The sequence below is a fragment of the Oncorhynchus masou genome, chromosome 8 (genome assembly GCF_036934945.1).
Source record: "Oncorhynchus masou masou isolate Uvic2021 chromosome 8, UVic_Omas_1.1, whole genome shotgun sequence".
NCBI classification, from domain to species: domain Eukaryota; kingdom Metazoa; phylum Chordata; class Actinopteri; order Salmoniformes; family Salmonidae; genus Oncorhynchus; species Oncorhynchus masou.
In genome coordinates, this window is record NC_088219.1 from 1,879,300 (window position 1) to 2,022,054 (window position 142,755).

The window sequence follows — 142,755 nt, forward strand, 5'->3', positions numbered from 1 at the left end:
AGTACAGCTGTTTAAAATCACTAAACTAGTCCAGCTGTTTAAAATCACTAAACTAGTACAGCTGTTTAAAATCACTAAACTAGTCCAGCTGTTTAAAATCACTAAACTAGTCCAGCTGTTTATAATCACTAAACTAGTACAGCTGTTTAAAATCACTAAACTAGTACAGCTGTTTAAAATCACTAAACTAGTACAGCTGTTTAAAATCACTAAACTAGTCCAGCTGTTTATAATCACTAAACTAGTCCAGCTGTTTATAATCACTAAACTAGTACAGTTGTTTAAAATCACTAAACTAGTCCAGCTGTTTAAAATCACTAAACTAGTCCAGCTGTTTAAAATCACTAAACTAGTCCAGTTGTTTAAAATCACTAAACTAGTCCAGCTGTTTAAAATCACTAAACTAGTCCAGCTGTTTATAATCACTAAACTAGTCCAGCTGTTTAAAATCACTAAACTAGTACAGCTGTTTAAAATCACTAAACTAGTCCAGCTGTTTAAAATCACTAAACTAGTCCAGCTGTTTATAATCACTAAACTAGTACAGCTGTTTAAAATCACTAAACTAGTCCAGCTGTTTATAATCACTAAACTAGTCCAGCTGTTTATAATCACTAAACTAGTACAGTTGTTTAAAATCACTAAACTAGTCCAGCTGTTTAAAATCACTAAACTAGTCCAGCTGTTTAAAATCACTAAACTAGTCCAGCTGTTTAAAATCACTAAACTAGTCCAGCTGTTTATAATCACTAAACTAGTCCAGCTGTTTAAAATCACTAAACTAGTCCAGCTGTTTAAAATCACTAAACTAGTACAGCTGTTTAAAATCACTAAACTAGTCCAGCTGTTTATAATCACTAAACTAGTCCAGCTGTTTAAAATCACTAAACTAGTACAGCTGTTTATAATCACTAAACTAGTCCAGCTGTTTATAATCACTAAACTAGTCCAGCTGTTTATAATCACTAAACTAGTACAGTTGTTTATAATCACTGTCATGCCCTAACCTTAAGAGGTCCTGTTTATGTCTCTATTATGGTTTGGTCAGGGTGTAAGTTGGGGTAGGTATTTTATATTCTATTATTTGTATTTCTATGTTTTGGCCGGGTAGGGTTCTCAATCAGGGACAGCTGTCTATCGTTGTCTCTGATTGGGAACCAGCCTTTTTCCACCTATCTTTGTGGGAAGTTGACTTTGTTTAGGGCACATAGCCTTTAGCGTCACAGTTTTTTTTAATATATATATATATTTTTTTAATGGTGTTATTTATTTTGTTGCCGTCATCTTTTCTAATTGTAGGCTCAACACGCTGCACCTTGGTCCTCCTCCTTCAACAGCCGTGACAATCACTACACTAGTCCAGTAGTTTCTAGTCACTAATCTAGTCCAGTTGTTTCTAGTCACTACACTAGTCCAGTTGTTTCTAGTCACTACACTAGTCCAGTTGTTTCTAGTCACTAAACTAGTCCAGTTGTTTCTAGTCACTAAACTAGTCCAGTTGTTTCTAGTCACGACACTAGTCCAGTTGTTTCTAATCACTACACTAGTCTGGTTGTTTCTAATCACTACACTAGTCCAGTTGTTTCTAGTCTCTACACTAGTCCAATTGTTTTTAGTCACTACACTATTCCAGTTTCTAGTCACTAAACTAGTCCAGTTGTTTCTAATCACTACACTAGTCCAGTAGTTTCTAATCACTACACTAGTCCAGTTGTTTCTAGTCACGACACTATTCCAGTTGTTTCTAGTCACTCCACTAGTCCAGTTGTTTCTAGTCACTCCACTAGTCCAGTTGTTTCTAGTCACTCCACTAGTCCAGTTGTTTCTAGTCACTAAACTAGTCCAATTGTTTCTAGTCACTAAACTAGTCCAGTTGTTTCTAGTCACTACACTAGTCCAGTTGTTTCTAGTCACTACACTAGTCCAGTTGTTTCTAGTCACTAAACTAGTCCAGTTGTTTCTAGTCACTAAACTAGTCCAGTTGTTTCTAGTCACTACACTAGTCCAGTTGTTTCTAATCACTACACTAGTCTAGTTGCTTCTAGTCACTACACTAGTCCAGTTGTTTCTAATCATGACACTAGTCCAGTTATTTCTAGTCACTACACTAGTCCAGTTGTTTCTAGTCACTACACTAGTCCAGTTGTTTCTAATCACTACACTAGTCCAGTTGTTTCTAGTCACGACACTTATTCCAGTTGTTTCTAATCACTACACTAGTCCAGTTGTTTCTAGTCACTACACTAGTCCAGTTGTTTCTAATCACTACACTAGTCCAGTTGTTTCTAATCACTACACTAGTCTGGTTGTTTATAATCACTACACTAGTCCAGTTGTTTCTAATCACTACACTAGTCCAATTGTTTCTAGTCACTACACTATTCCAGTTTCTAGTCACTAAACTAGTCCAGTTGTTTCTAATCACTACACTAGTCCAGTAGTTTCTAATCACTACACTAGTCCAGTAGTTTCTAATCACTACACTAGTCCAGTTGTTTCTAGTCACGACACTAGTCCAGTTGTTCCTAATCACTACACTAGTCCAGTTGTTTCTAATCACTACACTAGTCCAGTTGTTTCTAATCACTACACTAGTTTAGTAGTTTCTAATCACTACACTAGTCCAGTTGTTTCTAGTCACTACACTAGTCCAGTTGTTTCTAATCACTACACTAGTCCAGTTGTTTCTAATCACTACACTAGTCCAGTTGTTTCTAGTCACTACACTAGTCCAGTTGTTTCTAGTCACTACACTAGTCCTGTTGTTTCTAATTACTACACTAGTCCAGTTGTTTCTAGTCACTACACTAGTCCAGTTGTTTCTAGTCTCTACACAAGTCCAATTGTTTCTAGTCACTACACTATTCCAGTTTCTAGTCACTAAACTAGTCCAGTTGTTTCTAATCACTACACTAGTCCAGTTGTTTCTAGCCACTACACTAGTCCAGTTGTTTCTAGTCACTACACTAGTCCAGTTGTTTCTAGTCACTACACTAGTCCAGTTGTTTCTAGTCACTACACTAGTCCAGTTGTTTCTAGTCACTACACTAGTCCAGTTGTTTCTAGTCACTACACTAGTCCAGTTGTTTCTAATCACTACACTAGTCCAGTTGTTTCTAGTCACTACACTAGTCCAGTTGTTTCTAGTCACTACACTAGTCCAGTTGTTTCTAGTCACTACACTAGTCCAGTTGTTTCTAGTCACTACACTAGTCCAGTTGTTTCTAGTCACTACACTAGTCCAGTTGTTTCTAGTCACTACACTAGTCCAGTTGTTTCTAGTCACTACACTAGTGCTTCATGTGTTCTGTTTTTGTCTGTTTCATATTTTATTGGTTTATGTTTTTTTCATGGATGAATTATTGCAGTATTTTACCAGCATCCAAATGAGTTCAATAGGTCAGCTTGTCTTGTTGAGGACAGGACAACAGAATAGATCAGTGGGTTAGTGAGACAGATCAGTGGGTTAGTGAGACAGATCAGTGGGTTAGTGAGACAGATCAGTGGGTTAGTGAGACAGATCAGTGGGTTAGTGAGACAGATCAGTGGGGTTAGTGATACAGATCAGTGGGTTAGTGAGACAGATCAGTGGGTTAGTGAAACAGATCAGTGGGTTAGTGAGACAGATCAGTGGGTTAGTGAGACAGATCAGTGGGTTAGTGATACAGATCAGTGGGTTAGTGAGACAGATCAGTGGGTTAGTGAGACAGATCAGTAATAATGAACTTAAATAGAGGTATTTGCGTTGTTTATTATGACATTAACAATGCTCTACATCAGACTTTTTATAACTTATTAATGCTTAAAAAACCACGAGTCCCAAATAATATTCCCTACGTAGTGCACTACTTTTGGCCCCGTGGTCAAAAAGTATCACACTATAGAGGGAGTAGGGTGCATTCTGGAACCAGGATAGTGCCTTTAGGTTGTTTTTGCTGCCAGTTGAAATCTAAATGTAATAATATGGAGACACTAAACAATGATACCCCGTCCAACTACCTCATCTCATTATTGTTATTTATTTATTTTGTGCTCCTTTGCCACCCCAGTATCTCTACTTGCACATTCATCTTCTGCACATCTATCACTCCAGTGTTTAGCTGTTAATTGTAATTATTTCGCCACCATGGCCTATTTATTGCCTTCCCTCCCTAATCTTACCTCATTTGCACACACTGTATATAGACTTTTTCTATCGTATTATTGACTGTATGTTTGTTTACTCCATGTGTAACTCTGTGTTGTTGTGTCGCACTGCTTTGCTTTATCTTGGCCAGGTCGCAGTTGTAAATGAGAACTTGTTCTCAAGTGGCCTACCCGGTTAAATAAAGGTGAAATAAAATAAATGTATAAAATATCATTCAGTCTTTGGCAGATTGTTGACTGGGAATGCATCCCAAAGGGCACCCTAATTCCCTAGTGCACTATATATACAGAATAGGGTTCAATTTGGAACACAGACTAGGACAAACAAAAGTAAAAGAACAAAATGGCCGTTGTTGCATCATGCTTGTCTGTGGCCTGTAGACCCTCAATGTCTGTGTTTCTGACGAGGAGATAAGATTAAATAGTACATGCTGCATGCTGGAAATGCTAATCAGGTTTGAAGAAAATAAATGTAATAGTTTTCTTATTGATGGAAATGTATACCGTACTAACCATTCCCATATAACACATATCATTAAATATAACACATATCATTAAATACAACACATATCATTAAATATAACCCCTTGGACCATAAAGGAAAGAAGCCTTCAGGCATTATTGTGTTTTAATCCTCATTATTTTTTTAAATTTAAGGTATGTAATGTTGACGTTAAAAATCCACCGATGAACATAACGATTCAATGACTGATTAGTAGTAATTAACCAATTGAAAGGTCTCCAATCTGACCCAGAGAACCCATTTATATCACACTGTAAACCGGTTCTGTCATGTGATCAGTCAGCTGACCTCTGTACTGGCTCATAAAACAAGGCAGTCATCGGGCCATTCGTTTGTTTGTTGTTCAGCAGTTTTAGGGTGTTAGACCCGAAGGTTTCTCTCTCGATTCAGCAGCACTCGAGTTTGTCACTTAACGATTATATTTATTGCAGCGCTGTAGACTTTTATAAAGAGGGAAACAAAGCTGTCATCACAGCGCTTCCTGGTTTTTTTATTACATCGGTGTCGCAACCAAACCGAACACAACAGCTGCGAATGCAAACGTAGTTATTGCGTGATAGCTGACTAGTTAACTAAGCAACTAGAGGTTTTAGAAAAAAGCAATTTAGATGGTTTATTTTTGTAACTTTTATATTTCAACTTTTGTACTGAAACATTGTTTTGAATCCGTTTCGGCGAGCTGACTTCGCTGTTGAGCAGAACAATGCGCTTCGCACCTATCCCCTGCGCCGTGGGGTTGCTGTGTTGTGTTCTGGTGTTGTGCTCGGTACCGTTGGGGACCTCGTTCCCCGTGCAGGACGAGGGGAAACCGGGCATAACGTTTCTGGAAGAGGTCGGGCGTCTCCGGTTCGGGTTCAACTGGCGGAACCTGACCTGTCCGGTGTGCAAAGTCCTCTTCACCATCCTGGATATCGCTCTGCTGGTAAGATGGAACCCTATTCACTATATATATTCCCTATATAGTGCACTACTTTAGACCAGAGTCCTATGGCACCCTATTCCCTATATAGTACACTACTTTAGACCAGAGCCCTATGGCACCCTATTCCCTATATAGTCCACTACTTTAGACCAGAGCCCTATGGAACCCTATTCCCTATATAGTACACTACTTTAGACCAGAGCCCTATGGCACCCTATTCCCTATATAGTGCACTACTTTAGACCAGAGCCCTATGGAACCCTATTCCCTATATAGTACACTACTTTAGACCAGAGCCCTATGGCACCCTATTCCCTATATAGTCCACTACTTTAGACCAGAGCCCTATGGAACCCTATTCCCTATATAGTACACTACTTTAGACCAGAGCCCAATGGAACCCTATTCCCTATATAGTACACTACTTTAGACCAGAGCCCTATGGAACCCTATTCCCTATATAGTACACTACTTTAGACCAGAGCCCTATGGAACCCTATTCCCTATATAGTACACTACTTTAGACCAGAGCCCTATAGAACCCTATTCCCTATATAGTACACTACTTTAGACCAGAGCCCTATGGAACCCTATTCCCTATATAGTACACTACTTTAGACCAGAGCCCTATGGAACCCTATTCCCTATATAGTGCACTACTTTAGACCAGAGCCCTATGGAACCCTATTCCCTATATAGTACACTACTTTAGACGAGAGCCCTATGGCACCCTATTCCCTATATAGTACACTACTTTAGACCAGAGCCCTATAGCACCCTATTCCCTATATAGTGCACTACTTTAGACCAGAGCCCTATGGCACCCTATTCCCTATATAGTGCACTACTTTAGACGAGAGCCCTATGGCACCCTATTCCCTATATAGTACACTACTTTAGACCAGAGCCCTGTGGAACCCTATTCCCTATATAGTGCACTACTTTAGACCAGAGCCCTATAGCACCCTATTCCCTATATAGTGCACTACTTTAGACCAGAGCCCTATGGCACCCTATTCCCTATATAGTGCACTACTTTAGACCGGAGCCCTATGGAACCCTATTCCCTATATAGTACACTACTTTAGACCAGAGCCCTATGGAACCCTATTCCCTATATAGGGCACTACTTTAGACCAGAGCCCTATAGCACCCTATTCCCTATATAGTACACTACTTTAGACCAGAGCCCTATGGAACCCTATTCCCTATATAGGGCACTACTTTAGACCAGAGCCCTATAGCACCCTATTCCCTCTATGTAACAGTATAACTTTAGACCGTCCCCTCACCCATACCCGGGCGAGAACCAGGGACCCTCTGCACACATCAACAGTCACCCTTGAAGAGGTCCCTTATCTAAAAGGGAAGGAAAAACATCTGCACAACTGACTTTTCACTGAGTTCAAACAAAGCAGTGTGCCAGGGAAGCTGTCTTCATAAAACCATGATACAAACATGATACAAATGTTCCAGAAGTCACAAGGGTCTTGGCAATTACAGCTGATCACTTGACTTAGTGCAGCTGATCATGTGACTTAGTGCAGCACCTAGCCTTGACCCGGTTCTGTACACCATACGGTTTATCTGTGTGACCTTGAGTTGACAGAGCTTTATCAAACTAGCAATGCCAATGGGCAAGCAATATTGGCCTACCAAGCAAAAAGACAGTAACTAACACATTTTTTGACCAAATGAGCTTTGTAATTTTTTGCTACATTTCAATATGCCTAATCATGTGGACAAGTATTGTGTTTAGGAGACAATGGGGGTCATGTTAGCCAGTAACTGGATAAAGTTACTGTGAAACCAAAGGTAAATTAAAAGCCATTTTTCTCAGTTCCACTCTGAGCAGTTACTACCTTTTTGCTTGATAGGACAGAATAAATGGGTTGGTTGTTGAGCAACACAACTGATACGGGAGCTAGATGAGGGTAAACAGGCAGGGTTGGATGTTCCATGATACTTCATCCTAGTAGCAAGCACTCCAGGCCTGTTCATCTCTGTCAACCAACTAAGGTAGCTGAAATGACGAGCAACCAAGATCACACTTTTTTTTTTTTTTTTTTAAACTAGGGTATAAGGCGATCTGTTGTCTGAAGACAACTGAAAGTAACACAGATTAGAGGCCTGACGAGAAGACGGCTCTGTGGTTTTGGCCTGGTGGTGAGTGAACGTCACCGAGGCCAACTGTGTGCTTTTGGTTGATACTGCAGATAGTCAGATCTCAACGTCGTGCTTCATCCCCATAACAACCAAGAAGGGTTGTGATAGGGTAACGTTTCCGGTCTGCTTAGACACCAATGAGATGGCAGCGGTGTCTGGTCTGTTTTTAATTCATTAACCAGGTACCAGCTGGGTCTGGTCTGTTTAGTTCATTGACTGTACAATAGGAACCAGGTAATAGCTGGGTCTGGTCTGATTAGTTCATTGACTGTAGAGGAACCAGGTACCAGCTGGGTCTGGTCTGTTTAGTTAATTGACTGTACAATAGGAACCAGGTACCAGCTGGGTCTGGTCTGATTAGTTCATTGACTGTACAATAGGAACCAGGTACCAGCTGGGTCTGGTCTGATTAGTTCATTGACTGTACAACAGGAACCAGGTACCAGCTGGGTCTGGTCTGATTAGTTCATTGACTGTAGAGGAACCAGGTACCAGCTGGGTCTAGTCTGTTTAGTTCATTGACTGTAGAGGAACCAGAAAGGAGCCAATGAAATGTCTCTCTCGTCTGTCAACCTCTCGTCTGATGAGTGGGCTGTGGGAGAGGCCTGTATCAGTCTAACCTCTCTCCTCTCCCATGTACAGTGATGTGGTGATGAATGGGTCTAACCTCTCTCCTCTCCCATGTACAGTGATGTGGTGATGAGTGGGCTGTGGGAGAGGCCTGTATCAGTCTAACCTCTCTCCTCTCCCATGTACAGTGATGTGGTGATGAGCGGGCTGTGGGAGAGGCCTGTATCAGTCTAACCTCTCTCCTCTCCCATGTACAGTGATGTGGTGATGAGCGGGCTGTGGGAGAGGCCTGTATCAGTCTAACCTCTCTCCTCTCCCATGTACAGTGATGTGGTGATGAGTGGGCTGTGGGAGAGGCCTGTATCAGTCTAACCTCTCTCCTCTCCCATGTACAGTGATGTGGTGATGAGTGGGCTGTGGGAGAGGCCTGTATCAGTCTAACCTCTCTCCTCTCCCATGTACAGTGATGTGGTGATGAATGGGCTGTGGGAGAGGCCTGTATCTGTCTAACCTCTCTCCTCTCCCATGTACAGTGATGTGGTGATGAGTGGGCTGTGGGAGAGGCCTGTATCAGTCTAACCTCTCTCCTCTCCCATGTACAGTGATGTGGTGATGAGTGGGCTGTGGGAGAGGCCTGTATCAGTCTAACCTCTCTCTCTCCCATGTACAGTGATGTGGTGATGAGCGGGCTGTGGGAGAGGCCTGTATCAGTCTAACCTCTCTCCTCTCCCATGTACAGTGATGTGGTGATGAGTGGGCTGTGGGAGAGGCCTGTATCAGTCTAACCTCTCTCCTCTCCCATGTACAGTGATGTGGTGATGAGTGGGCTGTGGGAGAGGCCTGTATCAGTCTAACCTCTCTCCTCTCCCATGTACAGTGATGTGGTGATGAGTGGGCTGTGGGAGAGGCCTGTATCAGTCTAACCTCTCTCCTCTCCCATGTACAGTGATGTGGTGATGAGTGGGCTGTGGGAGAGGCCTGTATCAGTCTAACCTCTCTCCTCTCCCATGTACAGTGATGTGGTGATGAGTGGGCTGTGGGAGAGGCCTGTATCAGTCTAACCTCTCTCCTCTCCCATGTACAGTGATGTGGTGATGAATGGGCTGTGGGAGAGGCCTGTATCAGTCTAACCTCTCTCCTCTCCCATGTACAGTGATGTGGTGATGAGCGGGCTGTGGGAGAGGCCTGTATCAGTCTAACCTCTCTCCTCACTACTTCCTGTCCCATGTAGAGTGACGTTAATGAGGAACGTGTTGCGCGGGCTGTGGGTGAGGCCTGTATCCGTCTCCACCTGGCTGAAGAGCGGGTCTGTCGTCAAATCACAGAGCTGTTCAGAGATGACTTCATCAGGTAGGCTTGGGATTGGTCCTGATTATCTGATATCTTTTTTTAAAATTAATAAATCATTTTTCCTGGTGTTCTATAAGTTTGCTGCAGTGCATGGTGGGACAGTGAGTGAATACACCTAGCCTCTGAAGAGATGCTGTCCTCGGCATTTATTTAAAGAGGTGATGTGCTCGCTGCACCTGGACCACATGCCTTTGTTTCCATGGAGACGGGCAGGTGTAAGTAATGGTTATGTCCTTCCTCCTGTTTTTCAGGGCCTTGCAACAGTCTCTGTTGTGGCCGTCGGAGGCCTGTGCTCTGCTGGTTGGGAAGTCATGTGGACGCTTCGATATCTATGCCCCATGGAACGTAACCCTACCCCGGATCCCCAAACCCCCAGTCACCCCGCCCTCACCCCCCAAGCCTGGAGCACCACAGAGCAGGGTCCTCTTCCTCACAGACATACATTGGGATCAGGTTAGTCAATGTGGTAGGGCAGTTCTTCAGACCTCTCCTCGGAAGACGTTTCACTGTGGTTGTAGTCCTGAACTAGCTCATCTAATTCATTAATATGTTGACCAGTTCTGTCGCGAGTGCCTCTGGGAGTGCCTCTGGGAGTGCCTCTGGGAGTGCCTCTGGGAGTGCCTCTGGGAGTGCCTCTGGGAGTGCCTCTGGGAGTGCCTCTGGGAGTGCCTCTGGGAGTGCCTCTGGGAGTGCCTCTGGGAGTGCCTCTGGGAGTGCCTCTGGGAGTGCCTCTGGGAGTGCCTCTGGGAGTGCCTCTGGGAGTGCCTCTGGGAGTGCCTCTGGGAGTGCCTCTGGGAGTGCCTCTGGGAGTGCCTCTGGGAGTGCCTCTGGGAGTGCCTCTGGGAGTGCCTCTGGGAGGGCCTCCTCACCTTGATCATTCCTTTTGATAAAGCAGTAGCTATACAATGATACATGTGCAGAAAAGACAGGAATGCCAATGGCGGAGGTGGTGCTCTGTTTCATAGCCATATTTCTGTGAAGCTCATGTTAGTGTTGTGGAAGTTCACCTGCCTCATATATGAAGGATCTTTATTTTGGGCTGCTGTTGTTGGCCACCAAGTGTTAAGAGTCAGTGTTTGGATAACGTGTGCAATGCTTGATAGAGTGATGTTAAAGAGGTCTTTCTTCTGGGTGACCTGAACATTGACTGGTTAGTAAACTAGTTGTCCGAATGAAGAGAAGTTCTAACGCTTGTAATATAACCCAGGTTTATCACTCAACCAGCTAGGTTATCATTTAGGTTTGGATTTGTGACATCGCTTGTATTGATTATATCTTCACTAATTTGCCAGAGCTTTGCTCCAAAGAAATATCCGTTCCCATTGGCTGTAGTGACCATAATTGTGGCAATGACAAGGCCAATGGTTTGAACCTGAAGAGATTCATACAGTGTTTTCTCAGGACTCTGTTGTTTTAACATGTCTGTTGGTTTGTGTAGAATCCAGATTCACCCCTGGGAGCATTCGTAAAAGGATTCATGTCAGTTGTTGACAAGCTTTCCACCCACCGGTTTAGAGATGAACTGAGATGAACTGTAAGAGCCCTCTGGATTCATGTCAGTTGTTGACAAGCCTTCCACCTACCGGTTTAGAGATGAACTGTGCCCTCTGGATTCATGTCAGTTGTTGGCGAGCCGTCCACCTACTGGTTTAGAGATGAACTGTGCCCTCTGGATTCATGTCAGTTGTTGGCGAGCCTTCCACCTACCAGTTTAGAGATGAACTGTGCCCTCTGGATTCATGTCAGTTGTTGACAAGCCTTCCACCTACCGGTTTAGAGATGAACTGTGCCCTCTGGATTCATGTCAGTTGTTGGCGAGCCGTCCACCTACTGGTTTAGAGATGAACTGTGCCCTCTGGATTCATGTCAGTTGTTGGCGAGCCTTCCACCTACCGGTTTAGAGATGAACTGTGCCCTCTGGATTCATGTCAGTTGTTGACAAGCCTTCCACCTACCGGTTTAGAGATGAACTGTGCCCTCTGGATTCATGTCAGTTGTTGACAAGCCTTCCACCTACTGGTTTAGAGATGAACTGTGCCCTCTGGATTCATGTCAGTTGTTGACAAGCCTTCCACCTACTGGTTTAGAGATGAACTGTGCCCTCTGGATTCATGTCAGTTGTTGACGAGCCTTCCACCTACCGGTTTAGAGATGAACTGTGCCCTCTGGATTCATGATGAATTGAAAACCGTTATGGTTCAATGAAATTATGCAAAAGAGGTGTTAAACAAGTCAGGCTGCTCAGCTGATTGGTTGACGTATTGTCCATTGTTACTAAACTCAACAAGAGATCCATTATTTTACCAAGATGAATGACAAACCCAATGGGGGGGGGATAGCTTAAAAGATATCATGGGCAGAACCCAATCTGTCGTTCATTGAAGTTGATGGGTCATTTTTAATAACAAACTTTCGACCTTGCCAATCGTTTAGTTAAAGTCAATGAAATGTTTGCAGACTCCGTGAAATGTCAGTGAAGTTGAGTGGTATCCAGATTATCATCTCTCGTCCGAGGATCTAAAGTTACCGGTTTAGGACACAAGGGGGCGCCAACACATTCCAAAAAGCCCATGGGGGGGGGTGACTGTTACCAGAATACTGAAAGGACCCTGGGTTTATAAGCGCGGAAATCGACACTGTAGTTCGAACATGTTTTTGCGGCACAAGTAATACAACAGATCTATTACCGCTGTGATCATAGTCTACCTCAATGTTGAAAAATAAAAAATATATATATATATTTGAATATATTTATTTTTAAATGGCCTGAACAACAATGCATTGGCAGCAAAGCCAATATGCAGTGATAATATATTGGGCCTATAGCTTACTGTACAAACCTCATTGCTCCAGAACTGTTTTTAATTGGTTAATGTTGCATAGGCTTTTTTCCAAAGTTTTTTTTTTAAACATTGAGCAGTAGATCTCGGTTTGCATTTTGACTCTGATCTTGACTCGAAGGTTAGTGATCACTGTTCTAGAGTTTTCCCTACAATTGTGATCTAACGCAAAATGAGCCACTTCCAATGCAACATACCGAAACAACGAAGTCTGCAAGAGATTTTGTTGTAGGCAGAACTCATCGTATTGCGTTGACACTCATGACTCGGCACGTACTCCACAGAGCTGCATTAGGCCTATATGCATTTATTCCTTTGCCATATATAGATCTGTGCCATTCACTTTGAACTGGACTGTGTTTACAACATGAGCGGTCTTGAGTAATGGGCTTGTTTTGAGATCAAAGCGAGAACTGCATATAGCCATCTGTACATTTGTTCATATTATTTGCTCGTTAGTGAGTTATTAGCCCAGTTATAGATAATTTGTAGTCGGCAATAGGGGAATGGTTGTTTCCTGCAAGAGAACAAAACATGTGCATTTCTAGACATCTTTGAAAAAGCAAGTCGTGTAAATAGCTTTTATGTCTTAAAGGGGCAGTGTTGTATTTTGAGAGGGGCTTAGCCAATAGTCGTAGTCAATAGTCGGAAAGTAGCATTTGTCTGATTCTATGTAGTAATGGTATGGGGAATAATGCATTTTACTTTTATGTGGTTGATGCAAGAAACCACTTTACAAACACCTTGTTTTAAAGGACAAGCGGATTAACAGGTTGTCACACCCATCATTTTGCCCCCCCCCCCAAACATCTCCTGGAATGTCATCCTACATTGAACACCACTCATGGGCTGCTACTGTAGGCTGAATGATAGAACAGCTGTTTCCATGGTAAAGTGTTATGGGATGCATTTTCTCCATTGTTTGTGATGGTAGGCCTCTCTGATGGACTTGGCCTTTTCGACCACCCCTTACAGAAATACATTTTAGCTTCACCTTCAGCTAACGCAAAATCGCTTCACGCGTCATTCAATGTGGCCAATCATTATTCCTGTTCTATAATGTCTTGTTTTATATGGACCCCAGGGAGAGTAGCTGCTGCTTTCGCAACATTAAAATACAACTGTAATGTCCCTCCTGGTGTTATTTGTGAACAGGATTATGCAGTGGGCAGCTCTGCTGACTGTAAGGACCCGCTGTGCTGTCGTAATGAGTCTGGATCTCCCAGCTGGAATCAGAGAGCGGCTGGGTTCTGGGGCTCCTACAGTAAATGTGACCTGCCCCTGAGAACTGTGGAGAACATGTTGGAGAACGCAGCGCGAACCGGACCGTGGGACTGGGTCTACTGGACAGGAGACATACCCGCTCATAACATCTGGTCTCAAACCAGGAAGCAGCAACTGTCTGAACTCACCGTTGTCACCAGACTGATACACAGGTACACAATCTCTCGTGTGTGTGTGTATATGCACAAGTTGAATGGTAACTGACCACCTTATTTTTCTCTCTGTAGTCACCTAGGTAACTTGAAGGTGTACCCGGCGATCGGTAACCATGAAAGCACCCCGGTCAACAGTTTCCCCCCGCCGTTCGTCCATGGCAACCGGTCGTCGCGCTGGCTCTATGACACCATGGCCGAGGAGTGGGCGCCATGGTTACCAGAACAGGCCCTGAAGACTCTTAGGTCTGATAATGATTTAACTAGAGAATCTTCTAGTTCACCATACTTCTTAATTTAGAATTGTATTTTATTTAACTAGACAAGTCAAGTTAAGAACAAATTCTTATTTTCAATGACGGCCTAGGAACAGTGTTCAGGGGCAGAACGACAGGGCCTACAGGGTTGGATAGAGTACCGTAGTAAGTTTCCCCCCCCCGGATCCATGCAGACTGTAGTTCTGAGGCAGTGGTTGGTAGGATCCAGACAGTCCTCTGTAGTGGTTGGTAGGATCCAGACAGTCCTCTGTAGTGGTTGGTAGGATCCAGACAGTCCTCTGTAGTGGTTGGTAGGATCCAGACAGTCCTCTGTAGTGGTTGGTAGGATCCAGACAGTCCTCTGTAGTGGTTGGTAGGATCCAGACAGTCCTCTGTAGTGGTTGGTAGGATCCAGACAGTCCTCTGTAGTGGTTGGTAGGATCCAGACAGTCCTCTGTAGTGGTTGGTAGGATCCAGACAGTCCTCTGTAGTGGTTGGTAGGATCCAGACAGTCCTCTGTAGTGGTTGGTAGGATCCAGACAGTCCTCTGTAGTGGTTGGTAGGATCCAGACAGTCCTCTGTAGTGGTTGGTAGGATCCAGACAGTCCTCTGTAGTGGTTGGTAGGATCCAGACAGTCCTCTGTAGTGGTTGGTAGGATCCAGACAGTCCTCTGTAGTGGTTGGTAGGATCCAGACAGTCCTCTGTAGTGGTTGGTAGGATCCAGACAGTCCTCTGTAGGGGTTGGTAGGATCCAGACAGTCCTCTGTAGGGGTTGGTAGGATCCAGACAGTCCTCTGTAGGGGTTGGTAGGATCCAGACAGTCCTCTGTAGGGGTTGGTAGGATCCAGACAGTGGTTGTATTCCCCTGCTCAGTCACACAACAATTGGTTGATGCATGCAAAGTCAATGACGCCATTTGGGCACTAGATTGATGTAGTTTGACCTATCCAGGTATCCTATGATGTGGTTAGCTGATGTGTTACACTCTCTGTGTGGTTAGCTGTTATGCTGTTAAGTGGGGAAGACTCATTTCAGTTGAATGCATATAGTTGTACACCTGACTAGGTATCTCCATGCCCCTCCCCGACTGCATTGCAGATGAATGCCAGATCTCACAATCCCTGGATCAGCTGAACGCGTACATAGTGTTCAGACCCCTTCTCTTCCACATTTTGTTACAGCCTTGTTGTAAAATGAATTTCCCTCTCCTCTCTCTCTCTCTCTCTCTCCAGGCATGGTGGGTTCTACACGGTAGAGGTCCAGCCAGGTCTTCGAGTGGTGTCTCTGAACATGAACTTCTGCGCCAGGGAAAATTACTGGCTGATGGTCAACTCCACTGACCCTGCTAACCAGCTCCAGTGGCTGATCCATATACTGCAGACCAGTGAAGAGAAGGGAGAGAGGGTGAGGAGAGAACCCACTCCACTGTCTGGTTAATATACTGCAGACCAGTGAAGAGAGGGGAGAGAGGGTGAGGAGAGAGAGGGTGAGGAGAGAGAGGGTGAGGGGAGAGAGGGTGAGGGGAGAGAGGGTGAGGGGAGAGAGGGTGAGGGGAGAGAGGGTGAGGGGAGAGAGGGTGAGGGGAGAGAGGGTGAGGGGAGAGAACCCACTCCACTGTCTGGTTAATATACTGCAGACCAGTGAAGAGAGGGGAGAGAGGGTGAGGGGAGAGAGGGTGAGGGGTGAGGGGAGAGAACCCACTCCACTGTCTGGTTAATATACTGCAGACCAGTGAAGAGAGGGGAGAGAGGGTGAGGGGGAGAGAGGGTGAGGGGGAGAGAGGGTGAGGGGGGAGAGAGGGTGAGGGGGAGAGAGGGTGAGGGGGAGAGAGGGTGAGGGGAGAGAACCCACTCCACTGTCTGGTTAATATACTGCAGACCAGTGAAGAGAGGGGAGAGAGGGTGAGGGGAGAGAGGGTGAGGGGTGAGGGGAGAGAGGGTGAGGGGAGAGAGGGTGAGGGGAGAGAACCCACTCCACTGTCTGGTTAATATACTGCAGACCAGTAAGAGAAGGGAGAGAGGGTGAGGAGAGAGTGATAACCTACTCCACTGTCTGGTTAATATACTGCAGACCAGTAAGAGAAGGGAGAGAGGGTGAGGAGAGAGTGATAACCTACTCCACTGTCTGGTCAATAATACTGCAGACCAGTGAAGAGAGGGGAGAGAGGGTGAGGGGAGAGAGGGTGAGGGGAGAGAGGGTGAGGGGAGAGAGGGTGAGGGGAGAGAGGGTGAGGGGAGAGAGGGTGAGGGGAGAGTGATAACCTACTCCACTGTCTGGTCAATAATACTGCAGACCAGTGAGGAGTGATAACCCACTGTCTGGTCAATATACTGCAGGCTACAGACAGGAGGATTTGGGAAGGATGGAGTGAGGGATGAGAAGAGGGATGTAACTAACCTGTAACCATTGTGTCTTTCTCTCTCTCATGGCTGTCTCACTGTCCCCCTCCCTCTTGTCTCTGTCTCAGGTCCACATCATTGGTCACATCCCCCCTGGTCTCTGTTTGAGCAGCTGGAGTTGGAACTACTACCACATCATCAACCGGTAGGAAGAGATGGTCAAGGATGTAAAATTCGCCATTTTGAATCCAATATAGGGGACCTAAGTGATTTGTGTAGATCCCGATGGGAAGTTACCGGGGGGGGCTGGGGTCTTTGAATCACTATTGGCTGTCAGTGAATGAGTGATGTGCGTTTGGACCAATCCCGGCTGTTTCCAAGGCTCAGCCAGCCGTTCACATGACAACAGAACGCAGCGCCCGACTGAAGAGAAGTGCTGCTGTAACTGACAAGTCTCGTCTCCCTGAACGGTGGGTGAGGTAACGGTGGGTGAGACCGGGGTGAGGTAACGGCGGGTGAGACCGGGGTGAGGTAACGGCGGGTGAGACCGGGGTGAGGTAACGGTGGGTGAGACCGGGGTGAGGTAACGGTGGGTGAGACCGGGGTGAGGTAACGGTGGGTGAGACCGGGGTGAGGTAACGGTGGGTGAGACCGGGGTGAGGTAACGGTGGGTGAGACCGGGGTGAGGTAACGGTGGGTGAGACCGGGGTGAGGTAACGGTGGGTGAGACCGGGGTGAGGTAACGGTGGGTGAGACCGGGGTGAGGTAACGGTGGGTGAGACCGGGGTGAGGTAACGGTGGGTGAGACCGGGGTGAGGTAACGGTGGGTGAGACCGGGGTGAGGTAACGGTGGGTGAGACCGGGGTGAGGTAACGGCGGGTGAGGTAACGGCGGGTGAGGTAACGGTGGGTGAGGTAACGGCGGGTGAGACCGGGGTGAGGTATAGGGTGGGTGAGGTGTAACCGAAAAACAACCGTCTTTTGTAGAGTTTGAGCTGAAGGAGAAAGTGGTGGAACAAGTATGATAAGCATCGTGAAGTATCTGGTTAGCTGGATCGGTTTCTCCGTTAACTTATCCAGAGAAATGTTGAGCAACATTAGCCAATTTAACTGATCAAATCATTGAGTTTATGGTGTGAGAAATGATCTGGCTAATAGTCAGACAGCTGACGTTACAACAGCAGATAAGTTAACGTTAACACTATAACGAATTGGTTTGGTTACTAACGGGTAACAGTATGACTCCTTGCCGTTCCTCAAGTTATAGCGCGTTAACGTTAGTTGCTTACCAGATCTGTGAAGTTGACAAACGAATGGTTTCCCTCTACAGTATGTGGTTTATTTTCAGAATGAGAGAATTAGGTGAAAATGAGGCGTTGTTTGTTAAACCGTTAAGTGTAGCTGGAGTTGGGCCTGTCTTAAACTGGATGCAACTATAGAGGTGAAAGAAACAGCACTTTCCCTCTACTTCAATACAGTGGTATAAAGGGCTATGCCAGGTGACGACCTGCCTGAAAGAGATCAATTATACCAACAACGGGTCTCATGCTCTGCTGGCACATTGTACAACAGATGTCCACAGGCAGAACGTGTACAGTGTAAATATGTTCAGAGTAGCCCCAGAGAGTTTGCTCTTGTTGTGTTGAACTTGACAGTAATACGTGAGAGTGAGGGGGGGTTTATTACATGTCTTTCTCAGTGAACTTTATTTTTGCTCACATGTAGCCTTGTGCACTTGGTTTGTGTCTATAATGGCCATATTCTATTTCTACTTTAAGATGTTTTCCCCCCAAGTGTAATATTTAGGTGCGTGTGGTCACAAGCGTTCTATTATAAAGGCTGCAATATTAGGGTATTGTTTTTTGTTTCTCATTTCAACACCGATACCGCTTATTGGAGGACCAAAAAAAGACTATAGTGATTCATCGGATTAATTAATTTATATTTGTAATGACAATTGCAACAATACTGAATTAACTTAATATAATACATAATCAATTTAGTCTCCGATGAAACATGTTTAAATAATGCAAAAACACTGGAGAAAGTAAAAGTGCAATATGTGCCATGTAAAAAAACAAAAAAAGCTCATGTTTAAGCTCCTTGCTCAGAACATGAGAACATATGAAAGCTGGTGGTTCCTTTTAACATGAGTCTTCAATATTCCCAGGTAAGAGGTTTTAGGTTGTAGTTATTATAGGACTATTTCTCTCTCTACCATTTGTATTTCATATACCTTTGACTATTGGATGTTCTTATAGGCACTAGAGTATTGCAAGCCTAATCTCGTGAGTTGATAGGCTTGAAGTCATAAACAGCGCTGTGCTTCAAGCACAGCGAAGAGCTGCTGGCAAACGTAGGAAAGGGCTGTTTAAATGAATGCTCACGAGCCTGAAGCAACCTACCATCGCTCATTCAGACTGCTCTATCAAATCACAGACTTAATTATAATGTAATAAACACACAGAAATACGAGACTTTGGTCATTAATGTGGTCAAATCCAGAAACTATCATTTTGAAAACAAAACATTTATTCTTTCAGTGAAATATGGAACCGTTCTTGGTCTTCACACCGTTCACAACGAGCCAGGCGGCCCAAACTGCTGCATACACCCTGACTCTGCTTGCACTGAACGCTAGAGAAGCGACACAATTTCCCTAGTTAATATTGCCTGCTAACATGAATTTCTTAACTAAATATGCAGGTTAAAAAATATATACTTGTGTATTGATTTTAAGAAAGGCGTTAATATTCATGGTTAGGTACGTTGGTGCAACGTTTGTTAAATCACCCGTTTGGCGACGTAGGCTGTGATTCGATGATAAATTAACAGGCACCACATTGATTATATGCAACGCAGGACAAGCTAGTTAACCACACATGGTTGATATTACTAGGTTAACTAGTGGTTATGTTAAGATTGACAAGGAAGACTGCCTGCCACAGTCTCCTTGTGGGGTGCAATGGAATCAGCATCCAAAAATGTCGATTACCGATTTTGTAATGAACTTAAAATCAGCCCTAGTCATGCCGATAACATTAGCTTGCTTTATTTACATTTTTTTTTTTTTTAGCTGTGATTTAGGTTCACATTAACCACTAATTTGACAGACTGATCATGTAGATTATAGTCTTTGTTTTAGTTAGTTAAACCCTGTGTTTCCCCCTAGCAGGGACTTGTTTTAGTTAGTTAAACCCTGTGTTTCCCTCTAGCAGGGACTTGTTTTAGTTAGTTAAACCCTGTGTTTCCCCCTAGCAGGGACTTGTTTTAGTTAGTTAAACCCTGTGTTTCCCCTAGCAGGGACTTGTTTTAGTTAGTTAAACCCTGTGTTTCCCTCTAGCAGGGACTTGTTTTAGTTAGTTAAACCCTGTGTTTCCCCCTAGCAGGGACTTGTTTTAGTTAGTTAAACCCTGTGTTTTCCCACTAGCAGGGACTTGTTTTAGTTAGTTAAACCCTGTGTTTTCCCCTAGCAGGGACTTGTTTTAGTTAGTTAAACCCTGTGTTTTCCCCTAGCAGGGACTTGTTTTAGTTAGTTAAACCCTGTGTTTCCCCCTAGCAGGGACTTGTTTTAGTTAGTTAAACCCTGTGTTTCCCCCTAGCAGGGACTTGTTTTAGTTAGTTAAACCCTGTGTTTCCCCCTAGCAGGGACTTGTTTTGCGTGTTTCAAAAAGTATCACCATTTTGGACCCTCACCAGTTGGCATCTGTCTGCGTGTGTTCATGTAACAGTCCTCCTATCCTTGGTAGCCGCTGCATGCAGAGGCACCGCCATGGGTGGGCATAGGCCCATCTACTTTGGAGCCAATCAGAATGAGTTTATTTTTTTTCCCCCAAAAAATGACTTTTATTTATCATCAGCTGTCAAGGTCTCAGACCATCCTGGACGTGGAGGTCCTAGGTTGGCATGGTTGTGAGGCCGGTTGGATGTCCTCTAAAATGACTAAAGTTGGTCAATTCTGGAAACCGCTCTGGTGGACATTCCTGCAGTCGGCCAATTGCATGCTCCCTCAAAACTTGAGACATCTGTGGCATTGTGTTGTGACACAACTGCACATTTTAGTGGTTTTTTATTGTCCCCAGCACAAGGTGCACCTGTGTAATGATCATGCTATTTAATTAGCTTCTTGATATGCCACACCTGTCAGGTGGATGGATTATCTTGGTAAATGGAGGAATGCTCACTAACAGGGATGTAAACACATTTGTGCAGTAAATGAGAAGCTTTTTGTATGTCTGGAACATGTCTGATCTTATTTATTTCGGCTCAAAACATGGGACATGTGTTTTTTAAATATTTTTGTTCAGTGTGTTCCCGCCTGGGGTTGTATAATCTACCATTGTGTTGATATATATATATATATATATATATATATATATATATAAAAAAAAAATATCCCAGACTGGTACCAATCTGTCAGTTAATTTATTTTATATAGTCATGTGGACTCAAGACCACATTCATTTCTGTCACTGGTTCTCAACCTCTCCTCAGCTCAGAGACCCGTTCCTGACAACACCAACTAACCAGCAAGCCCTTGACTAGATTAACCTGGTGAACTAGTTCAGGGCTTCAAGAAAATAGTCTTTTCCTGAGGGAGAGGTTTATGAACAGGTTCTTTCTGACTGTAGTTCTGGATCAGATTTGTTCTGCTGTGGGTGGTTTTAATGCGTGTGTCCGTCTGTCTAGGTATGAAGGTACGATCACGGGTCAGTTCTTCGGCCACACGCACATGGATGAGTTTCAGATGTTTTACGATGAGGCGACGATGACTAGGGCTGTGGGCGTGGCCTTCATCGCTCCCTCCATCACCACCTATGTCAACCTCAACCCAGGTACATGCGTGCACACACACACCTCAACCCGGGTCAGACTCTATACCCACCGATTGCCAGACCCCTGCCCTGACCTCACCCCTGCCCTAACATTCCCTCACCCACACTTGAATTTGTCTCAATCAGAATGTATGGTCTCTTCTACTGTCATGAGGACAAGATCTCAAATTGTTGTATGCACAAGAGACGGAGGACAAATCATAGAGCTTCTCTAAATGTTGTTTCCGGTTGCCAGGTTACCGGGTCTACCTGGTCGACGGTAACTACAAGGGCAGTTCTCGGTTTGTTCTGGACCACGAGACGTATATCTTAAACCTTACAGAGGCTAACCGACAGCCTGAAGGGGGGGTCTCCTCCCTGCTCCCCACCACCTCACAACACGCCATCTTCCACCCTGACCCAAACCCCAAATGGACCCTCCTCTACCGTGCTTCTGAAGCCTACGGCGTCTCATCCCTGTTTCCGTCGGACTGGGACGGGCTGATCAGGACCTTCCTCCAGGACGACCGCGTGTTTCAGCGGTTCTGGTACCTCAGACATAAAGGCCATGTGTCAGAGCCCTGTATAGACGCCTGTAAGACAACCGTTGTCTGTTTCCTACGGTCAGGCAGATATGACGAGCTGGAGCAGTGTGACCTGTTGGAGTTCGGGGGAGATATGGTTTCAGTTGTTAGGAAGACACTGTGTTGAAAAGAGATGTGGCGGGGGGTTGGTAACTTTTGAATGTCGGTCATGTTGTCACTAACTGTTCAAGACATTGAATGTGATTCTGGGTAAGTGAAATGTCATGGAACACAGGTTGAACCAGACCATCAACCAGTCTGTCCAATCAGTATCTGCGTTGTCAGAGGACATTTACTGCTAGTGAATATCAAAATAATGGGAGGGGGAAAAAACGATGTTTTCAAGTTGTTTTTACAAAGACAGAACGTTGAGTCTCTTCACTGAGGAGTTGAGTCCTGAAGGGTTGCATTGATAGTGTTACTGCATTCATTTAGCCTAATAGATTTCATCACGTTGAAGGTGTCTGCTTGCTCAGCCCGGGGGGGGGGTTCTCAGAATGACCGAAGGGGGTAGGAGCGACAGCTGGTGTTGAAATGAAGTCGGTATTTTGGTGTGAAGTTTTCCCCAGAATGAGAACGATTCGACTTCAGTTGTTGCCTGTCGCATCCACATAAATCTTGTTGCTTAGCTAGTGGCAACCAGTTTACATTGATGAACTGGTTACTTAGATTAAGGCCAGGATTCAATCCATTGTTGGCTATGTGCCATTTTAAAAAAGAAACGGTAATTTTCTGATTTTTTTGAGCTGAGAAATACAGCGTTTATGGTCAATGCTGTCTCTCTGAACATGGGAACATTGCTGTTTTCTAAAAAGGTGCATAACTGATCATAATCTCGGGTCTCAATTTTCTGGTTTTGTGAAAGCTGTTTTAAGAACTCATCTTGGTGTCCAGATTTTATTATTGAATCATTTTCAGCTCTGTATTGTTCTTCAGTGAGTTGTTTGCACATGTTGTGAAATTAATATACTGGTGATTTTCAGTCTACATCACCAATACCTTCCACTTTCATTCAGCACTTTAATTTCTGGTGTGGATTGTCCCATGTCTGTAATTATTAAAAAGATGAGAATTTTTTTTGTGAATAAAGATGCATTTTGAGATTTACTTAATTCGTTGCCCATATCTTTCTGGCCCAGTGAGTGGAAGGCGGTGAATCGAGGTGCATTTAAAAAAAAAAAAGAGAAACTATCATTGAAAGGGTGCAAAGCTCAACATTGTTTTTATTGATACAACTATTATTGTTGACGTTCCCGCCTTTAATCAGAACTTGTGAGTCAAATAGTGGCTAGTTCATATCTGTCTCGACGCTGAGAGATGTATGCCTAAAGGCCGGGACCGGAGAGAAACCTGTGGGGTTCACAAAGCATACTGCATGGTCAAGTTATGTTTCAGACTACCAGAAAAGAACAAAGTCGCAAAGAAAACAGGAGCTGCCTCCACTATTCCAGCACCATTTCAACTTCATCGTATCACCTACACTTAGGGTCAGTCTAATAATAAACTAACTAAAATATACCAAAAACAATTGTCCACTTAACATCGTATTGATTTGTGTAAAAAAAAAAGTTGGCTCACTCTTGTAGAGAGAAGCCAATGCCATGGTGACACTTTGTCATATAGTACAAGCTTTTTATGTTGTCCTAGGCTACCTGGCTAAAATGCTTGCTCGCTAGCCTAACTTTAATGGGCAACAATACGCCAGGCCAGCGAGTTACCATTGAGCCTTCTACATCTTGGCCTGCTACATATTGGCCTTCTACCCTTTCAGGAGCACAACAATGTATGAATTAATGGGTGGATCAGAATCTCCTTTATCATTGGCCAGTACGGAGAATTAAGTAAAACCACAAGTCCATCTCCATCCATGGCTAATTTAGGAAAGGGATGATTTTTAGCTAGCTAGCGGAGGACAACACAAGATGCAACAATTCCGTTTTTTTTTCAGTCAGTGATGTTTGGTTTCTGAGGCGATTTAGTCTGAAGCCAAATCTAAACTGGCTTCTTCTCTTTTTTTGTGAGTGCCACTGCATCAGATACCCAGACTGAGACAGAGGTGCTGGTGTCTCTCTGGTGAGAAAGAATATTCGGCCTCGTGAATTGAAGGATTATTAATGTACACAGATGGAAAATTCAAAAAGGCTTTTGGACACCATGAAAATCACTTAAAGCCCTTTGTACATCGGCTGCTATCTGAAAGTGCTGTACAGAAACCCGGCCTAAAACCCCCCAAACAGAAAGCAATGCAGGTGTTGAAGCACGTTGGCTAAGGGAAAAACTCCCAAGAAAGGCCAAAACCTAGGAAGAAACCAGGCTATGAGGGCTAGCCTGTCCTCTTCTGGCTGGGCCAGGTGGGGATAACAGAACATGGCCAAATGTTCATAAATGACAAGCATGGTCAAATAATAGGTCTGGGACAGGTAGCACGTCCGGTGAACAGGTCAGGATTCCATAGCCGCAGGCAGAACAGTTGAAACTGGAGCAGCAGCACGGCCAGGTGGACTGGGGACAGCAAGGAGTCATCATGCCAGGTCGTCTTGAGGCATGGTCCTACGGCTCAGGTCCTCCGAGAGAGAAAGAAAGAGAGAATTAGAGAGAGCATACTTACATTCACACAGGACACCGGATAAGACAGGAGAAGTACTCCAGATATAACAGACTGACCCTAGCCCCCCGACACAAACTACTGCAGCATAAATACTGTAGGCTGAGACAGGAAGGGTCAGGAGACACTGTGGCCCCATCCGATGATACCCCCGGACAGGGCCAAACAGGAAGGATATAACCCCACCCACTTTGCCAAAGCACAGCCCCCACACCACTAGAGGGATATCTTCAAGCACCAACTTACCATCCTGAGACAAGGCCGAGTATAGCCCACAAAGATCTCCGCCACGGCACAACCCAAGGGGGGCGCCAACCCAGACAGGAAGATCACATCAGTGACTACCCACTCAAGTGATGCATCCCTCCTAGGGACGGCATGAAAGAGCACCAGTAAGCCAGTGACTCAGCCCCTGTAATAGGGTTAGAGGCAGAGAATCCCAGTGGAAAGAGGGGAATCGGCCAGGCAGAGACAGCAAGGGCGGTTCGTTGCTCCAGAGCCTTTCCGTTCAACTTCAGGTATGTACGGCAGGACCAAATCAGAGAGATAGGTAGGAGCAAGCCCATGTAATGCTTTGTAGGTTAGCAGTAAAACCTTGAAATCAGCCCTTACCTTGATAGGAAGCCAGTGTAGGAAGGCTAGCACTGGAGTAATATGATCAAATTGGTTGGTTCTCGTCAGGATTCTAGCAGCCGTATTTAGCACTAACTGAAGTTTATTTAGTACTTTATCTGGGTAGCCGGAAAGTAGAGCATTGCAGTAGTCTAATCTAGAAGTGACAAAAGCATGGATTAATTTTTCTGCATCATTTTTGGATGGAAAGTTTCTGATTTTTGCAATGTTACGTAGATGGAAAAAAGCTGTCCTTGAAATGGTCTTGATATGTTCTTCAAAAGAGAGATCAGGGTCCAGAGTAACGCCGAGGTCCTTCACAGTTTTATTTGAGACGACTGTAGAACCATCAGGATTAATTATCAGATTCAACAGCAGATCTCTTTGTTTCTTGGGACCTAGAACAAGCATCTCTGTTTTGTCCGAGTTTAAAAGTAGAAAGTTTGCAGCCATCCACTTCCTTATGTCTGAAACACATGCTTCTAGCGAGGGCAATTTTGGGGCTTCACCATGTTTCATTGAAATGTACAGCTGTGTGTCATCCGCATAGCAGTGAAAGTTAACATTATGTTTTCGAATGACATTCCCAAGAGGTAAAAGAGGGAGTGAAAACAATAGTGGTCCTAAAACGGAACCTTGAGGAACACCGAAATTTACAGCTGATTTGTCAGCGGACAAACCATTCAGAGACAAATTGATATCTTTCCAACAGATAAGATCTAAACCAGGCCAGAACTTGTCCGTGTAGACCAATTTGGGTTTCCAATCTCTCCAAATGAATGTGGTGATCGATGGTATCAAAAGCAGCACTAAGGTCTAGGAGCAAGAGGACAGATGCAGAGCCTCGGTCTGACGCCATTAAAAGGTAATTTACCACCTTCACAGGTGCAGTCTCAGTGCTATAAAGGGGTTAAAAACCAGACTGAAGCATTTTGTATACATTGTCTTCAGGAAGGCAGTGAGTTGCTGCGCAACAGCCTTTTCTAAAAATGTTGAGAGGAATGGAAGATTCGATGTAGGCTGATAGTTTTTTATATTTTCTGGTTCAAGGTTTGGCTTTTTCAAGAGAGGCTTTATTACTGCCACATCCGGTGGATAGAGAGACGTTTATTATGTTCAACATAGGAGGGCCAAGCACAGGAAGCAGCTCTTTCAGTAGTTTAGTTGGAATAGGGTCCAGTATGCAGCTTGAAGGTTTAGAGGCCATGATTATTTTCCTCATTGTGTCAAGAGATATAGTACTAAAACACTTGAGTGTCTCCCTTGATCCTCGGTCCTGGCAGAGTTGTGCAGACAACTGAGCTTTGAAGGAATACGCAGATTTAAAAGAGGAGTACGTAATTTGCTTTCTAATAATCATGATCTTTTCCTCAAAGAAGTTCATGAATTTATTACTGCTGAAGTGAAAGCCATCCTCACTTGGGGAATGCTGCTTTTTATTTTTATTTGCGACAGTATCAAAAATAAATTTGTTGTCTCGTCACTTTACCCCTACCTACAGTATACTGCTGTTACTGTCTATCTATCCTTTACCCCTACCTACAGTATACTGCTGTTACTGTCTATTATCTATCCTTTACCCATACCTACAGTATACTGCTGTTATTGTCTATTATCTATCCTTTACCCCTACCTACAGTATACTGCTGTTACTGTCTATCTATCCTTTACCCCTACCTACAGTATACTGCTGTTACTGTCTATTATCTATCCTTTACCCCTACCTACAGTATACTGCTGTTACTGTCTATTATCTATCCTTTACCCCTACCTACAGTATACTGCTGTTACTGTCTATTATCTATCCTTTACCCCTACCTACAGTATACTGCTGTTACTGTCTATCTATCCTTTACCCCTACCTACAGTATACTGCTGTTACTGTCTTATCTATCCTGTTGTCTAGTGACTTTATCCCTACCTATATGTGTATATCTACCTTAATTACCTGGTACCCCTCCCTGCACATCGACTCAGTACTGGTACTCCCTGTATATAGCCATGTTATTACCTGGTACCTCCTGTATAAACCATGTTATTACCTGGTACTTCCTGTATATAGCCATGTTATTACCGGGTACTTCCTGTATATAGCCATGATATTACCTGGTACTCCCTGTATGTAACCATGTTATTACCTGGTACCCCTGTATATAACCATGATATTACCTGGTACTCCCTGTATATAACCATGATATTACCTGGTACTCCCTGTATATAGCCATGTTATTACCTGGTACTCCCTGTATGTAACCATGTTATTACCTGGTACTCCCTGTATATAGCCATGATATTACCTGGTACCCCTGCACAGACTCAGTACCCAGTGTATATAGCCATGTTATTACCTGGTACTCCCTGTATATAGCCATGATATTACCTGGTACTCCCTGTATATAGCCATGATATTACCTGGTACTCCCTGTATATAGCCATGATATTACCTGGTACTCCCTGTATATAGCCATGATATTACCTGGTACTCCCTGTATATAGCCATGATATTACCTGGTACTCCCTGTATATAGCCATGATATTACCTGGTACTCCCTGTATATAGCCATGATATTACCTGGTACTCCCTGTATATAGCCATGATATTACCTGGTACTCCCTGTATATAGCCATGATATTACCTGGTACTCCCTGTATATAGCCATGATATTACCTGGTACTCCCTGTATATAGCCATGATATTACCTGGTACTCCCTGTATATAGCCATGATATTACCTGGTACTCCCTGTATATAGCCATGATATTACCTGGTACTCCCTGTATATAGCCATGGTATTACCTGGTACTCCCTGTATATAGCCATGATATTACCTGGTACTCCCTGTATGTAACCATGTTATTACCTGGTACCCCTGTATATAACCATGATATTACCTGGTACTTCCTGTATATAGCCATGATATTACCTGGTACTCCCTGTATATAGCCATGATATTACCTGGTACTCCCTGTATATAGCCATGATATTACCTGGTACTTCCTGTATATAGCCATGATATTACCTGGTACCCCTGCACAGACTCAGTACCCAGTGTATATAGCCATGTTATTACCTGGTACTCCCTGTATATAGCCATGATATTACCTGGTACTCCCTGTATATAGCCATGATATTACCTGGTACCTCCTGTATATAACCATGTTATTACCTGTATATAGGAAGGAGGTCTTCAAACCTGACTCAGTTACACCATCTCTGTCAGGGGGAAGGAGGTCTACAAACCTGACTCAGTTACACCATCTCTGTCAGGGGGAAGGAGGTCTTCAAACCTGACTCAGTTACACCATCTCTGTCAGGAGGAAGGAGGTCTTCAAACCTGACTCAGTTACACCATCTCTGTCAGGAGGAAGGAGGTCTTCAAACCCGACTCAGTTACACCATCTCTGTCAGGCGGAAGGAGGTCTTCAAACCCGACTCAGTTACACCATCTCTGTCAGGAGGAAGGAGGTCTTCAAACCTGACTCAGTTTCACCATCTCTGTCAGGAGGAAGGAGGTCTTCAAACCTGACTCAGTTACACCATCTCTGTCAGGAGGAAGGAGGTCTTCAAACCTGACTCAGTTACACCATCTCTGTCAGGAGGAAGGAGGTCTTCAAACCTGACTCAGTTACACCATCTCTGTCAGGAGGAAGGAGGTCTTCAAACCTGACTCAGTTACACCATCTCTGTCAGGAGGAAGGAGGTCTTCAAACCTGACTCAGTTACACCATCTCTGTCAGGAGGAAGGAGGTCTTCAAACCTGACTCAGTTACACCATCTCTGTCAGGAGGAAGGAGGTCTTCAAACCCGACTCAGTTACACCATCTCTGTCAGGAGGAAGGAGGTCTTCAAACCCGACTCAGTTACACCATCTCTGTCAGGAGGAAGGAGGTCTACAAACCTGACTCAGTTCCACCATCTCTGTCAGGAGGAAGGAGGTCTACAAACCTGACTCAGTTACCCCAGCTCTGTCAGGAGGAATGGGCCAACATTCACACAACTTATTGTGGGAAGCTTGTAGAAGGCTACCCGAAACATTTGACCCAAGTTAAACAATTTAAAGGCAATGCTACCAAATACTAATTGACTGTATGTAAGCTTCTGACCCACTGGGAATGTGATGAAAGAAATAAAAGCTGAAATTAATCACTCTACTATCATTTCACATTCTTAAAATGAAGTGGTGATCCTAACTGACCTAAGACAGGGATTTTTACTCTGATTAAATGTCAGGAATTGTGATAAACTGAAATGTATTTGGCTTCCGACTTCAACTGTACATACATACCCCACCAGACACACATACATACATACCCCACCAGACACACATACATACATACCCCACCAGACACACATACATACATACCCCACCAGACACACATACATACATACCCCACCAGACACACATACATACCCCACCAGACACACATACATACATACCCCACCAGACACACATACATACATACCCCACCAGACACACATACATACATACCCCACCAGACACACATACATACATACCCCACCAGACACACATACATACATACCCCACCAGACACACATACCCCACCAGACATACATACCCCACCAGACATACATACCCCACCAGACATACATACCCCACCAGACATACATACCCCACCAGACATACATACCCCACCAGACATACATACCCCACCAGACATACATACCCCACTAGGGGGTTGTTAACAGTGACGTCAGGTATGTCAGAAGCTTGTAGAGCAGGGCTTTGTAAACAAAGAGTGCTGATGTGATCTGTGACTTTAAAGAGGCCCAGGATGTAATTTGACCAGGGCCCTGTGGCACTATGAAGGGAACAGGAGGCCATTTTGTGAAGTGTACTGTCAGGCTCACTGAACCTCACTGAGGTTGTTCAGCAGGACACAACGTTTTGAAATGTTCAGACAGAAATCTGCTAACAAAACACGTCTCTCTGACCTGTAGAAATCAGACAAAACACGTCTCTCTGACCTGTAGAATCAGACAAAACACGTCTCTCTGACCTGTAGAATCAGACAAAACACGTCTCTCTGACCTGTAGAATCAGACAAAACACGTCTCTCTGACCTGTAGAATCAGACAAAACACGTCTCTCTGACCTGTAGAATCAGACAAAACACGTCTCTCTGACCTGTAGAATCAGACAAAACACGTCTCTGACCTGTAGAATCAGACAAAACACGTCTCTGACCTGTAGAAATCAGACAAAACACGTCTCTGACCTGTAGAATCAGACAAAACACGTCTCTCTGACCTGTAGAAATCAGACAAAACACGTCTCTCTGACCTGTAGAATCAGACAAAACACGTCTCTCTGACCTGTAGAAATCAGACAAAACACGTCTCTCTGACCTGTAGATCAGGAATCACGTCAGTTCTATTCATGGCTTTTCTATCTGTAATGTCCGGCAACGGTTGTAACCGTGGCTAAACCCTGGCTGAACCCGGTGGTGACGTCATCATTCGTCGCCCTCGTCACAAAACACACTACTTCCTTCCCGTCTGATAAGTTGTCATGGGAACGCATTTACAAACAGAACCCTTCAACCGAAGAATCTGATACGGGTATATATATATATATATATTTCTAGTTGTATTGTCATTATTGGTCATCAAGTCTTTATATTACAGACATGACAACATGTACAATTAATTTCCTGTTGAGACTGGACATTAACAGTAAACTTAAACAAAAACCAGTAATCTGATGTTTTGGTTAAATGGGTTTCCACTGTCATTACACTCATACAAGACTAGACTGCATTAAAGTTAGGCCTAGATTCAATCTGGCCCCGTGGAAGACAGTGGTTATAACCAGATTGACATTGAATGTGGTCTCTGTGAACGCAGGAAACCTGCCTTTAAAAACGTGCATAGCCGACAAAATGTAAAATCAGATTGAATCTGGCCCTTAAAAATCCTGTTTCATCTACAGTATGTACCAGTAGCTACAGTATATACCAGCATCTACAGTATGTACAGCATCTACAGTATGTACCAGCATCGACAGCATCACCAGTATGTACCAGCATCTACAGTATGTACCAGCATCTACAGTATGTACCGGCATCTACAGTATGTACCAGCATCTACAGTATGTACCAGCATCTACAGTATCTGCAGTATGTACCAGCATCTACAGTATCTACAGTATGTACCAGCATCTACAGTGTGTACCAGTATGTACCAGCATCTACAGCATGTACCAGCATCTACAGCATGTACCAGCATCTACAGCATGTACCAGCATCTACAGCATGTACCAGCATCTACCAGCATCTACAGCATGTACCAGCATCTACAGCATGTACCAGCATCTACAGTATCTACAGTATGTACCAGCATCTACAGTATGTACCAGCATCTACAGTATGTACCAGCATCTACAGTATGTACCAGCATCTGCAGCATGTACCAGCATCTGCAGCATCTACAGTATGTACCAGCATCTACAGTATGTACCAGCATCTACAGTATGTACCAGCATCTACAGTATGTACCAGCATCTACAGTATGTACCAGCATCTACAGTATGTACCAGCATCTACAGCATCTGCAGCATCTACCAGCATCTACAGTATGTACCAGCATCTACAGTATGTACCAGCATCTACAGTATGTACCAGCATCTACAGTATGTACCAGCATCTACAGTATGTACCAGCATCTACAGTATGTACCAGCATCTACAGTATGTACCAGCATCTACAGTATGTACCAGCATCTACGGCATGTACCAGCATCTACGGTATGTACCAGCATCTACGGCATGTACCAGCATCTACGGCATGTACCAGCATCTACAGCATGTACCAGCATCTACAGCATGTACCAGCATCTACAGCATGTACCAGCATCTACAGCATGTACCAGCATCTACAGTGTGTACCAGCATCTACAGTATGTACCGGCATCTACAGTATGTACCAGCATCTACAGTATGTACCAGCATCTACAGTATGTACCAGCATCTACCGTATGTACCAGCATCTACAGTATGTACCAGTATCTACCAGTATAATTTGAGTAAAATATTAAGAAAAACACAACATGACGTGGAAATATGTTTGTTTATTTATTTTAAGCTGGAACACTGATATTTTAGTGAAACAGATCCCCAGTCTTCCTCACCTACATCCCATTCACTATCCAGAGGGCTCTACTGCAATGCAGGATCAACAAGTTAGCCAGCTAACTGATAAACAACAAGAAATATCTATTGATTTTCTGATTCATTAAGAAGGTTAAACTCAGAAATGTGTTTTTGGTTGTTGAGTCAATTAGACCATGCCTATTTCAAGTTTATCCTTACAAAACAAAATAAAAAAGTTATTTCAGAATATTTAAAGTTTAGTTTGCTAATTTATAGATCTTGCTTTTTAGTATACCCCTTTGTATTGACAGGATAATACTAGCATAGAATATTCAGTTACATTTATAAAGCCTGGTTTCAGATGATCCTAGACCTGGACAACAACAAAAAAACACACTTTCAATTTAAACAGCTGTTTAGTCCAGGACTTTACTTAATCTATGTCCGGGAAACTGGCCCATAAATCTTCCAAGGTCTCCAAAACAATCATCTTTAAGGTTTAAGTATTGAACATCCCTCACATCCAAATGATCCCTTTTTGTTTGTTAACATAAATGTAAAATACATCCACAGATTTGACCACAGAGGACTAATGATACACTTAAGGTCTCATGGCTCAGTGCAAACAGACAGGCGATTATTATTGGGACAGAGTCCCTGGTGTCTTTCTCCTAAATAAAAAAGGTGTACACACCTTCGCTGCTTCCCCAAGTTGGATTGGTGGGAGTTTCTACCATATTTCTAATACCAGTCATTTTTCTTATCAAATGATAAGCAAGTGAACGAGTGCACACTCTAGGAGAAAGGATAGATGATTGGGACACAGCCAGTGATTTCTGGTAGTGGAGTGTCTTTGGCTAGGTTCAGGAGGTGTTGACCCTTTGGTCTGACAGGACTATCATGGGTCAGAGGTCAGAGAAGGCATGAATCTCAAAATGGTACCCTAATCTCTATACAGCACTTTAGTTATATACAGGCCCCACGGGGGCTCTGGTCTGACCGTGCACTATACAGAGTGCTATTTGGCACACAGACAGGTTTGTTATCAGGGGTAAGGGCTCAGAGTTGGACAGGGGTTAAAAAGGTCAGAGGTCATGGTTCAGAGAAAGACAGGGTGACTCCAAAGGCCTCCTTGTAGAGATCCCAGGTCTTGGCTTTGTGGGGGTTGTCCAATTCTTCTCTAGACAGGACCAGTCTGGGAGGGGGAGGGAATACAGGAGAGAGAACAAAGCATAAACCACAGGGTTTTAAAAGACATGTCACTGGCGTATTAGGGCTCATTCCCACAGATGGAGCAGACAGCCATACCTGTTGTTCTCTATGGAGGAGGAGGTATTGAACCATAAATGAGGAGGAGGTATTGAACCATAAATGAGGAGGAGGTATTGAACCATAAATGAGGAGGAGGTATTGAACCATAAATGAGGAGGAGGTATTGAACCATAAATGAGGAGGAGGTATTGAACCATAAATGAGGAGGAGGTATTGAACCATAAATGAGGAGGAGGTATTGAACCATAAATGAGGAGGAGGTATTGAACCATAAATGAGGAGGAGGTATTGAACCATAAAGGAGGAGGAGGTATTGAACCATAAAGGAGGAGGAGGTATTGAACCATAAAGGAGGAGGAGGTATTGAACCATAAAGGAGGAGGAGGTATTGAACCATAAAGGAGGAGGAGGTATTGAACCATAAAGGAGGATGAGGTATTGAACCATAAAGGAGGAGGAGGAGGAGGAGGAGGTATTGAACCATAAAGGAGGAGGAGGAGGAGGTATTGAACCATAAAGGAGGAGGAGGAGGAGGTATTGAACCATAAAGGAGGAGGAGGTATTGAACCATAAAGGAGGAGGAGGAGGTATTGAACCATAAAGGAGGAGGAGGAGGTATTGAACCATAAATGAGGAGGAGGAGGAGGAGGTATTGAACCATAAATGAGGAGGAGGAGGAGGTGGTATTGAACCATAAATGAGGAGGAGGAGGAGGTGGTATTGAACCATAAATGAGGAGGAGGAGGTGGTATTGAACCATAAATGAGGAGGAGGAGGAGGTATTGAACCATAAATGAGGAGGAGGAGGAGGTATTGAACCATAAATGAGGAGGAGGAGGAGGTATTGAACCATAAATGAGGAGGAGGAGGAGGTATTGAACCATAAATGAGGAGGAGGAGGAGGTATTGAACCATAAATGAGGAGGAGGAGGAGGTATTGAACCATAAATGAGGAGGAGGAGGAGGTATTGAACCATAAATGAGGAGGAGGAGGAGGTATTGAACCATAAATGAGGAGGAGGAGGAGGTATTGAACCATAAATGAGGAGGAGGAGGAGGTATTGAACCATAAATGAGGAGGAGGAGGAGGTATTGAACCATAAATGAGGAGGAGGAGGTATTGAACCATACCTGTTGTTCTCTATGAAGGAGGTGTTGAACCAGAAATAGAAAGGACAGTCTTCATATCCTTTAGGGAGACCCTGGAGAGGAAGATGAAGGAAGCATTATTAGAAGACAATACACACACACCAGAGGGCTATGAGAGTGAATTGTATCTCTGTTACATTTGAAATATGTTCCTTAACACCAGCTTCGAATAGCTTTTAAAATGTTCTCCTTCAATGATGGCTTCCATTAGTTCTGTGACCTTTAAAGTCTTCCCCCAAATACAAGCTCCAGTTAGTTGTGTAACATCTAAAGTATTTCCCTGAATACAGGTACTCGTGTCACGTCTAAATTCTTCCCCCATCCACAGGTACTCACAGCAGAGGACTCAAACATGACCTTAACGTCACCGTTGACAACAGGCCCCTCCTGCAGGCTGATCACCACTGAGTTGTTACCAGCATCAGGAAACACCTGGGACAGATCAATACATGTGGAACACACCTGGGACAGATCAATATATCAACCAATCAATCAATAGTGTGTGTGCCTCACCGTGCAGTTCTCTTGTTTGGCACAGACACATAGGAACACCAGCTTCTTCTTTACAATGATCTTCACCTTCAAGTCACTACCATTCCCTTTACCCACACCTGGAACACAGAGGGGGAGATTCTCATTCAACAAGCTGTCATTCTAATAGGGTTAATAGCTTGTGGAAAAAGCACAAGTCCTCTGCCACCAAACATTACTACAGTGGCCTTTTAAAATCAGTGAAATTATAAATATTTGGAAAATGGCATAAAAACAACATGGCCGTCAATGGCAGCCTAAAGTGTGGTCTCATCCACCTGCTGTTTGCATTGCAATGAAGTTGTTTATCAATTACACCATTGCCAGAATGCGAGGACAAAAATCAGGTTAAGATGCTGCAACATCATTCAACAGTCACACAGGTGCAGAATCAAATGTATTTATAAAGCCCTTCTTACATCGTCATACATAATTTAACAATATAATCTAATGTCAAAGCGGAAGACAAATTCCATGATTTGTACAAATTTAATAAAACAATAATATATCTTGATTAGATAAATATTCAATTTTCTGAGTCAATACATGTTAGAATCACCTTTGGCAGTGACTACAGTTGTGAGTCTTTCTGGGTCAGTCTAAGAGCATTGCATACCTGGATTGTACAATATTTGCCAATTATTCTTGAAAAAAAACATGTACAAGTTGATCAATGTGATCATTGCTAGACAGCCATTTTCAAGTCTTGCCATAGATTTACATGCAGATTGAAGTCAAAACTTTTACTAGGCCATTTAAAAACATTACATGTCATCTTGGTAAGCAACTCCAGTGTATATTTGTCCTTGTGCTTAAGGTTATTTGCAGACAACCAGTTTTTCCCTCTCGGATTTTGCTTAGCGCCATTAAGATTTTGTCCTAAACATCTCTCTAGCCGATTACAAGCATACCCATAACATGATGCAGCCACCACCATGCTTTAAAATATGAAGAGTGGTACTCAGTGATGTGTTGCGTTTTCCCCCTAAATAATGCTTCGTAGTCAGGGCAAAAAGGTGTCCTTTTAACTCTGTCATTTAGGTTAATATTGTGGAGTAACTACAATGTTGTAGATCCATCCCCATTTTCCTCCTATCACAGCCATTAAACTCTAACTGTTTTAAAGTCACCATTGGCCTCATGGTGAAATCCCAGAGTGGTTTCCTTCCTCTCCGGCAACTGAGTTAGGATGGACGCCTGTATCTTTGTAGTGACTGAGTGCATTGATACACCTTCCAAAGTGTAATGAATAACTACACCATACCCAAAGGGGTATTCAATATCTGCTTAATATATATATATATATAACCCATCTACCAATGGTCCCATGTTACTCAGTTGGTAGAGCACGGCCCTTGTAACGTCCTGGTTGTGGATTCGATTCCCACGGGGGACCAGTATGAAAATGTAAGTGACTCTGGATAAGAGAGTCTGCTAAATGACTCACTACTGTAAGTGGCTCTGGATCAGAGAGTCTGTTAAATGACTCACTACTGTAAGTGGCTCTGGATAAGAGAGTCTGCTAAATGACTCACTACTGTAAGTGGCTCTGGATCAGAGAGTCTGCTAAATGACTCACTACTGTAAGTGGCTCTGGATCAGAGAGTCTGCTAAATGACTCACTACTGTAGTGACTCTGGATAAGAGAGTCTGCTAAATGACTCACTACTGTAAGTCTCTCTGGATAAAAAGAGTCTGCTAAATGACTCACTACTGTAAGTGGCTCTGGATCAGAGAGTCTGCTAAATGACTCACTACTGTAAGTGGCTCTGGATCAGAGAGTCTGCTAAATGACTCACTACTGTAAGAGTAAAAGACACAAATGTAAATGCAATTTGTTTCCTTCTTTGTGAGACATTGGAAAACATCCCTGGTCTTTGTGGTTGAATCTGTGCTTGAAATTCACTGCTCGACTGAGGGGCCTTACAGGCAATTGTCTGTGTGGAACAGAAATGAGGTAAATCAACACCCTTTAAGATATTTTCTCTGTGACTCTAGTGTCACTGTAGATAACCTCCCAAGAAATGCCACCAATGTGACATGCAAAATATTATTCCCCTCCTTTAGAAACGCAAACTAGCAAGTGGATAGCAGCGCCATCTGCTGACCATTTAGGGAATGGCGTTCTCAGCTGGTGGGACAAAATGTATGTTAATCTACATTGCCCAATCAAAACAGGGTATTCTCTCTTTTCAGAGGACAACAATGGGCTTGTGTTTTATCTTCAATTATGTTTCATGTGCCGTATGTCATGTCTCTGGGTGGAGCCGTTTTTAATCAAATAATCAAAACCTGCTATGGAGTGGATGTTACTATAGTGGACAGATATTCAATCAAACCTGCTATGGAGTGGATGCGGATGCTCTTGATCTTCAGGCTCTGTTCTGGAGGAAGTTGTCGGTTGAACTTAGTCTTCATCACTTCATAGTAACCCACGTACCTGCTCTGTAACACACACACAGACCGTCACTTCATAGTAACCCACGTACCTGCTCTGTAACACACAGACAGACCATAGTAACCCATCTACATGCTCTGTAACACACACACACACCATAGTAACCCATCTACATGCTCTGTAACACACACACAGACAGACAGAGACACAGGCCGGGGGCCACCACTCTACAGGCCGGGGGCCACCACTCTACAGGCCGGGGGCCACCACTCTACAGGCCGGGGACCACCACTCTACAGGCCGGGCGAGCAGGTAAGGTTCCACAGTAGACCGGCGCCATGTAACTGCCTTATCAAATATGGCACAGGTTTTGGACCCAAATGTTACCTGTGGTCTTGTTGGGAAACACTGCATCACCTTTATGGTCTCTATGGCTGTGTTTTACACAGGCAGCCCAATTCTGATCTTGTTCTCACCAATTTGTCGTCTTTAATTTTCCCCCTCACGAAGATCAGAATTGGGCTGCCTGTGTAAACGCAGCCCAATGTACCAGAGACTGAGCGCCAGTCATATCCGTGTACCTGAGACGGGGTCTCCACTCCCTGGAACTTGGAGCTACGGCTCTTGTCTGTTCTCCTCTCCCCAAAGTAGTCCAAGCTGTCCTGTAGATCATTATAAAACACGTTATCCCCCGGAGCCCTGGGGGTGGTGTTTTTGATGTTAAACCGTTTAAGCACTGTGTCACGCTGAAATACCTGAACAGTGTCGGGTAATTGCCCTACCTGAGCGCTCTCAAACTGGTCACTGTCAATGAGCCAGGTGCACACCAGAGTCCCTGTACGCCCTGTAGGAACACACACACACACCTGTTAAAAAAGGGGCCATTTTTGGGCTTATTGAAAAGTAAAACATTGATTCTTGAAGAATATTACTTATAAATGCCTCATGAGCTTAACTGTCGTACCTCATCAGAACCAAAAATATAAGCTTGTTTCACTCCAATGTTGGTAAACAAATGTAAACAATAGTGCTGACCCCTGTAGAGCTGAACCCAATTAGTGGACTGGACAATTTTTTAGACTGTTGGTCGACCAAGATATTTTGAACTCGTACGGGGACACCTATGAAGCGTTAATATGGAGTTGGTCCCTCCTTTGCTGCTATAACAGCCTCCACTCTTCTGGGAAGGCTTTCCACTAGATGTTGGAACATTGCTGCTATAACAGCCTCCACTCTTCTGTGAAGACTTTCCACTAGATGTTGGAATATTGCTGCTATAACAACCTCCACTCTTCTGGGAAGGCTTTCCTCTAGATGTTGGAACATTGCTGCCATAACAGCCTCCACTCTTCTGGGAAGGCTTTCCACTAGATGTTGGAACATTGCTGCTGGGACTTGCTTCCATTCAGCCACAAGAGCGTTAGTGAGGTCTGACACTGATGTTGGGCGATTAGGCCTGGCTCGCAGTCGGCATTACATTTCATTCCAAAGGGGGTGAGTTCGAGTTCAGGACTCTGTGCAGGCCAGTCAAGTTCTTCCACACCGATCTTGACAAAACATTTCTGTACGTACCTCGCTTTGTGCACGGGGTTATTGTCATGCTGAAACAGGAAAGGATCTTCACCAAACTGTTGCCACAAAGTTGGAAGCACAGAATCGTCTAGAATGTCATTGTATGTTGTAGGGTTAAGATTTCCCTTCACTGGAACTAAGAGGCCTGAACCATGAAAAACAGCCCCAAACCATTATTCCTCCTCCACCAAACTTTACAGTTTGCACTATGCATTGGGGCAGGTAGCGTTCTCCTGGCATCCACCAAACCCAGAATAGTCCGTCGAGTTGCCAGACATTGAAGTGTGATTCATTTATCAAGTGATGTTTTCTTCACCTCAAAACGGCAAACAAACAAAGTCTGTTTTTACAACCATTGAGAGTTACCATAGTTACTCAATGTACATGAACAAGCTTTCCAGCTCTTTCCCTTTCATTAACCACTCAGCGTGAAAGGAAACAATGTCATGCTCTGACACAGCTACACACTGTCATCACCACAGCTACACACTGCTATCATGTTATCACAGCTACACACTGCTATCATGTTATCACAGCTACCATGTTATCACAGCTACCATGTTATCACAGCTACACACTGTTATCATGTTATCACAGCTACACACTGTTATCACAGCTACACACTGTTATCACAGCTACACACTGTTATCATGTTATCACAGCTACACACTTATCATGTTATCACAGCTACATTGTTTGTAAAAAACCTAAGCCAACCCAGTCTGTTTTTCTCCATGAGTTGCTCAACATTATTACAGCTGGCTGCTACTACAGGATATTACCAGTAGATGGCGTAGTAGTTACCTTTTCCTCCTTTACAGTGTATAGCAATGATGTTTTTGGGATCAGCTGCCATCCACTCTCTCACACCTGCAGTGTACTTCAGCATGTCCCTGAGATGAACACACACACAAAACTATTTGATAGAAAATAACACGTAGAATAACTCTGAAGGAAGGGCCCCCCCTCCTGCTCTGAAGGAAGGGCCCCCTCCTGCTCTGAAGGAAGGGCCCTCCCTCCTGCTCTGAAGGAAGGGCCCCCCCTCCTGCTCTGAAGGAAGGGCCCCCCTCCTGCTCTGAAGGAAGGGCCCCCCTCCTGCTCTGAAGGAAGGCTCCCCCCTCCTGCTCTGAAGGAAGGCTCCCCCCTCCTGCTCTGAAGGAAGGCTCCCCCTCCTGCTCTGAAGGAAGGCTCCCCCTCCTGCTCTGAAGGAAGGCTCCCCCTCCTGCTCTGAAGGAAGGCTCCTCCCTCCTGCTCTGAAGGAAGGCTCCTCCCTCCTGCTCTGAAGGAAGGCTCCTCCCTCCTGCTCTGAAGGAAGGCTCCTCCCTCCTGCTCTGAAGGAAGGCTCCTCCCTCCTGCTCTGAAGGAAGGCTCCTCCCTCCTGCTCTGAAGGAAGGCTCCTCCCTCCTGCTCTGAAGGAAGGCTCCTCCCTCCTGCTCTGAAGGAAGGCTCCTCCCTCCTGCTCTGAAGGAAGGCTCCTCCCTCCTGCTCTGAAGGAAGGCTCCTCCCTCCTGCTCTGAAGGAAGGCTCCTCCCTCCTGCTCTGAAGGAAGGCTCCTCCCTCCTGCTCTGAAGGAAGGCTCCTCCCTCCTGCTCTGAAGGAAGGCTCCTCCCTCCTGCTCTGAAGGAAGGCTCCTCCCTCCTGCTCTGAAGGAAGGCTCCTCCCTCCTGCTCTGAAGGAAGGCTCCTCCCTCCTGCTCTGAAGGAAGGCTCCTCCTCCTGCTCTGAAGGAAGGCTCCTCCCTCCTGCTCTGAAGGAAGGCTCCTCCCTCCTGCTCTGAAGGAAGGCTCCTCCCTCCTGCTCTGAAGGAAGGCTCCTCCCTCCTGCTCTGAAGGAAGGCTCCTCCCTCCTGCTCTGAAGGAAGGCTCCTCCCTCCTGCTCTGAAGGAAGGCTCCTCCCTCCTGCTCTGAAGGAAGGCTCCTCCCTCCTGCTCTGAAGGAAGGCTCCTCCCTCCTGCTCTGAAGGAAGGCTCCTCCCTCCTGCTCTGAAGGAAGGCTCCTCCCTCCTGCTCTGAAGGAAGGCTCCTCCCTCCTGCTCTGAAGGAAGGCTCCTCCCTCCTGCTCTGAAGGAAGGCTCCTCCCTCCTGCTCTGAAGGAAGGCTCCTCCCTCCTGCTCTGAAGGAAGGCTCCTCCCTCCTGCTCTGAAGGAAGGGTCCTCCCTCCTGCTCTGAAGGAAGGCTCCTCCCTCCTGCTCTGAAGGAAGGCTCCTCCCTCCTGCTCTGAAGGAAGGCTCCTCCCTCCTGCTCTGAAGGAAGGCTCCTCCTCATTGACCAAAGTTCCAAAGGCTGGGTCTTATAGAGTATAGAAGAGATCATGCAAAACCTTTTTGTACTGATTCCGATGTTATAGACAAAATAAATATTTGTTTTGTCTGATGTGTGTAATGAGGAGCATCCAGACGCAGCACTTGATACATTTATGAAATAGTTTCTTCCAGTTATTGATTAAAAAAAATATGGACCTATTAAGAAACTGACTGTTAGAACTGTTAAGGCCCCGTGGATTGATGAGGAACTGAGAAGCTGTATGGTTGAGAGAGGGACGAGGCTAAAGATCTGTTAAGGCCCCGTGGATTGATGAGGAACTGAGAAGCTGTATGGTTGAGAGAGGGACGAGGCTAAAGATCTGTTAAGGCCCCGTGGATTGATGAGGAACTGAGAAGCTGTATGGTTGAGAGAGGGACGAGGCTAAAGATCTGTTAAGGCACCGTGGATTGATGAGGAACTGAGAAGCTGTATGGTTGAGAGAGGGACGAGGCTAAAGATCTGTTAAGGCACCGTGGATTGATGAGGTACTGAGAAGCTGTATGGTTGAGAGAGGGACGAGGCTAAAGATCTGTTAAGGCCCCGTGGATTGATGAGGAACTGAGAAGCTGTATGGTTGAGAGAGGGACGAGGCTAAAGATCTGTTAAGGCCCCGTGGATTGATGAGGAACTGAGAAGCTGTATGGTTGAGAGAGGGACGAGGCTAAAGATCTGTTAAGGCACCGTGGATTGATGAGGAACTGAGAAGCTGTATGGTTGAGAGAGGGACGAGGCTAAAGATCTGTTAAGGCACCGTGGATTGATGAGGAAATGAAAAACGGTTGAAAGAGATGAGGCGAAATGAGTGGCTAATAAGTCTGGCTGTACATCTGATTGGCTGACTTACTGCAAACTGAGAAATGGCGTGACTAAACTCAACAAAAAGAAGAAGAAACGATGAAGCCAAGATCAGTGACAAAGAATTACATGGGAACAAAAATGACTTTAAATAAAAATTATGGGCAGATTCTATCGAATCCGATGGCTTATTCATCCAATTGATTTGAACGACGACCTCATTGGGCAAAGTGGAAACTTAGGAAGGAACCAACAGAGAGACGTCATATTCATGCATAAAAAAAACTAATCATTCAAAAGAAAAGCATTGAAAGTTTGAATTTTGTAAAGTCAGTGTGGGAGAAGTGGAACATTTTTTGTTAAAGAATAATGTGACTGTTGAGAAAACTAAATGACTTGGTGACTGACGCCTTGGATTGGAAAACGTTCATGTTAAAAAAAAAAAACATTAATTCAATGGTTGTAAAGATGTCTGTCTGTTTCCTCCGACAACCAAACAGGTTTTTACAGGCTCTTCAATCAGAGAGGAAGTGGGCTCTCTCTGTCAAGAGCGGTGGTCTCTGCTTCATGACAAACACACGGTGCGATAGAGGACACATACAGGAACTTGCGAGCTTCTGCTCCCCCGACCTAGGAATACATAGTCATCAAAACGTCACCTTTTCTTAACCTTCTGAGAGAGTTCCCGGCCGACACAAATTTCACGACTACCACAACCCGGTAGGGTGTACTCCACACACACACACACACACACACACACGGTGGGGTGTACAGTACTCACTCTAGAGAAGGCACGTTGTGGTCGTCGATAAACACCCTCTCTACTCTGTAGTGGAAGAACTTGGGGTCGTAACCTTTCTCACCTAAAGAACAAACAGCAACAACATGTTGGAGATGGTTTCCCAACCCTCTCCTCACACGGACGACACAAACTATATACTCTGTGTACTTACTGCAGAGGTTGTATACTCTGTAGTAGACTGGACGTAATGTGTACTCACTGCAGAGATTGTATACTCTGTAGTAGACTGGACGTAATGTGTACTCACTGCAGAGGTTGTATACTCTGTAGTAGACTGGACGTAATGTGTACTCACTGCAGAGATTGTATACTCTGTAGTAGACTGGACGTAATGTGTACTCACTGCAGAGGTTGTATACTCTGTAGTAGACTGGACGTAATGTGTACTCACTGCAGAGGTTGTATACTCTGTAGTAGACTGGACGTAATGTGTACTCACTGCAGAGGTTGTATACTCTGTAGTAGACTGGACGTAATGTGTACTCACTGCAGAGGTTGTATACTCTGTAGTAGACTGGACGTAATGTGTACTCACTGCAGAGGTTGTATACTCTGTAGTAGACTGGACGTAATGTGTACTCACTGCAGAGGTTGTATACTCTGTAGTAGACTGGACGTAGTGTGTACTCACTGCAGAGGTTGTATACTCTGTAGTAGACTGGACGTAATGTGTACTCACTGCAGAGGTTGTATACTCTGTAGTAGACTGGACGTAATGTGTACTCACTGCAGAGGTTGTATACTCTGTAGTAGACTGGACGTAGTGTGTAGTGTGTACTCACTGCAGAGGTTGTATACTCTGTAGTGGTCTTCATGTTTGGTATCAAGGAACCTAGCCACCTCCTAACAGGAGCAGAGAGAAGAGATATTATAGAATTAGATTATTCTCTAAAACAACCAACTGATATCTAACTCTTTTATCCTCTCTGGCCACCTTTAGGAGTCATGGTGTGTGTGTGTATGTGTGTAGGAAGAGGAGATATTGCTGACCTTTAGGAGTCATGGTGTGTGTGTGTGTGTGTGTGTGTGTGTGTGTGTGTGTAGGAAGAGGAGATATTACTGACCTTTAGGAGTCATGGTGTGTGTGTGTGTGTGTGTGTGTGTGTGTAGGAAGAGGAGATATTGCTGACCTTTAGGAGTCATGGTGTGTGTGTGTGTGTGTGTGTAGGAAGAGGAGATATTACTGACCTTTAGGAGTCATGGTGTGTGTGTGTGTGTGTGTGTGTGTGTAGGAAGAGGAGATATTATTGACCTTTAGGAGTCAATTTCCCTATTGACAATATCAGAACCTCCGATATAGTGTGTTACCCTGATGGGGTTTCTATACGGGCCTCACCCTGATGGGGTTTCTATACGGGGCTCACCCTGATGGGGTTACTATACGGGCCTCACCCTGATGGGGTTACTATACGGGGCTCACCCTGATGGGGTTACTATACGGGCCTCACCCTGATGGGGTTACTATACGGGGCTCACCCTGATGGGGTTACTATACGGGGCTCACCCTGATGGGGTTACTATACGGGGCTCACCCTGATGGGGTTACTATACGGGGCTTACCCTGATGGGGTTACTGTACGGGCCTCACCCTGATGGGGTTACTATACGGGCCTCACCCTGATGGGGTTTCTGTACAGGGCTTACCCTGATGGGGTTACTATACGGGGCTCACCCTGATGGGGTTACTGTACGGGGCTTACCCTGATGGGGTTTCTATACGGGCCTCACCCTGATGGGGTTACTATACGGGGCTCACCCTGATGGGGTTACTATACGGGGCTCACCCTGATGGGGTTTCTATACGGGGCTCACCCTGATGGGGTTACTATACGGGGCTCACCCTGATGGGGTTTCTATACGGGCCTCACCCTGATGGGGTTACTATACGGGGCTCACCCTGATGGGGTTACTATACGGGGCTCACCCTGATGGGGTTACTGTACGGGCCTCACCCTGATGGGGTTACTATACGGGGCTTACCCTGATGGGGTTACTGTACGGGGCTCACCCTGATGGGGTTACTATACGGGGCTCACCCTGATGGGGTTACTGTACGGGGCTCACCCTGATGGGGTTACTGTACGGGGCTCACCCTGATGGGGTTTCTATACGGGGCTCACCCTGATGGGGTTTCTATACGGGGCTCACCCTGATGGGGTTACTGTACAGGGCTCACCCTGATGGGGTTACTATACGGGGCTCACCCTGATGGGGTTACTGTACAGGGCTCACCCTGATGGGGTTACTATACGGGCCTCACCCTGATGGGGTTACTATACGGGGCTCACCCTGATGGGGTTACTATACGGGGCTCACCCTGATGGGGTTACTGTACGGGGCTCACCCTGATGGGGTTTCTATACAGGGCTCACCCTGATGGGGTTACTGTACGGGGCTCACCCTGATGGGGTTACTATACGGGGCTCACCCTGATGGGGTTACTATACGGGGCTCACCCTGATGGGGTTTCTATACAGGGCTCACCCTGATGGGGTTTCTATACGGGGCTCACCCTGATGGGGTTACTATACGGGGCTCACCCTGATGGGGTTTCTGTACAGGGCTTGTTTCCCAGAGGAGGGGAACGACATGGCAATGACACGATCTGGAGAGAGAAGAGGAGGAGAGATGAGAGGGATAGAAGAGAAGGATGAGAGGAGAGAGGGATAGAAGAGAAGGATGAGAGAAGAGAAGGATGAGAGAAGAGAAGGATGAGAGAAGAGATGAGAGAAGAAAAGGAGAGCGGAAGAGAGGGATGAGAGAAGAGGATGAGAGAAGAAGAGGAAAGGGATGAGAGGAGGAGCTGTGCATATGCAGTATACTATAAACATTCATGATATGTTCCTAACATTAGTCTTTCATTTAAAACAGCTCATCTGTGACGTAGGTCAGGGGTGTGTGAGATGTAACCTGTGACGTAGGTGAGATCCAGGTCAAAGCCGTCTTTCTGGTAGCGACGCTTGTTCTCAGACACCTGACAGGTCAGAGGTCATTGGTTATATGAGGGTCGGAGCACGAGTCCATATGCAGTTTGTACATATCCCCTCTCTGATCAGTACTCAGTTTGTATATATATCCCCTCTCTGATCAGTACTCAGTTTGTATATATATCCCCTCTCTGATCAGTACTCAGTTTGTGTATATTTTTAAGCATTGATGCTTCAACGGCAAGGGGATTGAAACCCCGGGGATGAAAGTGGAAGGATGTGACCCGACCAGGTACAGCCTATAGCCGTTGAACCCCGAAAACTGTTTTTATTTAAAAAAAAAAAAAAGCTGCGTTGCCATGGAGATGAACTCACCATTCTCCTGGTGACCTTCTCCAGTTCTTTCTTCTGAGAGGCTAATCTGAAGACCCTGACCAGGATTATAATCCTCAGAAAACGCAGGAACGTCACCACCCTGAAAAGAGTAAGAAAGATATATACTCTATATATACACACACACACACACATATATATGATATAATATATATAATATATAGATATATGATATATAGATATATATATGATATAGATATATATATGATATAGATATATATATGATAGATATAGGATATAGATATATGATATATGATATAGATATATGATATAGATATATATATATATGATAGATATATGATATGATATATGATATAGATATATATATATATGATAGATATATGATATAGATATATATATATATGATAGATATATGATATAGATATATATATATATGATAGATATATGATATAGATATATATATATATATGATATAGATATATGATATATATGATAGATATATGATATATATGATAGATATATGATATATATGATAGATATATATGATAGATATATATATATATAGCATCAGTCAAAAGTTTGGACACATCTACTCATTCAAGGGTTTTTCTTTATTTTCACTATTTTCTACATTGTAGAATAATAGTGAAGACATCCAAACACTAAAATAACATGGTATCATGTTGTACACAAAAAAAGTAAAACAAAATCTAAATATATTTTAGATTCTTCAAAGTAGCCACCATTTGCCTTGATTGACAGCTTTGCGCACTCTTTGCATTCTCTCAACCAGCTTCACCTGGAATGCTTTTCCAACAGTCTTGAAATAGTTCCCACATATGCTGAGCACTGGGCTGCTTTTCTTTCACCATGAGTTTCCCAACCCTGAACATTAGACTGGTTGAGAGAATGCCAAGAGTGAGCAAAGCTGTCATCAAGGCATAGAGTGGCTACTTGGAAGTATCTCAAATATATTTTGATTTGTTTAACACTTTTTTTTGGTTACTACATGATTCCATATGTGTTATTTCATAGTTTTGATGTCTTCACTATTATTCTACAATGTAGAAAATAGTACAAATAAGGAAAAACCCTTGAATGAGTAGGTGTATCCAAACTCTTTGACTGGTACTGTATCAAAAACAATCAGAGGCAGAGGATTGTGGAACAGGACTGAAGAGGGTGAAAGGGTCATGGGTCAAGCAGAGATACAGTCCTGTGTGTGAACCTGGGGTGAGTCTGGGCTCTGTAGTTACACCCAGCCCTGTACGTACCTGGGTAGGAGGCCGGCCCCCTGTACGTACCTGGGTATGAGGCCGGCCCCTGTACGTACCTGGGTATGAGGCCGGCCCCCTGTACGTACCTGGGTATGAGGCCGGCCCCCTGTACGTACCTGGGTATGAGGCCGGCCCCCTGTACGTACCTGGGTATGAGGCCGGCCCCCTGTACGTACCAGGGTATGAGGCCGGCCCCCTGTACGTACCTGGGTATGAGGCCGGCCCCCTGTACGTACCTGGGTATGAGGCCGGCCCCCTGTACGTACCTGGGTATGAGGCCGGCCCCCTGTACGTACCTGGGTATGAGGCCGGCCCCCTGTACGTACCTGGGTATGAGGCCGGCCCCCTGTACGTACCTGGGTATGAGGCCGGCCCCCTGTACGTACCTGGGTATGAGGCTGGCCCCTGTCAGGTCAGAGAAGGTGTAGATCATAGTGACAACCAGGGTGATGACAACGATACAGGCATCTATGATATTCAGTCTGGAACGGAAGTACACCTTGAACCTGAAACACACAGGACAGTCAGTCAGACACACAGAGTCAGTCATACACAGACAGATAGTTCGACCAGTGCTTGGGAGGCGTAAGGGGTTGGCAGGGGGGGGCATTTACTCGTGAAAGTTGAAAATAGTAGAATGCACAAGGTGCAATATCTATATTAGATTGTGCATCATCAGTATTCATCTTGTCTTGTCATTACCTTTATTATCCTCAGAGAGCCATTTATAACTTGACAGTAATGTCCAGATCAACACCGCTGAGTCAAGGAGTTTAACTTAGGTTTATGATGATTCATCAGTGTGTTCCAATAAGGCCTACTGCCCAGTAAAGGGCAGACCACTTCCTGGAACCATTTCCTGCACATTACTTCCTGTTTAAAAAGCTCATCATAGACAGCAGAGGTTCACAGCTCTCCCTCACTCAGGGGGGTCTCCGTCCTGCGCTCTCGCTGTCCTACTTTCACTTCATATACACAGTCATGGCCAAACGCTTTGAGAATGACACGAATATTAATTTTCACAAAGTCTGCTGTCTCAGTTTGTATGATGGCAATTTGCATATACTCCAGAGTGTTATGAAGAGTGATCAGATGCTTGACAAATCCCTCTTTGCCATGCAAATGAACTGAACCCCCAAAAAACATTTCCACCACATTTCAGCCCTGCCACAAAAGGAGCAGCTGACATGTCAGTGATTCTTTCTTTAACACAGGTGTGAGTGTTGACGAAGACAAGGCTGGAGATCACTCTGTCATGCTGATTGAGTTTGAATAACAAACTGGAAGCTTCAAAAGGAGAGTGGTGCTTGGAATCATTGTTCTTTCTCGGTCAACCATGGTTACCTGCAAGGGAACACGTGCCGTCATCATTGCTTTGCACAAAAAGGGCTTCACAGGCAAGGATATTGTTACCAGTAAGATTGCACCTAAATCAACCATTTATCGGATCATCAAGAACTTCAAGGAGAGCGGTTCAATTGTTGTGAAGAAGGCTTCAGGGCGCCCAAGAAAGTCCGGCAAGCGCCAGGACCGTCTCCTAAAGTTGATTCAGCTGCGGGATCGGGCCCCCACCAGTACAGAGCTTGCTCAGGAATGGCAGCAGGCAGGTGCATCTGCACGAACAGTGAGGCAAAGACTTGGAGGATGGTCTGGTGTCAAGAAGGGCAGCAAAGAAGCCACTTCTCTCCAGGAAAAACATCAGGGACAGACTGATATTCTGTAAAAGGTACAGGGATTGGACTGCTGAGGACTGGGGTAATGTCATTTTCTCTGATCAATCCCCTTTCCAATTGTTTGTGGAATCTGGAAAAAAGCTTGTCCGGAGAAGACAAGGTGAGCGCTACCATCAGTCCTGTGTCATGCCAACAGTAAAGCATCCTGAGACCATTCATGTGTGGGGTTGCTTCTCAGCCAAGGGAGTGGGCTACCTCACAATTTTGCCTAAGAACACAGACATGAATAAAGAATGGTACCAACACATCCTCCGAGAGCAACTTCTCCCAGCAATCCAGGAACAGTTTGGTGATGAATAATGCCTTTTCCAGCATGATGGAGCACCTTGCCATAAGGCAAAAGTGATAACTAAGTGGCTCGGGGAACAAAACATTGATATTTTGGGTCCATGGCCAGGAAACTCCCCAGACCTTAATCCCATTGAGAACTTGTGGTCACCCTCAAGAGGCAGGTGGACAAACAAAACCCCACAAATTCTGACAAACTCCAAGCATTGATTATGCAATAATGGGCTGCCATCAGTCAGGATGTGGCCCAGAAGTTAATTGACAACATGCCAGGGCAGATTGCAGAGGTCTTGAAAAAGAAGGGTCAACACTGCAAATATTGACTCTTTGCATCAACTTCATGTAATTGTCAATAAAAGCCTTTGACACTTATGAAATGTTTGTAATTATACTTCAGTGTTCCACAGTAACATCTGACAAAAATATCTAAAGACACTGAAGCAGCAAACTTTGTGAAAATGTATATTTGTGTCATGCAAAACTTTTGGCCACGACTGAGAACACACACTCTCGCTTACCCCTCTACATAGACCCGTAGCAGTACGTCGGTGAGGAAGAACAGAGAGATGATGAGAGAGACCGTCTCTAGAACGTCCCCCACATCTCTGCTCCGCGTCATCAGAGACAGGTCTACTATCACCAGCACTATATCCACTATGATCAGTACCACACCAAACATACTGGAATACAGAGACACAGAGAGAGACAGACAGAGAGAATAATTATCATAACCACCACCACCCCCTCCTCCACCACCATCATCTCCACCATCATCTCCACCACCACCATCCCCACCACCACCACCATCATCCCCACCACCAACATCATCATCCCCACCACCACCACCATCACCACCACCACCATCACCACCACCACCACCATCATCCCCTCCACCACCACCACCACCATCATCCCCTCCACCATCATCATCCCCTCCACCACCACCACCATCATCATCCCCTCCACCACCACCACCATCCCCTCCACCATCATCATCCCCTCCACCACCACCATCATCATCCCCTCCACCATCATCATCCCCTCCACCATCATCATCCCCTCCACCACCATCATCCCCTCCACCATCATCATCCCCTCCACCACCACCATCCCCTCCACCATCATCATCCCCTCCACCACCACCATCATCATCCCCTCCACCACCACCATCATCATCCCCTCCACCACCACCATCATCATCCCCTCCACCACCACCATCATCATCCCCTCCACCACCACCATCATCATCCCCTCCACCACCACCATCATCATCCCCTCCACCACCACCATCATCATCCCCTCCACCACCACCATCATCATCCCCTCCACCACCACCATCATCATCCCCTCCACCACCACCATCATCATCTCCTCCACCACCATCATCATCCCCTCCACCACCATCATCCCCTCCACCACCATCATCCCCTCCACCACCATCATCCCCTCCACCACCATCCTACCGGAATCCGAAGGACATGACAAAAGGCGTAATCTTCATCCGAATAAGTCTGTAGAACGAAGAAAAAAAAAACGAATGACGACACTTTCATCAGAAACAACATCTCTATACATTTGGAGGTGTGTGTGTGTGTGTGTGACGTTGCGATTGGAGCCGCGGTACTTACTGGTGGGTCATTCCATGTCATTTCAGCCATGACACATCTCACATTTTTCAGAAATTGTTTCTGTCGTTAGAAACACATGAGATGAGCTGCTACAAAACACTTTTGTTGCGATTTAATTTGATTTGAATCTGACTTAATCTCTCAGAGTACTGATTGCACCCAAATTGGCCATTTTAATTCATATAATCATCAATAAATAACATCCGATTTGGACCATAATTCTTCCTAACAATGAGTAAGACATGAGGAAGCCAATAAAAATAGCTAAAAGTAATTATATATAATCCAAATGAGATGTTAGGTACTATATTTATTGAAGATTATATATGAATCCTATACATTTTAAAAAGGGCCAATTTGGGTTCAATTAATTTGTTTTATTTCTCAGAGATCAAATTATATTTCAACAAAATAATGTTTCTGGAATTCTAATCCGTTTCTAACTACAGAAATAATTTGCTCTTCGTTGTGCTTTTGAGGTGGAATGATTCTGGTACATCAGGTTCAGCACTGTGTGTGTGTGTGTGTGTGTGTGTGTGTGTGTGTGTACACTTACTGATACATGGTATCAGGTTCAGCACAGTGTGTGTGTGTGTGTGTGTGTGTGTGTACACTTACTGATACATGGTATCAGGTTCAGCACAGTGTGTGTGTGTGTGTGTGTGTACACTTACTGATACATGGTATCAGGTTCAGCACAGTGTGTGTGTGTGTGTGTGTGTGTGTGTACACTTACTGATACATGGTATCAGATTCAGCACAGTGTGTGTGTGTGTGTGTGTACACTTACTGATACATGGTATCAGATTCAGCACAGTGTGTGTGTGTGTGTGTGTGTGTGTGTGTACTTACTGATACATGGTATCAGGTTCAGCACTCTCATCCTTCCCATCGTCTATCTCCACCTTAGCCTCCTCCAGCTTCTCTACACTACTGAGAAAGAGAGGGAGGGAGACGGATGGGGTGGGAGCGAGAGCAGAAAGAGAGAGCGAGCGAGAGCAGGGAGCGAGAGCAGAAAGAGAGAGCGAGCGAGAGCAGAAAGAGAGAGCGAGCGAGAGCAGAAAGAGAGAGCGAGCGAGAGCAGAAAGAGAGAGCGAGCGAGAGCAGAAAGAGAGAGCGAGCGAGAGCAGAAAGAGAGAGAGAGCGAGGAGAGAGAGCGAGGAGAGAGAAAGCGAGGAGAGAGAAAGCGAGGAGAAAGAGAGCGAGGAGAAAGAGAGCGAGGAGAAAGAGAGCGAGGAGAAAGAGAGCGAGGAGAAAGAGAGCGAGGAGAAAGAGAGAAAAGGAAAGATGGGGAAAGAGATCAACATCAATTAAAGCTGTTTCCATGTACAGTTTAGACACTTAACATGGTACTGTACTGTTAGAAACACAAGCATTTAGTTAGATATTACTGTACTGTTGGAGCTAGAAACACAAGCATTTAGTTAGATACTACTGCACTGTTGGAGCTAGACACACAAGCATTTAGTTAGATATTACTGCACTGTTGGAGCTAGAAACACAAGCATTTAGTTAGATATTACTGTACTGTTGGAGCTAGAAACACAAGCATTTAGTTAGATATTACTGTACTGTTGGAGCTAGAAACACAAGCATTTAGTTAGATATTACTGTTGGAACTAGGAACACCAGCATTTAGTTAGATATTACTGTACTGTTGGAGCTAGAAACACAAGCATTTAGTTAGATATTACTGCACTGTTGGAGCTAGAAACACAAGCATTTAGTTAGATATTACTGTTGGAGCTAGAAACACAAGCATTTAGTTAGATATTACTGTACTGTTGGAGCTAGAAACACAAGCATTTAGTTAGATACTACTGCACTGTTGGAGCTAGAAACACAAGCATTTAGTTAGATACTACTGTACTGTTGGAGCTAGAAACACAAGCATTTAGTTAGATACTACTGCACTGTTGGAGCTAGAAACACAAGCATTTAGTTAGATACTACTGCACTGTTGGAGCTAGAAACACAAGCATTTAGTTAGATACTACTGTACTGTTGGAGCTAGAAACACAAGCATTTAGTTAGATATTACTGTACTGTTGGAGCTAGAAACACAAGCATTTAGTTAGATACTACTGCACTGTTGGAGCTAGAAACACAAGCATTTAGTTAGATACTACTGCACTGTTGGAGCTAGAAACACAAGCATTTAGTTAGATATTACTGTACTGTTGGAGCTAGAAACACAAGCGTTTCACAACACCCGCAATAACATCTGCTAAATATGTGAATGTGACCAATAAAATGTGATATAAAGTAAAGGTTATGGAGTAATTCATCTTGTCCTCCTTGTTGATCCTCTGTCAACATGCAGTGGGAGACGAGCTTAAGGACAAACAGCTGATGACCAGTTGTTTCAAACCAGGAAAACGCTACTGACATCAGCAGAATGTCAGAGAGACGTACAATACTACAGCCACACCTCTACAGTCTTGACTGACCATTCTTAGGGTTCGTCCCGAATGGCACCCTATTCCCTATATAGTACACTACCTTAGACCAGAGCCCTATGGTACCCTATATAGTACACTACCTTAGACCAGAGCCCTATGGTACCCTATATAGTACACTACCTTAGACCAGAGCCCTATGGTACCCTATTCCCTATATAGTGCACTACCTAAGACCAGAGCCCTATTGTACCCTATATAGTGCACTACCTTAGACCAGAGCCCTATTGTACCCTATTCCCTATATAGTGCACTACCTAAGACCAGAGCCCTATTGTACCCTATATAGTGCACTACCTAAGACCAGAGCCCTATTGTACCCTATATAGTGCACTACTTTAGACCAGGGCTCTTAGTAACATGTGGGACGCATCCTTCACTGCTCAGCATGTCATTATAAAAGAATGTCTCCTAACAGTAGCAACTTCTGTAGATTACTCATTAAAAGACAGTAAAGGTTGACAGTCTCCCTGTGTGTGTGTGTTAAGGTTGACCGTGTGTGTGTGTGTGTGTGTTAAGGTTGACCGTGTGTGTGTTAAGGTTGACCGTGTGTGTGTGTGTGTGTGTCTGTAAGGTTGACCGTGTGTGTGTGTGTCTGTGTGTGTTTAAGGTTGACTGTGTGTGTTAACTTACCCATTAACTTCCGTGGAATCCGACCCCGGATTGAAATGAACAGATGACATGATGCTCGTCTTATTTTCTCTTTCCTGTTATAGAGAGAATACATCAACACAGGCAGGGGCGGACTGGGACCAGAATTCAGCCTTGGCATTTCTAACACACCGGACCACTTTTCTTTCCTTGAGGCCTCCATTATTACCCAAGTAATGATAATTTGTAGCTAAAAAAACTAGTTAGACAGGCCCACTGGGCTAAAAATGGACCAGCCCGTTAGTCATTTGCCCGAAATGTCAGAAGACCAGTCCACCCCTGAAACACAGAGATTGAAAGTTTTCCCAGATGGCTTTTGGTGACATGTTTCTGTCAAACACTTGAGTACCAAATGGCACTATTTCCAACATAGGACACTACTTTCAAAAAGTGTCCATAGAGCTCTGGTCAAACGTAGTGCACTATGTAGGGAATAGTGTGCCATTTGGCCCATTCATAAATGGACAGTGTGTCTGCTGGTTACAATGTTTGGACAAGAGACTAGCCAAGAGCCCAGGCTTTCCACATGTAACGTGTGTCTTAAACATGCGTTTCCCGAAACACCGCGGTGAGTGAGTGAACTGTCGCTAAGTGCGCCGTTGAGGTATGTGTCGATACTGATAGGATGGAAAAAAGGTAGGGCTGCTCTCGGATCAGTTTTACTTTAACATTACAATTATTTCACAATACTAACGACGGATCAACTTATAGAAAGATATTACCACCTATAGATGCAACGGTTGATATACGGCGTAATGCTTACCCTAAAATGTACTAAATCAAGTCTAGTCACATCATTGCGCACATGTTGACTGTGGCCTATAACAAAATACAGCTCAATTGAATTAACATGAAATTGACTTCAATAGTATTGAATTACATAGTATAGGCTATTTATCTTGTAATGCAGTCATCTCGGGTTTCATTTGAAGAATATGTTTTGTTTTATCGTTCGCTTGTTTGTAACAATTGCAAAGACATTGTAACTATGTGTAGTCAACTTCACAGCTAAGTTGACAGAGGTCACAGGAAGACAGATAAACATATTGAATCTGCCTAGATCTTCCGTGTATAATTTGACGCGGTATATGAACAAAAAAACGCATCTGCCGACGCACCGTTCTACGTGTGGTCTGAAGCACTCGGTAAAATAACGAGCGGTGTCCAGTACAACTTTCGTAAAGACGGTTTTAGGGAAACAGCAGATTTAAACGAGAGACTTATTACGATGCTTCTGGGGAAACCATCCACTGTAGTTGACACCCACACACGGTCCGGCAGAAAGCACTCAGAATAAACGGGATCTCTGACCGAAACAAACACACGTTCCAAAAACAAAGTCTACACTTGTTGCTGTATTTTGGGAATAATTGATTAAAGGTTAACCACAAAATGATCTGGAAAGTTGTGGCGACAATTTTACAAACCTAACGACTCTCTTTCAGCAGCATAGAAGAGTGCGGTGGTGCTACTCTCTCCCCTTCGCCTTGTTTTCCGTTCGTTTAATTTTCTTTATCCAAACGAATCACTGTTAGTGAACCGGGTCGCCTGCATCGGTATGTGTGATATCCAACTCCGATTAGGAAGTATACGAACCTAGTCTTGTGACTGTTCGAGAAGAAGGTTCAAAGGTTCACCGAGGTATTTTTTCCTTCCATCCTCCTATTCCTCCTCCACTCTCTGCAAACGTAGCGGTTTTCAACTTCCTGACAGGCAGATCGCTCAAGAGTGACTTCGAAATTTAACGTCTAACCGTATTCTGAGGACGTCGAGAAATGCCTTCAAAAACCAGACACTAGGGCAACAATGGGCGCTATTATCATCAAGAAGGCTTGCGTTTCGCAATGGGGTTGTGGATTGGTGTAATCCCATAACTCTGGAACAGAAGGTCACGTGTTCAATCCCAGTGCTGGACACAAATGTATGTTTTACATTTGAGGAGGGGGAGGGGGAGAGGAGGAGGGGGAGGAGGAGGAGGGGGGGAGGAGGGGGAGGAGGGGAGGAGGAGGAGGGGGGGGGGGGGAGGGGGAGAGGGGGAGAGGAGGAGGAGGGGGAGGGGGGGGGAGGGGGGGGAGGGGGGGAGGGGGAGGGAGGGAGGGAGGAGGGGGGGAGAGGAGGAGGGAGGAGGGGGAGAGGAGGGGGAGAGAGGATATCACAGTACAATACAATGTAGTCCTACAATATTAGGTTTATGCTCCTCAGTGAACCAAAACAAATAGATGTAGTACTGCGAAACAGTTGATGTTACTGTGTCCAGTATGTAACAAACTAACCAATGACATCCTATTCTTGCATTTTCTACAGAACTGCCAGACGACCTCCTGAGGGTGGACCTTGGCAAGTCAGTTAAGAGCACATTCTTATTTACAATGATGGCCTAGGAACAGTGGGGTTAACTGCCTTGTTCAGCGTCAGAACGACAGATTTGTACCTCGTCAGCTCGGGGGATTCGATCTTACAATCTTCCGGTTATTCGTCCAACGCTCTAACCACTAGGCTACCTGCCGCCCCAGTGTAAGGAGCAATCTTTCACAGAAGCTTGTATGACACAATTAAAAAGGTGTACTAAAGACGTCAGCATTTTGAGTAAAGTACGTCCGTGTGTTGCTGCTTTGAAAGAGTAAATCAAATGGTGCCTGTGCCATTTTTGTTGCAAGGAATTATTAAGTTTTGATTGCAGAGTTTCATTTTGACAGAAGTAAGATGTTTATCACCGAGTGTTGTCTCACTTGGCTTGTGTGTTACGTTGATATACAACGAGACAAATTCCACTACAAGAGTGTAAGCAATCGCAAAAAAAAACTGTAACCCTAACTATTAACTTCAAAATTTGACGTTTAGAGATACGTGGATTAAAAATGGAATTCTGCAGCGCTTTTGAGTCTGCAATGCTCCTCTCTCGTGCTGTAGTCCCTCCCCCTTGCCATAACAAGTAGGCGTGCCGATGGTGCTGCAGCACGCCCTGAAAGTAGTCCACTGGGCCTTTTAACAGTCCTGTATTAGCAGAAATGTATTCCAGTGGCCCCTCACTGCACTGCCTGCTGGTCCAAATCAATGGTCTTGTTTGATTCTACTTCATGTACAAACTTCTATTCACTTTATTCCAATAAATGCGCCAATCTTTCACAGATGGTAAGGCTTCTGAGAAACATCTAGAATCAAAGGGAATTAATTGCACAGCACCAACTCTTCACAGGGGGGAGAAAAAAAAAAAGATTTTAAGTTAATCACAAAATGTACCCGATGACAGTTATCTAAAATGAACACATGCTATTTCAGATGTAGGAACCCGATGATGTACAATGTTGCAGATACATGGTTTTTATCCAGCGGGTGGGGGGGTCCCAAATGGCACCCTATTCCCTATATGTAGTACACTACTTTAGACCAGAGCCCTATGGCACCCTATTCCCTATATGTAGTACACTACTTTAGACCAGAAACCTATGGCACCCTATTCCCTATATAGTGCACTACTTTAGACCAGAGCCCTATGGCACCCTATTCCCTATATAGTGCACTACTTTAGACCAGAGCCCTATGGCACCCTATTCCCTATATAGTGCACTACTTTAGACCAGAGCCCCATAGAACCCTATTCCCTATATAGTGCACTACTTTAGACCAGAGCCCTATGGCACCCTATTCCCTTTATAGTGTACTGCTTTAGACCAGAGCCCCATAGAACCCTATTCCCTATATAGTGCACTACTTTAGACCAGAGCCCTATGGAACCCTATTCCCTATATAGTGCCCTACTTTAGACCAGAGCCCTATGGCACCCTATTCCCTATATAGTGTACTGCTTTAGACCAGAGCCCTATGGCACCCTATATATAGTGCACTACTTTAGACCAGAGCCCTATGGCACCCTATTCCCTATATAGTGTACTGCTTTAGACCAGAGCCCTATGGAACCCTATTCCCTATATAGTGCCCTACTTTAGACCAGAGCCCTATGGCACCCTATTCCCTATATAGTGCACTACTTTAGACCAGAGCCCTATGGTACCCTATTCCCTATATAGTGCACCACTTTAGACCAGAGCCCTATGGCACCCTATTCCCTATATAGTGCACTACTTTAGACCAGAGCCCTATGGTACCCTATTCCCTATATAGTGCACTACTTTAGACCAGAGCCCTATGGCACCCTATTCCCTATATAGTGCACTACTTTAGACCAGAGCCCTATGGCACCCTATTCCCTATATAGTGTACTGCATGGGGAAAAGGCAGCCATTTGGGAACACGGCCACACATCCATCCACTGAGGATGGATCATAAGACACAGGTGGTAAGCAGAGGCACAGATCCAGGACCTGCTTATCCATACCAAGTCCCTACCTTGACCACCGGGGGGGGGTGGGGGAGACAAACTGATCTTAAATTTGGGATTTTGATTATTTTGGTATTCAATGTAATGCAGCCTAATATTGAGAGGGTCGAGTGTGACGGGTCGAGTGTCAACTGTCAGGCTGTGTGACGGGTCGAGTGTCAACTGTCAGGCTGTGTGACGGGTCGAGTGTCAACTGTCAGGCTGTGTGGCGGGTCGAGTGTCAACTGTCAGGCTGTGTGACGGGTCGAGTGTCAACTGTCAGGCTGTGTGACGGGTCGAGTGTCAACTGTCAGGCTGTGTGACGGGTCGAGTGTCAACTGTCAGGCTGTGTGACGGGTCGAGTGTCAACTGTCAGGCTGTGTGACGGGTCGGGTGTCAACTGTCAGGCTGTCAGGCTGTGTGACGGGTCGAGTGTCAACTGTCAGGCTGTGTGACGGGTCGAGTGTCAACTGTCAGGCTGTGTGACGGGTCGAGTGTCAACTGTCAGGCTGTGTGGCGGGTCGAGTGTCAACTGTCAGGCTGTGTGGCGGGTCGAGTGTCAACTGTCAGGCTGTGTGACGGGTCGAGTGTCAACTGTCAGGCTGTGTGGCGGGTCGAGTGTCAACTGTCAGGCTGTGTGACGGGTCGAGTGTCAACTGTCAGGCTGTGTGGCGGGTCGAGTGTCAACTGTCAGGCTGTGTGGCGGGTCGAGTGTCAACTGTCAGGCTGTGTGACGGGTCGAGTGTCAACTGTCAGGCTGTGTGGCTTTTGACAGAAAACAGCTTGGTCCACTTTCCCCAACAGGTTGGACATGCTAGGAGGTATGAACTCCTCCTCTCCGCTACTAAAATCTCAAAATCAGAACGAAAATAACTTTTACCGATCAAGAATGACACCTGTTTGAGGAAGCGAACCAACTGCTTTTCTTCCAGACTGTTTGAAACGACATTCTGACCACTTTCCCAACAAGTTAGACGAGTACGAAAATCTTCCACAACTTTTTTTGTTTTCTGCCATTCAAATCTAAAATCAGAAAACTTCTTCCACGACCGCTAAAGCCTCACAGCGTTACTTTACAAACAGTTACAATCCAGCGGTTGTTTTCCCATCTTTTGTCCACTTCTTGGTAAATAGTAGATTGTCATTGAAACAGAAAGCCCATAAGGTTACCTTTCAGAATAGCTAAAAAGCTAATGAGCACGTCTCAGCTTAGAATGACAGGGGCAACACTTACATTACTTTCCAGTTTCCTGGTGCAGTTGACACATTAAACTCACAGCAGGGGAATGGTAGTTCAAACGTTTATCATACAAACTAAAATGTTTTTTTTTATACAATAATAAACCAGCATTCTAAACTAAACATGGTTCCCTGATGTTTATAGTTGATCATCCTGAAATCGTAATAAATCATAAAAAAACACTAATACTGTAGTAGTACATTCTGTGTTGTATACATAGAAAATACACTTAGAAAATGTGAAAATACAAGCCTCCAGCTGGTAAAAAAAGAGTGAAGTGAAAGTTCTTTGGGTAAAACCTTAGAATACACATCACTCTCTCATAACACTAATGAGCAACACAAACACATCAATCTCTCATAACACTAATGAGCAACACAAACATCACTAATGAGCAATACAAACACATCAATCACTCAAAACACTAATGAGCAACACAAAACACATCAATCTCTCATAACACTAATGAGCAACACAAACACATCACTAATGAGCAATACAAACACATCAATCACTCATAACACTAATGAGCAACACAAAACACATCAATCTCTCATAACACTAATGAGCAACACAAAACACATCAATCTCTCATAACACTAATGAGCAACACAAAACACATCAATCTCTCATAACACTAATGAGCAATACAAACACATCAATCACTCATAACACTAATGAGCAACACAAAACACATCATTCCAATGTAATTCATCTAATAGTGACGTAACATCGCCTCAGTAGACAGGACTCACTCCACAGTGTAGGACAGTAGGGATATATGTTGGCGTTAGGAAGAAACAGAGGGTAGGGCCTGAAAAGAGAACAGACCTGATTGGCAGAACATGTAACAGTATTTGGTAACATTCTAACGTGTGTCCATCGTGTCATGTGGTCAGAGTTCTTGTCATTTAACCCCCCCCCCCCAAAAAAAATTGCATCTCTATCTGAGAAGCTCACAGTGTCGCATCTCTATCTGGGAAGCTTACAGTGTCGCATCTCTATCTGGGAAGCTCACAGTGTCACATCTCTATCTGGGAAGCTTACAGTGTCGCATCTCTATCTGAGAAGCTCACAGTGTCACGTCTCTATCTGAGAAGCTCACAGTGTCACGTCTCTGAGAAGCTCACAGTGTCACATCTCTATCTGAGAAGCTCACGGTGCCACATCTCTATCTGAGAAGCTCACGGTGTCGCATCTCTCTCTGAGAAGCTCACCGTGTCACATCTCTATCTGAGAAGCTCACAGTGTCGCATCTCTATCTGAGAAGCTCACAGTGTCGCATCTCTATCTGAGAAGCTCACCGTGTCGCATCTCTATCTGAGAAGCTCACCGTGTCACATCTCTATCTGAGAAGCTCACAGTGCCACATCTCTATCTGAGAAGCTCACAGTTTCACATCTCTATCTGAGAAGCTCACAGTGCCACATCTCTATTTGAGAAGCTCACCGTGTCACATCTCTATTTGAGAAGCTCACAGTGCCACATCTCTATCTGAGAAGCTCACAGTTTCACATCTCTATCTGAGAAGCTCACAGTGTCACGTCTCTGAGAAGCTCACAGTGTCACATCTCTATCTGAGAAGCTCACAGTGTCACATCTCTATCTGAGAAGCTCACAGTGTCACATCTCTATCTGAGAAGCTCACAGTGTCACGTCTCTATCTGAGAAGCTCACAGTGTCACGTCTCTGAGAAGCTCACAGTGTCACGTCTCTATCTGAGAAGCTCACAGTGTCGCATCTCTATCTGGGAAGCTCACAGTGTCACATCTCTATCTGAGAAGCTCACCGTGTCACATCTCTATCTGAGAAGCTCACCGTGTCGCATCTCTATCTGAGAAGCTCACAGTGTCACATCTCTATCCGAGAAGCTCACCGTGTCACATCTCTATCCGAGAAGCTCACAGTGTCACATCTCTATCTGAGAAGCTCACAGTGTCACATCTCTATCTGAGAAGCTCACAGTGTCACATCTCTATCTGAGAAGCTCACAGTGTCACATCTCTATCTGAGAAGCTCACAGTGTCACATCTCTATCTGAGAAGCTCACAGTGTCACATCTCTATCTGAGAAGCTCACAGTGCCACATCTCTATCTGAGAAGCTCACCGTGTCACGTCTCTGAGAAGCTCCGTGTTGCAGACAGACAGACAGACAGACAGACAGACAGACAGACAGACAGACAGACAGACAGAGACAATCATCACTCTAATATCCAAATGGTGACATTTGACTCCCAGCATTATAATACGTATTGTCATAAAAGATTACATTTCATTTATTTATTTATTTAACCAGGCAAGTCAGTTAAGAACAAATTATTATTTACAATGACGGCTTAGAAGGGGAACAGTGGGTTAAACTGCCTTGTTCTCAGGGGAACAGTGGGTTAAACTGCCTTGTTCTCAGGGGAACAGTGGGTTAAACTGCCTTGTTCTCAGGGGGACAGAACGACAGATTTTTTACCTCGTCAGCTCGGGGGATTCCATCTAGCAACCTTTCGGTTACTGGCCCAACCTGCCGCTCACAACTTGCCATGAAACACATTTAGACCTGTTGTGACACACATTGCATTATTTCATGTCTGGTTATAACACCTACATAAGTGTCAAAACCCACAACAGTTGTTATTGTATGGCTGGTTACGACACCTACATAAGAGTGTCATAGCCCACAAAACCAACCACACGTCCACATTTCATTACACCATGGCCTGTGTGTCAACACTATGTTTATGTTATATAACATTTTCTGAAATTAACCATATTAAAATTATCGTTGTATAATGGCTCACACATTGGATGTCAGACATGCACCTACCCCAGTGCTCTGTTTCTGATGACTGGGATGAATGTAGGAGCAGATTTCAGGAGCGGGACAAGACACCCTCTATGTGACTGAGGACTGGGATGAATGTAGGAGCAGATTACAGGAGCAGCACAAGACACCCTCTATGTGACTGATGACTGGGATGAATGTAGGAGCAGGACAAGACACCCTCTATGTGACTGATGACTGGGATGAATGTAGCAGCAGGACAAGACACCCTCTATGTGACTGATGACTGGGATGAATGTAGCAGCAGGACAATACACCCTCTATGTGACTGATGACTGGGATGAATGTAGCAGCAGGACAAGACACCCTCTATGTGACTGATGACTGGGATGAATGTAGCAGCAGGACAAGACACCCTCTATGTGACTGATGACTGGGATGAATGTAGGAGCGGGACAAGACACCCTCCATGTGACTGATGACTGACATAAGGACATGTACGTGATTGGCCTATCTGGTTTATATGATTATGATGTCATAAGGCTTCTTGGAATAACAAAGCAATTGTACGGTGTTGAAAATAGTTTTGCTGTGCTGCCGTCATGAGTACGAGACGGAGACGCTGTTAGCATGGCTGTGCTGAGGTCATAGGTACGAGACGGAGCCGCTGTTAGCATGGCTGTGCTGAGGTCATAGGTACGAGACGGAGCCGCTGTTAGCGTGGCTGTGCTGAGGTCCTAGGTACGAGACGGAGACGCTGTTAGCATGGCTGTGCTGAGGTCCTAGGTACGAGACGGAGCCGCTGTTAGCGTGGCTGTGCTGAGGTCATAGGTACGAGACGGAGCCGCTGTTAGCGTGGCTGTGCTGAGGTCATAGGTACGAGACGGAGCCGCTGTTAGCGTGGCTGTGCTGAGGTCATAGGTACGAGACGGAGACGCTGTTAGCATGGCTGTGCTGAGGTCATAGGTACGAGACGGAGGCGGTGCTAAAAAAGTTGTTTTGCACACCCTCAAGTGTACAATAGCTTTCCAACAAAGAATTACCAATTAAATAAAACACATTACTTTGATGAATTTAGTCATAGTCCCGACATATCTACAGTTGCTCTATGTTAGGCTGGGACGCGACCCAGTCGTTCAGTCTTGTTGTTCTGTATCTATGGACGCGACCCAGTCGTTCAGTCTTTGTTCTGTATCTATGGACGCGACCCAGTCGTTCAGTCTTTGTTCTGTATCTATGGACGCCACCCAGTCGTTCAGTCTTTGTTCTGTATCTATGGACGCCACCCAGTCGTTCAGTCTTTGTTCTGTATCTATGGACGCGACCCAGTCGTTCAGTCTTTGTTCTGTATCTATGGACGCCACCCAGTCGTTCAGTCTTTGTTCTGTATCTATGGACGCGACCCAGTCGTTCAGTCTTTGTTCTGTATCTATGGACGCGACCCAGTCGTTCAGTCTTTGTTCTGTATCTATGGACGCGACCCAGTCGTTCAGTCTTTGTTCTGTATCTATGGACGTGACCCAGTCGTTCAGTCTTTGTTCTGTATCTATGGACGCGACCCAGTCGTTAAGTCTTTGTTCTGTATCTATGGACGCGACCCAGTCGTTCAGTCTTTGTTCTGTATCTATGGACGCGACCCAGTCGTTCGTTCTAAATGTTTCGTTGCCAGCTTTTATCCCTTGCTTGCTCGCTAGCCAACTTCACAGCTAACACAATCGCTTCAAACTGAAGCTGGTAAGACAGCAAACTAGCTGCACTTCATGTTGTTTGTATACAGTATATCTATAAAAAATATGCTGATTCATGACTTTTACTGGCTGAGAAAAAATGTCTTGTCCAGAAATGTTAATCGTCAATAGGAGATCTAGTGGAGATCGAATTTCAATATTGATTTTTTTTTTAATTGTCGAGAGACATACGGCAACGTTTTTACAAACCCCCGTTGTTGCAAACTAAATGTTGGCTAGAAGCAAGGGGAGATAATGTCTAGAAGCTTTTTACAGAGGAAAATCATTTCATGAATTGTCTGGCTGGGCTGATGGGACAATGGATACGTAGGGATTTGTCAGATGGAACAGAAAGCAAGATGCCCATTGTCATATGCTTACGTGTGCTAAACAATTTGTTTTTGTATGGCTTAGAATGCAACTCAACCAATAAAAAGGCTTGTTTTGACCAACCTGTTTTAGAAAGTGTATTTTCTTAGTCCAAGCAAAGTGACACAGGATGGTCGTAATGGTTCATCACAATATCATAAATTGTATTTTCTGCAAGTTATTTAAAATATGATAAAACATTACTCATTGCAACAAGAAAGGAAACAAACTTTCAAACAAAACTAATTTGAGTAAATGTGGGGTTTGACACTCTTATGTAGGTGTCATAACCAGCCATAAAATAACAGGTGTGACGATACCAGACCAGGCCCAAATCCCCGTCATTCGCCGATACACAAATCCGGGAGCCTTGTGAGAATTTGTTGGCGATTGGGTAACCAACCAACGTGGAATCATTGAAGATTAAACTGGATGAGCTCCGTTCGAAACTATCCTACCAATCAGACATTAACCTCTTGAAACTCTGGGGGCAGTATTTCATTTTTGGATGAAAAATGTTCCCGTTTTAAACAAGATATTTTGTCACGAAAAGATGCTCGACTATGCATATAATTGACAGCTTTGGAAAGAAAACACTGACGTTTCCAAAACTGCAAAGATATTATCTGTGAGTGCCCCAGAACTAATGCTACAGGCGAAACCAAGATGAAATTTCAAACAGGAAATGCCCCAGATTTTGAATGCGCTGTGTTCCAATGTCTCCTTATATGGCTGTGAATGCGCCAGGAATGAGCCTACACTTTCTGTCGTTTCCCCAAGGTGTCTGCAGCATTGTGACGTATTTGTAGGCATATCATTGGAAGATTGACCATAAGAGACTACATTTACCAGGTGTCCGCCTGGTGTCCTCCGTCGAAATTATTGCGTTATCTCCAGCTGCGTGCACTTTTCCATTTGGTTCAGAGGAGAAAGGCAACTGCCACGAATGATTTATCATCGAATAGATATGTGAAAAACACCTTGAGGATTGATTCTAAACAACGTTTGCCATGTTTCTGTCGATATCATGGAGTTAATTTGGAAAAAAGTTTGCGTTGTAATGACTGAATTTGTTTTTTTTTCTTAGCCAAATGTGATGAACAAAACGGAGCGATTTCTCCTACACATAATCTTTTTGGAAAAACTGAACATTTGCTATCTAACTGAGAGTCTCCTCATTGAAAACATCCGAAGTTCTTCAAAGGTAAATTATTTTATTTGAATGCTTTTCTTGTTTTTGTGAAAATGTTGCCTGCTGAATACTAGGCTTAATGCTATGCCAGCTATCAATACTCTTACACAAATGCTTGTTTAGCTATGGTTGAAAAGCATTTTTTGAAAATCTGAGATGACAGTGTTGTTAACAAAAGGCTAAGCTTGTGAGCTAATATATTTATTTCATTTCATTTGCAATTTTCATGAATAGTTAACGTTGTGTTATGGTAATGAGCTTAAGGCTATAATTACGCTCCTGGATACGGGATTGCTCGTCGCAATAGGTTAAAAACTGTAATATCTTATGTTTCACTGAGTCGTGAATGACGACATGGGGATAACAAACAGCAGCCTCTGGTAAGACAAAGGGTGGTGGTCTGTGTCTGTGTGTGAATAACAGCTGGTGCACAAAATCGAATATTAAAGAAGTCTCAAGGTTTTGCTCGCCTGAGGTAGAGTACTTTGTGATAAGCTGTAGACCACACTATCTACCAAGAGAGATTATCTATATTTTTCGTAGCCATCTATTTACCACCACAAACCGATGCTGGCACTAAGACCGCACTCAACGAGCTGTATAGGGCCGTAAGCAAACAAGAAAATGCTCACCCAGAGACGGCGCTCCTAGTGGCCAGGGACTTTAATGCAGGGAAAATGAAATCTGTTTTACCTCATTTCTATCAGCATGTTAAATGTGCAACCAGAGAAAAAAAAAACAACTCTAGACCACCTTTACTCCACACACAGAGACGCGTACAAAGCTCTCCCTCAACCTCCATTTGGCAAATCTGACCATATCCTCCTGAATCCTGCTTACAAGCAAAATCCCAAAACAAGAAGTACCAGTGACTCACTCAATACAGAAGTGTATCAGATGACTCACATGCTAAACTACAGGACTGTTTTGCTAGCACAGACTGGAATATGTTCCGGGATTCATCCGATGGCATTGAGGAGTTTACCACCTCAGTCACTGGCTTCATCAATAAGGGCATCGATGACTTCATCCCCACAGTGACCGTACGTACACCAACCAGAAGCCATGGATTACAGGCAACATCCACACTAAGCTAAAGGGCTTAAAGTGGCTGCTTCAAGGAGCGGGACTCTAACCTGGGCGCTTACAAGAAATCTCGCTTTGCCCTCCGACGAACCATCAAACAGGCAAAAAAATCAATATAGGACTAAGATTGTATCCTACTACACCGGCTCTGACACTCGTTGGATGTGGCAGGGCTTGCAAACTATTCCGGATTACAAATGGAGGCCCAGCCGCGAGCTGCCCAGTGACACGAGCCTACCCAATGAGCTAAATGACTTCTATGCTCGCATCAAGGCAAGCAACACTGAAGCATGCATGAGAGCAGCAGCTTTTCCGAACGAGTGTGTGATCACGCTCTCCGTTGCTTGCCTCGAAGCACGCACAGAAGTCATTTAGCTCATTTGGTAGGCTCGTGTGAGAGCGTGATCACACACTCGTTCGGAATAGCAGGTGCTCTCATGCATGCTTCAGTGTTGCTTGCCTCGAAGCACGCATAGAAGTCATTTAGCTCATTTGGTAGGCTCGTGTGAGAGCGTGATCACACACTCGTTCGGAATAGCTGGTGCTCTCATGCATGCTTCAGTGTTGCTTGCCTCGAAGCACGCATAGAAGTCATTTAGCTCCTTTGATAGGCTCGTGTGATGTGATTAAGACATTTAAACAGGTCAACATTCACAAGACCACAGGATCAGGCGGATTACCAGGAGCGTTGAGTCTGTCATACCTACATGTTTAAAGCCGACCACCATAGTCCCTGTGCCCACGAACACAAAGGCAACCTGTCTAAATGTCTACTAAAAACGGAGCATGAAGTGCCTTGAAAGGCTTGTCATGGCTGACATCAACACCATCATCCCAGCAAACCTAGACCCACTCCACTTTGCATACCGCCCAAACAGATCCACAGATAACGTAAATCTCTATTGCACTCCACACGGCCCTTTCCCACCTGGACAAAAGGAACACCGAAGTGAGAATGCTGTTCATTGACTTCAGCTCAGCGTTCAACACCATAGTGCCCTCAAAGCTCATCACTAAGCTAAGGACCCTGGGATTAAACCCCTCCATCTTCAACTGGATCCTGGACTGCGTGACGGGCCATCCCCAGGTGGTAGGCAATAACACATTTGCTTCGCTGATCCTCAACATGGAGGCCCTTCAGGGGTGCGTGCTTAGTCCCCTCCTGTACTCCCTGTTCACTCACGATTGCATGGCCAAACACGACTCAAACACCATAATTAAGTGTGCTGACGACACAACGGTGGTAGGCCTGATCACCGACAACGATGAGGAGGTCAGAGACCTGGCCAGTGTGGTGCCAGGACAAAAACCTCTCCCTCAACATGATCAAGACAAAGGAGATGATCGTGGACTACAGGAAAAGGAGGACCGAACACGCCCCCATTCTCATCGACAGGGCTATAGTGAAGCAGGTTGAGAGCTTCCAAGTTCCTTGGCGTCCACATCACCAACAAACTATCATTTGGCATGGGTCCACCGATTCTCAAAAGGTTCCACGGCTGCACCACTGAGAGCATCCTGACTGCATCGCTCCAACACTCAGACATAGTTACAGATAGCCAGCCAGGGGGAACACTCCAACACTCAGATATCATTACAGATAGCCAGGGGAACACTCCAACACTCAGACATAATTACAGATAGCCAGGGGGCACGCTCCAACACTCAGACATAATTACAGATAGCCAGGGGGCAAACTCCAACACTCAGACATAATTACAGATAGCCAGGGGGAACACTCCAACACTCAGACATAATTACAGATAGCCAGGGGGAACACTCCAACACTCAGACATAATTACAGATAGCCAGGGGGCAAACTCCAACACTCAGACATAGTTACAGATAGCCAGGGACACGCTCCAACACTCAGACATAGTTACAGATAGCCAGGGACACGCTCCAACACTCAGACATAATTACAGATAGCCAGGGACACGCTCCAACACTCAGACATAATTACAGATAGCCAGGGGGCAAACTCCAACACTCAGACATAGTTACAGATAGCCAGGGGGCACGCGCCAACACTCAGACATAGTTACAGATAGCCAGGGGGCAAGTTCCAACACTCAGACATAATTACAAGATAACCAGGGGGCACGCGCCAACACTCAGACATAATTACAGATAGCCAGGGGGCACACTCCAACACTCAGACATAGTTACAGATAGCCAGGGGGCACGCTCCAACACTCAGACATAGTTACAGATAGCCAGGGGGCACGCGCCAACACTCAGACATAATTTACGAAAGATTTCCACCCGATCAAAGGCAGTAGGGATGACCAGGAGTTCTCTTGATAAGTGTGTGAACTGGACCATTTTCCTGTCCTGCTAAGTATTCAAAATGTAACAAGTACTTTTTTGGGTACAAAAAGTACTTTTTAATTTTTAGGAATGTAGTGAATTCAAAGTAAAAGTTGTCCAAAATATAAAAAGTAATGTACAGATACCCCAACTGTAAAGTACCTCGACTAACCTGAACCCGCACATTAACTCGATACCGGCACCCCCTGTATATAGCCTCGTCATTGTTACTTCTTAGAAAAGTATTATTGTTTTATTTTATAACTTTAAGTTTATTTAGTACATATTTATTTAGTAAATATATTTATTTAGTAAATATATTTATTTAGTAAGTAAGTTTATTTAGTAAATATATCTTAACTCTTAACTGCATTGTTGGCTAACGGCTTGTAAGTAAGCATTTCACGTTAAGGTATATGTAGGACAAATACAATTTGATTTGATGACAGTGCTACGATCATTTTGATAAGTTATGTCAGCTGTTGTGACATGGTTATAACTGTGTCATAACGTGTTATGATACTGGTGTCAAGCGTTACACAAAGGGTTTTCAGTGAAAGAGTCAAAACAAAAAGGCTCAGTCATTTCTTTACAACTTCCTCCTCTCCTCTCTTCCTCCTCCTCCTCTTCTGGGCACCTTCCAGGCAACAAGACAGGTCCCCCTCTCCTCTCTTCCTCCTCCTCCTCCTCTTCTGGGCACCTTCCAGGCAACAAGACAGGTTCTCCTCTCCCTCTTCTCCTCTTCCTCCCCTGGACACCTTCTAGACAACAAGACATGTTCTCCTCTCCTCTCTTCCTCTTCTCCTCTTCCTCCCCTGGGCACCTTCTAGACAACAAGACATGTTCTCCTCTCCTCTCTTCCTCTTCTCCTCTTCCTCCCCTGGGCACCTTCTAGACAACAAGACATGTTCTCCTCTCCTCTCTTCCTCTTCTCCTCTTCCTCCACTGGGCACCTTCCAGACAACAAGACAGCTCCTCCTCTCAACCCCTGCTTTTCTTTCCTCTCTTCAGTATCCGTTAACCCTCTCCTCTCCTCCCCTCTCGGTGTGTACAGGTCAGAACTCATCCTCTCCCAGGTATAGCGAGGTCATATCTAGATCCAGCATGCATTGCTCTGCCTCAGTCAGTCCATAGGGGGAGTCCCCAGACAGAGGAAGAGACCTGCACCTCCCCTTCCTTTGTTCACTGGCAGACACGCTAAATGTGGAGCTGCGCTGCCTCTGGTTATGGCGCCCCTGCTGGTTGGAGGCGGTGTTGCAAGACTGAGCTTCTCTCAGCTTCCTGGCCAGGATATTTCTCTGAATCGGGGAAGGGCCTCGACGGTTCCAGTTGTGTTCTGCCCGCTCCGCCCGGTCCGGGGTGAGGTAAGCAGGGCAGCCACGAGACCCCACCCCTGGTCCTAATCCTGGTCCACCTATACCTGAAGTCCCAGCTCTCTCTCCTCTATCTTCACCACATTCTCTTCGATCACCAATCCTCCGCCTCTCCCTCTCCAGGGTGAGTTCAGGGTTGCTAAGCAGCTCAGATCCTAACATGGCCGCAGTTGTAGTGTTAGTCTCTGAGTGGTTAGGGTCAGAGATCAAGTAGGTATTGTTGTTTTCAGCGTGTTTGGGTTTGTTACTGGAAAACGGAGGACATCCAGTCTCCACCCAGGGTCTTCTCCTGTCGTCCCCAGGCCAAGGGGGTCGCGGTTTGGGCCTGGCCCAGTCAGGGGTGCTCTGCTCTGGGATGAGATAGGCTGGGTTCTGGGTCTCCAAGGTTCCTCGGGTCCTACAGCTGCCCTCGGGGAGGGTCCTGGTGCGGGGACCCACCTGAATTAATTTATAGATGAATGTCTGAATTAATCATTAATTGTGCATATATACACTGTCATTTGAGTACAACAATACATACATGAAATATTATCAAGGAATAACAACACAAATCCTACTGACTTATTTCCATTGTGGTCTAGGTTATTACCTTCCTGGGTATTATTGGTTATTACCTTCTTGGTTGTTATTGGTTATTACCTTCCTGGTTGCTATTGGTTATTACCTTCCTGGTTGTTATTGGTTATTACCTTCCTTTTTGTTATTGGTTATTACCTTCCTTTTTGTTATTGGTTATTACCTTCCTTTTTGTTATTGGTTATTACCTTCCTTTTTGTTATTGGTTATTACCTTCCTGGTTGTTATTGGTTATTACCTTCCTGGTTGTTATTGGTTATTACCTTCCTGGTTGCTATTGGTTATTACCTTCCTGGTTGCTATTGGTTATTACCTTCCTGGTTGCTATTGGTTATTACCTTCCTGGTTGCTATTGGTTATTACCTTCCTGGTTGCTATTGGTTATTACCTTCCTGGTTGTTATTGGTTATTACCTTCCTGGTTGCTATTGGTTATTACCTTCCTGGTTGTTATTGGTTATTACCTTCCTGGTTGCTATTGGTTATTACCTTCCTGGTTGTTATTGGTTATTACCTTCCTGGTTGCTATTGGTTATTACCTTCCTGGTTGCTATTGGTTATTACCTTCCTGGTTGCTATTGGTTATTACCTTCCTGGTTGCTATTGGTTATTACCTTCCTGGTTGTTATTGGTTATTACCTTCCTGGTTGTTATTGGTTATTACCTTCCTTTTTGTTATTGGTTATTACCTTCCTTTTTGTTATTGGTTATTACCTTCCTTTTTGTTATTGGTTATTACCTTCCTTTTTGTTATTGGTTATTACCTTCCTTTTTGTTATTGGTTATTACCTTCCTGGTTGTTATTGGTTATTACCTTCCTGGTTGCTATTGGTTATTACCTTCCTTTTTGTTATTGGTTATTACCTTCCTGGTTGTTATTGGTTATTACCTTCCTGGTTGTTATTGGTTATTACCTTCCTGGTTGTTATTGGTTATTACCTTCCTGGTTGTTATTGGTTATTACCTTCCTTTTTGTTATTGGTTATTACCTTCCTGGTTGTTATTGGTTATTACCTTCCTTTTTGTTATTGGTTATTACCTTCCTGGTTGTTATTGGTTATTACCTTCCTTTTTGTTATTGGTTATTACCTGGGTCTGACTCCTCTCCCTGTGGGGGCGACATGGGGCTGCTGGGGGAGGTGGGGGCTTGGTGTCGTGAAAGCTGGATGTCCGTCTGCAGTTTGGGTTTTTCTGGTACGAGTTGGAGGGAACGCCTCCTCCACCCATCCCTCCTAACCCAGTCCTCTCCACCATCTCCACCCAGTCTGCAGTGCGGTCTCGTCGTTGGGAGCTCCCGCCACCTCCTCCCCTACCTTCTCTCATGTATCCGGCCACGGGAGGCCCCAGGACGAGCTCCACCCTGGGGCTCAGTCTGTCTGGCAGAGTAACCGAGCTGCACTGTGGGACCCTGTGCTCGGGGAAAGGGGCGGTGATACGAAACCGGCTCAGATTAGAATCTTCTTCCTGGAGGTCCAGGGGGCTGGGGTTGGGGCTGAGCCCAGGGAGGGTGAACCCTGGCTGGGTAGGAGTGGAGGTGGGCGAGTCCTCCAGAAGAGTGTCGTGGACAGGGCTCTGTGAGACATGATAGAGCTGGGTGGCTTCCTTTAAACCTCTCTTCTTCATCTCTTTTAACTGCTGCTGGGCCAGACGATACCTGGAAAATACAGTCATATAGTTAACCCTACAGCTGCTGCTGGACCAGACGATACCTGGATAGAATACAGTCATATAGTTAACCCTACAGCTGCTGCTGGACCAGACGATACCTGGATAGAATACAGTCATATAGTTAACCCTACAGCTGCCACTGAACCAGACGATACCTGGATAGAATACAGTCATATAGTTAACCCTACAGCTGCTGCTGAACCAGACGATACCTGGATAGAATACAGTCATATAGTTAACCCTACAGCTGCTGCTGGACCAGACGATACCTGGATAGAATACAGTCATATAGTTAACCCTACAGCTGCTGCTGGACCAGACGATACCTGGATAGAATACAGTCATATAGTTAACCCTACAGCTGCTGCTGAACCAGACGATACCTGGATAGAATACAGTCATATAGTTAACCCTACAGCTGCTGCTGGACCAGACGATACCTGGAGAATACAGTCATATAGTTAACCCTACAGCTGCTGCTGGACCAGACGATACCTGGAGAATACAGTCATATAGTTAACCCTACAGCTGCTGCTGAACCAGACGATACCTGGAGAATACAGTCATATAGTTAACCCTACAGCTGCTGCTGGACCAGACGATACCCGGATAGAATACAGTCATATAGTTAACCCTACAGCTGCTGCTGAACCAGACGATACCAACTCTACCTACCCAAAGATTGGCGGTAGCACCTTCTGTCCCGAGGGAGACAGTCTGTCTGGGTCCTGAACCAGGGCAATAACTAGAGGAGGGGGTTGAGGCAGAGGTTTGCACCCCAGGTTAGGCCTTTCGTTCTGGGCTGGCCCTGTGCCCCCGTGGTTCCCCTGGCTGTCGGAGAGGCTGGGTCTCTGGAGGCTGTTCCCACAGATGGAGGCCTCGTCAGAGAGTTTACGTCCCCCAGGTGAGTGCATAGATCCGCGGCGGACCGAGCTACACTGGGGTGTCCGGCAGAGTTTACGCCACAGGGTGACCAGGATGGTCGCTAGGATGACCGCCAGACACAGGGATATACCGGCCACGACTACCAGGTTACCACCGAGTAAGGAGGAGGCTGGAGGAGGCGGGAGGGACGGAGAGGGAGTGGGAAGGTCTGGAAAACAGAGAGAAATGGAAAGAGGAAGTGAGAAGGGGATAAGAGAGTGGAAACAGAGAGAGATGGAAAGAGGAAGTGAGAAGGGGATAAGAGAGTGGAAACAGAGAGAGATGGAAAGAGGAAGTGATAAGGGGATAAGGGAGTGGAAACAGAGAGAGATGGAAAGAGGAAGTGAGAAGGGGATAAGAGAGTGGAAACAGAGAGAGATGGAAAGAGGAAGTGAGAAGGGGATAAGAGAGAGATGGAAAGAGGAAGTGAGAAGGGGATAAGAGAGTGGAAACAGAGAGAGATGGAAAGAGGAAGTGAGAAGGTGATAAGAGAGTGGAAACAGAGAGAGATGGAAAGATGAAGTGAGAAGGGGATAAGAGAGTGGAAACAGAGAGATGGAAAGAGGAAGTGAGAAGGGGATAAGAGAGTGGAAACAGAGAGAGATAGAAAGAGGAAGTGAGAAGGGGATAAGAGAGTGGAAACAGAGAGAAATAGATGAGGGGATGGGGACAAGAGAGTGGAAACAGAGAGAGATGGAAAGATGAAGTGAGAAGGGGATAAGAGAGTGGAAACAGAGAGAAATAGATGAGGGGATGGGGACAAGAGAGTGGAAACAGAGAGAGATGGAAAGAGGAAGTGAGAAGGGGATAAGAGAGTGGAAACAGAGAGAGATAGAAAGAGGAAGTGAGAAGGGGATAAGAGAGTGGAAACAGAGAGAGATAGAAAGAGGAAGTGAGAAGGGGATAAGAGAGTGGAAACAGAGAGAAATAGATGAGGGGATGGGGACAAGAGAGTGGAAACAGAGAGAGATGGAAAGATGAAGTGAGAAGGGGATAAGAGAGTGGAAACAGAGAGAAATAGATGAGGGGATGGGGACAAGAGAGTGGAAACAGAGAGAGATGGAAAGAGGAAGTGAGAAGGGGATAAGAGAGTGGAAACAGAGAGAGATGGAAAGATGAAGTGAGAAGGGGATAAGAGAGTGGAAACAGAGAGATGGAAAGAGGAAGTGAGAAGGGGATAAGAGAGTGGAAACAGAGAGAAATAGATGAGGCGATGGGGACAAGAGAGTGGAAACAGAGAGAGATGGAAAGAGGAAGTGAGAAGGGGATAAGAGAGTGGAAACAGAGAGAGATGGAAAGAGGAAGTGAGAAGGGGATAAGAGAGTGGAAACAGAGAGAGATGGAAAGAGGAAGTGAGAAGGGGATAAGAGAGTGGAAACAGAGAGAGATAGAAAGAGGAAGTGAGATGGGGATAAGAGAGTGGAAACAGAGGGAAATAGATGAGGGGATGGGGATAAGAGAGTGGAAACAGAGAGAAATAGATGAGGGAGAGATAGATGAGTGGAAACAGAGAGAGATGGAAAGAGGAAGTGAGAAGGGGATAAGAGAGTGGAAACAGAGAGAGATGGAAAGAGGAAGTGAGAAGGGGATAAGAGAGTGGAAACAGAGAGAGATGGAAAGAGGAAGTGAGAAGGGGATAAGAGAGTGGAAACAGAGAGAGATAGAAAGAGGAAGTGAGATGGGGATAAGAGAGTGGAAACAGAGAGAGATAGATGAGGGGATGGGGACAAGAGAGTGGAAACAGAGGGAAATAGATGAGGGGATGGGGATAAGAGAGTGGAAACAGAGAGAAATAGATGAGGGGATGGGGACAAGAGAGTGGAAACAGAGGGAAATAGATGAGGGGATGGGGACAAGAGAGTGAAAACAGAGAGAGATGGAAAGAGGAAGTGAGAAGGGGATAAGAGAGTGGAAACAGAGAGAAATAGATGAGGGGATGGGGACAGAGAGTGGAAACAGAGAGAAATAGATGAGGGGATGGGGACAAGAGAGTGGAAACAGAGAGAGATGGAAAGAGGAAGTGAGAAGGGGATAAGAGAGTGGAAACAGAGACAAATAGATGAGGGGATGGGGACAAGAGAGTGGAAACAGAGAGAAATAGATGAGGGGATGGGGACAAGAGAGTGGAAACAGAGAGAAATAGATGAGGGGATGGGGACAAGAGAGTGGAAACAGAGGGAAATAGATGAGGGGATGGGGATAAGAGAGTGGAAACAGAGAGAAATAGATGAGGGGATGGGGACAAGAGAGTGGAAACAGAGAGAAATAGATGAGGGGATGGGGATAAGAGAGTGGAAACAGAGAGAAATAGATGAGGGGATGGGGACAAGAGAGTGGAAACAGAGAGAGATGGAAAGAGGAAGTGAGAAGGGGATAAGAGAGTGGAAACAGAGAGAGATAGATGAGGGGATGGGGACAAGAGAGTGGAAACAGAGAGAAATAGATGAGGGGATGGGGACAAGAGAGTGGAAACAGAGAGAAATAGATGAGGGGATGGGGACAAGAGAGTGGAAACAGAGAGAAATAGATGAGGGGATGGGGATAAGAGAGTGGAAACAGAGAGAAATAGATGAGGGGATGGGGACAAGAGAGTGGAAACAGAGAGAGATGGAAAGAGGAAGTGAGAAGGGGATAAGAGAGTGGAAACAGAGAGAAATAGATGAGGGGATGGGGACAAGAGAGTGGAAACAGAGAGAAATAGATGAGGGGATGGGGATAAGAGAGTGGAAACAGAGAGAAATAGATGAGGGGATGGGGACAAGAGAGTGGAAACAGAGAGAGATGGCAAGAGGAAGTGAGAAGGGGATAAGAGAGTGGAAACAGAGAGAAATAGATGAGGGGATGGGGACAAGAGAGTGGAAACAGAGAGAAATAGATGAGGGGATGGGGACAAGAGAGTGGAAACAGAGAGAAATAGATGAGGGGATGGGGACAAGAGAGTGGAAACAGAGAGAAATAGATGAGGGGATGGGGACAAGAGAGTGGAAACAGAGAGAGATGAAAAGAGGAAGTGAGAAGGGGATAAGAGAGTGGAAACAGAGAGAAATAGATGAGGGGATGGGGACAAGAGAGTGGAAACAGAGAGAAATAGATGAGGGGATGGGGACAAGAGAGTGGAAACAGAGAGAAATAGATGAGGGGATGGGGACAAGAGAGTGGAAACAGAGAGAAATAGATGAGGGGATGGGGACAAGAGAGTGGAAACAGAGAGAAATAGATGAGGGGATGGGGACAAGAGAGTGGAAACAGAGAGAGATGGAAAGAGGAAGTGAGAAGGGGATAAGAGAGTGGAAACAGAGAGAAATAGATGAGGGGATGGGGACAAGAGAAACAAGGTTAAGTTAGATGTTAGATGATTGAGGAAATCAGTATGACATCATTAAGGATAAGCCTAATTAAAACAGAAAGGAGAGAGAGTTGGAGGGAGATACTGCATGACTGAAGATATGAGGAAATTATAGAAACAGAGTGGAAAGGAGAGAGAGAGTTGACATTAGATTATGTTAAGGACAACATACCTGTACAGTCTTCCAGTGAGCAGAGAGACTGTTCCTTGACCATGCCGGTGCACTGCATACTTCCACCACCGGAGGGCAGCAGACACTCTCGCACTCTCTCCCTCACCCCCTCCCCACAGCTCACACTGCACACGCTCCACGCCTGCCACACCCCCCATGACTCTATGGAGAGGAGGGGGGGAGGAGGTGAGAGCAAGAGTTTTTTGGGGGATCGAGCGAGAGATCAAATACAGTAGCTCTCTAGCTGCTGAAAAAAAATGCTGGTCAAGCTGGTCTGATGCTGGTCAGTGTTGGTCTGATGCTGGTCAGTGTTGGTCTGATGCTGGTCAGTGTTGGTCTGATGCTGGTCTGATGCTGGTCAGTGTTGGTCTGATGCTGGTCTGATGCTGGTCAGATGCTGGTCAGTGCTGGTCTGATGCTGGTCTGATGCTGGTCAGTGCTGGTCTGATGCTGGTCTGATGCTGGTCAGTGCTGATCTGATGCTGGTCTGATGCTGGTCAGTGTTGGTCTGATGCTGGTCAGTGTTGGTCTGATGCTGGTCAGTGTTGGTCTGATGCTGGTCAGTGTTGGTCTGATGCTGGTCTGATGCTGGTCAGTGTTGGTCTGATGCTGGTCAGTGTTGGTCTGATGCTGGTCAGTGTTGGTCTGATGCTGGTCTGATGCTGGTCAGTGTTGGTCTGATGCTGGTCTGATGCTGGTCAGTGCTGGTCAGTGTTGGTCTGATGCTGGTCTGATGCTGGTCTGATGCTGGTCAGTGCTGGTCAGTGCTGGTCTGATGCTGGTCAGTGCTGGTCTGATGCTGGTCAGTGCTGGTCAGTGCTGGTCAGTGCTGGTCTGATGCTGGTCAGATGCTGGTCAGTGCTGGTCAGTGCTGATCTGATGCTGGTCAGATGCTGGTCAGTGCTGGTCTGATGCTGGTCTGATGCTGGTCAGATGCTGGTCAGTGCTGGTCTGATGCTGGTCTGATGCTGGTCTGATGCTGGTCAGTGCTGGTCTGATGCTGGTCAGATGCTGGTCAGTGCTGGTCAGTGCTGATCTGATGCTGGTCAGATGCTGGTCAGTGCTGGTCTGATGCTGGTCAGTGCTGGTCTGATGCTGGTCAGTGCTGGTCTGATGCTGGTCAGTGCTGGTCAGTGCTGGTCTGATGCTGGTCAGATGCTGGTCAGTGCTGGTCTGATGCTGGTCAGTGCTGGTCTGATGCTGGTCAGTGCTGGTCAGATGCTGGTCAGTGCTGATCTGATGTTGGTCTGATGCTGGTCAGTGTTGGTCTGATGCTGGTCAGTGTTGGTCTGATGCTGGTCAGTGTTGGTCTGATGCTGGTCAGTGTTGGTCTGATGCTGGTCAGTGCTGGTCAGTGTTGGTCTGATGCTGGTCAGTGTTGGTCTGATGCTGGTCAGTGTTGGTCTGATGCTGGTCAGTGCTGGTCAGTGTTGGTCTGATGCTGGTCAGATGCTGGTCAGTGTTGGTCTGATGCTGGTCAGTGCTGGTCTGATGCTGGTCAGATGCTGGTCAGTGTTGGTCTGATGCTGGTCTGATGCTGGTCAGTGTTGGTCTGATGCTGGTCAGTGCTGGTCTGATGCTGGTCTGATGCTGGTCAGTGTTGGTCTGATGCTGGTCAGTGCTGGTCTGATGCTGGTCAGTGCTGGTCTGATGCTGGTCAGTGCTGGTCTGATGCTGGTCAGTGCTGGTCAGTGTTGGTCTGATGTTGGTCTGATGCTGGTCAGTGCTGGTCTGATGCTGGTCAGTGCTGGTCTGATGCTGGTCAGTGTTGGTCTGATGCTGGTCAGTGTTGGTCTGATGCTGGTCAGTGTTGGTCTGATGCTGGTCAGTGCTGGTCTGATGCTGGTCAGTGTTGGTCTGATGCTGGTCAGTGTTGGTCTGATGCTGGTCAGTGCTGGTCTGATGCTGGTCAGTGTTGGTCTGATGCTGGTCTGATGCTGGTCTGTGCTGGTCTGATGCTGGTCAGTGCTGGTCTGATGCTGGTCAGTGTTGGTCTGATGCTGGTCTGATGCTGGTCAGTGCTGGTCTGATGCTGGTCAGTGCTGGTCTGATGCTGGTCAGTGTTGGTCTGATGCTGGTCTGATGCTGGTCAGTGTTGGTCTGATGCTGGTCAGTGCTGGTCTGATGCTGGTCAGTGTTGGTCTGATGCTGGTCAGTGCTGGTCTGATGCTGGTCAGTGTTGGTCTGATGCTGGTCAGTGCTGGTCTGATGCTGGTCAGTGTTGGTCTGATGCTGGTCAGTGCTGGTCTGATGCTGGTCAGTGTTGGTCTGATGCTGGTCAGTGTTGGTCTGATGCTGGTCAGTGTTGGTCTGATGCTGGTCAGTGCTGGTCTGATGCTGGTCAGTGTTGGTCTGATGCTGGTCAGTGCTGGTCTGATGCTGGTCAGTGTTGGTCTGATGCTGGTCTGATGCTGGTCTGATGCTGGTCAGTGCTGGTCTGATGCTGGTCAGTGTTGGTCTGATGCTGGTCAGTGTTGGTCTGATGCTGGTCAGTGTTGGTCTGATGCTGGTCAGTGCTGGTCTGATGCTGGTCAGTGTTGGTCTGATGCTGGTCAGTGTTGGTCTGATGCTGGTCAGTGTTGGTCTGATGCTGGTCAGTGCTGGTCTGATGCTGGTCAGTGTTGGTCTGATGCTGGTCAGTGCTGGTCTGATGCTGGTCAGTGTTGGTCTGATGCTGGTCTGATGCTGGTCTGATGCTGGTCAGTGCTGGTCTGATGCTGGTCAGTGTTGGTCTGATGCTGGTCAGTGTTGGTCTGATGCTGGTCAGTGTTGGTCTGATGCTGGTCAGTGTTGGTCTGATGTTGGTCTGATGCTGGTCAGTGTTGGTCTGATGCTGGTCAGTGCTGGTCTGATGCTGGTCAGTGTTGGTCTGATGCTGGTCAGTGTTGGTCTGATGCTGGTCAGTGTTGGTCTGATGCTGGTCAGTGCTGGTCAGTGTTGGTCTGATGCTGGTCAGTGTTGGTCTGATGCTGGTCAGTGTTGGTCTGATGCTGGTCAGATGCTGGTCAGTGTTGGTCTGATGCTGGTCAGTGTTGGTCAGTGTTGGTCTGATGCTGGTCAGTGTTGGTCTGATGCTGGTCAGTGTTGGTCTGATGCTGGTCAGTGTTGGTCTGATGCTGGTCAGTACTGGTCTGATGCTGGTCTGATGCTGGTCAGTGTTGGTCTGATGCTGGTCAGTGTTGGTCTGATGCTGGTCTGATGCTGGTCAGTGTTGGTCTGATGCTGGTCAGTGTTGGTCTGATGCTGGTCAGTACTGGTCTGATGCTGGTCTGATGCTGGTCAGTGTTGGTCTGATGCTGGTCAGTGCTGGTCTGATGCTGGTCTGATGCTGGTCAGTGTTGGTCTGATGCTGGTCAGTGCTGGTCTGATGCTGGTCAGTGTTGGTCTGATGCTGGTCAGTGCTGGTCTGATGCTGGTCTGATGCTGGTCAGTGCTGGTCTGATGCTGGTCTGATGCTGGTCAGTGCTGGTCTGATGCTGGTCTGATGCTGGTCAGTGTTGGTCTGATGCTGGTCAGTGTTGGTCTGATGCTGGTCAGTGCTGGTCTGATGCTGGTCTGATGCTGGTCAGTGTTGGTCTGATGCTGGTCAGTGCTGGTCTGATGCTGGTCTGATGCTGGTCAGTGTTGGTCTGATGCTGGTCAGTGCTGGTCTGATGCTGGTCAGTACTGGTCTGATGCTGGTCTGATGCTGGTCTGATGCTGGTCAGTGTTGGTCTGATGCTGGTCAGTGTTGGTCTGATGCTGGTCAGTGCTGGTCTGATGCTGGTCAGTGTTGGTCTGATGCTGGTCTGATGCTGGTCAGTGTTGGTCTGATGCTGGTCTGATGCTGGTCAGTGTTGGTCTGATGCTGGTCTGATGCTGGTCAGTGTTGGTCTGATGCTGGTCTGATGCTGGTCTGATGCTGGTCAGTGTTGGTCTGATGCTGGTCTGATGCTGGTCAGTGTTGGTCTGATGCTGGTCTGATGCTGGTCTGATGCTGGTCAGTGTTGGTCTGATGCTGGTCAGTGTTGGTCAGATGCTGGTCAGTGCTGGTCAGTGTTGGTCTGATGCTGGTCAGTGCTGGTCTGATGCTGGTCAGTGCTGGTCAGTGTTGGTCTGATGCTGGTCAGTGCTGGTCTGATGCTGGTCTGATGCTGGTCAGTGCTGGTCAGATGCTGGTCAGTGCTGGTCTGATGCTGGTCAGTGTTGGTCTGATGCTGGTCAGTGTTGGTCTGATGCTGGTCAGTGTTGGTCTGATGCTGGTCAGTGTTGGTCTGATGCTGGTCAGATGCTGGTCAGTGCTGGTCTGATGCTGGTCAGTGTTGGTCTGATGCTGGTCAGTGTTGGTCTGATGCTGGTCAGTGTTGGTCTGATGCTGGTCAGATGCTGGTCAGTGCTGGTCTGATGCTGGTCAGTGTTGGTCTGATGCTGGTCAGTGTTGGTCTGATGCTGGTCAGTGCTGGTCTGATGCTGGTCTGATGCTGGTCTGATGCTGGTCAGTGTTGGTCTGATGCTGGTCAGTGCTGGTCTGATGCTGGTCAGTGTTGGTCTGATGCTGGTCTGATGCTGGTCAGTGCTGATCTGATGCTGGTCAGATGCTGGTCAGTGTTGGTCTGATGCTGGTCTGATGCTGGTCAGTGCTGATCTGATGCTGGTCAGATGCTGGTCAGTGCTGGTCTGATGCTGGGCAAGCTTTTTCTGATGCTGGCCAAGCTAGCATTGAGTTAAGGTTAAGGTTAGGGCTAGAATATAGCAGTTAGGGTTTGCGTTCAGGGTTAGGGGTGTAGGGACATGGTTGGGTCAGGGTTAGGAGTGTTGGGTCAGGGTTAGGTGTGTTGGGTCAGGGTTAGGGGTGTAGGGACATGGTTGGGTCAGGGTTAGGAGTGTTGGGTCAGGGTTAGGGGTGTAGGGACATGGTTGGGTCAGGGTTAGGAGTGTTGGGTCAGGGTTAGGGGTGTAGGGACATGGTTGGGTCAGGGTTAGGAGTGTTGGGTCAGGGTTAGGGGTGTAGGGACATGGTTGGGTCAGGGTTAGGAGTGTTGGGTCAGGGTTAGGGGTGTAGGGACATGGTTGGGTCAGGGTTAGGGGTGTTGGGTCAGGGTTAGGGGTGTAGGGACATGGTTGGGTCAGGGTTAGGAGTGTTGGGTCAGGGTTAGGGGTGTAGGGACATGGTTGGGTCAGGGTTAGGAGTGTTGGGTCAGGGGTGTTGGGTCAGGGTTAGGGGTGTAGGGACATGGTTGGGTCAGGGTTAGGAGTGTTGGGTCAGGGTTAGGGGTGTAGGGACATGGTTGGGTCAGGGTTAGGAGTGTTGGGTCAGGGGTGTTGGGTCAGGGTTAGGGTTAGGGGTGTGGGAACCTGGTTGGGTCAGGGTTAGGGGTGTTGGGTCAGGGTTAGGGGTGTAGGGACATGGTTGGGTCAGGGTTAGGAGTGTTGGGTCAGGGTTAGGGGTGTTGGGTCAGGGTTAGGGGTCCTGGTTGGGTCATGGTTGGGTCAGGGGTCATGGTTGGGTCAGGGTTAGGAGTGTAGGGTCATGGTTGGGTCAGGGTTAGGGGTGTTGGGTCAGGGTTAGGGGTGTTGGGTCAGGGTTAGGGGTGTTGGGTCAGGGTTAGGGGTGTAGGGACATAGTTGGGTCAGGGTTAGGAGTGTTGGGTCAGGGTTAGGGGTGTTGGGTCAGGGTTAGGGGTCCTGGTTGGGTCAGGGTTAGGGGTGAAGGGTCGGGGTTGGGTCAGGGTGTAGGGTCATGGTTGGGTCAGAGTTAGGAGTGTAGGGTCAGGGTTAGGGGTGTTGGGTCAGGGTTAGGGGTGTTGGGTCAGGGTTAGGGGTGTTGGGTCAGGGTTAGGGGTGTAGGGACATGGTTGGGTCAGGGTTAGGGGTGTTGGGTCAGGGTTAGGAGTGTAGGGTCAGGGTTAGGAGTGTTGGGTCAGGGTTAGGAGTGTAGGGTCAGGGTTAGGAGTGTAGGGTCAGGGTTAGGAGTGTTGGGTCAGGGTTAGGAGTGTTGGGTCAGAGTTAGGAGTGTAGGGTCAGGGTTAGGGGTGTAGGGTCAGGGTAAAGTTGTGTTCCTACCTGCGTTCCTGTTTACCACCAGGCAGGTCTGTGCTGGACTCGGGGAGCGGCTGAGGTTGAGCACAAATCTGAAGCAGTATTTATTCCTTCCTGGGTCAAACACCGAACAGTTGAATTCTGTCTCGTTCTCCCCCTGTGTCAGCCAATTAAACGCCAGTGGAACGGAGGGGGCGGGGCCTCTGCCCCTACACCCCCTTCACCTGCTCCCCCCGCCCCTGTGCCCCCCTTTCCCTCGGACCCCACACCTCCGTCCCGGAGTAGGAGGACCTTGCCGCTGATCAGAGCACAGGGAGGGGTCACCAGGCGTACAGATATCGCTCCCTCACAGCCTGACCTGGACGAGGAAGAGGAGAATCCTTACAAAACGACATCTATAATGTTTAAACTGGCTGCAGAAGTTGTGTCACGATTGAATCACTGCCACCTAGTGAGGTTAGCATAGGGCTAGCATGCACCATGTTATCTTATGGGACCAGCTACAAGTTCGCTTTCTGTCACATGCAAGTACATCGACAATTTTGATTGGCTGATTCGCATTATGTGCGTGAGAACGTGTGTAACTTTTAAATGCTTTGCTTATGTCCGCAAGTATGGCCCCACTGTATTTTGGTTCAACACAATACTTTGCAAAAGTGTGTGTGTGTGTGTGTGTGTGTGTGTGTGTGTGGGGGGGGGGGGATTCTGTGTGTGTGTGTGCGCGTGTGTGCGTGTGTGTGTGTGTGTGGGGGGATTCTGTGTGTGTGTGTGCGCGTGTGTGCGTGTGTGTGTGTGGGATTCTGTGTGTGTGTGTGTGTGTGTGTGTGATTCTGTGTGTGTGTGTGTGTGTGTGTGTGTGTGTGTGTGTGTGTGTGTGTGTGTGTGTGTGTGTGTGTGGGATTCTGTGTGTGTGTGTGTGTGTGTTTCTGTGTGTACCTGTGTGTGTGTGTGTGTGTGTGTGTGTGTGTGTGTGTGTGTGTGTTTCTGTGTGTACCTGTGTGTGTGTGTGTTTCTGTGTGTACCTGTAGGAGTTTATGTTGTCCACCAGTAGCTTATAGGAGAAGATCCTGGAGAGGTAGAGAGGGCCAGATGACTTGACATCCTGGTTTGTGTGAGGGGAGCGCAGCGCCACCCTGTAATCATATAAAATACTATAACTTTATTTATACCACACATTTCCAACAATAAATTGCAGTGCTTCACACTCACATAAGACAGTTGAAAATATAATACATTTTTTAGACAAGAAGTAAATAGAGGAACGCCCACAGGTAAAATGTGACGCAGCATGACTAAGCTAAATGCCACGCTGTATATAATACACACTCAGTGGACAGTTTATTAGGTACACCATCCCATTTAGGAAAATGGTTCCCTCCTACAGACAGTGAGTCACGTGTCTTGCTATATAAAGCATGCAGACAGGCATCAAGGCATTCAGTTACTGTTCCATTGAACTTTAGAATGGACAGAACTAGTGGCTAAGAGACTTTGAGCGTGGTATGATGGTCGGTGCCAGGCGCTCCGGTTCCAGTATCTCAGAAACGCCCTCCCTACTGGGCTTTTCACTCACAACAGTGTCTAGGTTTTACCTGAGAATGGCCCTCTTAAAGAAGAAGTTACAGGTCTGTGAGAGCCAGAAATCTTGCTTGTTTGTAGGTGACCAAATACTTATTTTCCAACATAATTTGCAAATAAATTCATTAAAAATCCTACAATGTGATTTTCTAATTTTGTCTGTCATAGTTGAAGAGTACCTATGGTGAAAATTACAGACCTCTCTCATCGTTTTAAGTGGGAGAACTTGCACAATTGGTGGCTGACTAAATAATTTTTTGCCCCACTGTATATATATATAGTACCATCCAAAAGGAGAGAGACTAATCAAAAGGAGACTAATCCAAAAGGAGAGAGACGAATCAACAGGAGACTAATCCAAAAGGAGAGAGACTAATCCAAAAGGAGAGAGACTAATCAACAGGAGAGAGATTAATCCAACATGAGACACTAATCCAAAAGGAGAGAGACTAATCAACAGGAGAGACACTAATCCAAAAGGAGAGAGACTAATCCAACAGGAGAGAGACTAATCCAACAGGAGAGAGTCTAATCAAAAGAAGAGAGACTGATCCAAAAGGAGAGAGACTAATCAAAAGGAGAGAGACTAATCAAAAGGACAGAGACTAATCCAAAAGGAGAGAGACTAATCTAAAAAGAGAGAGACTAATCCAACATGACAGAGACTAATGCAAAAGGAGAGAGACTAATCAAAAGGAGAGAGACTAATCCAAAAGGAGAGAGACTAATCAAAAGGAGAGAGACTAATCCAAAAGGAGAGAGACTAATCCAACATGAGAGAGACTAATGCAAAAGGAGAGAGACTAATCAAAAGGAGAGAGACTAATCCAAAAGGAGAGAAACTAATCCAACATGAGAGAGACTAATGCAAAAGGAGAGAGACTAATCAAAAGGAGAGAGACTAATCCAAAAGGAGAGAGACTAATCCAAAAGGAGAGAGACTAATCCAAAAGGAGAGAGACTAATCCAACATGAGAGAGACTAATGCAAAAGGAGAGAGACTAATCAAAAGGAGAGAGACTAATCAAAAGGAGAGAGACTAATCAAAAGGAGAGAGACTAATCCAAAAGGAGAGAGACTAATCCAACATGAGAGACTAATCCAAAAGGAGAGAGACTAATCAAAAGGACAGAGACTAATCCAAAAGGAGAGAGACTAATCCAACAGGAGAGAGACTAATCCAACAGGAGAGAGTCTAATCAAAAGAAGAGAGACTGATCCAAAAGGAGAGAGACTAATCAAAAGGAGAGAGACTAATCAAAAGGACAGAGACTAATCCAAAAGGAGAGAGACTAATCTAAAAGGAGAGAGACTAATCCAACATGAGAGAGACTAATGCAAAAGGAGAGAGACTAATCAAAAGGAGAGAGACTAATCAAAAGGAGAGAGACTAATCCAAAAGGAGAGAGACTAATCCAAAAGGAGAGAGACTAATCCAAAAGGAGAGAGACTAATCCAAAAGGAGAGAGACTAATCCAACATGAGAGAGACTAATGCAAAAGGAGAAAGACTAATCAAAAAGAGAGAGAATAATCCAACATGAGAGAGACTAATCCAACATGAGAGAGACTAATGCAAAAGGAGAGAGACTAATGCAAAAGGAGAGAGACTAATCCAACAGGAGAGAGACTAATCAACAGGATACTAATCCAAGTGAGAGACTAATCCAAAATGAGAGAGACTAATCTAACATGAGAGAGACTAATCAAAAGGAGACTAATCCAAAAGGAGAGAGACTAATCAAAAGGAGAGAGACTAATCAAAAGGAGAGAGACTAATCCAAAAGGAGAGAGACTAATCCAAAAGGAGAGAGACTAATCCAAAAGGAGAGAGACTAATCCAACATGAGAGAGACTAATGCAAAAGGAGAAAGACTAATCAAAAAGAGAGAGACTAATCCAAAAGGAGAGAGTCTAATCCAACAGGAGAGAGACTAATCCAACAGGAGAGAGTCTAATCAAAAGAAGAGAGACTGATCCAAAAGGAGAGAGACTAATCAAAAGGAGAGAGACTAATCAAAAGGACAGAGACTAATCCAAAAGGAGAGAGACTAATCTAAAAAGAGAGAGACTAATCCAACATGACAGAGACTAATGCAAAAGGAGAGAGACTAATCAAAAGGAGAGAGACTAATCAAAAGGAGAGAGACTAATCCAAAAGGAGAGAGACTAATCCAAAAGGAGAGAGACTAATCCAAAAGGAGAGAGACTAATCCAAAAGGAGAGAGACTAATCCAACATGAGAGAGACTAATGCAAAAGGAGAAAGACTAATCAAAAAGAGAGAGAATAATCCAACATGAGAGAGACTAATCAAAAGAAGAGAGACTGATCCAAAAGGAGAGAGACTAATCAAAAGGAGAGAGACTAATCAAAAGGACAGAGACTAATCCAAAAGGAGAGAGACTAATCTAAAAGGAGAGAGACTAATCCAACATGAGAGAGACTAATGCAAAAGGAGAGAGACTAATCAAAAGGAGAGAGACTAATCAAAAGGAGAGAGACTAATCCAAAAGGAGAGAGACTAATCCAAAAGGAGAGAGACTAATCCAAAAGGAGAGAGACTAATCCAAAAGGAGAGAGACTAATCCAACATGAGAGAGACTAATGCAAAAGGAGAAAGACTAATCAAAAAGAGAGAGAATAATCCAACATGAGAGAGACTAATCCAACATGAGAGAGACTAATGCAAAAGGAGAGAGACTAATGCAAAAGGAGAGAGACTAATCCAACAGGAGAGAGACTAATCAACAGGATACTAATCCAAGTGAGAGACTAATCCAAAATGAGAGAGACTAATCTAACATGAGAGAGACTAATCAAAAGGAGACTAATCCAAAAGGAGAGAGACTAATCAAAAGGAGAGAGACTAATCAAAAGGAGAGAGACTAATCCAAAAGGAGAGAGACTAATCCAAAAGGAGAGAGACTAATCCAAAAGGAGAGAGACTAATCCAACATGAGAGAGACTAATGCAAAAGGAGAAAGACTAATCAAAAAGAGAGAGAATAATCCAACATGAGAGAGACTAATCCAACATGAGAGAGACTAATGCAAAAGGAGAGAGACTAATGCAAAAGGAGAGAGACTAATCCAACAGGAGAGAGACTAATCAACAGGATACTAATCCAAGGGAGAGACTAATCCAAAATGAGAGAGACTAATCTAACATGAGAGAGACTAATCAAAAGGAGACTAATCCAAAAGGAGAGAGACTAATCAAAAGGAGACTAATCCAAAAGGAGAGAGACTAATCAATAGGAGACTAATCCAGAAGGAGAGAGACAAATCCAAAAGGAGAGAGACTAATCAACAGGAGAGACACTAATCCAAAAGGAGAGAGACTAATCCAACAGGAGAGAGACTAATCCAACAGGAGAGAGTCTAATCAAAAGGAGAGAGACTAATCAAAAGGACAGAGACTAATCCAAAAGGAGAGAGACTAATCTAAAAGGAGAGAGACTAATCCAACATGAGAGAGACTAATGCAAAAGGAGAGAGACTAATCAAAAGGAGAGAGACTAATCAAAAGGAGAGAGACTAATCAAAAGGAGAGAGACTAATCAAAAGGAGAGAGACTAATCCAAAAGGAGAGAGACTAATCCAACATGAGAGAGACTAATGCAAAAGGAGAGAGACTAATCAAAAGGAGAGAGACTAATCCAACATGAGAGAGACTAATGCAAAAGGAGAGAGACTAATCAAAAAGAGAGAGAATAATCCAACATGAGAGAGACTAATCCAACATGAGAGAGACTAATGCAAAAGGAGAGAGACTAATGCAAAAGGAGAGAGACTAATCCAACAGGAGAGAGACTAATCAACAGGATACTAATCCAAGGGAGAGACTAATCCAAAATGAGAGAGACTAATCTAACATGAGAAAGACTAATCAAAAGGAGACTAATCCAAAAGGAGAGAGACTAATCAAAAGGAGACTAATCCAAAAGGAGAGACTAATCAATAGGAGACTAATCCAGAAGGAGAGAGACAAATCCAAAAGGAGAGAGACTAATCAACAGGAGAGACACTAATCCAAAAGGAGAGAGACTAATCCAACAGGAGAGAGACTAATCCAACAGGAGAGAGTCTAATCAAAAGAAGAGAGACTGATCCAAAAGGAGAGAGACTAATCAAAAGGAGAGAGACTAATCAAAAGGACAGAGACTAATCCAAAAGGAGAGAGACTAATCTAAAAGGAGAGAGACTAATCCAACATGAGAGAGACTAATGCAAAAGGAGAGAGACTAATCAAAAGGAGAGAGACTAATCAAAAGGAGAGAGACTAATCCAAAAGGAGAGAGACTAATCCAACATGAGAGAGACTAATGCAAAAGGAGAGAGACTAATCAAAAGGAGAGAGACTAATCCAAAAGGAGAGACTAATCCAAAAGGAGAGAGACTAATCAAAAGGAGACTAATCCAAAAGGAGAGAGACTAATCAATAGGAAACTAATCCAGAAGGAGAGAGACTAATCCAAAAGGAGAGAGACTAATCAACAGGAGAGAGACTAATCCAACAGGAGAGAGACTAATCCAACAGGAGAGAGACTAATCCAACAGGAGAGAGACTAATCCAAAAGGAGAGAGACTAATCCAAAAGGAGAGACTAATCCAACAGGAGAGAGACTAATCCAACAGGAGAGAGACTAATCCAACAGGAGAGAGACTAATCCAAAAGGAGAGAGACTAATCCAAAAGGAGAGAGACTAATCCAAAAGGAGAGAGACTCATCCAAAAGGAGAGAGACTCATCCAAAAGGAGAGAGACTCATCCAAAAGGTGAGTGACTAATCCAAAAGGAGAGTGACTAATCCAAAAGGAGAGTGTCTCGTCCAAAAGGAGAGAGACTAATCAAAAGGAGAGAGACTAATCAAAAGGACAGAGACTAATCCAAAAGGAGAGAGACTAATCCAAAAGGAGAGAGACTAATCCAAAAGGAGAGAGACTAATCCAACATGAGAGAGACTAATGCAAAAGGAGAGAGACTAATCAAAAGGAGAGAGACTAATCAAAAGGAGAGAGACTAATCCAAAAGGAGAGAGACTAATCAAAAGGAGAGAGACTAATCCAACATGAGAGAGACTAATGCAAAAGGAGAGAGACTAATCAAAAGGAGAGAGAATAATCCAACATGAGAGAGACTAATCCAACATGAGAGAGACTAATGCAAAAGGAGAGAGACTAATCCAACAGGAGAGAGACTAATCAACAGGATACTAATCCAAGGGAGAGACTAATCCAACAGGAGAGAGACTAATCCAACAGGAGAGAGACTAATCCAACAGGAGAGAGACTAATCCAACAGGAGAGAGACTAATCCAACAGGAGAGAGACTAATCCAAAAGGAGACTAATCGAAAAGGAGGGAGACTAATCGAAAAGGAGAGAGACTAATCAAAAGGAGAGTGACTCATCCAAAAGGAGAGTGTCTCGTCCAAAAGGAGAGAGACTAATCAAAAGGAGAGAGACTAATCAAAAGGACAGAGACTAATCCAAAAGGAGAGAGACTAATCCAAAAGGAGAGAGACTAATCAAAAGGAGAGAGACTAATGCAAAAGGAGAGAGACTAATCAAAAGGAGAGAGACTAATCAAAAGGAGAGAGACTAATCAAAAGGAGAGAGACTAATCCAAAAGGAGAGAGACTAATCAAAAGGAGAGAGACTAATCCAACATGAGAGAGACTAATGCAAAAGGAGAGAGACTAATCAAAAGGAGAGAGAATAATCCAACATGAGAGAGACTAATCCAACATGAGAGAGACTAATGCAAAAGGAGAGAGACTAATCCAACAGGAGAGAGACTAATCAACAGGATACTAATCCAAGGGAGAGACTAATCCAAAATGAGAGAGACTAATCTAACATGAGAGAGACTAATCAAAAGGAGACTAATCCAAAAGGAGAGAGACTAATCAATAGGAGACTAATCCAGAAGGAGAGAGACTAATCCACAGGAGAGACTAATCCAACAGGAGAGAGACTAATCCAACAGGAGAGAGACTAATCCAACAGGAGAGAGACTAATCCAACAGGAGAGAGACTAATCCAAAAGGAGACTAATCGAAAAGGAGGGAGACTAATCGAAAAGGAGAGAGACTAATCCAAAAGGATAGAGACTCATCCAAAAGGAGAGTGTCTCGTCCAAAAGGAGAGAGACTAATCAAAAGGAGAGAGACTAATCAAAAGGACAGAGACTAATCCAAAAGGAGAGAGACTAATCCAAAAGGAGAGAGACTAATCAAAAGGAGAGAGACTAATGCAAAAGGAGAGAGACTAATCAAAAGGAGAGAGACTAATCAAAAGGAGAGAGACTAATCCAAAAGGAGAGAGACTAATCCAAAAGGAGAGACTAATCCAACATGAGAGAGACTAATGCAAAAGGAGAGAGACTAATCAAAAGGAGAGAGACTAATCCAAAAGGAGAGAGACTAATCCAAAAGGAGAGAGACTAATGCAAAAGGAGAGAGACTAATCAAAAGGAGAGAGAATAATCCAACATGAGAGAGACTAATCCAACATGAGAGAGACTAATGCAAAAGGAGAGAGACTAATCCAACAGGAGAGAGACTAATCAACAGGATACTAATCCAAGGGAGTGACTCATCCAAAAGGACAGAGACTAATCAAAAGGAGAGAGACTAATCCAAAAGGAGAGAGACTAATTCAAAAGGAGAGACTAATCCAAAAGGAGAGAGACTAATGCAAAAGGAGAGTGACTCATCCAAAAGGAGAGAGACTAATCCAAAAGGAGAGTGTCTCGTCCAAAAGGAGAGAGACTAATCCAAAAGGAGAGTGACTCATCCAAAAGGAGAGAGACTAATCCAAAAGGAGAGTGTCTCGTCCAAAAGGAGAGAGACTAATCCAAAAGGAGAGTGTCTCGTCCAAAAGGAGAGAGGAGAGACTAATCCAAAAGGAGAGTGACTCATCCAAAAGGAGAGAGACTAATCAAAAGGAGAGAGACTAATCCAAAAGGAGAGAAACTAATGAAAAAGGAGAGAGACTAATCCAAAAGGAGAGAGACTAATCCACAGGAGAGAGACTAATCGACAGGAGACTAATCCAAAAGGAGAGAGACTAATCCAAAAGGAGAGTGACTCATCCAAAAGGAGAGAGACTAATCAAAAGGAGAGAGACTAATGAAAAAGGAGGAGACTAATCCAAAAGGAGAGAGACTAATCCAAAAGGAGAGAGACTAATCAACAGGAGACTAATCCCAGGAGAGACTAATCCAAAAGGAGAGAGACTAATCCAAAAGGAGAGAGACTAATCAAAAGGAGAGAGACTAATGCAAAAGGAGAGAGACTAATCAAAAGGAGAGAGACTAATCAAAAGGAGAGAGACTAATCCAAAAGGAGAGACTAATCCAAAAGGAGAGTGTCTCGTCCAAAAGGAGAGAGGAGAGACTAATCCAAAAGGAGAGTGACTCATCCAAAAGGAGAGAGACTAATCAAAAGGAGAGAGACTAATCCAAAAGGAGAGAAACTAATGAAAAAGGAGAGAGACTAATCCAAAAGGAGAGAGACTAATCCACAGGAGAGAGACTAATCGACAGGAGACTAATCCAAAAGGAGAGAGACTAATCCAAAAGGAGAGTGACTCATCCAAAAGGAGAGAGACTAATCAAAAGGAGAGAGACTAATGAAAAAGGAGGGAGACTAATCCAAAAGGAGAGAGACTAATCCAAAAGGAGAGAGACTAATCAACAGGAGACTAATCCCAGGGAGAGACTAATCCAAAAGGAGAGAGACTAATCCAAAAGGAGAGAGACTAATCAAAAGGAGAGAGACTAATGCAAAAGGAGAGAGACTAATCAAAAGGAGAGAGACTAATCAAAAGGAGAGAGACTAATCCAAAAGGAGAGAGACTAATCCAAAAGGAGAGTGTCTCGTCCAAAAGGAGAGAGGAGAGACTAATCCAAAAGGAGAGTGACTCATCCAAAAGGAGAGAGACTAATCAAAAGGAGAGAGACTAATCCAAAAGGAGAGAAACTAATGAAAAAGGAGAGAGACTAATCCAAAAGGAGAGAGACTAATCCACAGGAGAGAGACTAATCGACAGGAGACTAATCCAAAAGGAGAGAGACTAATCCAAAAGGAGAGTGACTCATCCAAAAGGAGAGAGACTAATCAAAAGGAGAGAGACTAATGAAAAAGGAGGGAGACTAATCCAAAAGGAGAGAGACTAATCCAAAAGGAGAGAGACTAATCAACAGGAGACTAATCCCAGGGAGAGACTAATCCAAAAGGAGAGAGACTAATCCAAAAGGAGAGAGACTAATCAAAAGGAGAGAGACTAATCAAAAGGAGAGAGACTAATCAAAAGGAGAGAGACTAATCAAAAGGAGAGAGACTAATCCAAAAGGAGAGAGACTAATCCAAAAGGAGAGAGACTAATCCAACATGAGAGAGACTAATGCAAAAGGAGAGAGACTAATCAAAAGGAGAGAGAATAGTCCAACATGAGAGAGACTAATGCAAAAGGAGAGAGACTAATGCAAAAGGAGAGAGACTAATCCAACAGGAGAGAGACTAATCAACAGGATACTAATCCAAGGGAGAGACTAATCCAACATGAGAGAGACTAATCAAAAGGAGACTAATCCAAAAGGAGAGAGACTAATCAAAAGGAGACTAATCCAAAAGGAGAGAGACTAATCCAAAAGGAGAGAGACTAATCAACAGGAGAGAGACTAATCCAAAAGGAGAGAGACTAATCCAACAGGAGAGAGACTAATCCAACAGGAGAGAGACTCATCCAAAAGGAGAGAGACTAATCCAAAAGGAGAGACTAATCCAACAGGAGAGAGACTAATCCAAAAGGAGAGACTAATCCAACAGGAGACTAATCGAAAAGGAGGGAGACTAATCGAAAAGGAGAGAGACTAATCAAAAGGAGAGAGACTCATCCAAAAGGAGAGTGACTCATCCAAAAGGAGAGTGACTCATCCAAAAGGAGAGTGACTCATCCAAAAGGAGAGTGACTCATCCAAAAGGAGAGAGACTCATCCAAAAGGAGAGAGACTAATCCAAAAGGAGAGAGACTAATCCAAAAGGAGAGAGACTAATCAAAAGGACAGAGACTAATCAAAAGGAGAGAGACTAATCCAAAAGGAGAGAGACTAATTCAAAAGGAGAGACTAATCCAAAAGGAGAGAGACTAATCCAAAAGGAGAGTGACTCATCCAAAAGGAGACTAATCCAAAAGGAGAGAGACTAATCCAAAAGGAGAGAGACTAATCAAAAGGACAGAGACTAATCAAAAGGAGAGAGACTAATCCAAAAGGAGAGAGACTAATCAAAAGGACAGAGACTAATCAAAAGGAGAGAGACTAATCCAAAAGGAGAGAGACTAATCCAAAAGGAGAGAGACTAATTCAAAAGGAGAGACTAATCCAAAAGGAGAGAGACTAATGCAAAAGGAGAGTGACTCATCCAAAAGGAGAGAGACTAATCCAAAAGGAGAGTGTCTCGTCCAAAAGGAGAGAGACTAATCCAAAAGGAGAGTGACTCATCCAAAAGGAGAGAGACTAATCCAAAAGGAGAGAGACTAATCCAAAAGGAGAGTGACTCATCCAAAAGGAGAGAGACTAATCCAAAAGGAGAGAGACTAATCCAAAAGGAGAGTGTCTCGTCCAAAAGGAGAGAGGAGAGACTAATCCAAAAGGAGAGTGACTCATCCAAAAGGAGAGAGACTAATCAAAAGGAGAGAGACTAATCCAAAAGGAGAGAAACTAATGAAAAAGGAGAGACTAATCCAAAAGGAGAGAGACTAATCCACAGGAGAGAGACTAATCGACAGGAGACTAATCCAAAAGGAGAGAGACTAATCCAAATGGAGAGTTACTCATCCAAAAGGAGAGAGACTAATCAAAAGGAGAGAGACTAATGAAAAAGGAGGGAGACTAATCCAAAAGGAGAGAGACTAATCCAAAAGGAGAGAGACTAATCAACAGGAGACTAATCCCAGGGAGAGACTAATCCAAAAGGAGAGAGACTAATCCAAAAGGAGAGAGACTAATCCAAAAGGAGACTAATCCAAGGGAGAGACTAATCCAAAAGGAGAGAGACTAATCAACAGCGGACTAATCCAAGGGAGAGAATAATCCAAAAGGAGAGAGACTCATCCAAAAGGAGAGACTAATCCAAAAGGAGAGAGACAAATCAAAAGGAGACTAATCCAAAAGGAGAGAGACTAATCAACAGGAGAGACACTAATCCAAAAGGAGAGAGATTAATCAAAAGGGGAGAGACTAATCAAAAGGGGAGAGACTAATCAACAGGAGACTAATCCAGAAGGAGAGAGACTAATCCAAAGGGTGAGAGACTAATCAACAGGAGAGAGACTAATCCAACAGGAGAGAGCCTAATCCAACAGGAGAGAGACTAATCAAAAGGGGAGAGACTAATCCAAAAGGAGAGAGACTAATCAAAAGGAGACTAATCCAAAAGGAGAGAGACTAATCAACAGGAGACTAATCCAGAAGGAGAGAGACTAATCCAACAGGAGAGAGACTAATCCAACAGCAGAGAGACTAATCAAAAGGGGAGAGACTAATCCAAAAGGAGAGATACTAATCAAACGGAGAGAGACTAATCAAACAGGAGAGAGACTAATCAAAAGGAGAGAGACTAATCCAAAAGGAGAGAGACTAATCAACAGGAGAGAGACTAATCCAAAAGGAGAGACTAATCCAACAGGAGAGAGACTAATCAACAAGAGAGAGACTAATCAACAGGAGAGATACTAATCAACAGGAGAGAGACTAATCCAACAGGAGAGAGACTAATCAACAGGAGAGAGACTAATCCAAAAAGAGAGACTAATCCAACAGGAGAGACTAATCCAAAAGGAGAGAGACTAATCCACAAGAGAGACTAATCAATAAGAGAGAGACTAATCCACAGGAGAGAGACTAATCAACAAGAGAGAGACTAATCCAACAGGAGAGAGACTAATCCAACAGGATAGAGACTAATCCAACAGGAGAGAGACTAATCCACAGGAGAGAGACTAATCCAAAAGGAGAGAGACAAATCAAAAGGAGACTAATCCAAAAGGAGAGAGACTAATCAACAGGAGAGACACGAATCCAAAAGGAGAGAGATTAATCAAAAGGGGAGAGACTAATCAAAAGGGGAGAGACTAATCAACAGGAGACTAATCCAGAAGGAGAGAGACTAATCCAAAGGGTGAGAGACTAATCAACAGGAGAGAGACTAATCCAACAGGAGAGAGCCTAATCCAACAGGAGAGAGACTAATCAAAAGGAGACTAATCCAAAAGGAGAGAGACTAATCAACAGGAGACTAATCCAGAAGGAGAGAGACTAATCCAACAGGAGAGAGACTAATCCAACAGCAGAGAGACTAATCAAAAGGAGACTAATCCAAAAGGAGAGAGACTAATCAACAGGAGACTAATCCAGAAGGAGAGAGACTAATCCAACAGGAGAGAGACTAATCCAACAGCAGAGAGACTAATCAAAAGGGGAGAGACTAATCCAAAAGGAGAGATACTAATCAAACGGAGAGAGACTAATCAAACAGGAGAGAGACTAATCAAAAGGAGAGAGACTAATCCAAAAGGAGAGAGACTAATCAACAGGAGAGAGACTAATCCAAAAGGAGAGACTAATCCAACAGGAGAGAGACTAATCAACAAGAGAGAGACTAATCAACAGGAGAGAGACTAATCCAACAGGAGAGAGACTAATCCAACAGGAGAGAGACTAATCAACAGGAGAGAGACTAATCCAAAAAGAGAGACTAATCCAACAGGAGAGACTAATCCAAAAGGAGAGAGACTAATCCACAAGAGAGACTAATCAACAAGAGAGAGACTAATCCAACAGGAGAGAGACTAATCCACAGGAGAGAGACTAATCCAAAAGGAGAGAGACAAATCAAAAGGAGACTAATCCAAAAGGAGAGAGACTAATCAACAGGAGAGACACGAATCCAAAAGGAGAGAGATTAATCAAAAGGGGAGAGACTAATCAAAAGGGGAGAGACTAATCAACAGGAGACTAATCCAGAAGGAGAGAGACTAATCCAAAGGGTGAGAGACTAATCAACAGGAGAGAGACTAATCCAACAGGAGAGAGACTAATCAAAAGGGGAGAGACTAATCCAAAAGGAGAGAGACTAATCAACAGGAGACTAATCCAGAAGGAGAGAGACTAATCCGAAAGGAGAGAGACTAATCCAACAGGAGAGAGACTAATCCAACAGCAGAGAGACTAATCAAAAGGGGAGAGACTAATCAAAAGGAGAGAGACTAATCCAAAAGGAGAGACTAATCCAAAAGGAGAGAGACTAATCAACAAGAGAGAGACTAATCAACAGGAGAGATACTAATCAACAGGAGAGAGACTAATCCAACAGGAGAGAGACTAATCCAACAGGAGAGAGACTAATCCAAAAAGAGAGACTAATCCAACAGGAGAGACTAATCCAAAAGGAGAGAGACTAATCCACAAGAGAGACTAATCAATAAGAGAGAGACTAATCCACAGGAGAGAGACTAATCAACAAGAGAGAGACTAATCCAACAGGAGAGAGACTAATCCAACAGGATAGAGACTAATCCACAGGAGAGAGACTAATCCAACAGGAGAGAGACTAATCAACAGGAGACTAATCCAAAAGGATAGAGACTAATCCAAAAGGAGAGAGACTAATCCAAATGGAGAGAGACTAATCAAAAGGAGAGAGACTAATCAACAGGAGACTAATCCAAGGGAGAGACTAATCCAAAAGGAGATCTGATTGGTTAAAAGACCTGGGGGATCTGAATTGCGCTGCATGTGTAAACGCAGCCAAACACTCTCTATCCAATAAACTGCCCCAGTCCTTCATATATATATATTTTACGATGGTAAAACAACAGTGTACCTGATGAAGTCTCGCTCTGTGAAATGAAATGCACACAACAGATCCACCGTCTGAGAATGCAGCTCTTTGATTGGGTGCCGGGTGCGGGCGCGGACCTTGTCGATGCTATTTCGACCAATCTGGTTGAACTCCAGGTAACTGACCTCCAGGAAGAGGGCGGAACCAAGGCCAGAGGAGCAGGACTTGAACAGCTCATTGGTCGAGATCCCCACCTGGGAGGGGCAAAGGGGATGAGGGTTAGACAGTGGCTCACTTGAAATGATACCTAACGTGATAAATAGCAGCTATTGTGTAGCGGCTATCATTAAGTTTAACAACCATCCACACATACAGACCCTCTCCTCACCTGGAAGGATCCTGACTGGTTGCTGGCTCGGTCCACGGCAATGTGAAAGGTTGGCCACTCCACCTGAAGCGCAGAGCTCCACCACCAGGTGGCAGTAGTAGTAACAACACCATTCCAATCTCTATCCGTTACGCTAGCGTTAGCATTGGCGGTTGCGTAGCCAATCTGCTCCAGGCAGAAGCGGAATGTTCCAGCGTACAGGAAGCAGGAGCAGTTGAATTCTAAAATCAAGTCAGATCAAAGTGATATGTAATATGGGATACAGCGTAGTGTACATAGTTCAATGAAATGTTTCCAACAACAGAGCACATATACAGTATTTAGAGAGTTTAGCCAGCTTTTAGAATGAATGAAATGTTTCCTACAACAGAGCACATATACAATATTTAGAGAGTTTAGCCAGCTTTTAGAATGAATGAAATGTTTCCTACAACAGAGCACATATACAGTATTTAGAGAGTTTAGCCAGCTTTTAGAATGAATGAAATGTTATCGCTTTCAGCATTGTATTTATCCATTCATGACAAAAATTTGGAATCTTGTACAAATTCAGAAAATTCAGTGAACTGCTATTGGTCAATATTGCCCATGGGGAGCCAACATGGCTGCCATGAAATGTAGTTTCATTTAAATGCATCATAATGGAGAAACCTCAATGTCCTCACTAAATACACGGCTCTTTGCAGTAAAAAAGGAAAGGCTGGTTTCATCTAACGACATTGTCTGTAGACAATTTGAACGCGACAAGTTGTGTCTACAGAAAATGTCGTTAGACCAAGTAGAAACCAGAGCACTAACCTAATCTCCCCTCTGATTGGTTGGCTGGCAGGGTTCTGGTGAGCAGGGTGGCGTTAGTTTCCGTGTCAACCAGAGTTAGGGTCATGTTCCGGATGTCGGAGGAAGCGTTGTGGTCTGTGGTGTCGTAGTTGAGGAACACACTGCTGTTACTAAGTGCAACATGGACGGAGGGCCACAGGTGGAGGCCAGCCATTGCTATACAATCAGAGAAGGGGGCAGATTTATTTCAATAGTAGGTAGTTAGGTAGACAGTAAGAAAAATCATGTAGATTTTAGTCCATTTCATCAATTATGGTATCTCTGTGTTTGTCTCGTTCTCTGTCCGCCTCTCTAGGTCTCTGTCCGCCTGTCTAGGTCTCTGTCCGCCTGTCTAGGTCTCTGTCCGCCTCTCTAGGTCTCTGTCCGCCTCTCTAGGTCTCTGTCCGCCTGTCTAGGTCTCTGTCTGCCTCTCAGGTCTCTGTCTGCCTCTCTAGGTCTCTGTCTGCCTCTCTAGGTCTCTGTCCGCCTGTCTAGGTCTCTGTCCGCCTGTCTAGGTCTCTGTCCGCCTCTCTAGGTCTCTGTCCGCCTCTCTAGGTCTCTGTCCGCCTCTCTAGGTCTCTGTCCGCCTCTCTAGGTCTCTGTCCGCCTCTCTAGGTCTCTGTCCGCCTCTCTAGGTCTCTGTCTGCCACTGTCTCTCTCTCTGCCTGTCTATGTGTCTCTCTCTCTGCCTGTCTGTGTATCTGTGTCTCTCTCTCTCTGCCTGTCTCTGTGTCTCTCTCTCTACCTGTCTCTGTGTCTCTCTCTCTGCCTGTCTATGTGTCTCTCTCTGCCTGTCTGTGTATCTGTGTGTCTCTCTCTCTGCCTGTCTCTGTGTCTCTCTCTCTCTGCCTGTCTATGTGTCTCTCTCTCTCTGCCTGTCTGTGTATCTGTGTCTCTCTCTCTCTGCCTGTCTCTGTGTCTCTCTCTCTGCCTGTCTATGCGTCTCTCTCTCTGCCTGTCTATGTGTCTCTCTCTCTACCTGTCTCTGTGTCTCTCTCTCTGCCTGTCTATGTGTCTCTCTCTCTGCCTGTCTATGTGTCTCTCTCTCTGCCTGTCTGTGTATCTGTGTGTCTCTCTCTCTGCCTGTCTATGTGTCTCTCTCTCTGCCTGTCTATGTGTCTCTCTCTCTACCTGTCTCTGTGTCTCTCTCTCTGCCTGTCTATGTGTCTCTCTCTCTACCTGTCTCTGTGTCTCTCTCTCTGCCTGTCTATGTGTCTCTCTCTCTGCCTGTCTATGTGTCTCTCTCTCTACCTGTCTCTGTGTCTCTATCTCTGCCTGTCTATGTGTCTCTCTCTCTGCCTGTCTGTGTATCTGTGTGTCTCTCTCTCTGCCTGTCTCTGTGTCTCTCTCTCTCTGCCTGTCTATGTGTCTCTCTCTCTGCCTGTCTGTGTATCTGTGTCTCTCTCTCTGCCTGTCTATGTGTCTCTCTCTCTGCCTGTCTGTGTATCTGTGTGTCTCTCTCTCTGCCTGTCTATGTGTCTCTCTCTCTCTGCCTGTCTATGTGTCTCTCTCTCTGCCTGTCTATGTGTCTCTCTCTCTGCCTGTCTATGTGTCTCTCTCTCTGCCTGTCTATGTGTCTCTCTCTCTGCCTGTCTATGTGTCTCTCTCTGCCTGTCTATGTGTCTCTCTCTCTGCCTGTCTATGTGTCTGTGTCTCTCTCTCTCTGCCTGTCTATGTGTCTCTCTCTGCCTGTCTATGTGTCTCTCTCTCTGCCTGTCTATGTGTCTCTCTCTGCCTGTCTATGTCTCTCTCTCTGCCTGTCTATGTCTCTCTCTGCCTGTCTATGTGTCTCTCTCTGCCTGTCTCTGTGTCTCTCTCTGTTTCTGTCCGTCTCTCTCTGTATCTTTGTAGTACAGGGCTGCAGTGGCATTGTGATGTGTGAATGCCACTGTGTATAGGTCACATCCTGTCACACCCTACAAAGGGAAGAGGGTGGAGGAACAGACTGCCCCTCCCTTCAACCATCTCCCTCCATCTCTTCAACACTCCCTCTCTCCCTTCCCCACTCTCTCTCCCTCCCTCTCTCTCTCCCTTCCCTTCTCTCCCTCTCTCCCTTCCCCTCTCTCCCTTCCCCACTCTCTCTCCCTCCCTCTCTCTCTCCCTTCCCTTCTCTCCCTCTCTCCCTTCCCCTCTCTCTCTCTCTCTCTCTCTCTCTCTCCCTTCTCCTCTCTCTCTCCTCTCTCCCTTCCCCACTCTCTCTCCCTCCCTCTCTCTCTCCCTTCCCTTCTCTCCCTCTCTCCCTTCCCCTCTAGCCCTCTCTCCCTTCCCCTCTAGCCCTCTCTCCCTTCCCCTCTCTCCCTCTCTCCCTTCCCCTCTCTCCCACTCTCCCTTCCCCTCTCTCCCTTCCCATACTCCCTCTCTCCCTCTCTCCCTTCCCCTCTCTCTCTCTCCCTTCCCTCTCTCTCTCCCTTCCCCAACTCTCCCTTCCCCTCTCTCTCTCCCTTCCCCTCTCTCTCTCCCTTCCCCTCTCTCTCTCCCTTCCCCTCTCTCTCTCCTTCCCCTCTCTCTCTCCCTCTCTCCCTTCCCCACTCTCTCTCCTCCCTCTCTCTCCCTTCCCTTCTCTCCCTCTCTCCCTTCCCTTCTCTCCCTCTCTCCCTTCCCCTCTAGCCCTCTCTCCCTTCCCCTCTAGCCCTCTCTCCCTTCCCCTCTAGCCCTCTCTCCCTTCCCCTCTCTCCCTCTCTCCCTTCCCCTCTCTCCCTCTCTCCCTTCCCCTCTCTCCCTTCCCCTCTCCCTCTCTCCCTTCCCCTCTCTCCAACTCTCTCCCTTCCCCTCTCTCTCTCCCTTCCCCTCTCCCCCTTCCCCTCTCTCTCTCCCTTCCCCTCTCTCCCTTCCCCTCTCTCTCTCTCTCTCTCCCTTTATTTCCTGTCCCAGTGGTCTTTCCTCTCTCAGCAGGTTTGAATGGGTTTGGTTGACCTTCATACTAATAATGTATGTGCCTATTGGCACCCTATTCCCTATGTAGTGCACTACTTTTGACCAGGACCCCATAGGGAATAGGGTACCAATTGGGACAAAGCTCAATAGCAAGAGGAACAAAGAGAACAGAGATTTTTTTTTAAAGTGTGTATTTATAGAAATCAACTTTGTTGTGTGCATGTGCCTTCAAAAAGTCTCATCACTTGACTTGTTCCAGATTTTGTTGCGTTACAAATTGGGATTAAAATGGATTTAATTGTACTTTATTTTATTTTCAATGGTCTACACAAAATACTGTAATGTCTAAGTAGACAAAAAATTCTAAAATAAAATTAAAATATATATGTGTAATATATGTATGTACATATGTGGCAGGTAGCCTAGTGGTTAGAGTGGAGGGGCGGCAGGTAGCCTAGTGGTTAGAGTGAGAGGAGGCAGGTAGTCTAGTGGTTAGAGTGAGAGGAGGCAGGTAGCCTAGTGGTTAGAGTGAGAGGAGGCAGGTAGCCTAGTGGTTAGAGTGTAGAGGGGGTAGGTAGCCTAGTGGTTAGAGTGAGAGGAGGCAGGTAGCCTAGTGGTTAGAGTGGAGGGGAGGCAGGTATCCTAGTGGTTAGAGTGGAGGGGAGACAGGTAGTCTAGTGGTTAGAGTGGAGGGGCAGCAGGTAGTCTAGTGGTTAGAGTGGAGGGGAGGCAGGTAGCCTAGTGGTTAGAGTGGAGGGGCGGCAGGTAGCCTAATGGTTAGAGTGGAGGGGCGGCAGGTAGCCTAGTGGTTAGAGTGGAGGGGAGGCAGGTAGCCTCGTGGTTATAGTGGAAAAATCCATAAAAAATCCTACAATGTGATTTTCTGGATTTTTTTTCTCATTTTGTCTGTCATAGTTGAAGTGTACCTATGATGGAAATTACAGGCCTCTCTCATATTTTTAATTGGGAGAACTTGCACAATTGGTGGCTGACTAAATACTTTTTTGCCCCACTGTGTGTGTGTGTATATATATCACACACACACAAAATACATATACAAAGTAACCCAGAATGACATCTGCATTGCTTGCTGTTTTAGGCTGGTTTTCTGTACAGCACTTGTGACATCAGCTGATGTAAAAAGGGCTTTATCAATACATTTCATTGATATGACACTCCAATAAGAAGAGGAGCAACGGCATGGAACCCCATGGCAAAGTTTTGTTCCAAGCCATCACTAAAACCCTCAAGCCCCTCCCACTCACCGTATCCCAGCGTGGCCAATAGGAAGACGAGCAGCGGTGTCGGCGTGGAACCCTGTGGCATTCCGATGCATGAGCCCCGGAACCCCCACACTGTCACACCGCATGACACTCCTCCTCCAACATCCCAAAGGCTCTGAGGAAACACACACAGACCAATCAGGACACCCCAATACAAACAAATATGGTGCGGTTAGTGATAGACAACATACTCAGAATGTTACCTGGTGATATGGTGCTGCTAGACAACATACTCAGAATGTTACCTGGTGATATGGTGCTGCTAGACAACATACTCAGAATGTTACCTGGTGATATGGTGCTGCTAGTGATAGACAACATACTCAGAATGTTACCTGGTGATATGGTGCTGCTAGACAACATACTCAGAATGTTACCTGGTGATATGGTGCTGCTAGACAACATACTCAGAATGTTACCTGGTGATATGGTGCTGCTAGACAACATACTCAGAATGTTACCTGGTGATATGGTGCTGCTAGGCAACATACTCAGAATGTTACCTGGTGATATGGTGCTGCTAGACAACAGACTCAGAATGTTACCTGGTGATATGGTGCTGCTAGACAACATACTCAGAATGTTACCTGGTGATATGGTGCTGCTAGACAACATACTCAGATTGTTACCTGGTGATATGGTGCTACTAGTGATAGACAACATACTCAGAATGTTACCTGGTGATATGGTGCTGTTAGTGATAGACAACATACTCAGAATGATACCTGGTGATATGGTGCTGCTAGACAACATACTCAGAATGTTACCTGGTGATATGGTGCTACTAGTGATAGACAACATACTCAGAATGTTACCTGGTGATATGGTGCTGATAGACAACATACTCAGAATGTAACCTGGTGATATGGTGCTGTTAGACAACATACTCAGATTGTTACCTGGTGATATGGTGCTGCTAGACAACATACTCAGATTGTTACCTGGTGATATGGTGCTGCTAGACAACATACTCAGAATGTTACCTGGTGATATGGTGCTGATAGACAACATACTCAGAATGTTACCTGGTGATATGGTGCTGCTAAACAACATACTCAGAATGTTACCTGGTGATATGGTGCTGCTAGTGATAGACAACATACTCAGAATGTTACCTGGTGATATGGTGCTGCTAGACAACATACTCAGAATGTTACCTGGTGATATGGTGCTGCTAGACAACATACTCAGAATGTTACCTGGTGATATGGTGCTGCTAGACAACATACTCAGAATGTTACCTGGTGATATGGTGCTGATAGACAACATACTCAGAATGTTACCTGGTGATATGGTGCTGCTAGACAACATACTCAGAATGTTACCTGGTGATATGGTGCTGCTCGACAACATACTCAGAATGTTACCTGGTGATATGGTGCTGCTAGACAACATACTCAGATTGTTACCTGGTGATATGGTGCTGCTAGACAACATACTCAGAATGTTACCTGGTGATATGGTGCTGCTAGACAACATACTCAGAATGTTACCGGGTGATATGGTGCTGCTAGTGATAGACAACATACTCAGAATGTTACCTGGTGATATGGTGCTGCTAGTGATAGACAACATACTCAGAATGTTACCTGGTGATATGGTGCTGCTAGACAACATACTCAGAATGTTACCTGGTGATATGGTGCTACTAGACAACATACTCAGAATGTTACCTGGTGATATGGTGCTGCTAGACAACATACTCAGAATGTTACCTGGTGATATGGTGCTGCTAGACAACATACTCAGAATGTTACCTGGTGATATGGTGCTGCTAGACAACATACTCAGAATGTTACCTGGTGATATGGTGCTGCTAGACAACATACTCAGAATGTTACCTGGTGATATGGTGCTGCTAGACAACATACTCAGAATGTTACCTGGTGATATGGTGCTGCTAGACAACATACTCAGAATGTTACCTGGTGATATGGTGCTGCTAGACAACATACTCAGAATGTTACCGGGTGATATGGTGCTGCTAGTGATAGACAACATACTCAGAATGTTACCTGGTGATATGGTGCTGCTAGACAACATACTCAGAATGTTTCCTGGTGATATGGTGCTGCTAGACAACATACTCAGAATGTTACCGGGTGATATGGTGCTGCTAGTGATAGACAACATACTCAGAATGTTACCTGGTGATATGGTGCTGCTAGTGATAGACAACATACTCAGAATGTTACCTGGTGATATGGTGCTGCTAGACAACATACTCAGAATGTTACCTGGTGATATGGTGCTGCTAGACAACATACTCAGAATGTTACCTGGTGATGTGGTGCTGCTAGACAACATACTCAGAATGTTACCTGGTGATATGGTGCTGCCTGACAACATACTCAGAATGTTACCTGGTGATATGGTGCTGCTAGACAACATACTCAGAATGTTACCTGGTGATATGGTGCTGCTAGACAACATACTCAGAATGTTACCTGGTGATATGGTGCTGCTAGACAACATACTCAGAATGTTACCTGGTGATATGGTGCTGCTAGACAACATACTCAGAATGTTACCTGGTGATATGGTGCTGCTAGACAACATACTCAGAATGTTACCTGGTGATATGGTGCTGCTAGACAACATACTCAGAATGTTACCTGGTGATATGGTGCTGCTAGACAACATACTCAGAATGTTACCGGGTGATATGGTGCTGCTAGTGATAGACAACATACTCAGAATGTTACCTGGTGATATGGTGCTGCTAGACAACATACTCAGAATGTTACCGGGTGATATGGTGCTGCTAGTGATAGACAACATACTCAGAATGTTACCTGGTGATATGGTGCTGATAGACAACATACTCAGAATGTTACCTGGTGATATGGTGTTGCTAGTGATAGACAACATACTCAGAATGTTACCTGGTGATATGGTGCTGCTAGTGATAGACAACATCCTCAGAATATTACCTGGTGATATGGTGCTGCTAGTGATAGACAACATACTCAGAATGTTACCTGGTGATATGGTGCTGCTAGACAACATACTCAGAATGTAACCTGGTGATATGGTGCTGTTAGACTACATACTCAGAATGTTACCTGGTGATATGGTGCTGCTAGACAACATACTCAGAATGTTACCTGGTGATATGGTGCTGCTAGACAACATACTCAGAATGTTACCTGGTGATATGGTGTTGCTAGACAACATACTCAAAATGATACCTGGTGATATGGTGCTGTTAGACAACATACTCAGAATGTTACCTGGTGATATGGTGTTGCTAGTGATAGACAACATACTCAGTGTTACCTGGTGATATGGTGCTGCTAGTGATAGACAACATACTCAGAATGTTACCTGGTAATATGGTGCTGATGGACAACATACTCAGATTGTTACCTGGTGATATGGTGCTGCTAGTGATAGACAACATACTCAGAATGTTACCTGGTGATATGGTGCTGATAGACAACATACTCAGATTGTTACCTGGTGATATGGTGCTGCTAGTGATAGACAACATACTCAGATTGTTACCTGGTGATATGGTGCTGTTTGATAGACAACATACTCAGAATGTTACCTGGTGATATGGTGCTGCTAGTGATAGACAACATACTCAGAATGTTACCTGGTGATATGGTGCTGCTAGTGATATACAACATACTCAGAATGTTACCTGGTGATATGGTGCTGCTAGACAACATACTCAGAATGTTACCTGGTGATATGGTGCTGCTAGTGATATACAACATACTCAGAATGTTACCTGGTGATATGGTGCTGCTAGTGATATACAACATACTCAGAATGTTACCTGGTGATATGGTGCTGCTAGTGATAGACAACATACTCAGAATGTTACCAGGTGATATGGTGCTGCTAGTGATAGACAACATACTCAGAATGTTACCTGGTGATATGGTGCTGCTAGTGATAGACAGCATACTCAGAATGTTACCTGGTGATATGGTGCTGCTAGACAACATACTCAGAATGTTACCTAGTGATATGGTGCTGCTAGTGATAGACAACATACCCAGAATGTTAGCTGGTGATATGGTGCTGATAGACAACATACTCAGAATGTTACCTAGTGATATGGTGCTGCTAGTGATAGACAACATACCCAGAATGTTAGCTGGTGATATGGTGCTGATAGACAACATACTCAGAATGTTACCTAGTGATATGGTGCTGTTAGACAACACTCAGAATGTTAGCTGGTGATATGGTGCTGCTATTGATAGACAACATACTCAGAATGTTACCTGGTGATATGGTGCTGCTAGTGATAGACAACATACTCAGAATGTTACCTGGTGATATGGTGCTGCTAGTGATAGACAACATACTCAGAATGTTACCTGGTGATATGGTGCTGTTAGACAACATACTCAGTCTGAAAAATGAAAGCTCATGTTAAAGCTCTTTACCGTGTAAAGCTCCTAGTGCAAATGCCTCAACGTTATCTCAGTGGGCTAAGTACTGCATACAGTAAGTAATGGACATAGGTTACTATGTAACGTAAAGTGTTTAGGGTACATTATTACTGTGTTTAGGGTACAGCATTACCGTGTAATGCGTTTAGGGTACAGCATTACTGTGTAATTTGTTTAGGGTACAGCATTACTGTGTAATTTGTTTAGGGTACAATATTACTGTGTTTAGGGTACAGCATTACCGTGTAATTTGTTTAGGGTACAGCATTACTGTGTAATTTGTTTAGGGTACAGCATTACTGTGTTTAGGGTACAGCATTACTGTGTAATGTGTTTAGGGTACAGCATTACCGTGTAATGCGTTTAGGGTACAGCATTACCGTGTAATGTGTTTAGGGTACAGCATTACCGTGTAATGTGTTTAGGGTACAGCATTACCGTGTAATGTGTTTAGGGTAACAGCATTACCGTGTAATGTGTTTAGGGTTCAGCATTACCGTGTAATGTGAAGTGTGTTGAAAGACATGATAGTAGCATTACACTCACTGAGCGTATCAAAACTACAAGGACAAGATGTAGAGGTCAACTAGTGAAGAAGGTTGTCTGATTTACACTGTTCTGATCCCCCTTTCATCCTTTAAATCGCTAGGATGAAAAACACACTCACCGCGTGACCCTCGGCTCAGTCACACTCACAGCGTGACCCTCGGCTCAGTCACACTCACAGCGTGACCCTCGGCTCAGTCACACTCACAGCGTGACCCTCGGCTCAGTCACACTCACAGCGTGACCCTCGGCTCAGTCACACGCACAGCGTGACCCTCGGCTCAGTCACACGCACAGCGTGACCCTCGGCTCAGTCACACTCACAGCGTGACCCTCGGCTCAGTCACACGCACAGCGTGACCCTCGGCTCAGTCACACGCACTACGTGACCCCCGGCTCAGTCACACTCACAGCGTGACCCTCGGCTCAGTCACACGCACTACGTGACCCCCGGCTCAGTCACACTCACAGCGTGACCCTCGGCTCAGTCACACGCACAGCGTGACCCTCGGCTCAGTCACACGCACAGCGTGACCCTCGGCTCAGTCACACGCACAGCGTGACCCTCGGCTCAGTCACACTCTCTCTGTCTGTCTGTCTGTCTGTCTGTCTGTCTGTCTGTGACTACCTCTGTCTGTCTGTCTGTCTGTCTGTCTGTCTGTCTGTCTGTCTGTGACTACCTCTGTCTGTCTGTCTGTCTGTCTGTCTGTCTGTCTGTCTGTGACTACCTCTGTCTGTCTGTCTGTCTGTCTGTCTGTGACTACCTCTGTCTGTCTGTCTGTCTGTCTGTCTGTGACTACCTCTGTCTGTCTGTCTGTCTGTCTGTCTGTCTGTGACTACCTCTGTCTGTCTGTCTGTCTGTCTGTCTGTGACTACCTCTGTCTGTCTGTCTGTCTGTCTGTCTGTGACTACCTCTGTCTGTCTGTCTGTCTGTCTGTCTGTCTGTCTGTCTGTGACTACCTCTGTCTGTCTGTCTGTCTGTCTGTCTGTGACTACCTCTGTCTGTCTGTCTGTCTGTCTGTCTGTCTGTGACTACCTCTGTCTGTCTGTCTGTCTGTCTGTCTGTCTGTCTGTCTGTCAAATTCCATCCATATTGTCAGACCCCGGTGGCGCGTTGGTAATATCAGTGGGTTTTGTGATGAATGAGACATCTCAGTGAATGATGGAGCTGAGTTTGCCTTTTTGCCCTAAATTTCATTAAAGGTGCTCCATAAAGCCTTTTTACTATAATTCATTATGTCATTTATCTGTGTTTCATAGTGTACTTTCTTCTTCTTTATTGAGTTTAGTCACATGATATCTCTAGTTGCGGTACGTTTGCGCATCCGCTAGCAAACAATTGGTGCATTGGAACTCCGGAGTGTCAATATTGTCTCGTCATAAAACACATCTTCTACAGCGCTGCAAACGTTCATTAGTCATTCCAGGCCAAGCGGGCTCCAACCGAACTAGCTGAGAAATTAGTGGTAGGTGTTGACATCCGAGTTCTTGAGTTCTGACATTTTTCAGGGTGGAGTCGGGCGTCTGTTTCATCAGCCCATCCGGTATGAACAGTTGGAACAGCCGAGTCGGAGTTGAAGTCATATTCAAAGTCGAAAAGGAGGTTAGTAACTGTCGGTCTGATGTCCAGAAGTGCTTGGCGGTCATAGGTGATACTAGTATGAACTTTGATAAGTCCATATTATAAATATATGGACAGAAAAGTGGACAGCAGTAGTTATATAGGATGAACCATGACCAGAATACAGTAGATACAGTTGAACTCAGAAGTTTACATACACCTTAGCCAAATATATTTAAAACTGAGTAAAGATTCCCTGTCATAGGTCAGTTAGGATCACCACTTTATTTTAAAGAATATGAAATGTCAGAATAATAGTAGAGAGAATGATTTATTTCAGCTTTTATTTCTTTCATCACATTCCCAGTGGGTCAGAAGATTACATGCACTCAATTGGTATTTGGTAGTATTGCCTTTAAATTGTTTAACTTGGGTCAAACGTTTCGGGTAGCCTTCCACAAGCTTCCCACAATAAGTTGGGTGAATTTTGGCCCATTCCTCCTGACAGAGCTGGTGGAACTGAGTCAGGTTTGTAGGCCTCCTTGCTCGCACACACTTTTTCAGTTCTGCCCACAAATTTTCTATAGGATTGAGGTCAGGGCTTTGTGATGGCCACTCCAATACCTTGACTTTGTTGTCCTTAAGCCATTTTGCCACAACTTTGGAAGTATGCTTGGGGTCATTGTCCATTTGGAAGACCCATTTATGACCAAGCTTTAACTACCTGACTGATGTCTTGAGGTGATGCTTCAATATATCCACATAATTTTCACTTCCTCATGATGCCATCTATTTGTGAAGTGCACCACCACTGAGATACTTTTGTACCTGTTTCCTTCAGCATCTTCACAAGGTCCTTTGCTGTTGTTCTGGGATTGATTTGCACTTTTCACACCAAAGTACATTCATCTCTAGGAGACAGAACATGTCTCCTTCCTGAGTGGTATGACGGCTGCGTGGTCCCATGGTGTTTATACTTGCATACTATTGTTTGTACAGATGAATTTGGTACCTTCAGGCATTTGGAAATTGCTCCCAAGGATGAACCAGACTTGTGGAGGTCTACAATTTATTTTCTGAGATCTTGGCTGATTTCTTTTGATTTTCCCATGATGTCAAACAAAGAGGCACTGAGTTTGAAGGTAGGCCTTGAAATACAACCACAGGTACACCTCCAATTGACTCAAATTATGTCAGTTAGCCTATCAGAAGCTTCTAAAGCCATGACATCATTTTCTGGAATTTTCCAAGCTGTTTAAAGGCACAGTCAACTTAGTGTATGTAAACTTCTGACCCACTGGAAATGTGATTGAGTGAGTTATCAGTGAAATAATCTCTCTGTAAACAATTGTTGGAAAAATTACTTGTGTCATGCACAAAGTAGATGTCCTAACCGACTTGCCAAAACTATAGTTTGTTAACAAGAACTTTGTGGAGTGGTTGAAAAACAAGATAATGACTCCAACCTAAGCGTATGTTAACTTCCGACTTCAACTGTATGTATGAATGTTAACATTATTAAAGTGACCAGTGTAAAATGATGTTCAATAGGGAAAAGTATTCTCTAAGTTTCAGGGTAGAGAAGCGGGTGGTAGCCGGCTAGTGACAGTGACTAAGGTTCAGGGTAGAGAAGCGGGTGGTAGCCGGCTAGTAACAGTGACTAAGGTTCAGGGTAGAGAAGCGGGTGGTAGCCGGCTAGTGACAGTGACTAAGGTTCAGGGCAGGGTACTGAGTGGAGGCTGGCTAGTGGTGACTATTTAACAGTCCGATGGCCTGAAGATAGAAGCTGTTTTTCGGTCTCTGTCCCAGCTTTGAGGCACCTGTACCGTGCCTTCTGGATGATAGCGGTGTGAACAGGCAGTGGCTATAGTCTCCTGTAGTCCACGATCAGCTAATTTGTTTTGTTGACATTGAGGGAGGTTCATTTCCTGGCACCACCTCCTCCAGTGCGCCCATCTCCTCCCTGTCGCCGGTCTCGTCGGTAACCAGGACTACCACTGTTGTGTCATCAGCAAACTTGATGATTGAGTTGTGAGGCCATGCAGTAATACGTGAACAGGGAGTACAGGAGGGTGCTGAGCACAGTGTCTGTCTGGCCATCTGCATCTCAGTCTCACAGGAACTCTGAGGGAATTGGATTGATTAAATTGGGAATTGATTAAAGACATTCTCTGGAACTTTGGCGACGACATAAGTATTTTTTAATCCTTCCATTTTGGGCTGAATGTGTCAATGTGTAGTTCATACATGAATAACTTATGAGCAGAATTACTGTTTTACCTCAATTAACCACAAACTCCCTGGTTTGAAAGTTACTTTTTTTTCAGGGAGTTGTACAGGACCACTTCCCCTACATATGATGTGTGCAATATCACCTCGTTTTGGCTCTAGAGTGCTACTTTCAGAACTAACCCCCCCCAAAAACAAATATATACAAATCTTATGGAGAATCTCTTCAACCTGAGCTTTTTAAAACACAAGCACCACTATCCTGTACCATGTGGTGTCGGCTAAGGTAGGTATAGAGCTATCACTTGAGTTAACTACTGAAGTGTTGGGTATCGGGAAGGTCCCACTCCCTGGTTTGAAAGTGACTGTATTCTGTGACGCCATTGTGAGTACGGCAAGCTTCCCATTGGCCAGCCCCGAGCAACAGGAGTTCTAATCCCTTGCCATTTGAGTGACAGCTAGCAAGATGCAGATTGACAAGTCAGACCCAGTGTTATAGTCCACGTATCTGCACACAGTGACGTAGAATGCTATTTTCAGGGGACCCGTTGAGGCTTTCGAGCGCTAATTCAGAACTACTGACTGAAAACATACTAAAAGTTTGAGAGTGGATCTTTAATGGTTCTGCTGGTTGTACCCAGTTCTGCTGCCTGGTCCTACGTACCCGGTACTGCTGCCTGGTCGTACCTACCTAGTACTGCTGCCTGGTCGTACGTACCCAGTACTGCTGCCTGGTCGTACGTACCCAGTACTGCTGCCTGGTCGTACGTACCCAGTTCTGCTGCCTGGTCGTACCCACCCGGTACTGCTGCCTGGTCGTACGTACCCGGTACTGCTGCCTGGTCGTACGTACCCAGTACTGCTGCCTGGTCGTACGTACCCAGTTCTGCTGCCTGGTCGTACGTACCCAGTTCTGCTGCCTGGTCGTACCCACCCGGTACTGCTGCCTGGTCGTACGTACCCAGTACTGCTGCCTGGTCGTACGTACCCGGTACTGCTGCCTGGTCGTACCCACCCGGTACTGCTGCCTGGTCGTACCCACCCAGTACTGCTGCCTGGTCGTAACCAGTACTGCTGCCTGGTCGTACGTACCCAGTACTGCTGCCTGGTCGTACGTACCCGGTACTGCTGCCTGGTCGTACGCACCCAGTACTGCTGCCTGGTCGTACCCACCCGGTACTGCTGCCTGGTCGTACGTACCCGGTACTGCTGCCTGGTCGTACGCTACCCGGTACTGCTGCCTGGTCGTACCCACCCAGTACTGCTGCCTGGTCGTACCCACCCAGTACTGCTGCCTGGTCGTACGTACCCAGTACTGCTGCCTGGTCGTACCCAGTACTGCTGCCTGGTCGTACCCACCCAGTAATGCTGCCTGGTCGTACGTACCCAGTACTGCTGCCTGGTCGTAGCCACCCAGTGCTGCTTCCTGGTCGTACGTACCCAGTGCTGCTGCCTGGTCGTACGTACCCAGTGCTGCTGCCTGGTCGTACCCACCCAGTGCTGCTGCCTGGTCGTACGTACCCAGTGCTGCTGCCTGGTCGTACGTACCCAGTGCTGCTGCCTGGTCGTACGTACCCAGTGCTGCTGCCTGGTCGTACGTACCCGGTGCTGCTGCCTGGTCGTACGTACCCGGTGCTGCTGCCTGGTCGTACGTACCCGGTACTGCTGCCTGGTCGTACGCACCCAGTACTGCTGCCTGGTCGTACGTACCCAGTGCTGCTGCCTGGTCGTACGTACCCATTTCTGCTGCCTGGTCGTTCTGCTGCCTGGTCGTACGTACCCAGTACTGCTGCCTGGTCGTACCCACCCAGTACTGCTGCCTGGTCGTACGTACCCAGTACTGCTGCCTGGTCGTACGTACCCAGTACTGCTGCCTGGTCGTACGTACCCAGTACTGCTGCCTGGTCGTACCCACCCGGTACTGCTGACTGGTCGTACCCACCCGGTTGTGCTGCCTGGTCGTACCCACCCGGTTCTACTGCCTGGTCGTACCCACCCGGTTCTGCTGCCTGGTCGTACGTACCCAGTTCTGCTGCCTGGTCGTACGTACCCAGTTCTGCTGCCTGGTCATACATACCCAGTTCTGTTGCCTGGTCGTACGTACCCAGTACTGCTGCCTGGTTGTAACCAGTACTGGTTGAAAAGAGTCATGATCATGTTCAGGCTGAATGTACAAACAGACAAATCAAATTCAGTAGTTTTAAAACCTGTCCAACAGGTGTTGAAGCCTGGGGAACTATTGCTCCGCCCCCCGCCCACCCCCTCGCAAATTCTAATCTCTTATCTCCTGCTCAAATACTTTTCTACAAGTCTATGAGGTGAATCAGAGATCAGAGTTGATAGACTACCTGAGAATAATTAACCTAAGTTATTACTATAGCAACAGAGATCACATGACATCAGAAACATTACATTTTTCTGTTAACTTTATTATATTTCATATAATATTCATCTATAAAGAGCCTGGGATTGTTACTGAGGAACATTCACATTGTCTGGCCGTATTGTCTAGTCGATGTGGAGAAAAGGCTGTTGTCTGGTCTGAAACAGGGAGAGCCCAGCCAACTTTATACAACAGAGGAGGCTGGTGGAGGGGAGCTACAGGAGGACAGGTTCATTGTCATGACTGGAATGGAATAAGTGCAACAGAGTCAACCGTGTGGTTTTCATTTGTTTGATGTGTTTAATACCATTCCATTCCAGCCATTACAATGAACCCGTCCTCTTAAACCTCCTCCCACCAGCCTCCTCTGCTACACACACACACACTGGCCAACTCTGCTCACAGGCCAACTCTGCTCACAGGCCAACTCTGCTGCTGTGTGTCCAACAAAACCCACTGACTCCAAGTTTCCCCCTGCCACACACACACACACACACACACACACACACACACACGACTGTCCATGTCAACTATAACAGACACTAGACAGGCCAAACCCACAGCCAGCTTTTAATTGTATTTATTTAAATAGGTGTTGTCCGACCAAACTCGGACAACGCTGGGCCAATTGTGCGCCGCCCTATGGGACTCCCAATCAAGGCCGGATGTGATACAGCCTGGATTCGAACCAGAGACTGTAGTGACAACTCTTTAGACCGCTGCGCCACTTGGCAGCCTTTAGGCTAATCACAAGCTACATGAGGCATGAACAACCTTGACCTTAAGAGGATAGTTCAGGACTTCCCCGACGAGGCCCTTTATCTAGGTCCCCGACGAGGCCCTTTATCTAGGTCCCCGACGAGGCCCTTTATCTAGGTCCCCGACGAGGCCCTTTATCTAGGTCCCCGACGAGGCCCTTTATCTAGGTCCCCGACGAGGCCCTTTATCTAGGTCCCCGACGAGGCCCTTTATCTAGGTCCCCGACGAGGCCCTTTATCTAGATCCCCGACGAGGCCCTTTATCTAGATCCCCGACGAGGTGCTTTATTTAGATCCCCGACAAGGCCCTTTATCTGCTTCCCCAAGTCAGATAAACTGGTGGATACCATTTTCTCAGCAAATGCCTTCGAACTAAATGCAAACGACCGTTAGCGCAATGACTGGAAGTTTATGGGAACAGCTAGCATCATGGACGTCACTAGGACCTGGCTTTCGGAGCTTTAGCCCAGAATCTTTTGCGCTGCTGCAATGGTATAAGGGGAAAAAAATGTCAACTGAATGAGCCACTTAGTCATCCAACCTTGTAAAACATCAGGGGTGTAGAGCTGCCTGAAGTCATCCAACCTTGTAAAACATTAGGGGTGTAGAGCTGCCTGAAGTCATCCAACCTTGTAAAACATCAGGGGTGTAGAGCTGCCTGAAGTCATTCAACCTTGTAAAACATCAGGGGTGTAGAGCTGCCTGTAGTCATCCAACCTTGTAAAACATCAGGGGTGTAGAGCTGCCTGAAGTCATCCAACCTTGTAAAACATCAGGGGTGTAGAGCTGCCTGAAGTCATCCAACCTTGTAAAACATCAGGGGTGTAGAGCTGCCTGAAGTCATCCAACCTTGTAAAACATCAGGGGTGTAGAGCTGCCTGAAGTCATCCAACCTTGTAAAACATCAGGGGTGAAGAGCTGCCTGAAGTCATCCAACCTTGTAAAACATCAGGGTTGAAGAGCTGCCTGTAGTCATCCAACCTTGTAAAACATCAGGGGTGTAGAGCTGCCTGTAGTCATCCAACCTTGTAAAACATCAGGGGTGTAGAGCTGCCTGTAGTCATCCAACCTTGTAGCCCTGCAGGAGGAACGCACAGCCCTGCAGGAAGAACACACAGCCCTACAGGAAGAACACACAGCCCTACAGGAAGGGCTGCAGGAAGAACACACAGCGCTACAGGAAGAACACACAGCCCTGCAGGAGGAACACACAGCCCTACAGGAAGAACACACAGCCCTACAGGAAGGGCTGCAGAAAGAACACACAGCGCTACAGGAAGAACACACAGCCCTACAGGAAGAACACACAGCCCTACAGGAAGAACACACAGCCCTACAGGAAGGGCTGCAGGAAGAACACACAGCCCTACAGGAAGGGCTGCAGGAAGAACACACAGCCCTACAGGAAGGGCTGCAGGAAGAACACACAGCCCTACAGGAAGAACACACAGCCCTACAGGAAGAACACACAGCCCTACAGGAAGAACACACAGCCCTACAGGAAGAACACACAGCGCTACAGGAAGAACACACAGCCCTACAGGAAGAACACACAGCCCTACAGGAAGAACACACAGCCCTACAGGAAGAACACACAGCGCTACAGGAAGGGCTGCAGGAAGAACACACAGCGCTACAGGAAGAACACACAGCCCTACAGGAAGGGCTGCAGAAAGAACACACAGCGCTACAGGAAGAACACACAGCCCTACAGGAAGGGCTGCAGGAAGAACACACAGCCCTACAGGAAGGGCTGCAGGAAGAACACACAGCCCTACAGGAAGAACACACAGGCCTACAGGAAGGGCTGCAGGAAGAACACACAGCCCTACAGGAAGGGCTGCAGGAAGAACACACAGCCCTACAGGAAGGGCTGCAGGAAGAACACACAGCCCTACAGGAAGGGCTGCAGGAAGAACACACAGCGCTACAGGAAGAACACACAGCCCTACAGGAAGAACACACAGCCCTACAGGAAGGGCTGCAGGAAGAACACACAGCCCTACAGGAAGGGCTGCAGGAAGAACACACAGCGCTACAGGAAGAACACACAGCCCTACAGGAAGGGCTGCAGGAAGAACACACAGCGCTACAGGAAGAACACACAGCCCTACAGGAAGAACACACAGCGCTACAGGAAGGGCTGCAGGAAGAACACACAGCGCTACAGGAAGAACACACAGCCCTACAGGAAGAACACACAGCGCTACAGGAAGAACACACAGCCCTACAGGAAGAACACACAGCCCTACAGGAAGAACACACAGCCCTACAGGAAGAACACACAGCGCTACAGGAAGGGCTGCAGGAAGAACACACAGCGCTACAGGAAGAACACACAGCCCTACAGGAAGGGCTGCAGAAAGAACACACAGCGCTACAGGAAGAACACACAGCCCTACAGGAAGGGCTGCAGGAAGAACACACAGCCCTACAGGAAGGGCTGCAGGAAGAACACACAGCCCTACAGGAAGAACACACAGGCCTACAGGAAGGGCTGCAGGAAGAACACACAGCCCTACAGGAAGGGCTGCAGGAAGAACACACAGCCCTACAGGAAGGGCTGCAGGAAGAACACACAGCCCTACAGGAAGGGCTGCAGGAAGAACACACAGCGCTACAGGAAGAACACACAGCCCTACAGGAAGAACACACAGCCCTACAGGAAGGGCTGCAGGAAGAACACACAGCCCTACAGGAAGGGCTGCAGGAAGAACACACAGCGCTACAGGAAGAACACACAGCCCTGCAGGAGGAACACACAGCCCTACAGGAAGAACACACAGCCCTACAGGAAGGGCTGCAGAAAGAACACACAGCGCTACAGGAAGAACACACAGCCCTACAGGAAGAACACACAGCCCTACAGGAAGAACACACAGCCCTACAGGAAGGGCTGCAGGAAGAACACACAGCCCTACAGGAAGGGCTGCAGGAAGAACACACAGCCCTACAGGAAGGGCTGCAGGAAGAACACACAGCCCTACAGGAAGAACACACAGCCCTACAGGAAGAACACACAGCCCTACAGGAAGAACACACAGCCCTACAGGAAGAACACACAGCCCTACAGGAAGAACACACAGCCCTACAGGAAGGGCTGCAGGAAGAACACACAGCCCTACAGGAAGGGCTGCAGGAAGAACACACAGCCCTACAGGAAGGGCTGCAGGAAGAACACACAGCCCTACAGGAAGAACACACAGCCCTACAGGAAGAACACACAGCCCTACAGGAGGAACACACAGCCCTACAGGAAGAACACACAGCCCTACAGGAGGAACACACAGCCCTACAGGAAGAACACACAGCCCTACAGGAAGAACACACAGCCCTACAGGAAGAACACACAGCCCTACAGGAAGGGCTGCAGGAAGAACACACAGCGCTACAGGAAGAACACACAGCCCTACAGGAAGGGCTGCAGAAAGAACACACAGCGCTACAGGAAGAACACACAGCCCTACAGGAAGGGCTGCAGGAAGAACACACAGCCCTACAGGAAGGGCTGCAGGAAGAACACACAGCCCTACAGGAAGAACACACAGGCCTACAGGAAGGGCTGCAGGAAGAACACACAGCCCTACAGGAAGGGCTGCAGGAAGAACACACAGCCCTACAGGAAGGGCTGCAGGAAGAACACACAGCCCTACAGGAAGGGCTGCAGGAAGAACACACAGCGCTACAGGAAGAACACACAGCCCTACAGGAAGAACACACAGCCCTACAGGAAGGGCTGCAGGAAGAACACACAGCCCTACAGGAAGGGCTGCAGGAAGAACACACAGCGCTACAGGAAGAACACACAGCCCTACAGGAAGGGCTGCAGGAAGAACACACAGCGCTACAGGAAGAACACACAGCCCTACAGGAAGAACACACAGCGCTACAGGAAGGGCTGCAGGAAGAACACACAGCGCTACAGGAAGAACACACAGCCCTACAGGAAGAACACACAGCGCTACAGGAAGAACACACAGCCCTACAGGAAGAACACACAGCCCTACAGGAAGAACACACAGCCCTACAGGAAGAACACACAGCGCTACAGGAAGGGCTGCAGGAAGAACACACAGCGCTACAGGAAGAACACACAGCCCTACAGGAAGGGCTGCAGAAAGAACACACAGCGCTACAGGAAGAACACACAGCCCTACAGGAAGGGCTGCAGGAAGAACACACAGCCCTACAGGAAGGGCTGCAGGAAGAACACACAGCCCTACAGGAAGAACACACAGGCCTACAGGAAGGGCTGCAGGAAGAACACACAGCCCTACAGGAAGGGCTGCAGGAAGAACACACAGCCCTACAGGAAGGGCTGCAGGAAGAACACACAGCCCTACAGGAAGGGCTGCAGGAAGAACACACAGCGCTACAGGAAGAACACACAGCCCTACAGGAAGAACACACAGCCCTACAGGAAGGGCTGCAGGAAGAACACACAGCCCTACAGGAAGGGCTGCAGGAAGAACACACAGCGCTACAGGAAGAACACACAGCCCTACAGGAAGGGCTGCAGGAAGAACACACAGCGCTACAGGAAGAACACACAGAGCTTCAGGAAGGGCTGCAGATTAAGTTTAATACATGTGTCAAAATAGATAATGACTCCGGTCTCTATAAAAACAAATGTAATCATTGAAAATACTACACCAGCATAATTTAGCCACAATAGAGGATCAATAGTTTTTTTTTTAATCGCTGTAGATTGTGTTGTCACATTATGAGCGTTTAGGCCAAGTCTACAGTCGGGATTCCCGCAATTCTGCAGCAAATATAAAACAGATGATTGATGAGTTGATGATGATTGATAAGTTGTCGCTGTCAGTGAACAGCAGCTGGAAGGTATTTCGCAATATTTTAAAAATACAATTGCGGGAAGAATATGTTTGAATAGATGAGTGCCACTGGAAAGTTGGACTATAATGACCTCCTCATATTGTTGGCCTGAGATCTGTGTGTCCACTCGTTTCATTGGCCTACGCTATTGGTCGCCTTCAAGACATTGGTCGTTGGTTTTATTGATCTCAGTATTTAAATGTCAGAGTAGCTTGTCATTTTGATAATGTGTGTGGTACAAAAAAAATATTGTAACGTCTCCAGTAACTGGTGACAGACCACAGCCCTGGCTTGCATGCTAGTGGTTCCTATAAACTTCCAGTCATTGCGGTAACACTAGTTAGCATTGACTCGCAAAACTGTCTTCCTTCATACTGGAAGCAGACAGCCGAAATAAAGAAAAGGGTATGCAGGAGTTCATCTGACTCTGGCGGAAGTAGATAAAGGACCTCTCCACTGCTCATTTCAACTTCTGTAGAATTTATTTTGAATTTGCGTGGAAACAACGTTGACTCAACCAGCGTGTGTCCAGCGGGTCATTGCCAATATCCTGAACTATCCCTTTAAGCTCATAAGGACATTAGCCTACATAACATATGCCTAATGTTTTCTCAATGTTTGCTCAAATGAATAGAACATTTTAGAAATGTTAGTCTTTCTGTCCCTCCGGCTATAATGACCAGTCAGGCTTATTCCGAAGGGGTCGGCGTACACGTTGTAGGCTACCTGTCATTCTCAATAGACTACAACCACATTTGCGTACTTACATTTCCTGTAGACTCAGAAAGGCATTGATTATTCCCAACGAAACCTCCATCAAACGTCTCGACTCATCCATGGAAACGTCATTCCGTCCATTTCTGATCGTCAACCTCCACAGATGATTAATTAACGTGACACGCGGAACAGCAGCTCGATTACAGATCAACTTCAGAGAGAGAAGAAGAAGCAGAGAGAGACGGAGAGGAACGGCAATCCCTTTGCGCGCGTCCGTGCCGTGAGCGGACAGAGCAGAGCCAGGGTGACCGCGCATTCCCGTGCCGCTCGTCCTCTGTTACGGTCAATTATACGCGGCTCATTGCAGTGATAAGAATCTATGAGGTTGTACGTGGCCATACGTGCGATCAATCAGTTGTGTTTAAATTAATGTATAGATCTCCAACAGTGCTCAAAGTTTGAGCCAAGAACAGAAGTAAAGGTTTAAAAGATGAATAAAAACAGACTACATGACTTAAATAACAAAGGATGTTTTGTTTTCATATTTAATGAGGGTAATATAAGCAATACATATGTAGTAGGCTGTAGCTTATTGGGTTCAAAGGAAAATACTCAGCACACAGAATAATAACCCCCCCCCCCCTTTAGGACGTGTTGTACACTGCAGAGTGATGCCGAAACCTAGGACTACCTGAGGCCTACCTGAACACTCCAGAGAAACGTTTAGGTGTTGAATCACTGACGAGCATCAGGCTATGACCTGTACCAGCGATATCAACAGGGTTATACCACACTGACGAACAGAGATGTTTAGCCCTAAACATTAACGATAAGTCCCAGTGTCATCTAAAAACCGATGAGGCAGTCAGAGAGTTCAACACCACAGGCAGGCAACCTAGGAGGTAGACAGGAGAGGTGTAGGGCGATGGGTTGGGCATTGCCTGAGTCATGTTGAACTGTTCAATTGCAGTAAGCAAGCTTTGGAACAGCTAAACAAATCATTCTGGAGCCTGCCGTGACTGTATAGGCCTAAATGTAACGATTGATGGGGGAAACAGCTGAAATGGGTCTTGAACCATCGAGTTGAGGTCACAGGGCAACTACACTGCCTCCTGTACCTTAATGACATGATTGAATAGTGGCCGTTTCACCCAGCACTCCGTTATGATATGATTATATGACAGGCTGTCAAAACGAGGTCACAGAGAACTGGACTAGGAGAATCACAGCTCATACACTGTGTGTGTGTGTGTGCTTTACATACTGTGTGTGTGTGTGCTTTACATACTGTGTGTGTGTGTGTGTGTGTGTGTGTGTGTGTGTGTGTGTGTGTGTGTGTGTGTGTGTGTGTGTGTGTGTGTGTGTGTGTGTGTGTGTGTGTGTGTGTGTGTGTGTGTGTGTGCTTTACATACTGTGTGTGTGTGTGTGTGCTTTACAAACTGTGTGTGTGTGTGCTTTACATACTGTGTGTGTGTGTGCTTTACATACTGTGTGTGTGTGTGCTTTACATACTGTGTGTGTGTGTGTGTGTGTGTGTGTGTGTGTGTGTGTGTGTTTTACTTACTGTGTGTGTGTGTGTGTGTGCTTTACATACTGTGTGTGAGTGTGGGTGTCTGTGTGATTTACATACTGTGTGTGTGTGTGTGCTTTACACACTGTGTGTGTGTGTGCTTTACACACTGTGTGTGTGTGTGTGTGATTTACATACTGTGTGTGTGTGTGTGTGTGTGTGCCTTACACACTGTGTGTGTGTGTGCTTTACACACTGTGTGTGTGTGTATTTATGTGTGTACGTGTGTGTGTGTCTTTATGTGTGTACGTGTGTGTGTAAGAGAGACGCATTTTACCAAGTACATTGACTGAGAACACATTATCTACATCAATGGGGAATAGTTACAAATATAATAACATCTTATTTATCATTTTTACTCTGATTAAATGTCAGGAATTGTGGAAAAACTGAGTTGAAATGTATTCGACTAAAGGGTATGTAAACTTCCAACTTCAACTGTATATACAGGGAGTACCAGTACCTGATCAATGTGGAGCTATATACAGGGAGTACCAGTACCAGATCAATGTGGAGCTATATACAGGGAGTTCCAATTTGTAAGTCGCTCTGGATAAGAGCGTCTGCTAAATGACTTAAATGTAATGTAAATGTACCAGATCAATGTGGAGCTATATACAGGGAGTACCAGATTAATGTGGGGCTATATACAGGGAGTACCAGTACCAGATCAATGTGGAGCTATATACAGGGAGTACGAGATCAATGTGGGGCTATATACAGGGAGTACCAGATCAATGTGGAGCTATATACAGGGAGTACCAGTACCAGATCAATGTGGGGCTATATACAGGGAGTACCAGATCAATGTGGAGCTATATACAGGGAGTACCAGTACCTGATCAATGTGGGGCTATATACAGGGAGTACCAGATCAATGTGGAGCTATATACAGGGAGTTCCAGATCAATGTGGAGCTATATACAGGGAGTACCAGATCAATGTGGAGCTATATACAGGGAGTACCAGATCAATGTGGGGCTATATACAGGGAGTTCCAGATCAATGTGGAGTTATATACAGGGAGTACCAGATCAATGTGGAGCTATATACAGGGAGTACCAGTACCAGATCAATGTGGAGCTATATACAGGGAGTACCAGATCAATGTGGAGCTATATACAGGGAGTACCAGTACCAGATCAATATGAAGCTATATACAGGAAGTACCAGATCAATGTGGAGCTATATACAGGGAGTACCAGTACCAGATCAATGTGGAGCTATATACAGGGAGTACCAGTACCTGATCAATGTGGGGCTATATACAGGGAGTACCAGATCAATGTGGAGCTATATACAGGGAGTACCAGATCAATGTGGAGCTATATACAGGGAGTACCAGTACCTGATCAATGTGGAGCTATATACAGGGAGTACCAGATCAATGTGGAGCTATATACAGGGAGTACCAGATCAATGTGGAGCTATATACAGGGAGTACCAGATCAATGTGGGGCTATATACAGGGAGTACCAGTACCAGATCAATGTGGAGCTATATACAGGGAGTACGAGATCAATGTGGAGCTATATACAGGGAGTACCAGTACCTGATCAATGTGGGGCTATATACAGGGAGTAGCAGATCAATGTGGAGCTATATACAGGGAGTACCAGTACCAAATCAATGTGAAGCTATATACAGGAAGTACCAGATCAATGTGGAGCTATATACAGGGAGTAAAAGTACCAGATCAATGTGGAGCTATATACAGGGAGTACCAGTAACTGATCAATGTGGGGCTATACACAGGGAGTACCAGTACCAGATCAATGTGAAGCTATATACAGGAAGTACCAGATCAATGTGGAGCTATATACAGGGAGTACCAGTATCAGATCAATGTGGAGCTATATACAGGGAGTACCAGTACCTGATCAATGTGGAGCTATATACAGGGAGTACCAGATCAATGTGGAGCTATATACAGGGAGTACCAGATCAATGTGGAGCTATATACAGGGAGTACCAGATCAATGTGGAGCTATATACTGGGAGTACCAGTACCTGATCAATGTGGAGCTATATACAGGGAGTACCAGATCAATGTGGAGCTATATACAGGGAGTACCAGATCAATGTGGAGCTATATACAGGGAGTACCAGATCAATGTGGAACTATATACAGGGAGTACCAGTACCAGATCAATGTGGGGCTATATACAGGGAGTACCAGTACCTGATCAATGTGGGGCTATATACAGGGAGTACCAGATCAATGTGGAGCTATATACTGGGAGTACCAGTACCTGATCAATGTGGAGCTATATACAGGGAGTACCAGATCAATGTGGAGCTATATACAGGGAGTACCAGATCAATGTGGGGCTATATACAGGGAGTACCAGTACCAGATCAATGTGGAGCTATATACAGGGAGTACGAGATCAATGTGGGGCTATATACAGGGAGTACCAGATCAATGTGGAGCTATATACAGGGAGTACCAGTACCAGATCAATGTGGGGCTATATACAGGGAGTACCAGATCAATGTGGAGCTATTTACAGGGAGTACCAGTACCTGATCAATGTGGGGCTATATACAGGGAGTACCAGATCAATGTGGAGCTATATACAGTGAGTTCCAGATCAATGTGGAGCTATATACAGGGAGTACCAGATCAATGTGGAGCTATATACAGGGAGTACCAGATCAATGTGGGGCTATATACAGGGAGTTCCAGATCAATGTGGAGTTATATACAGGGAGTACCAGATCAATGTGGAGCTATATACAGGGAGTACCAGTACCAGATCAATGTGGAGCTATATACAGGGAGTACCAGATCAATGTGGAGCTATATACAGGGAGTACCAGTACCAGATCAATATGAAGCTATATACAGGAAGTACCAGATCAATGTGGAGCTATATACAGGGAGTACCAGTACCAGATCAATGTGGAGCTATATACAGGGAGTACCAGTACCTGATCAATGTGGAGCTATATACAGGGAGTACCAGTACCTGATCAATGTGGAGCTATATACAGGGAGTACCAGATCAATGTGGAGCTATATACAGGGAGTACCAGATCAATGTGGAGCTATATACAGGGAGTACCAGTACCTGATCAATGTGGAGCTATATACAGGGAGTACCAGATCAATGTGGAGCTATATACAGGGAGTACCAGATCAATGTGGAGCTATATACAGGGAGTACCAGATCAATGTGGGGCTATATACAGGGAGTACCAGTACCAGATCAATGTGGAGCTATATACAGGGAGTACGAGATCAATGTGGAGCTATATACAGGGAGTACCAGTACCTGATCAATGTGGGGCTATATACAGGGAGTAGCAGATCAATGTGGAGCTATATACAGGGAGTACCAGTACCAGATCAATGTGAAGCTATATACAGGAAGTACCAGATCAATGTGGAGCTATATACATACAGGGAGTAAAAGTACCAGATCAATGTGGAGCTATATACAGGGAGTACCAGTAACTGATCAATGTGGGGCTATACACAGGGAGTACCAGTACCAGATCAATGTGAAGCTATATACAGGAAGTACCAGATCAATGTGGAGCTATATACAGGGAGTACCAGTATCAGATCAATGTGGAGCTATATACAGGGAGTACCAGTACCTGATCAATGTGGAGCTATATACAGGGAGTACCAGATCAATGTGGAGCTATATACAGGGAGTACCAGATCAATGTGGAGCTATATACAGGGAGTACCAGATCAATGTGGAGCTATATACTGGGAGTACCAGTACCTGATCAATGTGGAGCTATATACAGGGAGTACCAGTACCAGATCAATGTGGAGCTATATACAGGGAGTACCAGATCAATGTGGAGCTATATACAGGGAGTACCAGATCAATGTGGAGCTATATACAGGGAGTACCAGATCAATGTGGAGCTATATACAGGGAGTACCAGTACCAGATCAATGTGGAGCTATATACAGGAAGTACCAGTACCAGATCAATGTGGAGCTATATACAGGGAGTACCAGTACCAGATCAATGTGGAGCCATACACAGGGAGTACCAGTACCAGATCAATGTGGAGCTATACACACACTTAGATACAGTTGAAGTCGGAGGTTTAAATACACCTTAGCCGAATACATTTAAACTTAGTTTTTCACAATTCCTGACATTTAATCAGTAAAAATTCCCTATTTTAGGCCAGTTCGGATCACCACTTTATTTTAAGAATGTGAAATGTCAGAATAATAGCAGAGAGAATGATTAATTTCAGCTTTTATTTCTTTCATCACATTCCCAGTGGGTCAGAAGTTTACATACACTCAATTAGTATTTGGTAGCATTGCCTTTAAATTATTTAACTTGGGTCAAAGGTTTCAGGTAGCCTTCTACAAGCTTCCCACAATAAATTGGGTGATTTTTGGCCCATTCCTCCTGACAGAGCTGGTGTAACTGAGTCAGGTTTGTAGGCCTCCTTGCTCGCACACACTTTTTCAGTTTTGACAACAAATTTGCTATAGGATTGAGGTCAGGTCTTTGTGATGGCCACTCCAATACCTTGACTTTGTTGTCCTTAAGCCATTTACCACAACCTTGGAAGTATGTTTGGGGTCATTGTCCATTTGGAATACTAATTTATGACCAAGCTTTAACCTCCTGACTGATGTCTTGAGATGTTGCTTCAATATATCCACATAATTTTCACTACCTCATGATGCTATCTATTTTGTGAATTACACCAGTCCCTCCTGCAGCAAAGCACCCCCACAACATGATGCTGCCACCCCCATGCTTCACGGTTGGGGTGGTGTTCTTCGGCTTGCAAGCCTCCCCTTTTTCCTCCAAACATAACGATGGTCATTATGGCCAAACAGTTCTATTTTTGTTTCATCAGACCAGAGGAAATTTCTCCAAAAAGTGAGATCTTTGTCCCCATGTACAGTTGCAAACCGTAGTCTGGCTTTTTTATGGCAGTTTTGGAGCAGTGGCTTCTTCCTTGCTGAGCGGCCATTCAGGTTATGTCGATATAGGACTCGTTTTACTGTGGATATAGACATGTTTTCTCAAGCATCTTCACAAGGTGCTTTGCTGTTGTTCTGGGATTGATTTGCACTTTTCGTACCAAAGTATGCTCATCTCTTGGAAACAAAACGGGTCTCCGTCCTGAGTGGTATGATGGCTGCGTGGTCCCATGGTGTTTATACTTGAGTACTATTGTTTGTACAGATGAACGTAGTACCTTCAGGCGTTTGGAAATTGATCCCAAGGATGAACCAGACTTGTGGAGGTCTACAATTTTTTTTGGTCTGAGGTCTTGACTGATTTCTTTTGATTTTCCCACTCAAATGATGTCAATTAGCCTATTAGAAGCTTCTAAAGCCATGACATCATTTTCTGGAATTTTCCAAGCTGTTTAAAGGCACAGTCAACTTAGTGTATGTAAACTTATGACCCACTGGAATTGTGATACAGTGAATTATAAGTTAAATAATCTGTCTGTAAACAACTACTGGAAAAATTACTTGTGTCAGGCACAAAGTAGATGTCCTAACTGACTTGCCAGAACTATAGTTTGTTAACAAGACATTTGTGGAGTGGTTGAAAACGAGGTTTAATGACTCCAATCTAAGTGTATGTAAACTTCTAACTTCAACTCTATATACAGGGAGTACCAGATCAATGTGCAACTGTATACAGGGAGTACCAGAAGGGTACTGGGGGGGAGTTCTCCCTTGTGGGGACATGCTGTACACACACACACTAACGGTCAAAAGTTTGGACACACCTACTCATTCCAAGGTTTTTCTTTATTTTTACAATTTTCACATTGTAGAATAATAGTGGAGATATCAAAACTATGAAATAACACATATGGAATCATGTAGTAACCAAAAAAAAAGTGTTAAATCAAAATATATTTATATTTGATATTCTTCAAATAGCCACCCTTTGCCTTGATGACAGCTTTGCATTCTCTCAACCAGCTTTGAGGTAGTCACATGGAATGCTTCTGACCGGTACTGTTGTGAGGCTGGTTGGATGTACTGGCAAAAGCTCTAAAACAACAATGGAGGCGGTTTATGGTAGAGAAATTACCATTCAATTATTTGGCAATAGCTCTGGTGGGCATTCCTGCAGTCAGTATACAAATAGCACCTCAGAACTTGACACATCTGTGGAATTGTGTTATGACAAAACTGCACATTTTAGAGAGTCTCCTTTTATTGTCCCCAGCACAAGGTGCACCTGTGTAATGATCATGCTGTTTAATCATCTTCTTGATATGCCACACCTGTCAGGTGGATGGATTATCTTGGGCAAAGGAGAAATGCACACGAACAGGGATGTAAACACATTTGTGCAAGACATTGTTTGTGCGTATGTAAAATTTCCGGCATCTTTTATTTCAGCTCATGAAACATGGGACCAACACTTGACATGTGTGTTTATATTTTTGTTCAACGCAAAAAGTATGACATAACTGATTACATATAATATATATTACATTTAAATCAGCTACTCCCTAACCCTGACTGTGAGTCATAGCTTCCTTCCACTGCATTGTACTGTGTGTGTCCTAGCTTCCTTCCACTGCATTGTACTGTGTGTGTGTGTGTGCCTTTGAGTGTCATACAGTAGCTCCCGTCTCTACACGGGTCTACTCTATGTCTAGTCTTTACCTCTACCTACATGTACATATTACCTACCCTACTACCAACACTGCTATTACTGTCTATTATCTATCCTGTTGTCTAGTCTTTACCCCTACCTACATTATACTACCTACCCTACTACCAACACTGCTGTTACTGTCTATTATCTATCCTGTTGTCTAGTCTTTACCCCTACCTACATGTACATATTACCTACCCTACTACCAACACTGCTGTTACTGTCTATTATCTATCCTGTTGTCTAGTCTTTACCCCTACCTACATTATACTACCTACCCTACTACCAACACTGCTGTTACTGTCTATTATCTATCCTGTTGTCTAGTCTTTACCCCTACCTACATGTACATATTACCTACCCTACTACCAACACTGCTGTTACTGTCTATTATCTATCCTGTTGTCTAGTCTTTACCCCTACCTACATGTACACATTACCCCCTGTGTATATAGCCTGGGTACCGTTACCCCCTGTGTATATAACCTGGGTACCGTTTCCCCCTGTGTATATAGCCTGGGTACCGTTACCCCCTGTGTATATAGCCTGGGTACCGTTACCCCCTGTGTATATAGCCTGGGTACCGTTACCCCCTGTGTATATAGCCTGGGTACCGTTACCCCCTGTGTATATAGCCTGGGTACCGTTACCCCCTGTGTATATAGCCTGGGTACCGTTACCCCCTGTGTATATAGCCTGGGTACCGTTACCCCCTGTGTATATAGCCTGGGTACCGTTACCCCCTGTGTATATAGCCTGGGTACCGGTACCCCCTGTGCATATAACCCCGTTATTGTTATTTGTGTTACTTTTTATTTATTATTTTATTATTTAGTATTTTACTAAATAAACAAAAAATAACAATTATCTTAACTCTATTTCTTGAATTGCATTGTTGGTTTGTAAATAAGCGTTTCACAGAAAGGTCTACTACACCAGTTGTATTCAGCATTTCACAGAAAGGTCTACTACACCTGTTCTATTCAGCATTTCACAGAAAGGTCTACTACACCTGTTGTATTCAGCATTTCACAGAAAGGTCTACTACACCTGTTGTATTCAGCATTTCACAGAAAGGTCTACTACACCTGTTCTATTCAGCATTTCACAGAAAGGTCTACTACACCCGTTGTATTCGGCATTTCACAGAAAGGTCTACTACACCCGTTGTATTCGGCACACGTGACACATTCAAATTGATTTGATTCTGCTCCAGGGCAAAGTCTTCTGGTTTCCTCCCAGTTCTGTTTAATCCATTCATTTAAATTGATGACCCACATGGCGGACACAGCAGGCTAATCTAATCTGGGGTACACCACGTGCTCCCACGCTCCCAGACTACGTGTGTGTTCATATATATATATGTGTGTGTGTGTGTGTGTGTGTGTGTGTGTGTGTGTGTGTGTGTGTGTGTGTGTGTGTGTGTGTGTGTGTGTGTGTGTGTGTGTGTGTGTGTGTGTGTATTGGGAATAGGATTCCATTTGGGACACGACCTAATAGTCTCTAGCCTGCATCTGACTGCTGACCTAGGATCAGTTAGCTTGCTGGTCACAGGTCTACAGGGTAATGGGCCTGCATCTGACTGCTGACCTAGGATCAGTTAGCTTGCTGATCACTGTAAAGTAGCCTGGTCCTATTAACAATGTAAAGTAGCCTGGTCCTATATACACTGTAAAGTAGCCTGGTCCTATTAACACCATAAAGTAGCCTGGTCCTATTAACACTGTAAAGTAACCTGGTCCTATTAACACTGTAGAGTAGCCTGGTCCTATTAACACTGTAAAGTAGCCTGGTCCTATTAACACTGTAAAGTAGCCTGGTCCTATAAACACTGTAAAGTAGCCTGGTCCTATTAACACTGTAAAGTAGCCTGGTCCTATTAACACTGTAGAGTAGCCTGGTCCTATAAACACTGTAAAGTAGCCTGGTCCTATAAACACTGTAAAGTAGCCTGGTCCTATTAACACTGTAAAGTAGCCTGGTACTATAAACACTGTAAAGTAGCCCGGTCCTATAAACACTAAAGTAGCCTGGTCCTATAAACACTGTAAAGTAGCCCGGTCCTATTAACACTGTAAAGTAGCCTGGTCCTATTAACACTGTAAAGTAGCCTGGTCCTATTAACACTGTAGAGTAGCCTGGTCCTATAAACACTGTAAAGTAGCCTGGTCCTATTAACACTGTAAAGTAGCCTGGTCCTATTAACACTGTAAAGTAGCCTGGTCCTATTAACACTGTAAAGTAGCCTGGTTCAACAGACACAAAGAATCAGAGATAGGCTAGCCAGACAGGCCAGATATACTGGCTAGCCAGACAGACACAGGCAGGCTAGCCAGACAGACACAGGCAGACAGGCAGGCTAGCCAGACAGACACAGGCAGACAGGCAGGCTAAACAGACAGACAGACAAACAGGAATGCTAGCAAGCCAGACAGACAGAGACAGACTAGACTGACAGACAGGCTAGCTAGACAGACAGACAGGCTAGCTAGACAGACAGGCTAGACAGACTGGGTAGCTAACTAGACAGACAGACAGGCTGGGTAGCTAACTAGACAGACAGACAGACAGACAGGCTAGTCAGACTGGGTAGCTAACTAGACAGACAGACAGGCTAGCTAGCCAGACAGACAGACAGGCTAGCTGGCCAGACAGACAGACAGGCTAGCTGGCCAGACAGACAGGAAGGCTAGCTCACCAGCCAGACAGACAGACTAGCTGATATCGGTACAGTTACAGTTTAATAACTAATTGACGTTGAATGAAGAAGCACGTTGACCATTATGTTACATACAGTCTTTATAATGTAAAGGAACATATGGGGTGATGGGTACAACGTGAGAGTTATTTAAGACTCTCTTCAAAAAGGAGGTTTCAGACCTACTGAGACGTTCCACCTGGAAAAGGTTTCAACAGTAAACACACTTTACATTAAAACGAGAAGTTTGGTATTTTACAACTTAGTTCCATAGTGTTACCGAGATCCAACACTAGGTACAATGTTGATGATGACAGATACAGACATGATATCAAACTGAAAGCATCGAAGACAGACAACGTTAACCTTATTATCCCATGGAAAAACCCCTTTACCGTATTAACCATTAACATCTATACTAGATTATTGTTGTCTGGGACGAAGCAGACGAGATATATTCTGGTACATTTGACTTGCCTCGAGCGCTCTAAGGCCCAAACGGCTCGAGAGAGTCCAGAGAACAGTCGTAGGGAACAACACCCTTTGTGCTAGCAAGGTGAGGTCTGGGATAGATGTCACCCTTCTCTTTTCGCCTGTATCAACACAACGCAGTAACCATGGATACAGAGGGCTCTGCTACAATGCAGGATCAACTAGTTGGTCGGCTAACTTTAAATCAACAAACAGAAATATCTATTGATCTATCTATTATTTTCTGATTCGTTAAGAAAGTTAAACTGAGAGATGTTATATTATCTGAATACAGTTATTAGACCATGTACTTTTTTAAATGCATCTTTCTCAAAAAATAAAATAAAAAAGCATTTCAGAATATTTAGGGAAGTTAGTTGGCTAACTCATTGATCCTGCTTTGTAGTATACCCGGTACAACTGAGAAGTGGGTTTTGGTTTGCCAGTCATTGATGGAACACATTTGATTTGAACACAACCGGTCATGCTGTCCTCAGATCAGACATGAGTGGAGAAGAGTTTTTAGTAGAAGCGATATAGTGCACTAAAACCCTATGGACCCCTGGTCAATAGCAGTGCACTATACTGGGACTAGAGCACTATTTGGACGCGTCTACATCAAAGCCTGGCTGTTGAAAAGGTTGGGGTAGAACCGTAGTCCTTCCACGGAGTCGTCTCTACACAGGTGACCCATCTTCTCTGCTAGTAACAACCTGACAGACAGAGGGACAAAGAGACAGAGAGGATAGAGAGAGAGAGAGATTGAGACAGAAGCGTGTCACGTCATCAACCGAACAAACTACTGAATAATAAACTGTGATCATTTATAATACACTATATTTACAAAAGTATGTGGACACCCCTTCAAATTAGTGGATTCGTCTTTCAGCCACACCCGTTGCGGACAGGTGAATAAAAATCGAGCACACAGCCATGCAATCTCCATAGACAGACATTGGCAGTAGAATGGCCTTACTGAAGAGCTCAGTGACTTTCAACATGGCAGCGTCATAGAATGCCACCTTTCCAACAAGTCAGTTGGTCAAATTTCTGCCCTGCTAGAGCTGCCCCCCTGTCATCTGTAAGTGCTGTGATTGTGAAGTGGAAATGTCTCGGAGCAAAAACGGCTCAGCCACAAAGTGGTAGGCCACACAAGCTCACAGAACTGGACCACCAAGTGCTGAAGCACATAAAAATCGTCTGTCCTCGGCTGCAACACTCACTACCGAGTTCCAAACTGTTTGGTGAAGATCCTTTCCTGTTTCAGCATGACAATAAACCCGTGCACAAAGCGAGGTCCGTACAGAAATGGTTTGTTGAGATCAGTGTGGAAGAACTTGACTGGCCTGCACAGAGCCCTGACCTCAACCCCATCAAATACCTTTGGGATGAATTGGAACGGCAAATCGCCCAACATCAGTGTCAGACCTCACTAACGCTCTTGTGGCTGAATGGAAGCAAGTCCCAGCAGCAATGTTCCAACATCTAGTGGAAAGCCTTCCCAGAAGAGTGGAGGCTGTTATAGCAGCAATGTTCCTACATCTAGTGGAAAGCCTTCCCAGAAGAGTGGAGGTTGTTATAGCAGCAATGTTCCAACATCTAGTGGAAAGCCTTCCCAGAAGAGTGGAGGCTGTTATAGCAGCAATGTTCCTACATCTAGTGGAAAGCCTTCCCAGTAGAGTGGAGGCTGTTATAGCAGCAATGTTCCAACATCTAGTGGAAAGCCTTCCCAGAAGAGTGGAGGTTGTTATAGCAGCAATGTTCCAACATCTAGTGGAAAGCCTTCCCAGAAGAGTGGAGGCTGTTATAACAGCAAAGGGAGGACCAACTCCACATAACATTTTTTGAAAATGTTTTAACATTTTATTTTACCGTTATTTATTTAACTAGGCAAGTCAGGTAAGAACAATTTCTAATTTACAATGACGGCCTTGGAACAGTGGGGTTAACTGCCTGTTCAGGGGCAGAACGACAGATTTGTACCTTGTCAGCTCGGGAATTCTATCCAGCAACCTTTCGGTTACTTGTCCAACACTCTAACCACTAGGCTACCTGCCTCCCCTACACTCTAACCACTAGACTACCTGCCGCCCCTACACTCTAACCACTAGACTACCTGCCGCCTCTACACTCTAACCACTAGGCTACCTGCCTCCTCTACACTCTAACCTCTAGGCTACCTCCCGCCTCTACACTCTAACCACAAGGCTACCTGCCACCTATGATTTTGGAATGAGATGTTTGACGAACAAGTGTCCACATACTTCTGTTCACATTGTGTATTCTCAACAATAATCAGGACAGCTGTAGTTCAATTCAGTGGGGTGACAATGGGAGTTGTAGTTCTATATACAGTGGGTGACGATGGGAGTTGTAGTTCTATATACAGTGGGCGACGATGGGAGTTGTAGTTCTATATACAGTCAGGGACTAGAGAGTGAGTAGTGGTACCTACCTTTCTTTAGACAGAAGAACAGAGAGGCCGAGCAGCTTGGCAAACTCCTCAGCTGTCAGAGAGCCTTTATCAGTTACCTACGGAGAGGAGAGAGGAGAAGAGAGAGAGGTAGAGAAGAGAGAAGAGAGAGGAGAGAGGTAGAGAAGGAGAGAGAAGAGAGAGAGAAGAGAGGTAGAGAAGAGAGAAGAGAGAGAAGAGAGAGAGAGAGAGAGAGAGAGGAGAAGAGAGAAAGAAGAGAGAGAGAGGTAGAGAAGAGAGAAGAGAGAGAGAGGTAGAGAAGAGAGAGAGAAGAGAGAGGTAGAGAAGAGAGAGAGAGAGAGAGAGGTAGAGAAGAGAGAAGAGAGAGGTAGAAAAGAGAGAAGAGAGAGGTAGAGAAGAGAGAGAGAAGAGAGAGAGGTAGAGAAGAGAGAAGAGAGAGGAGAGAGAGAAAAAATACAAAGTCACCTTGTGTTTGGCTGGTCCATACAAGAGAAAACAAGTGCTGTACTACAGAGCCATGGTTACACATGTTACAGTATGTTAGTTACTATAGAGCCATGGTTACACATGTTACAGTAAGTTAGTAGTTACTATAGAGCCATGGTTACACATGTTACAGTAAGTTAGTAGTTACTATAGAGCCATGGTTACACATGTTACAGTAGTAGTACCTATAGAGCCATGGTTACACATGTTACAGTAAGTTAGTAGTTACTATAGAGCCATGGTTACACATGTTACAGTAAGTTAGTAGTTACTATAGAGCCATGGTTACACATGTTACAGTAAGTTAGTAGTTACTATAGAGCCATGGTTACACATGTTACAGTAAGTTAGTAGTTACTATAGAGCCATGGTTACACATGTTACAGTAGTAGTACCTATAGAGCCATGGTTACACGTATAAGTTAGTAGTTACTATAGAGCCATGGTTACACGTGTTTCAGTGTCCCTAAAGGTGTTGTTAGAGCTGTCCCTAAATGTGTTGTCCCTAAAAGGTGTTGTTAGAGCTGTCCCTAAAGGTGTTGTTAGAGCTGTCCCTAAAGGTGTTGTTAGAGCTGTCCCTAAATGTGTTGTCCCTAAAAGGTGTTGTTAGAGCTGTCCCTAAAGGTGTTGTTAGAGCTGTCCCTAAAGGTGTTGTTAGAGCTGTCCCTAAATGTGTTGTCCCTAAAAGGTGTTGTTAGAGCTGTCCCTAAAGGTGTTGTTAGAGCTGTCCCTAAAGGTGTTGTTAGAGCTGTCCCTAAAAGGTGTTGTTAGAGCTGTCCCTAAAAGGTGTTGTTAGAGCTGTCCCTAAAAGGTGTTGTCCCTAAAGGTGCTGTTAGAGCTGTCCCTAAAAGGTGTTGTCCCTAAAGGTGCTGTTAGAGCTGTCAGAGCTGTCCCTAAAAGGTGTTGTTAGAGCTGTCCCTAAAAGGTGATGTCCCTAAAAGGTGCTGTTAGAGCTGTCCCTAAAAGGTGCTGTTAGAGCTGTCCCTAAAAGGTGCTGTTAGAGCTGTCCCTAAAAGGTGCTGTTAGAGCTGTCCCTAAAAGGTGCTGTTAGAGCTGTCCCTAAAGGTGTTGTCCCTAAAGGTGCTGTTAGAGCTGTCCCTAAAGGTGTTGTTAGAGCTGTTAGAGCTGTCCCTAAAGGGGTTGTTAGAGCTGTCCCTAAAGGGGTTGTTAGAGCTGTCCCTAAAGGTGTTGTTAGAGCTGTCCCTAAAGGTGTCCCTAAAGGTGTTGTTAGAGCTGTCCCTAAAGGGGTTGTTAGAGCTGTCCCTAAAGGTGATGTTAGAGCTGTCCCTAAAGGTGCTGTTAGAGCTGTCAGAGCTGTCCCTAAAAGGTGTTGTTAGAGCTGTCCCTAAAGGTGCTGTTAGAGCTGTTAGAGCTGTCCCTAAAGGTGATGTTAGAGCTGTCCCTAAAGGTGCTGTTAGAGCTGTCAGAGCTGTCCCTAAAAGGTGTTGTTAGAGCTGTCCCTAAAAGGTGATGTCCCTAAAAGGTGCTGTTAGAGCTGTCCCTAAAAGGTGCTGTTAGAGCTGTCCCTAAAAGGTGCTGTTAGAGCTGTCCCTAAAAGGTGTTGTTAGAGCTGTCCCTAAAGGTGTTGTTAGAGCTGTCCCTAAAGGTGCTGTTAGAGCTGTCCCTAAAGGTGCTGTTAGAGCTGTCCCTAAAGGTGTTGTTAGAGCTGCCCTTGGACAAGTGAAGTGGAATGCAGCCCTAGGACAAGTGAACAGGAATGCAGCCCTAGGACAAGTGAAGTGGAATGCAGCCCTACGACAAGTGAAGTGGAATGCAGCCCTACGACAAGTGAAGTGGAATGCAGCACTAGGACAAGTGAAGTGGAATGCAGCCCTAGGACAAGTGAAGTGGAATGCAGCACTAGGACAAGTGAAGTGGAATGCAGCCCTAGGACAAGTGAAGTGGAATGCAGCCCTAGGACAAGTGAAGTGGAATGCAGCCCTACGACAAGTGAAGTGGAATGCAGCACTAGGACAAGTGAAGTGGAATGCAGCCCTAGGACAAGTGAAGTGGAATGCAGCACTAGGACAAGTGAAGTGGAATGCAGCCCTAGGACAAGTGAAGTGGAATGCAGCCCTAGGACAAGTGAAGTGGAATGCAGCCCTAGGACAAGTGAAGTGGAATGCAGCCCTACGACAAGTGAAGTGGAATGCAGCCCTAGGACAAGTGAAGTGGAATGCAGCACTAGGACAAGTGAAGTGGAATGCAGCCCTAGGACAAGTGAAGTGGAATGCAGCCCTAGGACAAGTGAAGTGGAATGCAGCCCTAGGACAAGTGAAGTGGAATGCAGCCCTAGGACAAGTGAAGTGGAATGCAGCCCTAGGACAAGTGAAGTGGAATGCAGCCCTAGGACAAGTGAAGTGGAATGCAGCCCTAGGACAAGTGAAGTGGAATGCAGCCCTAGGACAAGTGAAGTGGAATGCAGCCCTAGGACAAGTGAAGTGGAATGCAGCCCTACGACAAGTGAAGTGGAATGCAGCCCTAGGACAAGTGAAGTGGAATGCAGCACTAGGACAAGTGAAGTGGAATGCAGCCCTAGGACAAGTGAAGTGGAATGCAGCCCTAGGACAAGTGAAGTGGAATGCAGCCCTAGGACAAGTGAAGTGGAATGCAGCCCTAGGACAAGTGAAGTGGAATGCAGCCCTAGGACAAGTGAAGTGGAATGCAGCCCTAGGACAAGTGAAGTGGAATGCAGCCCTACGACAAGTGAAGTGGAATGCAGCCCTAGGACAAGTGAAGTGGAATGCAGCCCTAGGACAAGTGAAGTGGAATGCAGCCCTACGACAAGTGAAGTGGAATGCAGCCCTACGACAAGTGAAGTGGAATGCAGCCCTAGGACAAGTGAAGTGGAATGCAGCCCTAGGACAAGTGAAGTGGAATGCAGCCCTAGGACAAGTGAAGTGGAATGCAGCCCTAGGACAAGTGAAGTGGAATGCAGCCCTAGGACAAGTGAAGTGGAATGCAGCCCTAGGACAAGTGAAGTGGAATGCAGCCCTAGGACAAGTGAAGTGGAATGCAGCCCTACGACAAGTGAAGTGGAATGCAGCCCTAGGACAAGTGAAGTGGAATGCAGCACTAGGACAAGTGAAGTGGAATGCAGCCCTAGGACAAGTGAAGTGGAATGCAGCCCTAGGACAAGTGAAGTGGAATGCAGCCCTAGGACAAGTGAAGTGGAATGCAGCCCTAGGACAAGTGAAGTGGAATGCAGCCCTAGGACAAGTGAAGTGGAATGCAGCCCTAGGACAAGTGTAGTGGAATGCAGCCCTAGGACAAGTGAAGTGGAATGCAGCCCTAGGACAAGTGAAGTGGAATGCAGCCCTACGACAAGTGAAGTGGAATGCAGCCCTAGGACAAGTGAAGTGGAATGCAGCACTAGGACAAGTGAAGTGGAATGCAGCCCTAGGACAAGTGAAGTGGAATGCAGCCCTAGGACAAGTGAAGTGGAATGCAGCCCTAGGACAAGTGAAGTGGAATGCAGCCCTAGGACAAGTGAAGTGGAATGCAGCCCTACGACAAGTGAAGTGGAATGCAGCCCTACGACAAGTGAAGTGGAATGCAGCACTAGGACAAGTGAAAAAGGAATGCAGTGGGAAAGCCCCCAGGCCCAATTCCTCTAATGTGTCTATCACTCGCAGCACCAACTCACTGTGTCATTCTGGGTAAATGTTCTTGGTGAATAAAAGTGATTGTGATTCTTACGTTGTCCAGGGCCGAGGAGATCATCTCCTCCTCACTGTGGGACTGCAGCTGAACCACCATCACACCACTGTCAAAGATACGCAACCTGGAGAGAGAGAGAACGGAGGTAGACAGAGAGGGGACAGAGACAGAGACAGAGAGGGGACAGAGACAGAGACAGAGAGGGGACAGAGACAGAGACAGAGAGGGGACAGAGACAGAGACAGAGAGGGGAGAGAGAGAGAGAGAGGGGACAGAGAGGGGACAGAGACAGAGAGAGAGACAGAGACAGAGAGACAGAGAGGGGACAGAGAGAGAGAGGGGACAGAGAGGGGACAGAGACAAACACAGAGAGAGAGACAGAGAGAGAGAGAGGGGGCAGAGAGAGAGAGAGACAGAGAGAGAGAGGGGGCAGAGAGAGAGGGGACAGAGACAGAGACAGAGAGAGAGAACAGAGACAGAGAGACAGAGAGAGGGGACAGAGAGGGGACAGAGACAGAGACAGAGAGAAAGAGAGAGAGAGAGACAGAGAGTGGACAGAGAGGGGACAGAGACAGAGACAGAGAGAGAGAGAGGGGACAGAGACAGAGAGACAGAGAGAGGACAGAGACAGAGAGACAGAGAGACAGAGAGAGAGAGACAGAGAGAGACAGAGACAGAGACAGAGAGAGAGAGAGAGAGAGAGAGAGAGAGAGACAGAGAGAGAGGGGACAGAGACAGAGAGAGAGAGAGAGAGGGGACAGAGACAGAGAGAAAGAGAGAGAGAGAGACAGAGAGGGGACAGAGACAGAGAGACAGAGAGAGACAGAGAGACAGAGAGAGGGAGAGAGAGAGAGAGAGACGGGACGGAGGAAGAGAGAGGGAGAGAGAGAGGAGAAGAAGGGAGAGGGGGGACGGAGGGAGGGAGAGGAGAAGATAAAAAAGGTGGGAGAAATAAGGGGGTGATGGAAATGAAAAGAATGAAGTTTAACAGGGAGTTGGTAAAGCAACACAGTGAGGATGGTAGAAAACAGTTGTTCCACTACAATGGTTTTCCTGTTGCTCTAATACAGTCAGTAGGTTTTCATTTTAAGCAAGTAAGTAGAAGGACCAGGAATGAGTCCCAAACAGCACCCCATTCCCTATATAGTGCACTACTTTTGAAAACAACCCTATGGGCCCTGGTCAAAAGTAGTGCACTATATAGGAAAACAATTGGAAAGTGGCCTGGGTCTGAGTTCTCTGTTTTCTTTTGAATCTCTGGGAAGGGGCAGGAAGTGACACGGCCACAGGAAACAGCCTCCAACAACAGGAAGTCAAACAGGAAGAGCTCGGCCGATTCCTCTATGACACACACACACACACTGACCTCAGTGGTTGCTTCAGCGACTCAAACATCTTACAGGCATTCACCAAATCCTCTGGAGACAGCAGCTAGGAGAGGACGAGAAAGAAGGGAGAGAGGAGAGGACGAGATAGGAGAGGACGAGAAAGAAGGGGGAAAAGGGGAGAGAGGAGGAGAAAAAGAGAGAAGGAGTAGAGAGGAGAGGAGTAGAGAGAAGGTGAGAGGACGAGAGAGGAGAGGAGTAGAGATAAGGAAAGAGGACGAGAGAGGAGAGGAGTAGAGAGGAGAGAAGTATAGAGAATAGAGGAGTAGAGAGAAGGAGAGAGGATGAGAGAGGAGAGGAGTAGAGAGAAGGAGAGAGGATGAGAGAGGAGAGGACGAGAGAAGGAGAGAGGAGTAGAGAGAAGGAGAGAGGAGGAGAGAGGAGTAGAGAAGAGAGGAGTAGAGAAGAGAGGAGAGGAGTAGAGAGGAGAGGAGTAGAGAGGAGAGGAGTAGAGAGGAGAGGAGTAGAGAGGAGAGGAGTAGAGAGGACGAGAGAGGACGAGAGAGGACGAGAGAGGACGAGAGAGGACGAGAGAAGGAGAGAGAAGGAGAGAGAAGGAGAGAGGAGTAGAGAGAAGGAGAGAGGAGTAGAGAGAAGGAGAGAGGAGTAGAGAGGAGGAGAGAGAAGGAGAGAGAAGCGGGAAAAGAGGGGAGAGAATAATAAAGATAGGGAGGTAAGTTTCTAAAAAAGTAACACTGAACAAAAATATAAAAACGCAACAATTTCAAAGATTTTACTGAGCTACAGTTAGGAATTAATTAAATTAATTAGGCCCTAATCTATGGATTTCACACGACGTGGATCAGAAAACCAGTCAGTATCTGGTGTGGATCAGAAAACCAGTCAGTATTTGGTGTGGATCAGAAAACCAGTCAGTATCTGGTGTGGATCAGAAAACCAGTCAGTATCTGGTGAGGATCAGAAAACCAGTCAGTATCTGGTGAGGATCAGAAAACCAGTCAGTATCTGTTGAGGATCAGAAAACCAGTCAGTATCTGGTGTGGATCAGAAACCAGTCAGTATCTGGTGAGGATCAGAAAACCAGCCAGTATCTGGTGTGGATCAGAAAACCAGTCAGTATCTGGTGTGGATCAGAAAACCAGCCATTATCTGCTGAGACCTCTATTAGCCTCATGCAGCGTGACACATCTCCTTCACATAGAGTTGATCAGGCTGTTGATTGTGGCCTGTGGAATGTTGTCCCAGTCCTCTTCAAGGGCTGTGTGAAGTTGCTGGATATTTTGGCAGGAACTGGAACACAGTGTCGTACACGTCGATCCAGAGCATCCCAAACATGCTCAATGGGTGACATGTCTGGTGAGTATGCAGGCCATGGAAGAACTGGGACATTTTCAGCTTCCAGCAATTGTGTACATATCCTAGTGACATGGGGCCGTGCATTATCCTGCTGAGACATGACGTGATGGAGGAGGATGAATGGCACAACAATGGGCCTCAGGATCTCGTCACGGCATCACTGTGCATTCAAATGTGCCATTGGTAAAAATGCAATTGTGTTTGTTGTCCATAGTTTATGCCTGCCCAAACCATAACCCCACCATGGGACACACACACTGTCTGACAGTATGTTCCAATATCCCGGTACAGTTGAAACCGGAATTCATCCGTGAAGAGCACTTCTCCAGCGTGCCCAGTAGCCATCGACGGTGAGCATTTTCCCACTGAAATCGGTTGAGACACCGAACTGCAGTCAGGTCAAGACCCTGGTGAGGATGACGAGTACGCAGATGAGCTTCCCTGAGACGGTTTCGGACAGTTTGTGCAGAAATTCTTCAGTTGTGAAAACCCACAGTTTCATCAGCTGTCCTGGTGGCTGGTCTCAGACCACCCCCAACTGGGTGAAGAAGCCAGTTGTGGAGGTCATTTCGCTCTGGTGGACATTCCTGCAGTCAGCATGCCAATTGCACACTCCCTCAACTTGAGACATCTGTGGCATTGTGTTGTGTGACAAAACTACATATTTTAGAGTGGCCTTTTATTGTTCCCATCCAGGGCCTAAAATGAACACCACAACCTGCCAAAATGCAGGCAGATCTTGGCATCGGTGTCCATTCCAGCAGCCACGTTGGCAGCTGGTCAGGGCTCTACAAGTGTGAGCATTTAATTCGCATTTGTGAATAAAAAAGTCAAGTATGATCACATTTATAGTAAAATAAATGCTGCAAGTAGCTGTTTTTAAAAGTATTTCTGCCATTTTGTTTCATAGCTGGTAAATGAATCAAAAGAACTATGAATCCTATATGACCAATCCCACCACGCGCTGCAACACTGCCTGGCTGGGGGCTGTTCGCACGTGGAAGTACTGAGTGAAATAGTCATTTGTAGAAGCGCTGCGCACAAGCATAAAAATTAGCTTAAATGTACTTGAAAGGAAAGTCTACCGAAGTGAGACTTTGTGTCGTTGTATTTTTTTGGCTAAATACATCGTTTTGTTCAAGCTAGGTTGTTTTTCTATATTTGAGTTGCTAGGGAAGAGAAGGTAACGCTTGTACGTGTCAGAATCAATCTCAAAAACATGACGCGTTACCACGGTAACCTCCTGCCCTTAAAGGGGCAGGTGAACATTTGTCTCATCTTTGATATTTTGGGTAAAAGACTCCGGTCACAAACAATTAAATTAAAGAATTTACCAATATACCACATTACTTCTTCCTAGTAATA

The 142,755-nt window shown here is 45.4% G+C and overlaps 4 protein-coding genes across 7 annotated transcripts in view; 1 reads left to right on the forward strand and 3 right to left on the reverse strand.

The window, feature by feature from the left end:
* The first annotated feature begins 4,954 nt into the window (after positions 1-4,954).
* On the forward strand, positions 4,955-23,054 carry smpd1 (sphingomyelin phosphodiesterase 1). Its single transcript, XM_064971300.1, has 9 exons — positions 4,955-5,591; positions 9,559-9,677; positions 9,929-10,130; positions 13,673-13,953; positions 14,029-14,199; positions 15,444-15,615; positions 16,679-16,755; positions 21,239-21,384; positions 21,620-23,054. Exons 1-9 carry the CDS (start codon positions 5,373-5,375, stop codon positions 22,072-22,074), a joined length of 1,842 nt encoding a protein of 613 aa, XP_064827372.1. The 5' UTR covers positions 4,955-5,372; the 3' UTR covers positions 22,075-23,054.
* A 9,181-nt stretch (positions 23,055-32,235) lies between these two features.
* On the reverse strand, positions 32,236-56,117 carry tpte (transmembrane phosphatase with tensin homology). 4 transcript variants are annotated; one of them, XM_064971303.1, is made up of 19 exons: positions 55,837-56,117; positions 54,392-54,465; positions 52,152-52,229; positions 51,135-51,182; positions 50,190-50,351; positions 48,037-48,156; positions 46,395-46,494; positions 46,003-46,066; positions 45,633-45,697; positions 43,875-43,935; positions 43,072-43,153; positions 39,999-40,087; positions 38,405-38,466; positions 38,204-38,284; positions 37,564-37,669; positions 35,207-35,304; positions 35,030-35,125; positions 34,676-34,746; positions 32,236-33,467 (listed from the first exon to the last, which is right to left on the reverse strand). In XM_064971303.1, exons 2-19 carry the CDS (start codon positions 54,439-54,441, stop codon positions 33,365-33,367), a joined length of 1,536 nt encoding a protein of 511 aa, XP_064827375.1. In that variant the 5' UTR covers positions 54,442-54,465; positions 55,837-56,117; the 3' UTR covers positions 32,236-33,364. The 4 variants fall into 4 exon arrangements, with proteins under 4 accessions (XP_064827375.1, XP_064827373.1, XP_064827374.1 ...); XM_064971301.1 differs by having other exon boundaries at positions 52,152-52,232; XM_064971302.1 differs by having other exon boundaries at positions 52,152-52,232; positions 56,006-56,113.
* A 13,678-nt stretch (positions 56,118-69,795) lies between these two features.
* Positions 69,796-120,987, reverse strand: LOC135543991 (thrombospondin type-1 domain-containing protein 1). The gene is given in 12 exon segments (XM_064971305.1): positions 69,796-71,239; positions 72,466-73,030; positions 73,720-74,137; positions 77,487-77,648; positions 83,529-83,688; positions 83,691-83,862; positions 84,527-84,637; positions 97,974-98,185; positions 98,320-98,540; positions 99,118-99,312; positions 103,275-103,407; positions 120,788-120,987. Coding segments are annotated over 11 exon segments (3,033 nt in total). The 5' UTR covers positions 103,336-103,407; positions 120,788-120,987; the 3' UTR covers positions 69,796-70,483.
* An 11,366-nt stretch (positions 120,988-132,353) lies between these two features.
* The window catches only part of vps36 (vacuolar protein sorting 36 homolog), a 29,259-nt gene continuing 18,857 nt past the window's right edge, over positions 132,354-142,755 (reverse strand). The window contains 4 exon segments of the mRNA XM_064971307.1: positions 132,354-132,821; positions 134,564-134,640; positions 138,728-138,812; positions 140,055-140,119. Coding sequence (XP_064827379.1) covers positions 132,722-132,821; positions 134,564-134,640; positions 138,728-138,812; positions 140,055-140,119 — 327 coding nt within the window. The 3' untranslated portion in view covers positions 132,354-132,721.

Excerpts from the sequence above, each read along its gene's own strand:
- smpd1 (XM_064971300.1), top strand. The coding sequence starts at position 5,373 with ATGCGCTTCGCACCTATCCCCTGCGCCGTGGGGTTGCTGTGTTGTGTT. Across the intron at positions 5,592-9,558 it reads TCCTGGATATCGCTCTGCTG|AGTGACGTTAATGAGGAACG; the intron begins GTAAGATGGAAC and ends TGTCCCATGTAG. Across the intron at positions 14,200-15,443 it reads CAGGCCCTGAAGACTCTTAG|GCATGGTGGGTTCTACACGG; the intron begins GTCTGATAATGA and ends CTCTCTCTCCAG.
- tpte (XM_064971301.1), bottom strand. The coding sequence starts at position 54,441 with ATGTCATCTGTTCATTTCAATCCGGGGTCGGATTCCACGGAAGTTAAT. Across the intron at positions 48,157-50,189 it reads CTACGGGTCTATGTAGAGGG|GTTCAAGGTGTACTTCCGTT; the intron begins GTAAGCGAGAGT and ends TGTGTGTTTCAG. Across the intron at positions 33,468-34,675 it reads TCCTTCATAGAGAACAACAG|ACTGGTCCTGTCTAGAGAAG; the intron begins GTATGGTTCAAT and ends TCCCCCTCCCAG.